The sequence below is a fragment of the Staurois parvus genome, unplaced genomic scaffold (genome assembly GCF_062004578.1).
Source record: "Staurois parvus isolate SC_StPar_1 unplaced genomic scaffold, SC_StPar_1.0 ptg000691l, whole genome shotgun sequence".
In the NCBI taxonomy this organism is placed as follows: Eukaryota; Metazoa; Chordata; class Amphibia; order Anura; family Ranidae; genus Staurois; species Staurois parvus.
In genome coordinates, this window is record NW_028318487.1 from 1,183,958 (window position 1) to 1,328,136 (window position 144,179).

The 144,179-nt window shown below is 43.2% G+C and overlaps 4 protein-coding genes across 4 annotated transcripts; all 4 read left to right on the forward strand.

The window, feature by feature from the left end:
* Positions 1-22,570: 22,570 nt before the first annotated feature.
* On the forward strand, positions 22,571-23,565 carry LOC149446765 (uncharacterized). Its single transcript, XM_089652712.1, has one exon. It carries the CDS (start codon positions 22,593-22,595, stop codon positions 23,523-23,525), a length of 933 nt encoding a protein of 310 aa, XP_089508838.1. The 5' UTR covers positions 22,571-22,592; the 3' UTR covers positions 23,526-23,565.
* Positions 23,566-44,156: 20,591 nt separating this feature from the next.
* On the forward strand, positions 44,157-60,598 carry LOC149446766 (peptidoglycan recognition protein 1-like). The gene is made up of 4 exons (XM_089652713.1): positions 44,157-44,238; positions 46,547-46,745; positions 50,244-50,365; positions 58,329-60,598. The coding sequence occupies exons 1-4, from the start codon at positions 44,184-44,186 to the stop codon at positions 58,505-58,507; spliced, it is 555 nt and encodes a 184-aa protein (XP_089508839.1). The 5' UTR covers positions 44,157-44,183; the 3' UTR covers positions 58,508-60,598.
* A 33,500-nt stretch (positions 60,599-94,098) lies between these two features.
* Positions 94,099-103,898, forward strand: LOC149446767 (peptidoglycan recognition protein 1-like). Its single transcript, XM_089652714.1, has 4 exons — positions 94,099-94,182; positions 96,545-96,746; positions 99,230-99,348; positions 103,303-103,898. Exons 1-4 carry the CDS (start codon positions 94,128-94,130, stop codon positions 103,479-103,481), a joined length of 555 nt encoding a protein of 184 aa, XP_089508840.1. The 5' UTR covers positions 94,099-94,127; the 3' UTR covers positions 103,482-103,898.
* A 19,691-nt stretch (positions 103,899-123,589) lies between these two features.
* On the forward strand, positions 123,590-139,769 carry LOC149446768 (peptidoglycan-recognition protein SC2-like). Its single transcript, XM_089652715.1, has 4 exons — positions 123,590-123,702; positions 129,606-129,810; positions 130,162-130,280; positions 139,355-139,769. Exons 1-4 carry the CDS (start codon positions 123,606-123,608, stop codon positions 139,531-139,533), a joined length of 600 nt encoding a protein of 199 aa, XP_089508841.1. The 5' UTR covers positions 123,590-123,605; the 3' UTR covers positions 139,534-139,769.
* Positions 139,770-144,179: the final 4,410 nt, after the last annotated feature.

The following is a 144,179-nucleotide window of genomic DNA, read 5'->3' on the forward strand; positions in this document are numbered from 1 at the left end:
AAGAGCAGCCTTGTGCACTGTTATAGGAGCAGCATTATGCACTATTATAGGAGCAGTCTTGTGCAGTGTTATAGGAGCAAAAATATAAAAACTAAAACCAGTTTATAGTGCACCAAGCACCAACATATTGCACCCAAGCACCAAAATCCCATCCCACAGAGAAAAATAAGGTGATATAAATCCCCTAAAAAATCCCCATCATGTCTGAAAGGCCAAGAAGGAGAGGCAGATGCTCACAGGCAGCTAAGAGAGGGCAAGCAGCCTGTGTCCACAGTGAAAAGTGGTCATGGTGTATCCTCTGCACGCTTGTACTTTTTTTCCGGTACTGGCTGTATTATTGAGCCACAACATGCAGAAGAGATGTTGAAGTGGATAACTCAGCCATCCTCATCCTCTTCATCCTCTGTCACCCAGGCTCATACTAATTTTCCTTCCACTGCAGCTGCCAAAGTGGCCTATTCCACAGGCTCCTTGTCCACTACAGCTGCTCCTTCCATAGCCCCACTTTCATGCACTGAGGAGTCACAAGAATTATTTGATCATAGTGTCAGTTACAGGTGAAACTCGAAAAATTAGAATATCGTGCAAAAGTTCATTTATTTCAGTAATGCAACTTAAAAGGTGAAACTAATATATGAGATAGACTCATTACATGCAAAGCAAGATAGTTCAAGCCGTGATTTGTCATCATTGTGATGATTATGGCTTACAGCTCATGAAAACCCCAAATCCACAATCTCAGAAAATGAGAATATTACATGCAATCAATAAAACAAGGATTGTACATAGAACAATATCGGACCTCTGAAAAGTATAATCATGCATATGTACTCAATACTTGGTTTGCGCCCCTTTTGCAGCAATTACTGCCTCAATGCAGTGTGGCATGGAAGCTATCAACCTGTGGCACTGCTGAGGTGTGCCAAGGTCCTACCTTTCCTCAGACCTTGTGCTGCTCCATGTGCTGGCATCAATCTTAGGTGTCTGCAAAGCATTGTGGGATCCTTTATGCTTTCAGCCCTCTGCGGCTCCTCCCCCAGGAGGTGGCGGCTTATCACATATAAGCCTGCTGTTTGTGGCTGTCCATTGCATTTGTGTCCTGTCTGTTGCACAACAGGAAGCTCCTGTTTAGCTACTAATTGCTTTCCTGGATACCGACTCGGCTTTGGCTAAGGCTCCTCCTGGCTTCTGACCCCGGCTCTGGCAACCATTCTTCCTGGCTCCTGATCCCGGCTCTGGCGACGATTCTTCCTGGCTCCTGATCCCGGCTCTGGCGACGATTCTTCCTGGCTCTTGACCCTGGCTTTGGCTACGATTTCCGCTGTTGGACTTGCATAGACTCTTGTCTTATTTTTATATTAATAAACCTACCTTTAATTGCACCTCCTTGTGTGTCTGGCTCCTCGCTCCCTGACAAGGTGTTATGAAAGACCAGGATGCTTCAATAGCAGCCTTCAGCTCTTCTGCATTGTTCGGTCTCATGTCTCTCATCTTTCTCTTGGCAATGCCCCATAGATTCTCTATGGGGTTCAGGTCAGGCGAGTTTGCTGGCCAATCAAGCACAGTAATCCCACGGTCATTGAACCAGGTTTTGGTACTTTTGGCAGTGTGGGCGGTGCCAAGTCCTGCTGGAAAATTAAGTCAGCATCCCCATAAAGCTCATCTGTGGAAGGAAGCATGAAGTGCTCCAAAATCTCCTGGTAGACGGCTGCGTTGACCCTGGACTTAATGAAGCACAGTGGACCAACACCAGCAGATGACATGGCTCCCCAAATCAACACAGACTGTGGAAACCTCACACTGGAATTCAAGCATCTTGCAGTGTGTTAAAAGAAAAAATATTCCTGAGCCAATCAAGATTAGATAAATAAATAAATCACTCTTCTAAATTGCTGCTGTGCAAAAATTGTGAATACACAAACAAGTGAAATGTGAAAAATAAACCGCGCAAAATAGATATTATTAAATGACAAAATATCAAAACCCCATATCACTTAGTACATATTTGTGTCAAAAAACTCATTAAAAGTCCCTTGTAGTGCAAAATAAAGACCTCCAAATGAAATTCTTAGCCTTCCACCTTTCACCCGTGCACACCAACATCAAATGCACTCACCAGATTTAGGTGAATGTAAAGCCTTTGGGATTTTAATAGGGAATCCCACGCCCTCTTTCCATCCACTCAAAATTAGCCTCCCAAAGATAAGATCCTCTTTCAGGTCCTCACCGTGATCTCCTCGCTTCCTCCACCGCGTTCTCAGAGAAAAAAACTTACATAGTGTAATATTGCCAAGATCATTCTGATCCTATATTAAACAAACTGCAGGCGACTCACATTTCAATGAACAATAAAAGCACATTTATTGGGCCCAAGACAGCCAGATGATCACAGCCAGCAAATCCTCCAGGGTTCCAACATCAATGCAGCCAGATCTCTGCCTCATCTGGCAGACCAGGTCTGTTTTTCTATAGCCCAGGTAAGACGCTTCTGACGTTGTTTGTTGTTCAGGAGTGGCTTGACAAGAGGAATACGACATTTGAAGCCCATGTCCAGGATCCATCTGTGTGTGTTGGCTATTGATGCACTGACTCCAGCCTCAGTCCACTCCTTGTGAAAGTCCCCAACACTTTTGAATGGCCTTTTTCTGACAATCCTCTCAAGGCTGCAGTCATCCCTGCTGCTTGTGCACCTTTTTCTTCCATACTTTTCCCTTCCACATAACTTTCTATTAATGTGCTTTGATACAGCACTTTCGGAAAATCCAACTTCTTTTGCAATTACCTTTTGAGGCTTTCCCTCCTTATGGAGGGTGTCAATGATGGTTTTCTGCACAACTGTCAGGTCAGCAGTCTTTCCCATGATTGTGATTCCTACTGAACCAGACTGAGAGACCGTTTAAAGGCTCAGGAACCCTTTGCAGGTGTTATGGCTTAATTAGCTGATTAGAGTGGGACACTTTGAGCAGAGAATATTCCACCTTTTCACAAGATTCAAATTTTCTGAGATTGTGGATTTGGGGTCTTCATGAGCTGTAAGCCATAATCATCACAATTATGACAAATCACAGCTTGAACTATCTTGCTTTGCATGTAATGAGTATCTCATACATTAGTTTCACCTTTTAAGTTGCATTACTGAAATAAATGAACTTTTGCACGATATTCTAATTTTTCGCGTTTCACCTGTTCATGCTGCTGGAGGATGTGCAGCAATTTGAATGCTCCGATGGTTCCCAGGTTGAGAAAAGGAGTGACGTTAGCCTAGAGAGAGGGGGTGCCAATGAGGGAAAAGAAATTGGCAGTCATGTTCAGCCAGCCGCAGCACACTGCCAAGTTGGCTCTAGTGTCGAGGAGGAAGGGATGATGAGTTCACTGACTGTACTTGGGTGCCTGAGAGACCAAAGGAGGAAAGTGAGGAGGAGGCACAACTCCAACAAGGCAGGATGTCCTCCAGGGGCAGGCATAAGGGCAGCCAACCGATGGCATAGCAGAGCTCCACAGGTGCAGGACGCTGCTGACTCCCGGCAAGCTTCCAAAAGTTCTCTGGTGTGGGATTTTTTCAACACATGTGCAACAGACCACAGCATTGCTGTTTGCAGTCTCTGAAGCAGATCAGGTGTGGCCAAAACCCCAACCGCTTGGGCACCACATGCCTGACAAGACATGTGACAAGCTGACACGCAGCCGGTTGGCAACGGCACCTGAAAGACCCACATCAGAAAAAAGTGCAGACTTCTTGCTCCTCATCTGGGATCTCTACCTCTACAGTAAAATGTCAGGTCTTCTCAACAGCCTCCACTGAGAGAAATGATGGTACAGCAGTGGGTGCCACAGGTCCTGGCACCTCATCTGATAGCAGTACACCACCTGTTGATTTCAACAGACACATTTCACTACCCCAGTTGCTGAACCATAAAAAAATGACTGTCCCACCCATCCACATGCTCAGCATCTAAATGTTAGCCTGGTCAAATTGCTAGTGTTACAACTGCTGCCTTTCCATCTGGTGGACTCTGCCCCCTTCCATGAATTTGCAGAATCTGCAGTACCACAGTGGCAGGTTCCAAAAAAGACAATTATTTTCATGTAAGGTTATTCCAGCTCTGTACCATCATGGGGAAGGCCATGTTTTGGCCTAGTTGGACAGAACGGTCAGCAGCAAGGTCCACATTACTGCTGACACATGGTCCAGAAGGCATGGTCAGGTACGTTACATATCCTTCACGGTGCACTGGGTAACTCTGCAAGCAGCTGGGAAGGATGCAGGACAGGGTTCAGTGCTGGAGCTTGTTCCGCCACCATGCTTCCAAAAAGCTATTGGTGATTCTGCCACATCTGTCTGCTCAACCCCCTCCTCTTCCTCTGCCTCTATGGCCTCTTCTGCTGGCTCAGAGGTGGTTGACGCCATGGCAGCTTGAGCCACGAATGGTTGCATGCGACAATGGCACCATTGAGTTTGGAGGCAGGGTTGTTTAGAGGCAAAAAAAAACTCCACCGCCAGCGCATCCAGGAGCAGGTGTGTTTTGGCAGAAAATGTTTGATGCGTCTAAACACACACTAACAGTAGGCGAAATAAAGCTCTTGAACGTTAAGTTATTTCAATGGACAGAATTCTAGCTAATAAAATGAATTACCCAAGCGCTTGATACACCTAAACACGTTTACATGAATCAAACAATTTTTCTGCAAAAATGCTGCTGACAAGAGGAAAGGTGTTTAGGAAAGGTTAAATAACGCCCTGTGTGCCTAAAGTGCAACATAATGCACGTGAACGCAACACACCAGAACAGCAAGGTGTGGATGAACCCCTAATGTTAGGATTGTGATTTCTACCCTGTCGCTATGTTGAAAACCAGGAGAAGTGATCTACGTATCTTCTTCACACTTTTAAAGTCCCAGACTGCTGTTATCCAGCACTTCTTGGTGTATCGAATAGCATGTCCCGCACTGCTCACTGTGGTTCCTCCCACCCTCCTTCCCCTTTGTTAATTTTTCCCGCATCGCGGTCCACCTTTATGCGGGGTAATGTCACCTACTTTGTGGTTGGATAGTGGTTGGTAAACTGCTATTTGGTTGGTATAAGATATTGCTGCTTGAGTCTTGGTGACTAATCATGTTGGTCTGTTAGTGTCTAACAGCAGTTCTCTTTGGTATTAAAGGTTAACGTTCATTTCATAATTGAAACTGATTTAACCCCCCTGGCGGTATTCCCGAGTGTAGCTCGGGGTTAATTATCAGTGCCAAAAGCGGCATCCCCAAGCTACACTCGGGATCTACACTCGGGATTACCCTGCAGCGTTGCTCTGGGATTCTCTCGATCACTTACTTTGTCCTGCACTCCCGCGATGTGTCCCCTGCAGCGTCCCCGGTCATTTCCTCTGGCCGATGCCGGCATCCGTCTTCCGGATTCTGGCCCCTGCGAGCGTCAGGATGTATGGGACATACAGGGGCTGGAACCGGCGGGAAATGTCAAAATTTTAAAAAGTGACATTCACTCAATACACTAAAATCACATAGTATAACATTCCTGTATCAAACCATTTCACATACATTTTGTCCCGAGTGCTTTGTCCGGCGCCCTGCCTGCATTTTTACTGTTCTTTCTGCCTGGAAACTGAGAAATGTCCATGGCATCCAAAAAGCGTCTTTTTATGTCAAAAGCGGTTTTAGATCAGCTAGAGAACAGAGATAGTAAATTAGAACCACTTGCAGAATTGAGTAATAATGATTCGTGGGGGAAATTCGTCATCAGACACTGAAAACGATTCTGTGACTTTGCTCAGTGATGTGCGAACTTGGCGCTCTATTTCAAATTTCAGTGTTTTGGTTTGATTATATTATTGAATTAAATGTATTATTTTATTATTATTTTTTATGATTATTTATTATATTATAATTTATGATTTCGTGTTTCAAATTTTATCATACCCGGGATGTTTACTAGACTAGACAGATTTCAGTGAGTTATTCCTAAAAATTACAGGCCTACAATAAAAAAAACGACATATTTCCATGCAAAAAAATGTACCGCTTTGAGCACAGAAATTCGGACATAATCAGACCGCTAGGGAGGTTAAACCCAATAAAGGAGCCGTGGCCTAAACTTTTCCACAATCCTTGTTGTGTGTTTATTTTATTAATTAGGTATGTTCTTATGGTATGCTGGGTGTTAATGGAGTGCACAATCCCATGGACCCCTAATGTTAGGATTGGGATTTTGACCCTGTCGCTATGTTTGAAAAGCAGAAGAAGTGATCTACGTGTCTTCTTCACACTTGCAAAGCCCCAGACTGCTGTTATCCAGCACTTGGTGTATTGAATAGCATGTCCCCCACTGCTCACTGTGGTTGCTCCCACCATTTGCTGTCACTACAAGGCACAATGGCTGGAGGAAGGAACCACAGTGGGCAGCAGAAGACCTGTGATCCAACACACCACGAAGTGTCAGATGATGCCCACACCTCTGCAAGCAAGCAAAGCATTTACTTGCCACCATTGGAAAGGTAAATATACCACTTCTTCTCTTACAGGCTAGCTCCCATTCCATTTTTTTTTCTTAACAAAGCGACAGGATCCCTTTAACCTCCTTAGCGGTATTCCCGAGTGTAGCTCGGGGTAAAATTTCTATACCAAAAGCGGTAACCCCGAGCTACACTCGGGCTTACCATGCGGCGCTGCTCTGGGGGTCCCTGCAGCACTTACCTTGTCCTTCGCTCCCGCGATGTGTCCCCTACAGCGTCCCCGGCCATCTCCTCCGGCCGATGCCGGCATCCGGCTTCTGTGTTCCGGTCCCTGTGACGTCGGGACGTACGGCGGGAAATTTGAAATTTTTAAAAAATGTTATTTTTGCTGTCATTACTGTTTCAATGCATTTCACATATATTTTGTCCCTACTGCTTTGTCCTGCGCCCTGCCTGCATTTTGAATGTTCTTTCTGCCTGGAAACTGAGAAAAGTCCATGGCGTCCAAAAAGCGTCCCTTTACGTCAAAAGCGGTTTTAGAGCAGCGATAGTAAATCAGAACCACTTGCAGAATTGAGTGATAATGATTCGTGGGGGAAATTCGTCATCAGACACTGAAAACGATTTTGCGACTTTGCTCAGCGATGTGCGAATTTGCCTCTGTATTTCAAATTTCAGTGTTTTTGGTTTGATTATATTATTGAATTAAATTTATTATTATTATATTATTATTTTTTATGATTATTTATTATATTATAATTTATTATTTCGTGTTTCAAATTTTATCATACCCGGGATGTTTACTAGACTCTTGTTCGGACAGATTTCAGTGAGTTATTCCTAAAAATTACAGCCTACAATAAAAAACTACATATTTCCATGCAAAAAAATGTACCGCTTTCAGCACAAAAAATCGGAAAGAATCATACCGCCGAGGAGGTTAAAGGCACAATTGTGAAAGATCAGCTTACTGGAATACATGCACATGGGCTGTGGAAGTGACTGAGCTCATCATTGCCCAACCAGTGGTGACAGTATTTGAAATGTGTTAATGGCATTGTCAGCAGTGAACGTGTCGCTGAGCCCGAATTCATTGTATAGGGATCTTTCTGGAACAAAAGAAAACACGAGGAATTTTGTGTGATATCCAGTGAAGAAAAAAAAAACAGGCAAAGCCGACCGTTAAAAAGAGCAGAAATAAACTGCATCTCAGGTGTTCATTCAAGGCAAGTATTCTTATAACATCATTTTATTCTCTCTTCATTTAATAAATAACAGAAACAAGAAAGTAAAAATATTCAGAGAAAATTCAGACGCAGTGAATTGGACCTTAAACAAACATTCACTGCAGGTGAATTTTCCAAGTGAATGAGGGTGATTAATTCACCACCAGTGAATGTTTGGTGAAAGTCACACTCGTTGCTTTACAAATATGCGTTGTTGAAGGAAAAGGAAAGGCAGTCTACTACCTTAAGTTGGGAATACACGATTAGAAAATCGACCGATTGGTCATCCGACGACCGAGAGGCGTTTGTTTGTTGGTCGAAATTGTGGCCCACATTAACCAATCTAAAAAAATCGTTCGTCGGGCAATACGTAGTGTTGACGTCTTCCGTACAAGTGGAAGTGATGCGGTGTGCGTGGAACCTTGTAGCCACGCCCTTGCGCCCAGAACGATCAATATACACAACAATGACCAGCAATGAGTATAATATCGTTTATTACATGACCTATATACATAAATAGTGATACATAAAATAAAATCTGCAGAATTCTGGTTTCATCATCTCATTCTGTCAATCGACTTTTAACATTTGGATTTTTCCTTTGAGTTTATGAAGATTCCTTGGACATAAACATCCGGGTCATCTTCTGTTTCCACTCATGCGTGATAGCGCTTGATAGATTTTTTTTCGTACGACCGTCATACCACCGCATAGAAAATCAGTCGTTTGTCGCACGACAAACGTTTTCACTGTTGTTCAACCGGATTTTTTCTTCACAATATCGTTATTGGTTAAATCCTGCTCATCAACAAAGAGAAAATCGTTCGATCAGTGGTTTTGCGAAATTTTTTGTATGATTTTCTTATCGTGTATATGGGGTATAAGGCTGGCCATACATCATACAATTTTCTTGAGAATTTTGCTTTAGATTTACCAAAAGCATATAATAGGGGGTCAAACCTAAACAACACTTTCAGTTGTATCCAATTAGGCAGGCCCTTGCACTACATAGTTGAAGGTAAATACAAAAGGAAATTGGGCTGCAATTGAACAGAAATTTGTAAGAAAATTGTATAATGTATGGCCAGCCTTAGCTTTAAATGTTGCTGGCCTTCATCTTTAGGCTGGACATACATTATTCAATTCTCTTGAGATTTTTGCTTTAGATTTACCAAAAACCATATAATATGAGGTCAAACTCAAACAACACTTTCAGTTGTATCCAATTAGGCAGGCCCTCGCACTGCACAGTTGAAGGAATGACAGAATGACACAGCTGAGTGAATGAGAGAAGAGAGCCCTGTGTTGGTAAACAACACAGGGCTCTCTACCCACTTGAAGACAGCAATAGGTAGAGTGAAGGAAATAAATATTTGCTCCCCTGCTGATTTTGAATGTTTGCTCACTCACAAAGAAATGATCAGTCTAAAAATCGAATGTTCGGTGTATTGTAACTGACAGCTGTTTTGTGTTTCTTCCATTTGTGAATGATTGCACCAACTGTTGTCACCTTCTCACCAAGCTGCTTGGAGATAGTTTGGTAGCCCAGTCCAGCCTTGTGTAGGTCTACAATCTTGTCCCTGACATCCTTGGACAGCTCTTTGGTCTTTGCCATGGTGGAGAGTTTGGAATCTGATTGTTTGATTGCTCCTGTGGACAAGTGTCTTTTATACAGGTAACAAAATGAGATTAGCAGCACTCCCTTTAAGAGACTGCTTCTAATCTCAGCTTGTTACCTGTATGAAAGACACCTGGTAGCCAGAAATCCTGCTGAATGATAGAGGATCAAATACTTATTTACCTCATGAACATGCAAATCAGTGTATAATTTGTTAGATATGCATTGCTTTTGAATTTTTAGTTGCTATTCTGTCTCTCAGTGTTACAATACACCTACCATTCAATTTTCAGACTGATCATTTCTTTGTGAGTGGGAAAACATTCAAAATCAGCAGGGGAGCAAATACGCATTTCCTTCACTGTATATAAATATTGCGGTTTTCAAGTGGTTTACCGAGGTTATGGTTGAAGATATCAGCCAAAACTCCAGTATCTTGTTTTTCAGCCGACGACTGGCTTTCTAATGAAAGCAGTCCAAGCAGCTCATTAGCCAGTGAAACACTTTCAGTAGCGGTGGGATGAGACGTCCCCTGCCGCTCGCCGGTGTTTTTTGGGTTTACCGTGTACCGGATCGTGAAACAATCCAGTGGTGTCACCAGATGCTCCTAGAGGCAATCAGAGACTATGGTCAGACTGCATTGATGGGCACTGATCAGACTGCATTGATGGGCACTGATCAGACTGCATTGATGGGCACTGGTGAGGCTGCATTGATGGGCACTGGTGAGGCTGCATTGATGGGCACTGATCAGACTGCATTGATGGGCACTGATCAGACTGCATTGATGGGCACTGGTGAGGCTGCATTGATGGGCACTGGTGAGGCTGCATTGATGGGCACTGAACAGACTGCATTGATGGGCACTGATCAGACTGCATTGTTGGGCACTGGTGAGGCTGCATTGATGGGCACTGGTGAGGCTGCATTGATGGGCACTGATCAGACTGCATTGATGGGCACTGATCAGACTGCATTGATGGGCACTGGTGAGGCTGCATTGATGGGCACTGATCAGACTGCATTGATGGGCACTGATCAGACTGCATTGATGGGCACTGGTGAGGTTGCATTGATGGGCACTGGTGAGGCTGCATTGATGGGCACTGATCAGACTGCGTTGATGGGCACTGATCAGACTGCATTGATGGGCACTGGTGAGGCTGCATTGATGGGCACTGGTGAGGCTGCATTGATGGGCACTGGTGAGGCTGCATTGATGGGCACTGATCAGACTGCATTGATGGGCACTGATCAGACTGCATTGATGGGCACTGATCAGACTGCATTGTTGGGCACTGGTGAGGCTGCATTGATGGGCACTGGTGAGGCTGCATTGATGGGCACTGATCAGACTGCATTGATGGGCACTGATCAGACTGCATTGATGGGCACTGGTGAGGCTGCATTGATGGGCACTGATCAGACTGCATTGATGGGCACTTATCAGACTGCATTGATGGGCACTGGTGAGGTTGCATTGATGGGCACTGGTGAGGCTGCATTGATGGGCACTGATCAGACTGCGTTGATGGGCACTGATCAGACTGCATTGATGGGCACTGGTGAGGCTGCATTGATGGGCACTGGTGAGGCTGCATTGATGGGCACTGATCAGACTGCATTGATGGGCACTGGTGAGGCTGCATTGATGGGCACTGGTGAGGGTGCATTGATGGGCACTGATCAGACAGTCTGAGGGTCAGTGAACTGGCCCCCTGTTTAAAAAGTCTGAGAACCCCTGGTCTATAGTATCAGCACTGATCATTGTATTAGTGTCACTGGAGATGTCAGTGCCAGTTAGTCAGTTCCCCCCCAGTGTCAGTTGATGTCGGATTGCTCACCACACTGTCACAGTCCCGCTATAAGACGCTAATCACCGCCATTACTTGTAAAAAAAAAAACACATTACAATTCCAGTATCTATACCATAGTTTGTAGATGCTATAATTTTTACACAAACAACCAATATACTGTTATTGGGATTTTTTTACATAGATATGTAGCAAAATACATTTTGGCCGAAATTTATGAAGCAATTTGATTTTTTACATTTTTCTATAGATTTTCTCAAAATTTTCTGTATTTTTTTAGTTTCTGTCGCAAAAAGTAAAAAACCCAGTGGTGACTGCGCAATTACCAGTTAAGGTAGCGCAGTGCTAAATAGCAAAGAAATAGTCTGGTCATGAAGGGGGTGAAACCTTCCAGAGCTCAAGTGGTTAAAAGTTATACAATATACCAGTCCAGAATAAAAACTTTCCCTGATGATGGTTGGCAAAATATTACTTCCCAAGTTACAGTTAATAAACAAAAATATTTTTTTTATTATTCAAAATTTTAGACAATTAAAATTTTTTTTTAATTATTTTATATAATTTTTGATATTGTTTTATATTTTTTTTTATAGAGGAAGAGTCCTTTCCCAAAAACCCAACTGTTATATTTTGCAGCTTACCACTCTTCAGATGCGATGATGAATTTGTTTCCTTTTTTTTGGGGGGGGGGGGGGAGAGTGTTATTTTCACCCGCAAGGGGCTTGCAGTTTTTTCATTCGCAGATTCCTGAAAATGAATGATGCAAATGAATAATGCAGCTGTGTGGGTGGAGCCCTGTTTTCAAAATCCGACTGTGGTTGCAGGGAGAGGAACCCTTGCTCGCTGTCACATGAAGGCAGGGCAAGGGGGAGAGGAGCAGAACCCTAAATGCGGGTGTAACATGTAACATGTTCTAAAAAGTGAAAGTATTCTTTAGATATTTATTTGGTTATACTAGAAGGGGGTTAAATAAGTAGTGTGGATCTTTTCAATTTAAAGCGATTGTAAAGTCTTTTTTTTTTTTATAAAATAAGAAACACGTTATACTTACCTTCTCTGTGCAATGGTATTACACAGAGCAGCCCTGAGCCTCCTCTTTGGGGTCCTCCACCAGTGTTCTAGGCTCCTCCTTTTCTGTGTCTGCCCCCATAGAAAGCGGCAGAACTGTGGGCTCGGTACTGAGCTGGGCTCCCTCCTACCAGGTTTTGATTGACAGCAGCAGGCACCAATGGCTCCCTCTGCTATTAGCAAAACCTGTGAGACCAGGAAGAGGGGAGAGAAGACCTGCAGAGCGACACAGCGCTGGATCAAGACAGAACTCATGTAAGTGTTAGGAAAGGTGATGGGGGAACAGACAGTGCAAGGTTTTTTACCTTAACCATTGCCAACCGGACCAATTTTGACACTTCTCTCTCACATGTAAAAATCTTACTAGAAAATTACTTAGAATCCCAAAACATTATATATATATATATATATATATATATATATTTAGCAGAGACCCTATTGAATAAAGTGGTGGGTTTTGCAATATTTTATGTCACACGATATTTGCACAGCGGTGTTTCAATTTTTTTCGCATTTTTTTTTTAACAAATACACTTTAATGTACTTTATTGCACACAAACACAATATAATACCCATTGTTTTGGTAAAATGTAAAAGATGATGTTACACCGAGTAAACAGATACCAAACATGCCACACTTTAAAACTGCTTATGCCTGTGGAATGGAGCCAAAGTACAGTATCCATAGGCAACACCTTAAAAATGTTTGCAGGTTACCAATTTAGAGTTACAAAAGGAGAACCGAATCATTGCTCTCCCTCTGACGTTCGTGATACCTCATTTGTGTGATCACCATTTACATATGCAGTCTTACGTATGTGTTAGCATTGGCGCAAAAGTACAGCGGGCGGGGACGCTTTACATTTTTTTTTAATTTTTATCATAAACTATTTTTTACAATGTTTCTTTTTTTCAAAATTTTTCTTAACTTTATTGCTATCTTATACTATTTTTTGTTTCTTTTTTTTTTCTAAAAAAAAAACGTGCGGGGCATTTGCGCAAAAGCATGGGGGGTGGGGACTCTTGAGAAAAAAATTTAAATTTTTATCTTAAACTATTTTTTACAATATTTTTTTTTCTAATTATTTTCTTAACTTTATTGCTATCGTAAACTATTTTTTACAATATTTTTTTTTCTAATTATTTTCTTAACTTTATTGCTATCGTAAACTATTTTTTACAATGTTTCTTTTTTTTCTATTTTTCTTTTAGCTTTATTGCTGTCACAAGGGATGTTGTTCAACCCTTGTGATATCAATAAGTTAATTAAATACAAACCTACTAAGTGATATATCGGCATGGATGTCACTCCACTTCCTCAAACTCAATCTTTCCAAAACTGAGCTCTTAGTATTCCCTCCAGCCCGTGCCCCCTCCCCCGACTTCTCTATCAAGATCAATTACACAATCATCAGTCTCTCCCCTCATGCCAGGGTACTAGGTGTAATCCTAGACTCCCATCTGTCCTTTCAGCCCCAAATCCAACCTCTGTCCAAATCTTGTAGACTTCACCTCCGCAACATCTCCAAGATACACCCGTTCCTAACCTCGGAAACCACTAAGCAACTTATTCACTCCCTTGTTGTATTTCGCCTTGACTATTGTAACTCCCTCCTCATTGGCCGACCTCATCGCAGGCTATCCCCACTTCAGTCTATCATGAATGCTGCTGCCAGACTTATCCACCTTACTAACCGTTCTGTATCTGCTACCCCCCTCTGCCAATCCCTCCACTGGCTTCCCATTGCCCAGTGGATAAAATTCAAAACACTAACAATAACTTATAAAGCCATTTATAACTCCGCCCCAAATTACATCACCGATCTTGTCTCTAAATATTACCAAAACCGTACTCTCCACTCCTCGCAAGACCTCCTACTCTCTAGCTCCTTTGTCTCCTCCTCCCATGCTCATCTCCAGGACTTCTCCAGAGCTTCCCCCATCCCCTGGAACTCTCTACCCCAATTTAGCAGACTATCGCCTACTCTGCTCACTTTTAGGCAATCTCTGAAAACCTATCTCTTCAGGGAAGCCTATCCTGCCCTCAGCTAATACTAGAATCTTCTACTTTTCCAACCAGTCCATCCCCCACAGTTACTACCTTTTGTACCACTAGCCCCTCCCTCCTAGACTGCAAGGATCAGGCCCTCAAATCCCTCTTGTATTGAACTGTATTGTTGCTGTATTGTCACCCGGTATATTGTAAAGCGCTGAGCAAACTGTTGGCGCTATATAAATCCTGTATAATAATAATAATAATAATAATAATAAAAAGAAACATTGTAAAAGGTCCTCTTATGGAGAGATCTTTGGTCTGTTAGACCCCAGATCTCTCCTCTGGCCTCCAATGCAGCCAATCAGACACAGATCGGTCTGATCGGCTGCTTTCCTGGCTGCTAGGGGCCAGGTAAACAGAGAGGGGGGGACTGGAAACGTTGTCAGTTCCTCTCTATCTGTTCTGTGCAGCCATCATGACCGGTCGGAGCGCTCCACGTTTGGGCGGGAGAGCCCGGGAGGGGTGGCGGTGACAGGAGGAGGGGACCACATTCTGTCACCCACAGAAGTGATCAAGTGGATGTTTAAAGGAAACCCTTGGCTGAAAGTTTTAATACCGGTATGATGCCTGTAGCTGCAAGCATCATCCTGGTATAACCACTGCCAACCGAGGATGTCATATGATGGCCTACGGTCAGCAAGTGGTAATGCAACAGTCTCCAAAATGTGATGTGACCCTTTTCTTGCCTTCATCTGGCCCTTGGGGCACTATTCCTTCCACTGACACCAACAATAGGTCACAACTTCTTTTGACACCAACAAAGGAGAACTATTCCTACCACTGATAGCAATGATGGGGAACAATTTCTCCCATTGACATCAATAATGGGGCACTATTCCTCCTATTACTGACCTATTACTGGCACTTTGTCATTTTTTTATTCCCATTGACCACCAAGTCTAGGACATTGTCTACTCCCAGTGATGCTAGGGATTTTCTACTCCCCTGGCCAGTCTGCCCCCCCCCCCAAAAAAAAAGTTTGAAGGACAGTAAACTGGTTCTTTCTTTAGAAAGTTTGGAGACCCCTGCTGTAAAGCATATACTGCATTAAAATGGTTCTAAAGGCTCAAGATGTTTACCTTCTATGCATACAGGTCAAAACCCTTCTGTGTGTAGCAGCCCTCTCAACACTTACCTGAGCCCCCTCTCGATCCAGCGATGTCCACGAGAGCCTCGGTTCTCTGGGGACTCTCACTCCTGATAGGCTGAGGCAGCAGCTGCAGCAATTGGCTCGTGCTGCTTTCAATCACAGCCAATGAGTCAATCAGGAGAGGGAGGGGGCGGGGCCAAGCCACGGCTCTGTGTGTGAATGGACACTTGGGAACACGCCTGCTCGGTTATCCTCCATAACAAGCTGCTTGCTGTGGGGGCACCCAACAGGAGGGAGGGGCCAGGAGTGCCAGTGGTGGACCCAAGAAGGGGAGGATCCAGGCTGCTCTGTGCAAATCCACTGCACAGAGCAGGTAAGTATAGACATGTTTGTTATTTATTTAAAAAAAAAACAACAAAAAAACGAGACTGCAGTATCACTTCGAAGGTACAAAAAAACCCTTTAGCCCTGATTCACATATATGTGGCCGTGCGGGCCGCGTTTTGCGTGGGCACAAGAGCCCATTCATTTGAATGGACTCCCGTGCCCCGGAACACGCAGGGAAGAAGCCCCTGCACTTCTTCTGAAAACGCAGCCCGCACGGGAACCTCGGTTCCCAGTACGGTTACGTTTTCCAGTGCGGGCGGCGTGCCATTAGAAGTAATGGCACCGCTCCCAGTGTCAGGGCTCCAGGTATGACCAGAGATGTGTGGACTGACACAGGGAACGCAGGCTTGAAGTATGGTGTAAAAGTAATATAATTTATTTAAGGTACACAATACACAGAGCACACAGTGCAAAACCAAACCAAACCTTAAGCTAGTCTCAATATGTGCGGGAACACAAGCGTAGTCAGGCAGGCCGGGTCGGTAACTATCGGGCAGGTAGGTACAGGAGGAGCAGGCAGGGAGTAGTCAGGTCACGAGCCAGGTTCAGCAACTAACGGGCAGGTAGGTACAGGAGGAGCAGGCAGAGAATAGTCAGGTAAAGAGCCAGGGATCAAGCAGGAGAAGTCAGCAGAGGTCAGGATCAGGCAGGGTCGGCAACAAATCAGATAGTCAGAAGAACAGGAACACAGGATACATGGTACAGGGGGCTCATGGGAAACATACACCAAGGCACTGACTGCAGGTCTGGCCATTCCTTAAATACACCTCCTGCAATCAGCCTCAGGTGATGGCTGATTGCAGGAGTGAGCTTCTGGTTGCTGAGAGCACTCGCTGGCCAGCCCTGGTACTGCAGCCCACATGGCAGATGAGTCCCACCACTAATAGTGAGTCCATTCCTGACACACAGGTCCGCATTCCTCTGTGTGGGTGGTGCGGCTGCATGGATTTTCACGCAGATCCGCAGCGGCACCACCCGCACAGGTGTGAACCTAGCCTTAGTATGTACAACCACTTTGATTAATTGATATAAGCATGCATGCTTGACCAGACTGAGTACTTTATTTATCCAGATCATGTACCATACCCACACCTCCATCCACCCCCTATGGTCTGTGGCCAGCTTTCGTAAACCCCAAATATTTATGTTTCAAGAGCAGAGTAATTATTAACCCTACGGCCTTCTACTTTTTAAAGAAAACAAACAAACTGATCTGAAACAAGCTGAGAACTGAACAGGTGGGGAAGATAGATTCTTGGAGGTTACTAACCTTACCTAGAACTATCACCCAGACTTGGACAGGTGAGTCAGCCGAATGCATCTCTTACACTTTACTCTGCTGTGGCTATTTCAGAAATTAGAAATGAGATTGGACAGGGGTGTGTTGGGATGGCTATGGGGATAAAGTTTGATGTAAAAAGATTTATGATGGTTTTGTAAGGTATTTTTTTTTTCTTTAAAGAAAATTTAATAAAAGATATAATGGAAAAAAAAGATAAATAAAAAAAGATAACAAAAATAAAAAAGAAATTGGAAATGAAGATACATTTTTTTATTTACCTTCTTGATATATAATAACTGTATGTGCAGAGTCGGAGTTCTTCAGCAATTTTGGACATTTTTAGGAGTTGACCTATTTGTGCTCTGCTACCTATTCATTGATTTCAATGTAGTGAAAAATGAAATGCTTGGATAAGAGGGGAAGAGAAGCAAATCAAATGACCTCCAATGTTGTATTTGACTTTGTTGCTTCTAACAAACTGCTGTTTTTCAGTGTCTTTCCTCACGCACATGGGACGTTTTGATAACGCTGGTAAAGTTAGCTGTGTAAAGTTATGCTAAAACCGTGAGTATTTCAGATTTTTTAGCGTTTTTGCATTAGCTTTAGCTGCATTTTGCCACATTTAGCAGAGTTTTCCTGCATTTGCATTTTTTGTGTTTTTTTTACCAAAAAAATATTTTTTTGGTCAATAAAGGTCCACAAACGCTGGTTTGTGGCGTTTTACTGTGTTTTTCAGCGTTAGAGCATTTTTACAGCTAAAATACTCCTCTAGAAACCCACTAGTTCTGGGGGTTTTTTTCCAGCCAAAAAAACATTGATTCCAGTCTATGTGTGTATGGACACAGGATAACATGCTGGGGGGTTTACTGGATGTAGAAAAAATGTCAAAAGTCAAAAACAGCCCCTGTAAAAATGTCCAGTGTGCATGAGGGCTTAGAGCTTTTACAGCTAAACAACTCCTCCTGAAACCCGTTCTTGGTTTTTTTTCCAGCCAGAAAACGTCCCAGCCAAAAAACGCTGATTAAAGCCTAGGTGTGTATGGACACATAGGATTACATGCTGGGGGGTTCACTGGCTGTAGAAAAAAACACCGGAAGCTAAAAACAGCAGCTGCAAGGCTCCATGCACATGGGGCGTTTGGATAACGCTGGTAACGTTAGCTGTGTAAAGCTTTTAACGTTTTTGCATTAGTGTTTAGTGTTTTTTTGCCACTTTTAACAGCGTTTTTAGCGGGGTTTTTTTTATCAAAAAATATATTTTGGGAGTAAAAAAAATGCCAAAAACTTTGTGGCGTTTTTCAGCATTTTTCAGCGTTAGAGCGTGTTTACAGCTAAGTGCTCATGCACACAGTACGTTTTTACAGCGGCTGTTTTTGGTTTTTGATGTTTTTTTCTACAGCCAGTAAACCCCCCCAGCATGTTCTCCTATGTGTCCATCCCCGGAACGTTCTCCTATGTGTCCATCCCCGGCACGTTCTCCTATGTGTCCATCCCCGGCACGTTCTCCTATGTGTCCATCCCCGGCACGTTCTCCTATGTGTCCATCCCCGGCATGTTATTCTGTGTGTCCATCCCCGGCATGTTATCCTATGTGTCCATCCCCGGCATGTTATCCTGTGTGTCCATCCCCGGCATGTTATCCTGTGTGTCCATCCCCGGCGTGTTCTCCTATGTGTCCATCCCCGGAATGTTATCCTGTGTGTCCATCCCCGGCGTGTTCTCCTATGTGTCCATCCCCAGCATGTTATCCTGTGTGTCCATCCCTGGCGTGTTCTCCTATGTGTCCATCCCCGGCGTGTTCTCCTATGTGTCCATCCCCGGCACGTTCTCCTATGTGTCCATCCCCGGCACGTTCTCCTATGTGTCCATCCCCGGCACGTTCTCCCATGTGTCCATCCCCAGCACGTTATCCTATGTGTCCATCCCCGGCACGTTATCCTGTGTGTCCATCCCTAGCACGTTATCCTATGTGTCCATCCCCGGCACGTTATCCTGTGTGTCCATCCCCAGCGTGTTATCCTGTGTGTACATCCCCGGCGTGTTCTCCTATGTATCCATCCCCGGCATGTTATCCTGTGTGTCCATCCCCGGCGTGTTCTCCTATGTGTCCATCCCTGGCATGTTATCCTATGTGTCCATCCCCGGCATGTTATCCTATGTGTCCATCCCCGGCATGTTATCCTATGTGTCCATCCCCAGCATGTTATCCTATGTGTCCATCCCTGCCATCCCCGCGTTAAAAAAACGCTCCGCAAATACGCTATAGAGGCATTTGGCAAGCATTGGTAAAACAGCCAAGTGTGAACGAGCCCTAAATGTTATCTCAGATATTTAAATAGGGGGGAGGGAAACGCCCGATGTGATACCACACCTGATGGGAGGATAGCAATTCAGTTCAGTTTATTTGAGGATATAGAGTGTACAAATCGAGCCAACACATTTCGGGGGATATGCCTTCCCTTTCTTTAGTGCTAACATACAAACATAAAAACAATGTACAGTCAATATTTGTCTAATAGGTTGTAAAGGAAATTTGTAAAATCTTTATAAAATTGTATTCAGTTTTGTGTGCTTTCCCTATGTATTGCACACGGCGCCCATTGTGCACACGGCACTAATAATATGTTTGCATTATGTTTGCTCTCCTTCAAGTCCTGATTAGAAATTGACCTGCCTATGTAACGCCCCTTGTTACCATAAACGTACAATTGTAATACTAATGTGATACCTACGTAATGTGTAACAAAAAAAAAAAAAACAACTTCAAATGCACCCATTAAACAGAACAGTTATTCAGAAAGATGCTGAGTGTATCTTTTTGTGTCTGTTCCCTACTGCAATAGTTATTATTAATTTGAAACCCCTAATCATACCTACATATGAGGATAGGAGTTGCCTATATATAATATTTTCAGTATTAATGTCCAGAGCAAGAAATAGAGCTAAAACAGAAAAAAATAAATAAAATTGAACATGGATAATGATTGGTATTAGTTTCTTACATACACATGCATCAATGTTATGCATATATACAAGTGTGTACTGTATCTATGTGTATATACCCATATGGAAGAAAAGTATATTTGAAATATGTTTTAAAAATATTCTTCCCAAGTATATTGACATATATTTGAAATGCTACAATTTTGGCCATATTCAATATATTTCAAAATATATTTCAATAAATGTTCAACATATATGCTGTCCAACATACTGCCCCAAATTACATCACCGACCTAATATCCAAGTACCACCCAACACGCACTCTCCGCTCATCACAAGACCTCCTTCTCTCTACTTCCCTGGTCTCCTCCTCCCATGCCCGCCTCCAGGATTTCTCCAGGGTGTCACCCATCCTCTGGAACTCCCTGCCCCAACCCATCAGACTATCACCTACTCTCCTCACCTTCTCCTGAGGGTACGTGTGGGTTTTTCCTCGTATCTTGAATAATTCTTCTGGCAGTTGTGTGTACAATCTTTCTTGGCTTGGTATCAAGAGACCCCCTGAATTTTCCACTTAGATTAGACTGTACTGACTGGTATATTTAAGGCTTTGGATATCTTTTTATATCCTTTTCCATCTTTATAACGTTCCATTACCTTGTTACACAGGTCTTTTGACAGTTCTTTTCTGCTCCCCATGGCTCTGTATCTAGCCTGCTCAGTGCATCCATGTTAGAGATAAAAAATTCATTGACTATATATACACAGACACAAATTGCAATTAAAAAAGCCACAGATGTGGAAAATTAACCTTCAATAGCCATATTACCCTGTGTGTCACCTTGTGTGTCTGTACCAAGGCCAAACATTCCAGGGGAGGGAAAATTATGATCTGGGCCATTTAAGCGATTTCTGTTTTCATTAGGATTTAAAAAGGAGCCAAACAACTGTGTGATAATAAATGGCTTCATATGATCACTATCCTTAAATAAAAGTCAGTTTTTTGGCATGATCAGCCATATTTTCAATATCAATACCAAAATTTCACGATTTCTTCTAGGTGATGCAAACTTTTGAGCACAACTGTACGTACTGTATATATATATATACACACAGGCGTATCTCGGTTTACAAACGCCTCAGTTAATGTAATTCTCAGTTTACGAATGAAAATCCATTGAAAATAATAGCTCAGTTTACAAATTTTTTCTCGCAATACGAACGGATTAATTGGTTTTCAATGCATTTACAACTTGTTTTTTAATCATGTCCCTGTACAGTACTATGTCCTTAAAAAGAGATTTAAACCGATAAGACTTTTTTTTACTTTTTTCAATGCATTTACAAATTTTCTTTTATCATGTCCCTGTACAGTATTTATGCTTTTAATGTGCACTTTTATATAGAGTTTTGAACAGATAAAATACTTTTTTTTACTTTTTTTTTTTTTTACCTCTGGAACGGATTAATTGGTTTTCAATGCATTTACAATTTTTTTTTATCATGTCCCTATACAGTATTAATGCCTTTGATTATAATGTACATTATAATGGGAGACAGAACATGCGACAGTATGATAACTATACAATGTGGTACACGAGGGGTTCAAGGGCCCTGCTCTTTCGAGCTTACAATCTAGGAGGGAGGGGATAGTGGTACAGGAGGAAATGGCTGTGGGGGATGGAGTGGTAGGAAGAGTGGAGGAGGTCGGCAATTTGCAGGGGGTGGGGTAGGCTTCCCTGAAGAGGTGGGTTTTCAGGGTGCGCCTAAAGGAGAGGAGAGTAGGTGATAGTCTGATGGATTGGGGTAGGGAGTTCCAGAGGATGGGTGACGCCCTGGAGAAGTCCTGGAGGCGGACATGGGAGGAGGGGACCAGGAAACTAGAGAGAAGGAGGTCTTGTGAGGAGTGGAGAGTGCGTGTTGGGTGGTATTTAGATATTAGGTCAGTGATGTAGTTTGGGGCAGTATGATGGACAGCTTTGTATGTCAGTGTTAGGATTTTGAATTTGATCTGTTGGGCAATCGGAAGCCAGTGGAGGGATTGGCAGAGGGGGGTGGCGGAAACGGAGCGGTTGGTAAGGTGAATGAGTCTGGCTGCGGTATTCAGGATCGACTGAAGCAGGGATAGCCTGTGGCGAGGCAGGCCAGTGAGGAGGGAGTTGCAGTAGTCGAGTCGTGATATGATGAGGGAGTGGATGAGCTGTTTAGTAGTGTCTGGGGTTAGGAACGTGCGGATTATGGCGATGTTGCGGAGGTGGAGTCTGCATGAGTTTGTTAGTGATTGGACTTGGGGCTGGAAGGATAGATTGGAGTCAAGTATGACCCCAAGTACTCTGGCTTGTGGGGCGGGCCTGATGGTGGCATTGTTGGACGTGATGGAGAAGTCAGTGGGGGGTGGTGTGTGTTTAGATGGAAACATGTGGCTACTTTAGCATGTAAGTTTAGGAATTGAAGTTCCTACAGTATACCTCCTAGATTCTATGGGTATTAGGACCCAGGAGTGTTTTTCAGGTAGTTATTAAAGTTTACTGTTTCTTTTTGTACCAAAATGTTAAAGAATTGTACTTCATAATATAGCAGGTCAAGCTGACATACATCTTTATCTGGTTTTGTTTAATAGGAGTAGAAACTATTGTTTTCACCCAAAAATGTTGTGGCTGATTTTCCCGCTCATCTTCCTGTTGGACACAAGTGGTGCTCAAGAAGTTATTTTTGGTAAGAACAAGTATACAGAGTACCAGGTTGGAAACTTAAGTCTAATCCTGACAGTTCCCCATGGAGGATCTTTGACACCCTCTTCCATACCTTCTCGAGATGCTGGCTGCTGGGAAAAAGCTACAGGAACGTGTCACTATGTGCATTCCTGTCCAACAGGGACAACAACAGACACAACTAATTGTAAGGTTACAACGGTGAAGGATCTCTATACCCAAGAAATGGCATCAGCTGTGGCAAAAGAGATATGCCGTCTGACATCAGGATACTGTCCTCATGTGGTCATTAACAACCTATCAAGGTCTAAATTGGATCCTAACAGAGACAAGGATGAGGCTGCCTTTGGTGTTCCCGAAGCAGAGCAAGCCTGGGAAGAATTTATGGGTTTTATTCGTACTGCCAAGTCTCGCATGTCAACAGGTTTGCTCATCGACATTCATGGTCACTCTCACGCTGAAGGGTGGGTAGAGCTTGGATATCTCATTTCCAAAACTAACTTGGATTCTGGAAATTTCAAAGCTGCTGACACCTCCATATATGCATTGTCCAGAAGACGCCCGGACACTACTTTCAATAGTTTGCTTCGTGGCAACGACAGTTTGGGAAAACTCATCGAAGAGCAAAATGCTAGTTATGTTAGTGTCCCCTCACCGTCAAATCCCGGGCCCAATGGTGGCAACTACTTTTCCGGAGGTTACATTGTTGCCACCCATGGGTCTAAAATATCTGGCGAAGTTGATGCCATTCAAATTGAGCTTCCAAGGTGGATTCGGGAAAGTGCTGAGCGCCCCAACTTTGCTGCTGTCTTAGCTAAAGCTATACTGAATTATTACGATATACAGCTTGTAAAATCACAGAATGTTTAATTTGTCGTCTGCTATTAAACAGCAATAAATGACGTTTGTGGAGCTCCTTTTCTATATTTATAATTACAGCATTTGGAAAATATTTTTTTGCTCAACTCATTTTTTTTTTAGCAGAAACAAACAATTTCAAGGGTACATAAAAGGGAGAGGTGCAGCGCTAACTTGATAAATATACACTTATATAATTATATAAACCAATGTTAAGGTGCTGTTAAAGTGCAAAACGGTGACTAAAATAAGTATAGTCCATAACGTGTTCAAAACCCAAGAGAGTCTTCAAAAAGCTCCAATGCCTGGATTCGTGGATGAGGTGATAAAGGTATAAAGATTGCGCACTCACCAGATACGCAATCCAAATGCGCATTCAAAGCAGATAATCCTAGGGTCCTCATATGGATCTGGTCAGATCTGGTCACAAAAGCCCCTCGCCACTTGATGGTGTTTGCCACACATAGAAGAAAAAAGGCCGCTCTGCAGATGTAAAGGGCTCCCACCGGAGCCCAAAGAACAAAGGAGGCCAAATAGTGTGATACCTTATAGGCAAGGGGTATTTATTCCCAAAGACACACAGTATACAAGCAGAGGCAGGAGAGATACTGACCATACAAAGATAACAAATGGCCGCCGGGGCCCTCGTGGCGCCGGTCGGCGTGACGTCACACCGCTGTAGCCGCTGCCTGACGCGTTTCGTGCGAAGGCACGTAGTCATAGGGGGTTAGCTTACAAGGGTACAGCATGGCCAAGGGTACAGTAGACCTATGCAATGGACCTCTTTGTCTCCACAAATAGGCCAACAATAACTGTTCATGAAAGGTAATACATATTACCAATGGTGTATTTAGGCTTTGTGCTGCCCTAGGCCCCCCCCTGCAGAAAGAGCCTGACATTGACCAAGAATACCCCTGCCCTCCACCCGAGCCTTCCATTACCACTGCCCCCCATACACCAGCCACCATCACCTTCATAGCTGGACATCCCCAGGAACAAGAGTTGGGCTGTGCATACACTGTCATGAAACCCCCAGCATCTCTCGGAACCCACCAGGTCCTCATGCCGCATGTCTCCCTTCTTTCTAGCGGCAGTGCTGCCCCCCTGAAAAATGCCGCCCTAGGCAAATGCCTTGTTTGCCTTGTGGTAAATACACCCCTGCATATTACAGAATCTAGGACACCTAAAGGATACATAGGTGTTTGACATGGGTGGAAATATTGAACATGTACTCCATCCCTTATGCATTAATAAAAAAAAAATATTTATTAGTAGACGTGCTAATTATTTCATTCCAAATCAAAATTCATATGAAATTGTTTGTTATTCTGAGATCTGGATGCATTCGAATTTCCGAATTACAATAAAAATAAATTTAAATGAATCTGCAATAACGAAACTAAATCTCGTCTGAAACTTTAATTAAATTGGATTTGAAAACAAATTTGAAATATAGACATATTGCTGAACATAGTCGTATTCTGAAATTAGAATTTTTAAAAGAAAAGAATAAAACAGAATAGAAAAGAAGAGAATATAAATGAACAGAATAAAAAAAGATAGAATAAAATAGAAAGAATAGAACATCCAAATTTTTTTTTAATTCTAAATTTCATAAAGAATAGAAAAGAATAAAATAGAATATAATATAAAAGAACGGAACAGAAAATGAAAGAAGAGAGCAAAACAGAACACAATGTAAAAGAACTAAATAAAATATAATATACAAGAATAGAATAGTAAAGAATAAATAGAAAAGAATAGAACAGAAAAAATTATAGAAAGAATAGAGTAAAACAGAATAGAATAATAATAGTAAAAGAATAGAATAGAATAGGAAATTTAAAAAATAGAAAAAAATAGACTAGAAAATAAAGGAATAAATTACAAAAGAATAGAATAGAAAATAAAAGAATAGAAAGAATAGAGAAGAAAAGAATAGACTAGAATACAATAAAATAGAATATAGCTGTCTTCCAAAATTTGAAGAATAAAATAGACTAAAACAGAATAGAATGGAACAGAAAATAATAGAGTAAAACAGAACAGCACAGAATAGAACATAAAAGAAGAGAATAAAATAGAAAACAAATCAATAAAATAGAAAAGAATAGAATGGAACATAATCGTAGAATAGAATAGAACAGAACAGAATAGAATAGAAAATAATAGAATAGAAAGAAACCCGTCTTCTGAAATTCGAATTTTGAATAGAGAAGAACCAGCTATTCTTCACAATGAATTTGGATCAATTAGATATTTTCGTATTCAATTGAAATACTTCAAACCCATTGGAAAAAATTTTTAATCCGGTTGAAAACGAATCAACGAAAGTGAACTAAACAAATTTCATAACGAATGCATCAAAATGAAAATAGTAACTGAACCCCTTTATGCCGGCCGCACACAAATGTGCGGCCTCCCGACATCTGGGCCTAGACATCGAGCGTCCGCACATTTGCGTTAAGGTAAGAAAAAACATATGTGCTGAGAGCGCGCGCCCTGCGAGCTCTCAGCACACATGTCCGGTACTCACGGAAAGGTCCCGGTCTGCTCTTTCGATCAGGACCTTTCCCAATCATGTGACCACCATGATGACGTAGCGGTCACATGATCCCTAAACCAGGTCCCACCCACCCTGCCTCCCGGCGTCTGAAACTCTTAAAGGGCCGGGAGGCGCTGGCGGGAAGGGGTTCATGAATCGATCGGAAACAAAACAAATGTTTTCACTCTCCACATGACTATCTACTAGCAGAAATATCTGAAATATGTTTGCTAGGACTGTACATGTTTGCAGAGGTACCCATTTTAGTAGTACTATGGCTTTCTAGGCCGGAGTTTTGACCCTGTACGGATTTCAGAGAGATGCACATTACTCAGCAATTTACCTAACATATAATTATGAATGGGGGGGGGGAAATATTTTTTGCTATTAATTCTGGTGCAGGGGCGCACTGACCATTCGGGTACTCGGGCACTGCTCGGAGTCAGTAGGGGGCCCCATGAGATGCCCCTGGTACCTTTCATAGGCTTTTTTGAGAGTGGTTTGAGTGTGTGCGAGGACAGAGGGGCCCCACGATCCCCAATTGCCTGGAGGTCCCATGGGTTGTCAGTCCGCCCCTGTTCTGGCGTTGAGCTTTAATGTCACATAATAGCATCCTTCAGCCCCTACCCACCTTAGACACTGTGGCCCCACTATACGCATGTGCAGCACTATGTTTGTAGACTCCAAGATGGCACTACCGGACAACCTACCTGTAACCCTGGACCTACTGTTGATTGACCCACTACTGTTGAACGTCTGTTCCACGCATCCACTAAATCTGCGTTTGGGGCCACACGCCCCCTCACATTAGCGCTGCTTTCTAATATACTTGAATGGGCTTCCTTCATGCATCACGTGCCCTTCTGCCCTCAGCACCCATGTCGAAGATGAATTTCTGTAAAATAAATAATACTTTCCAAGATTAGTTTTGAATTCTGAACAGAGATGCTCATGACCAGGGTTGCTGTTAGAAACCACAGGGCCCCATACAGCCAACCTGACAGGGCCCCCCGCAAAGAAAACAAAGTTTACTATGCTTCAGTTATGAATGAACAGAGTGAGGGAGAGGTACCGATCACTCATTGTGTTCATTCAAGAAAGGAAGGGGCTGGTAAATGTGAGGAAGGAATCCGGCAGCATTGCGGACGTGGGGGCACACAGGGGGGCATGGGCATCAGGGGTAAATCCATGGTGCACAGGGAGGGTGATGGGTGAGGCGGGGGGGCAATTACTGGAAACGATCCCCGGTATGTCCCTCTTTGCAGCAGCTGAAAGCCAGCGGGAGGGAGAAGAGAAAAAGCTAGCTCTCATCTGCTGTAGAGAGAGCCATATAGGGGATTGGTTCCAGTAATTACCCCCCCCCCACACCGTGCCGATCACCCTCCCTGCCTACATCTGATTCACACAGCTGCCTGGGCCCCCTGCTGGCCAGGGCCCCATACAGGTGGACCAGTGGTACCCACACGGCCCTGCTCATGACATCAACATGGCCATGTGCTCATAATAAGTCAATGATGTCACAAGCATCCCTGTCCAATCAGGTTCATTAGCTGTGGGGTGGTAGAATTCCCCCCTCCCCCCCACAGCTCATTGGCCCAACGAGCTAATTGCTAGCTTCAGCCAACTTTGGTTTGGAATGAACCCCATCTCATCACTACCACAGAGTGCTGAAAGTCCCGGTCACACTGGTTGCAAATTGGCTTGTGATTTCATGCCATGTGACTTGCAACTCGCATGCCAAGTCGCACCCTATTGTCTGCAATTAGAGCGGTCATATCAGTGCCGTTCAGGCTGGGTCGGAGGGGCACCGATTTCTGAAGTAGTGCATTCACTACTTCGCTTGGTACGATTTGCATAGACATCTGTGTCAGATGAAAATCGCACCTGAAATCGGCATGTCATCCAACTTTGAAATCGTGCGACTTCATTGTAAGTCGCACGATTTTAAAGTTGAGTTTGGTGTGACTCGATAGTGATGCTAGTGGGTTGTTTGCTCTCCACCTCATCCATTCCATTCAGTGATTGCAACGTTCATCGGCCTCTCTTCTCCCCTCATCTATTCGCAGAACATCTTACATTTTGCAAAAAGATTACAAATCATTTTACAAACGAACGAGGTGAAGAGAGAGGGATTCACTATGGTTGCTGTACTATTGGTGGAACTGAAATTTCAATGGGTTCAGCGCTTACAGTAATCTGTGGGATGAATGAAAGTAAGAGTTTTAACTAATGCAGCACCACCCACACATGGAACACACATCAGTAGAGGTCATTTTATTTTTACATAAGGGGGATATGATCTCCATGTATAATACATAAGGGGGGGGATATGATCTCCATGTATAATACATAAGGGGGGATATGATCTCCATGTATAATATATAAGGGGGATATGATCTCCATGTATAATACATAAGGGGGATATGATCACCATGTATAATACATAAGGGGGATATGATCTCCATGTATAATACATAAGGGGGGGATATGATCTCCATGTATAATACATAAGGGGGGATATGATCTCCATGTATAATACATAAGGGGGGATATGATCTCCATGTATAATACATAAGGGGGGGATATGATCTCCATGTATAATACATAAGGGGGGGTATGATCTCCATGTATAATACATAAGGGGGATATGATCTCCATGTATAATACATAAGGGGGATATGATCTCCATGTATAATACATAAGGGGGGATATGATCTCCATATACATAAGGGGGATATGATCTCCATGTATATTACATAAGGGGGGATATGATCTCCATGTATAATACATAAGGGGGGATATGATCTCCATGTATAATACATAAGGGGGGATATGATCTCCATGTATAATACATAAGGGGGATATGATCTCCATGTATAATACATAAGGGGAGATATGATCTCCATGTATAATACATAAGGGGGGATATGATCTCCATGTATAATACATAAGGGGATATGATCTCCATATATAATACATAAGGGGAGATATGATCTCCATGTATAATACATAAGGGGAGATATGATCTCCATGTATAATACATAAGGGGGGATATAATCTCCATGTATAATACATAAGGGGGGATATGATCTCCATGTATAATACATAAGGGGGGATATGATCTCCATGTATAATACATAAGGGGGATATGATCTCCATATACATAAGGGGGATATGATCACCATGTATAATACATAAGGGGGGATATGATCTCCATGTATAATATATAAGGGGGGATATGATCTCCATGTATAATACATAAGGGGGGATATGATCTCCATGTATAATACATAAGGGGGGATATGATCTCCATGTATAATACATAAGGGGATATGATCTCCATATATAATACATAAGGGGAGATATGATCTCCATGTATAATACATAAGGGGGGATATAATCTCCATGTATAATACATAAGGGGGGATATGATCTCCATGTATAATACATAAGGGGGGATATGATCTCCATGTATAATACATAAGGGGGGATATGATCTCCATGTATAATACATAAGGGGGATATGATCTCCATATACATAAGGGGGATATGATCTCCATGTATAATACATAAGGGGGATATGATCTCCATGTATAATACATAAGGGGGATATGATCTCCATGTATAATACATAAGGGGGATATGATCTCCATGTATATTACATAAGGGGGATATGATCACCATGTATAATACATAAGGGGGGATATGATCTCCATGTATAATACATAAGGGGATATGATCTCCATATATAATACATAAGGGGGGGATATGATCTCCATGTATAATACATAAGGGGGGATATGATCTCCATGTATAATATATAAGGGGGGTATGATCACCATGTATAATACATAAGGGGGGATATGATCTCCATGTATAATACATAAGGGGGATATGATCTCCATGTATAATACATAAGGGGGATATGATCTCCATGTATAATATATAAGGGGGGATATGATCTCCATGTATAATACATAAGGGGGGATATAATCTCCATGTATAATACATAAGGGGGGATATGATCACCATGTATAATACATAAGGGGGGGATATGATCTCCATGTATAATATATAAGGGGGGTATGATCACCATGTATAATACATAAGGGGGGATATGATCTCCATGTATAATACATAAGGGGGGATATGATCTCCATGTATAATACATAAGGGGGGATATGATCTCCATGTATAATACATAAGGGGGGATATTCCTCCACACAACTGCCCCTAACTGGATTTTTTCTTTTTCGGACCATTCTCTGTAAACCCTAGAGATGGTTGTGTGTGAAAATCCCAGTAGATCAGCAGTTTTTGACCAGCCCGTCTGGCACCAACAACCATGCCACATTCAAAGTCACTTAAATCCCCTTTCTTCCCCATTCTGATGCTCGGTTTGAACTTCAGCAAGTCATCTTCACCACGTCTAGATGCCTAAATGCATTGAATTTCTGCCATGTGATTGATCAGAAATTTGTGTTATCAAGCAATTAAACAGGTGTACCTAATAAAGTGGTCAGTGATGTATGTTTTTTAGTATCAATTTGATCAGACAAATGTCATGTCTCAGAGGGCCTAATATGTGGTCCTGGGCTTCTTTTAGATCCGGGGATGGCAACCCGTTGATCGCGATCTACCTGTTGACCACGGACAGCCAACAGGGAGATCTTGAAGATGCCTTAGTCGGTCCTTCCCCTCAGCCTCCGTCTCTCTCACTTCATAGCCGAGTGGAGAGGCAGCACAGTGGACAGAGGACAGGATCAGGAGCTGTTGCAGTTAGCCAGCAGGAGGTTAGTTGTTAGGAAGCCGGGCGGTCTTAGCAACCAGTCACCAGCTTAATATGGAAAGTTAACTCCGGCAGCTCCCGCTCTTGCCCTCCATCCAATACTGTGCTGCCTACCCTCCTGCTCTCTACTCTGCATACACCTTGCAACAGGTAGGAGAATGCTACCTGCACAATCCTGTTTGTGTCCAGGGGATGGTGTGAAGGGGAAAAAGGATACTGCTGGGAGGGGGGCACAGGGAACTTCTGTGGGGGCAGTGGACACTACAATGGGGGGTGATGTGAAGAAGGCAGAGGAAACTGCGAAGGGGGGGCAGAGGGGCAGCAGACACTACAGTGGGAGGGGGTGATGTGAAGGGGGGTAGAGGACACTGCTATGGGGGGGGGGGCAGACGGGCATCAGACACTACGGCGGGGGGGGGGGTCATGCGGAGGGAACAGAGGACACTGCTATGGTGGGGGAAGGGGATACTGCTTTGGGGGGCTGAGGGGCACTACAGTGGGGTGAGGGGTGATGTGGAGGAGGCAGAGGACACAGCTATGGGGGACAAAGGGGCAGCGTATACTACAGGGAGGGGTGGAGGAGGCAGAGGACACTGCTATGAGGGGAAAGCAGAGGGGCAGAGAACACTACAGTGGGTGGGGGGAGGGGTTATGTAAAGGGGCAGAGCATACTGCTATGAGTGTCAGAGGAAATTGCTATGGGGGGCAGAGGGGCAGCGAACACTTCAGTGGGGGGGGGGTGATGTGTAGGGGGCAGAGGACACTGCTGTGTAGGCGGGCAGAGGGGCAGAGAACATTAGTGTGGGGGCTGCCATATAGGCCACTATTGTTGGGGATGATAAGAAATGACATGAAGTGGGACAGAGTATACTACTGTGACACACTATGTGTTCTTCATGCCGTCTTTTTGAGGGGGCTTGATAGTTTTTTATTAAGGGGCGCCTTCCCCAACACCTTCCCTCCCCCCCAGGGATCTTTGATTTATTCCGTATTGTTCAGGTAGATATCAGCCTCTGAAAGGTTGCCTACCCCTACTTTAGATGATTCGTAGGTGATCTAGTAAGTTATCGAAAGCAGCTCTTTACTAGCTCCCAAAAAAAGCAGATCTGTCAGCCCAGAAATTCAATGATTTACAGTGAAACTTCTGTTTGTGGCAGATCATCCTGATCCAGGTGAACTCATTCTCTTATCAAAAATAGGTTTCCAGGTTATGGAATAAATGGAGTGGGGTGGACTGGGCAATTACATCTAGGCCTGAGTTTAAAGTATGGTCCAGGAAGGGAAAACGTCACCAGCACACCGAGGATCACCAATATGGGTCCAAAAGTTTTAATAAACGATCACATAGTTACAGCAAGGCAACGTTTCAGAGTCTCGCAGGACCCCTTCATCAGGTCACATGCCTGATGAAGGGGTCCTGCGAGACTCCAAAACGTTGCCTTGCTGTAACTATGTGATCGTTCATTAACCTCCCTGGCGGTATGATTATTTCAGATTTTTGGTGCTGAAAGCGGTACCATTATTTTGCATGGAAATTTGGCGTTTTATATTGTAGGCCTGTAATTCTTAGGAATAACTCACTGAAATCTGTCCGAACAAGAGTCTAGTAAACATCCCGGGTATGATAAAACTTAAAACACGAAATAATAAATTAGAATTTAATAAATAATCATAAAAATAATAATATAATAATAATAAATTTAATTCAATCATATACCGTATTTTTCGCTCCATAAGACGCACCTAGGTTTTAGAGGTGAAAAACAAGAAAAAAAAATATTCTGAACCAATGGACTGCAGACACAGTACAGGGGTTGACCAGAGACTGCTGACACAGTACAGGAGATGACCAGAGACTGCGGACACAGTACAAGAGATGACCAGAGACTGCGGACACAGTACAGGAGATGACCAGAGACTGCGGACATAGTACAGAAGATGACCAGAGACTGCGGACACAGTGCAGGAGATGACCAGAGACTGCGGACACAGTACAGGAGATGACCAGAGACTGCGGACACAGTGCAGGAGATGACCAGAGACTGCGGACACAGTGCAGGGGATGACCAGAGACTGCGAACAGTACAGGGGATGACCAGAGACTGCAGACACAGTACAGGGGATGACCAGAGACTGCGGACACAGTACAGGGGATGACCAGAGACTGCGGACACAGTACAGGGGATGACCAGAGACTGCGGACACAGTACAGGGGATGACCAGAGACTGCGGACAGTGCAGGGAATGACCAGAGACTGCAGACAGTGCAGGGAATGACCAGAGACTGCAGACAGTGCAGGGAATGACTAGAGACTGCAGACAGTGTAGGGAATGACCAGAGACTGCAGACAGTGCAGGGAATGACCAGAGACTGCTGACCTTTGGGGAGGGAGGGGGAGTGGGTACCTGAATTTGACAGGTACCCGCTCCCACTTCCGCGGAATTGCCTTCCCTCTTCTTCCCTGGCTGGCTTCTGTGACAGCCGGGTGCCCACTGCGCATGTGCGAGAAGTGCTGCGCTTTGTGAATGGCCAGGCGCCTTTTGGGACCTTTCATGTGTCCCAGAAGACACCGGATCATTCACAAAGCGCAGCACATGCGCAGTGAGCACCCGGCTGTCACAGAAGCCAGCGCGGGAAGACTGTGCAGCGCTGGAGCAAGGAACAGGTAAGGCCCTGCAAGAGTGAACAGCTGAGTGGCCGGCCCAGTATTCTGACATGGTGGCCGCAAAAATACCGGACCGGCCGCTTTATATTCGCTCCATAAGACACACTGACATTTTCCCCCCTTTTTTGGGGGGAAAAAAGTGCGTCTTATGAAGCAAAAAATACGGTAATCAAACCAAAAACACTGACATTTGAAATATAGCGCCAAGTTCGCACATCGCTGAGCAAAGTCGCAGAATCGTTTTCAGTGTCTGATGATGAATTTCCCCACGAATCATTATCACTCAATTCTGCAAGTGGTTCTGATTTACTATCGCTGTTCTCTATCCGGTCTAAAACCGCTTTTGACCTAAAGGGACGCTTTTTGGACCCCATGGACGTTTCTCAGTTTCCAGGCAATAAGAACAGTAAAAATGCAGGCAGGGCGCCGGACAAAGCACTCGGGACAAAATGTATGTGAAATGGTTTGATACAGGAATGTTTTACTATGTTAATGTTATTTTAGTGATTTTTGTGAATGTCACTTTTTGTCATTTTCAAATTTCCCGCTGTTCCGTCCCCGTACGTCCTGACGCTTGCAGGAACAGAACCCAGAAGACAGATGCCGGCATCCGCAGGATTACATTGCCGGGGACACTGCAGGAGAGACATCGCGGGAGCGCAGGACAAGGTAAGTGACCGAGGTATCGCGGAGCAGCGCCGCATGGTAAGCCCGAATGTAGCCCGAGTGTACCGCTTGTGGTACTGAAACTTTACCCCGAGCTACACTCAGGAATACCGCCAAGGAGGCTACAACTTTTGGACCCATATTGGTGATTCTTGGTGTGCTGGTGATATTTTTCCATGCTGATTCTGTTCGGTTCCAGCCGACGGTCGCTGCAGCACCCACTTATACACACAGCCATTTTTAACTTGTGTGCGTTTGGATTGTACACTTGCATTCTAAAGTATGGTCTAAACACAAGTTTGAACTGAACTTTGGCTGTTCAGGGGTTTGACCAAATGCCCGATATTTTACTTGTTCTGCTGCAACCAAGCAGTTATATTTAATAGCGGTAGAAATCCCACTACTATACATGACAGCTTCCTTTTTGGTAATAGTCGTGAAGGATGCAGTGGATGCGATGAGTGACATCACTCAGCCCCATTCATTTAATGGTGGGGTGTCTAGGGCCATGAAAACAAAGGGGCAAAATTAGCATCACTGACCAAATATGGTCATAGTTGGACAATGACATTAACCAAATTTGGCTGTGGCAATATTTGGTCAATAATGTCAATCGGGAGACCACACCCCTTTTTTTTACTTTTGTGGTGGAAATTGAAAGGTCTACCCCCTATTAACAGGCCTAGGTCAGTTCAGGTGGAAGGCAGAATCATGGTTGATAGTTCAGGCGGCAAGCAGAGGCATCGTCAATAAACAGGCCAGGGTCAGTTCCAAAGCAGGCACAAAGATCTTTGTTTTATTTATAGACACTGTAGTACGACTCCTATGAATGAAAGAGCTGGGTGGAAAAGATGGACATAGTCTAGCACTCTTGCCGACAGCCCCAGGTCTATAAACTCCCCACCGCACTGGTACATTACAGTGGCAGTTGTGGGAAATAGATGGAGGAGAATTTTCCCCTAACAAAAGAGGTATAAGCACAAAGGACAGAACCGATTTGACTGTACGTTATGTCCCTTGTGCTGATTTTTCTGTTTTTGATTTTAGATGCACTTAGGCTTTAATTTCAATTCAGTTATTGCCAAAAATGTGTACAGAGCAGAGAGCGTAAAAAAAAAAGATCCACCCCGGGAGCCAAATACACTAGTGGCCGAAATTGTGGAGACACCTTACATTTTTACAAACTTTTGCAGTTTAAAAACCCTTTGAGGACCGTAAGGTTTTGGAACGCCAAAAGAATCAATTTTTTTTGTTTTTAAAGTTCGTACACTTCAGTTGCTGTAACTAAGCCATTTCATGAAATAATTGGCAAAAAGCCAGATCCATTTGTTGTTTGTTGATAAGAACTAATATTTTGACTCAAACCAAAAAAAAAGAAAGAGTTTTAAGTTCTTAATCAGATTACAAACATACGTCCCTTGGTCCTCAAAGGGTTAACCCTAAGTACTTTTTATATAAAAATCTCTACAAATGTCATAGCACAAGTAAAATTTAATATAGAAAATTAATGCCTTAACAAAAAAATCTTTAAATAGTTAAATTTTGACTGGAAATGTACCATATGATGCCAGGAATTGATTATAACATGATCTCGAGCAAGAATCTAAGCAGCAAGTGAGGACTCATTGAGGCTTGTTGCTTGGATTCTTGCTTCAGACCATGCTTTTCAATCTTGACCACAGATTTTTGATGGGATTCAAGTCAGGGCTATTTCCAGGCCAGAGAAGCTGAGGAATTTTCTTGTCATTGAACCATTTAAGGCATTCACCAGCTGTATGCAATGGAGCTCCATCCTGTTGAAAAATAAATTCTGTACCTTTGTCCGATAAGTCGCTTATTGATGGGATCTTTGGTTCCAGGACCTCTTTGATGTATCGCTCTTCATTAATAATTCCACCAATAACCTGCATTCATCCAACACCATACCAAGACATGCAGCTCCATATCATGACGCTTTGAGGGTGTTTCATTGTTGCTGTCATGCAGTCGGGAAGGCATTCTTCACTTGGCCTTCTTCGCACGTATCGAACACCATTGCTTCCGAAAATAGAAATTCGTGTTTCATCACGCCAAATAATTTTTTTCCAATCTTCTGTTGTCCAATTTTGATGTTCCTTGGCCCATTTGACCCTTTTCTTTCTTTGTTGGCAGTTCAAAAACAAGGGAGTAAGTAAAGATTTCAACCAAAACTGACAAAATCAGAAGGTATATCCACAATTTTGGCAACTAGTGTATGTTAGGTACGCCATATTACTTTTTTCTTATATTTATAAATTCTACAATTTAGTGGTCATGCTGATGTACTGATAACTGTGGGTACAATTATTATTTGCAGGTGTTGCCACAGACCAGTAAATTATTTCAGGGGCTCCTCAGGGATGAAAAGGTTGAGGGGAACAAGTTCTTTTTTGTTGCTACTATAACAATGAGTCAATAGATTCCCATGATTCATTGATACTATAAGCTTTTATAAACTTTTAGCTTTGTTACATTTTGAGGAAGTAGAATTAAAAGGGCATTCATATGATAACAGCACTTACTTGTGATTACTTTAAAAACAATTATCTATTGCTCTTTGTTCAATTGGAACTTAATGCAATCATTTTGAGGCCAGGATTCTACACTTCCCCATAATGCCCAAACTTTTTTTTCCTTGTAAATGTTGGAAAATGAAAGTTTATGGACTATGCTTGGGCATTTCTAGTCCCAGTTATCATTAATTAGTCTCTCCCCGTTTAAAACAAGCAATTTTTATGGAGAATGAAGTTTCTCTGTGAAATATTGTTCATAACCCAGATCACAAAGTCATCTGTAATCTAAATATGCCCATTTGCCCTCCAGAGAATTTCCCCCCCTTCTTGACCAGACCATTTTTTGTGATGTGGCATTGCATTACTTAAACTGACAATTGCGCGGTCATGCAATGCTGCACCCAAATTAAATTTATGGCCTTTTTTTCTCCCCACAAATAGAGCCTTCTTTTGGTGGTATTTGATCGCCTGTGCGTTTTTTATTTTTTGCGCTATAAACAAAAAAAGTGACAATTTTGGGGAATAAACCTTTTTGCTATAAAACATCCAGTAAATTTTTTTTTTTTAAATCTAATTTTGGCATAAATTTAGGCCAAAACGTATTCTGCGACATGTTTTTGCTAAAAAAATATCCCAATACATGTAAACTAATTGGTTTATGTGAAAGTTATAGCGTCTACAAATGGCGGTATAGATACTGGAATTTTCTTTTTATACTAGTGATGGCGGCGATCAGCAACTTATAGCGGGACTGCGGCAGACATTCTGACACGGGATGGGGGGGGGGGGACTGACTAGCTGCCACTGACATCCCCAGATCCCCAGTGACAATAATACAGTGATCACTAATAAAAAAGCACTGACACCTGCAGGGGCGGACTGACCATTTGGAGGGCCTGGAGTCAGTAGGGGGCCCCATGAGGTGCCCCTGGTACCTTTTTCATAGGCTTTTTTGAGTTTGGGCAAGGACACAGGGGCCCCTTGATCCCCTCAGGGGCGGACTGACCATTTGGAAACTCGGGCACTGCCCGAGGGCCCGGGGTCAGTGGGGGGCCCCATGAGATGCCCCTGGTACCTTTTTCATAGGCTTTTTTGAGTTTGCGTAAGGACACAGGGGTCCCATCATCCCCTATTGCCCGGGGGCCCCATGAGTTGTCAGTCCGCCCCTGGATCCCCTATTGCCCGGGGGCCCCATGAGTTGTCAGTCCGCCCCTGGACACCTGTACTAATGGCACTGGGCAGGAAGTGGTTAACATCTGGGGAGATCAAACGGTTAACTGTGTGTTTTACTGTGTAAGCTTGCTGCTTTGTATTGGTCTGCTATGCAGAGCAAAACAAAGCAGCATGCTAGTGCTGACAGGCGAGAGATCTGTATTGTTTACATACAGACCTCTCTCCTGTCAGTGTTCTTCAGCGATGGCCGGGTGCCGGCGGAGAATCTCCGGCTGGAACCTGGTGATCGATAGCCGTAGCCGCCGATGGCAGTGTGGGTAGGACGGAGCCTGCATGCCCCCTACCTGGAAATGCAAAATTATGTATATAGCACAAATATTGCTACACGGCGGCACGGAACCAGTTAACTTAAAGGGTTGTATTTATTTACAAAAAATTGCATAGCTGTTTGCCCACGTAAACTCCATGTAAATTTATTCTGAGGGAATGGGGCAAAATCAAATGTTTCCAAGTTATATTCTCTGCAGACTAAACGTTATTTATTGAAAATAAATGTGAATGGGGACAATACTGCATTATGGCCACTAGATGGTACTGAGTATGAAAGAAAATAAGTTTGCTCCTTGACTCCATCTGTTGGACAAAGTGCAACATTTTCCTCACCCAGTTTTTTTTTTTGGCGAATAACATTCCATTTGTCGTGAATAACATTCAATTTGCTCCGTTTGCACAGAATGAATTCACATGCAGTTTCGTTGGACAAATAGTTTTGCAAATTTTTATAAACACAACCCTATGTGTTTTTGTAGCTTTTTCAACAACTAAGGCTGGGTTCAAAATTGTCTATTGTGGTGAACTAGGATAACTGTGAAGCATTGTGGTGCATTGCATTGCCAGAAATAGTGCACATCCATTTTCCTAAATGCTTTGGTGTGTCTCACATGCATTAACACAAGTCACTGCACTGAAGGGCGAACCCAGCTTGAAGGTAAAACTTTTTTTTTTAACCACTAAAAAAAATTATGGGTTTCCCCATCATCAGATTGCTGACAAAAAGCAGGAGAATTGGCCAGTGAAATACAGCAAAAGATTCATCAACAATTAAAGATGATGTATGTGAAAAAAGAATAAATATAGGAATGCGCTAATTAAATAACAAATAAAAATAATAATAAGTGAAAAATATATAAGTAAAAAAATATTCAAATCACATAAAAGTAGATAAACAAAATATATTCTAATAAAAAAAAAATCAAATATTTTCAAATCAAAAAAATATATTCAAATAAAAAAAAATCAAACATATTCAAATAAAAAAAAAATATTCAAATCACATCACAAAAGTCCAAACATCATGCAATAGAAGTAAATGAATACTGAAATATTGTGTTCACACAATAACACCGTGATTCAATGCACCACCAAATGAAATGAATAAACTCACCAGAGCTATATGCTGATCAAATTATAAATCAGCATAAGCGCTATTGCTCTGGGAGCGATGATCTGTGGAGAATATCCAAAGTATGGGAGCAATGTACTGCAGCAAGCCAACCAGGACAGATGAAAAACCCTTCAATCATATGATCATCCTCTCTTCATAGAATGTGGCAAAGCTTAGGGATAAAGAAAGAACAAATTTAAACCAAAAATTTATTAAAACTAGATGTAAACTCACAGAAATGGTGTCTCAGCCGACAGCAGCAATGACAGCCTTCACAAACAAAAGGACGAGCCCCGCTCACCACGGATGAACAGCCAACAGTCTCGGGGAACGTCTTGACGTCACACCCATTAAGCCCTGACCTACGCGTTTCGTCATTCGACGTCCTCATGGAGCGGACACTATGGTTGATTATGTGATTTGAATATTTTTTTACTTATATATTTTTCACTTATATATTATTTTTATTTGTTATTTAATTAGCGCATTCCTATATTTATTCTTTTTTCACATACCTTTTTTGGGTTAGGTTTGCAGCTTGAGTTTGGTTTAATTTGGCGCTTTTCTTATTTTTGAATATTTAAAGATGATGGACTCTTGAGACAACTGGCATTTCTTTTATTGATTTCACTTTAAAGTGTAGGGTATTGAACTTATACTCTATAGATAAAGAACATATACACAAATACAGCAACACTTGGATGAAAAGCAGCAAGGGAACCTTGAACACCAAACTACAGTATATATAGAGGAAATGGCATGCCAATCTGCCCTCAAACAAACAATTTGATATTTTATAGTAAAACTTCTGATTTTGTTACTTCCTCAAATTGTTACTTACTGGAACATGTGCTAAAAAAAGAAAAAAAAAATCGCTCACAGTATTAATGAATCATGCAAATCTATTAACAATGGTTAAAGAAGGAACAATTTGGTTTTTAGCTATAAAGTATAACTTCAATACCTCACACGTTAAAGTGAAAACGATAAAAAAAAAAGGGTGCTAGTCGTCTTAAGAGTCCATCTTTATTTATTATTGATGAAATTGGGACAACAAAAAGATAAAAGGTAGCCAATGTGTTTCAGGGGCCAAAAAGTCAGGCCTTGGATGATTAATGAAAATTTTTACTATAGAACTTGATATCTAAGAGTTCCTGGAATTGTATGTGAAAGAAGGAGCATTACCAGTCATAATGGACTTGTGCTTGGCTAAATAAGCTATCCAACCACACATCCACTTTGGCTAGTAATGGTCCTTTTTTGTAGTAAAAGACTATCCAGGAGGCTTTATACACCAATCATCCATAGGTTTATGACCACCCACCTAATATTAAGTACAGTAGGTTCCCCTTTTTACCTCCTAAACAGCCTTGACCCAACAAGACATAGGCAGCACTAAACCTCTGAAGGTATCTGGCACCAAGCAACCAGTAGCAAATCCTTTAGGTTCAGTAAGTTATCAGGTGGGGCCTCCATGGATCAGATTTGTTTTTCTATCACATCCCACAAATGGTGCATTGGATTGAGATTTGGAGAATTTGGAGGCCATATCAACACCTTGAATTTGTTGCTATGTTCCTCAAACCATTCTTGAATTCATTGGACCAGGCCACCTTTTTCTATTCTCCATGGTCACGTTTTGATGGTCATGTGCCCATTGTAGGCTCTTTTGGCTGTGGACATGGGTCAGGATGGGCACCCTGATTGGTCTGTGGCTATACAGCCCCATTTGCAAAAATCTTCTTTACACTGTGTGTTCTGACACCTTTCTATTAGAACTAGCATTACCTCTTTCAGCTCTTTGAGATACAGCAGCTCTTTTACTAGATCAGGCTACATGGCTCAGCCTTTGCTCCTCACATGCATCAATGAACCTTGGCCACCCATGACCCTGTCACCAGTTCACAGTTTTCCTCCCTTGGACCACTGTCATCAGGGAATATTGTTTCTATGAAGGGGTGTACTTGGCCAGCAACATTGTTTAGGTAGGTGGCACGTGTCAAGTAGCATCGACATGAATGGCAGGACCCAAGGTTTCCTAGCAGAACATTGCCCAAAGCATCACTTTGCCTCCACTGGCTTGCCTTCTTCCCATCCTGCATCCTGGTGACACCTCGTCCCCAGGTCAGCAACGCACATGCACCCGGCCATCCACATGATGTAAAAGAAAACATGATTCCTCAGACCAGGCCACCTTCATTCCATTGCTCCGTGGCCCAGTTCTGATGCTCTCCTTGCCCATTGTAGGCATTTTTGGCTGTTGACAAGGGTCACAGGCCAGCATGGGCACCCTGACTGGTCTATGGTCTGTGATAGCCTTTATATAGCATGTGAGTATATGTGGCAGTCCTTGTCTTTTACCTCCTCTCTGTTCCAGTGCTACAACCTTTGGCAAAGTCTTCAGTGATCAACACCTTTAGGCATGTTGGATGGCTGTGTCTCCTACCACTTCCATCCTTCTATCTCTTTATCACTGCTGTTTTTGACAGTTTTTTGACAGGGGGTCAGAGGATTGAACCATGGCACTCATTGGGGTACACAGGCAACTCAAATGTTAAAACCGTTGAAGGTGTCATCATTATTTACTTAGCAGATAGGCTGAGAGGAAGGAAAGAAGTTCCTTATGGTTATTCCCAGAAATTAAAATTACTTCTGCAATTATGTGTGATGCAGCCCAGCCAGAGAGGGATAAAAAGGGAGGATGAACAGCCATCAGATCATTTCAGGAGAGGTAAGTGTTATTTGCTCCCTCAAACTCAGAACAGCAATGCAGCTTTTCTAGGACAAGAAATGATTGTTATTTATTACAGGTATTACATAGTGGCAAAAATGTATGCAGCACTTTACATACTGTACATTGTTAAAGCAGAATGCTAGCATTAGTAAATAGATAGGAAAGTATGTAATTATTATTATTATTATTATTCAGGATTTATATAGTGCCAACAGCTTGCACAGCGCTTTACAATATAAAGGGAAACACTAAAGGTATTATAAAAAAAAAGAACAAGAGAATTAAGAGGGCCAGACTCATAAGAGCTTACAATCTAATATGTACTTGTTTAAAAAATTTTATTTACATTTCTTCAGTTACTTCCAGTTTTCTTGCCTAGGCCAATGATGTCATACATCTCAGGAGGAGGAGAGGAGGAGATTTTTCAGCTAAGCACCACCTTCCTGCCTGCATGCCCGAGACAAGGGCAGATAGATTCCAGGGAGATAAATGCTACACAAATCATCTGTCCTTATTCAAGATGGCTAGGGCCAGAAATGGTGGTGATGGTGGTGGGGGGTGGGGGGTGGGTTAAAGTGATTTCTCTACAAAATTAGGCATGGAGACATGGATGGATGGGTTATGAGTATTAAAAATGAATTAAATATTGTTTTAGTGGTGCTCAGATACAGTGTAGTTCCTCTTTAAGGAACTGATAATCTTGGGTCCCTAAAATGCACTAGGACCAATTTACCTACCAGCATGTCTTTGGAGTGTGGGAGGAAACTGGAGGACCCAGAAGAATCCTACACAAGCACAGGAAGAACATGAAAACAGTGTCCTGGCTGGTATTTGAATTAGGAACTCTAGTGCTGCAAGGCAGAAGTGATAACCACTTATGAGATCTACCTAAAGATCCATATAGGAGAATCAGAACCTTCTTCTTTATTCTGGTGACTCCTCTAGTGATAACTAAAGATCATCTGTATATAGAGAAATCAGGACTTCCTTCCTCCTGCTGGTGATCCCTCTAGTGATAAAAAGATCTATATAGAGAAATCAGGACCTCCTTCCTCCCGCTGGTGATCCCTCTAGTGATAAAAAGATCTATATAGAGGAATCAGGACCTCCTTCCTCCTGCTGGTGACCCCACTAGTGATATAAAGATCTATATAGAGGAATCAGGACCTCCTTCCTCCTGCCGGTGACCCATCTAGTGACATAAAGATCTATATAGAGAAATCAGGACTTCCTTCCTCCTGCTGGTGACCCCTCTAGTGATATAAAGATCTATATAGAGGAATCAGGACCTCCTTCCTCCTGCTGGTGACCCCACTAGTGATATAAAGATCTATATAGAGGAATCAGGACCTCCTTCCTCTTTCTGGTGACCCCTCTAGTGATATAAAGATCTATATAGAGGAATCGGGACCTCCTTCCTCCTGCTGGTGACCCCACTAGTGATATAAAGATCTATATAGAGGAATCAGGACCTCCTTCCTCTTTCTGGTGACCCCTCTAGTGATATAAAGATCTATATAGAGGAATCGGGACCTCCTTCCTCCCGCTGGTGATCCCTCTAGTGATATAAAGATCTATATATAGAGGAATCAGGACCTCCTTCCTCTTTCTGGTGATCCCTATAGTGACATAAAGATCTATATAGGGGAATCTGGACCTCCTTCCTCCTGCCGGTGACCCCTCTAGTGATATAAAGATCTATATAGAACAGTGGTTCTCACCCTTCCTAATGCCGCGACCCTTTAATACAGTTCCTCATGTTGTGGTGACTCCCAGTCATAAAATTATTTACCCAGTAATTATAATTCATGAAGTGTTGTTTTACCTCCAATACTGCTGCTTTCAACACAGCAGCTGCTTTCTACACAGTAGCTGCTCTTTACACATCGGAAATATGTGTTTTCTGATGGTCTTAGGTGACCCCTGTGAAAGGGTCGTTCGACCCCCAAAGGGGTCATGACCCACAGGTTGAGAACCACTGATATAGAGGGATCAGGACCTCCTTCCTCCTGCTGATGATCCATCTAGTGATATAAAGATCTATGTAGAGGTTTTACAATACAAAGTTTTGAGCATTCTTTTCTTTTGGCAGAAAAATCTGACTTTGTGTCCTGGCATCATCATGATTAGTCTTTTTGTCCTTCTGTCAGTGCTCTGTGCTGCTGTGAATGCTCAAGGTAAGTGCTCAATATTTGTTTTTATTCTTTCACTTTTAGTATGCTGTGTTGTGTTTTCCATACTTGGGCCTTTTACAGCTGTGCTCAAAAGTTTGCATACCTTGGCAAAAATCACAACATTTTGCCATTGATATTGAATATATGACTGATAGTGCCAAAGAACTGTCCTATTTAAGGCTAGTGATCATATGAAGCCATTTATTATCAAATACCGTATTTGCCGGCGTATAAGACGACTGGGCGTATAAGACGACCCCCCTACTTTTCCTGCTAAAATTTAGTGTTTGAGCTATACTCGCCATATAAGACTACCCCTCTTCCAATGCACACCAGTGGCAGGAATAGTGCCCCATCATTGGTATCAGTGGCAGGAATAGTGCCCCATCATTGGTATCAGTGGGAGGAATAGTGCCCCATCATTGGTATCAGTGGCAGGAATAGTGCCCCATCATTGGTATCAGTGGCAGGAATAGTGCCCCATCATTGGGATTAGTGGCAGGAATAGTGCCCCATCATTGGTGTCAGTGGGAGGAATAGTGCCCCATCATTAGTATCAGTGGGGGGAATAGTGCCCCATCATTGGTATCAGTGGGGGGAATAGTGCCCCATCATTGGTGTCAGTGGGAGGAATGGTGTCCCAACATTGGTGTCAGTGGGAGGAATGGTGTCCCATCATTGGTGTCAGTGGGGGGTGGAATAGTGCCCCATCGTTGATGTCAGTGGGGGGGAGGAATAGTGCCCCATCGTTGGTGTCAGTGGGGGGGAGGAATAGTGCCCCATCGTTGGTGTCAGTGGGGGGGAGGAATAGTGCCCCATCGTTGGTGTCAGTGGGAGGAATAGTGCCCCATCGTTGGTGTCAGTGGGAGGAATAGTGCCCCATCATTGGTATCAGTGGGAGGAATAGTGCTCCATCATTGGTATCAGTGACACCAATGATGGGGCACTATTCCTCCCACTGACACTTGCTGACCCTGTTCTCGTATGGTGCTGCTGCAGCCAGCATATGTGGTTGCAGCAGCACCTCTACACTGACCACTTACCTGCTGGTCCTGCACTCGATTTTCGCGGGGCCGCTCGGCTCCACCCCCTCGCCGGTGATTGGCCGCCTGTGTGCCTTTCCTGAGCTACAGTTCTGGCGGCCAATCACTGGTGAGGAGGCGGAGCCGAGCAGCCGCACGAACATCCAGTGGCCGAACTGAAGGCGCAGCCGCGCTTCCTGGACCGGATCGTCGTGGGACCGGAACCAGGTAAGAAACAGCCGCTGCCCACCCCTGTACTTAGTGTCCCTTCCATTGGGGGAAGGGGGGGGCGGCGGCGGCAACGCGCCGCCCCCCTAAAAAGTGTCAGTATGCCGTATACCGGCGTATTAGACGACCCCCTACTTTTGAGAAGATTTTCAAGGGGTAAAAAGTCGTCTTATACGCCGGCAAATACGGTAGTTGTTTGGCTCCTTTTGAAATCCTAATGATAACAGAAATCTCCCAAATGGCCATGATTAAAAGTTTCCATACCCTGGAATGTTTGGCCTTGGTACAGACACACAAGGTGACACACACGGGTTAAAATGGCAATTAAAGGTTAAGTGTCTGTGCATAGTCAATGTGTTAGCTCTCACATGAATGCACTGAGCAGGCATTTATCATTTTCCTTCCACTTCACAATTATGTGCCACTTTGTGTTGGTCTATCACATAAAATCCCAATAAAATACATTTACGTTTTTCGTTGTAACATGACAAAATGGTGGAAAATTTCAAGGGGTATGAATACTTTTTCAAGGCACTGTATAAATACATAAGGGGGATATGATCACCATGTGTAAATATATATGTGGTCCATATAGTAAACTTGGTGTCGAGTTGTTCAGTTAAAAGTCATTCCAAAGAGCAAGGGTACACTGTTTGCACCTGGAGGAAAAGAGGTTTAACCTCTGCTTACAGAAAGGCTTCTTCTCAGTAAGAGCTATAAAAAAAAGTAGAATAGGCTCCCTTAGGAACCAATTCTAGTAAACTCATTAAAAAAAAAATCTGGATGTATTTCCAAAACCACATCATCTAACTGGGTATTAATATTACACTAGAGATTGTTGACCCAGGAGTTTTTTCACCTTCTTCTGGATCAACTGTGGGTAAAGGGTTCTGTTTATGGAGGTTTTCTATTATTGGTTGAATCCAATGGACTTGGGTCTTTTTCCAAAATACTTATGTTATTATATACCGTATATATTTATCAGACAAAAAGGTGACAGATTAGAGAAGTTCATGGTTAAGGTTTGGGTACGCTTTGATTTTTAATATCACTATTCACAGTTTGCCCAACTATAATAAGGAGAGCAGAGTGGGGAGGCAAGACCCCCACATGCAAGAAGTTGTCTACTCCAGTAGAGAATGTCATCATCCACCACACGGAAACACCACCCTGTAACTCTAGAGCTACGTGCAGCAATCAAGCCAAGAACATACAGAATTATCACATGAAAACCAGAGGCTGGTGTGACATTGCATACAAGTGAGGAACAAAGCAGAATTGTAAATGTAACACTGTGCAATACTACTGTAATGTAGATCTTTATTTTGACCATAAGATGGCAGTGTTCAGCCACTCTGTTCATTGTAAGTCCCAATGGAGGAGTGCAGAGCTTGCTGGGACTTGTAGGCTGAAAGCAGAACTTTTCCTACAGTCTAGCTGAGATCAAACTACACAGTTCAGGAGCAATTTCCAAGGGGTAGGAACATATAAAAGAAAAAGCCCAGGAACATGGGGGGAGAGGACTGAGAGACTTTGCTATTGGAAAGACGTTTGTGGGAGCACTGTGTGAAGCAGTATGGACCCAGTCCAGTTCGGCTTGAGCGAGAAAGCCCTAAGTAGCTGTCATAGTAGTCACATGATCAGGAGCACATCCTGCCAAAGACCGGTAGCTGTCTGTGACAGCTCAGTCACTAGGTTGGGAGTATGTAGTGAGCATGCTCCTAGAAACCTTGGCCAACACGGACACATACAGTATGTGCGGCTTGTGGGGTGCCCTCCATGCTGTAGCACATACAGTTAGGTCCATATATATTTGGACACAGGCACAATTTTAGTTTTTTTCAGGTATTTACCAAAACATATTCAAGCTATATTTATATAATGGATATGGGCTGAAAGTGCACACTTTAATTTGAAGGTATGTACATCCAAATTGGAGGAAGGTTTAGGAATTACAGCTCTTAAGAGTACCATCCACCCTTTTTTAAGGGACCAAAAGTAATTGGACAATTGAATATAAGGTGTGCACTTTCATCCCATATCCATTATATACAGTAACTATAGCTTGAATATGTTTTGGTAAATACCTGAAAAAAACTAAAATTGTGCCTTTGTGTTAAATGGTTGGCAAGAGGTTGACCAAATGTTAGCTCCAAGTAGATCAACTGTTGAACTTGGCAAAGTCTGCTGGGTGACCAACATGTCACTTTGCCTTGAATGGCAACTTTAAAGATAATGGGGTTAAATCACTAAAGATTACTGCATGCGATAACATGGTGACTCATTTGCATTAATTATTGCATGCTGTAAAAAAATGTCCAGTTCACAAAAAAAAACAATTTTGTGGTATTTAACGCAAAATTAAAAATGTGCCATTAAATATTGCAAAAAAAAAAAAAACATGCGGTAAGCTATTGAGTCCAATTCACAAACAGAACAGAAAGTAAATAAAGATGTGATATTTATCACCAGGGTTTCGCTGGCGGTATCACATGCAGTATTTTTTCAAATGCGGCTTGGGGATCCCCCCCAATCCATACTGGGCCCTTCGGGTCTGATATAGATATGCCAAAAGTAATGTATTAACCACTTCCAGACCGGACACTTTTACCCCCTTCCTGACCAGGGCAATTTTCAGCTTTCAGCGCTATCACACTTTGAATGACAATTGCGCGGTCATGCAACACTGTACCCAAATGAATTTTTTACCATTTTTTTGATACAGATAAAGCTTTATTTTGGTGGTATTTATTCACCGCTGGGATTTTAATTTTTTTTGCTATGTAAATGAAAATGTCCAAAAATTTAAAAAAAAAAGTGTTTTTTTATACAATTTTGCAAATAAATAATATTTCATCATAAATCTTGCCCAAAATTTATTATGTTATCTTTTTAGTAAAAAAAAAAAAAATCCAAATTAGTTTATATCCAAAAATTATAATTTTTAAACATTTTTTTTACATTTTTATTTTATTTTTTTTTATTTTTTATTTTTTTTACATACTGTCACCCTAGCCAACCATGGTGACACTGTACTACTTGTGGGGGGTAATGAAGATTTTTTTTTTTACACTGATTACTTTTACACCCATATAGGATGTAAAAGCAATCATTTCTCTTTCTCTCTGTCTGCATTCTTGCACTCATTGAGAAGTACTGAGTGAGCTGTGATTGGTCACAGCTTGTCACATGGTACAAGGCTGTTGTGAATAGCCTTGTACCATGTGACCTCTGTGATCATTCACAGATTTCACACGTAGTAAGCAATGATGTCACAAGTGACACCTTGCTTACTACTTTGCATGTGATCACTGATTGGCCAATCAGTGATCACATGATCGGGACCTCGTACAGAGGTCCCGTCCGACGATCAGTGTTTCACTGTGTCTGGAGGACACAGCGGGCACCGGATTTCGGTGCAGCGCGCTCCCAGGGAGCGCGCACAAGCAGGGTGCGGGGAGGCCATTTATAAATGGCCACCCGACCCTGCAGTGCCACCGTCCGGCCGTTTATATGCAACGGCCGGTCGGGAAGTGGTTAGGAAAAAAATAATTTTGGTATGGAGTTCCCCTTAAAATCTATACCGGACCTAATGGTCTAGTAGGGATTTGGGGGAGACCCAGCGCTGTATTTTTTTTTTTTAATTAATTTTGGGGTTCCCCTTAAAATTCATACTAGACCAAAAGGGCCAGGTATGGATTTAGGGGGGACCCCCACGCTGTTTGTTTTTTCATAATTTTTGCATTTAGATGTCATCCATTGTCATCCATTGTTAAGGACGTGATGGCCGGCTCCCCAGCTACTGTGTGATAAATTACCGCATGAAAATATGTGGCAATTACCGCAATATCAATATTTTACAGCACAAGTTATTCACCACAAAATGCTTAGTGAATTGCACATTTGCAAGAGATTTACCGCATGCGTTATTTTACCAATCGTTATTTGCTGTAACTCTTGGTGAATTGACTCCAAAGTGCAGTGGTTTGTCACCTCTTTTATATTTTCTGTCTTTATTTACTGTGGCTGTGACTCAAAAAAAAAATTATATATATCTATATATACATATATATATATATATATTTTAGGTGAATATGAAATATTGCATATGAACATCTGGTAGTCTTATACACAGCCAGTAGGGGATGATTGACAGTGCCAGAACAGGGTCAACTAGCACCCAGGGCAAACATACAAAGTCGCGCCGCCCCCCCCCGATGTATTTGTAGTATTTGTCAGTAGTATTTGTCAGCAAAAATCCCCCCCCCCCCGCAAAAAAAAACACGAGCACTAATCTGCATGCCTACCCCTAAGCATAAATTCCCCCTCCTCCCAGTACAAATCCCCAAGTATCCAGTTTGCAATGTAAGGAACTCTCCTTGTGGTGCCCTACCAGCTCACATGATACCACGGTGCCCAGGGCAGCTGCCCCTGCTGCCCCCCCTTGTATCAGCTCTGATGATTGAGGTTCCATTTCATTGTGATCAAACAGAGTAATCATGGTAAAATTCTTATTGCTACAAAAATGACCGAATTTGCCTTTATCAAGGTACATGTTTCCAACACACATACTGGCCAGCCAGCAAACAAATTAAGTACTGTGGGTAGCATAAATATTTTGGGGTGCGGGTGACAGTTGCAGCCAACATGACTAGCATTCAAAATTCTGTCCCACATTATCTCAAGGGGTTGGAGGCTGTTTTGTATGCATAGCATAGTATTCTGATAAACGGTCATCCTTCAATGTTTTCTTCACAGCTTTCTCATTGGAGAGGATGGAGCTGTGTATGAAGGTCGCGGTTGGACAATTCAAGGAGGTCATGCCAAGGAGGTCTATAACCCTATCTCCATTGGGATCAGCTTCATAGGAACCTTTACTAGTAAGTGACGGGGCACAGAATTCACAAAGGATAAAACTAGGGGCTAAGTATATACAGGGTTCAGCTCTGAAGAGGCCACTGAAACTTGACAGGTTCTCCTAAGGTAGTATAGAGACTACCAATCAGAGACACAGTATTGCACACCGACAACACAAGCTCAGTCTAAGGCAGATTTTTTCAACCAGGGTGCCTTGAAGTTTCTTCAGGGGTGCCTTGACAAAATGCCTAAACATTGCTCAAAAATTGTATACAAGCCAGCAGGTGGATCAAGCCTGCCTTTTAGTTACACAAAGTCATAGGTTTTCATTGTGCACCATATGACCTTCTAGCTGCCGACATTTTAACAACCAATGATGCCATCAGTTGATATGGAGGATGTTAGTCGCCTACACGGCATCCTTGTTTGACCCTCCCCTGCCCCTCTCTTTCAGTAATGGGGTCAAATTAGCTAAGTGATAGAGTGAAACTGAGGGAGAAGAGAAACATTGGAATACTAGTCAGTGAGCAGTGTACTAGTATGTGCTTTGGGAGAAAAAAATGACCTCTAACGTTGGGTATCCTACATATGTGGGTGTTGCTGCATTAGGCAAAACTATTAGAATAGTTTTTTTTAACATTTCAGAATAGGGTGCCTTGAGAATCTCCATAATTTTAAAGGGTGCCTCAAGATTGTTCTTAATTTTAACGGGTGCCTTGACTGAAAAGAGGTTGAGAAACATTGATCTAAGGGTTGTCTTTTTGTGAATTCATTACAGGGATCTTGAACTTTAGAGGGATCGGAGTAAAGAATACTCCAAAAATGATATCAGGAATCAATAGGACAGATTTCTTATCATAAATGCTTATGGTAGTAGGCACACAGAGCTTACTCACAATGTCCCACGAGCTTTCTGCCACCCAGTGCCCACATAACACCCTTCTATGAGGGAGACAAAAGATCCTTCTCCAGACCAGGACTTCAGAACAGTGCACTGAAGCAAAAAAAAAAAAAAAAACTTTAGCAATCTTCTTAGCAGAATCTTCTACAGACTTCTTAGCCCAAATGGTTTTAGTAATAGGCACACAGGGCTTACTGACAATGTCCCAGGACATTTCTGCCACCCAACTTCCACATGACACTCTTCTGTGAGGGAGACAAAAGATCCTTCTCCAGACCAGGACTTCAGAACAGTGCCCTGAAGCAAAAGAAAAGAAACCCTTTAGCAATCTTCTTAGCAGAATCTTCTACAGACTTCTTAGCCCAAATGTGTATAGTAATAGGCACACAGGGCTTACTCATGATGTCCCAGGAGATTTCTTCCACATGATACCCTTCTGTGAGGGAGACAAAAGATCCTTCTCCAGGCCAGGACTTCAGAACAGTGCCCTGAAGGAATAAAATAAACCTTTTAGCAATCTTCTACAGGTCCTAAGCCCAGCACTTACTGAGGCCCAAACTGCAACTCTTGACTCCCAGGGGCAGCAGCCCCAGGAGAAGAGGAACCCTCCTAGCCAAGGAAGAACACCCTGCTCAGGCCTCTCAAACATTTATCATCTCCTTTCCACATTCTGGACACACCCTTTCAGGGATTGATTGAAGTATAATAAATATTCATAACTGAGTGATTGACTCTCCCTGCTCTTTTTTCTGGAAGCTTCTCCCAGAAATAGGTAGAAGTAATCAGTCACCCAGCTTAGGAAACCCAAGCCAAAAACCAAATTTAGCCTAACAGGAGCAGGACTCTACATACAGTATAATAAATAGACAGATTGCAGTCTCTATGACAGGTATTTCTCCTTTTTTCTCAGTTTATTAACCACTGCACCTCCGGAAGGTTTTACCTCCTTCATGACCAGAGTAATTTTTTTTGCTATTCAGCACTGTGCTACTTTAACTGGCAATTGTGTGGTCATGCAACGCTGTACCCAAATGAAATAGTTCTTTTTTTTTACAAAAATACAGCTTTCTTTTGGTGGTATTTGATCACCACTGGGTTTTTTAGTTTTTGTTATATACCTGTAAATGAAAAAAAGACAGAAAACTAAAGAAAAATACAATTATATTTTCACATTTCTGTTCTAAAACATATCCAGTAATTAAAAAAAAAATCTAATTTCTTCATAAATTTAGACCAAAATGTGTTCTGCTACATGTCTTTGGTAAGAAAAAAATCCCAATAAGCGTATATTAATTTATATATTTATATATTAATATTTGATTTGGTTTGTGCCAAAGTTATAGTGTCTGCTAAACAATGGGATATATATATATATATATATATATTCGAATTTACGCAGCTATAGAAGCTGTACTGTAATGACGGTGATCAGTTACTTATTGTGTGACTGTGATAGGGTGGCGGGCAATCTGGAGCTAGCAGACACTATATGGGAGGGTCACTGACACTGATGCCGCTAGTGACACTAATACAGTGATCAGTGATAATGTTGTACACTGACACTGTACTGACACTGGCTTGGAAGGGGTTAACATCTAGGTGCAATCAAGGGGTTAACTGTATGCCTAATAATGTGCAATGTGTGTAATATGTGCTGCTTTTACTTTACTATCTGGCTCCCTGCACAGCTCAGCGATGCAGTGAGCATGGAAGGGGCAGAGCACAGAGCTGGTGACTGACTGTCCAGGCTCTCTGCTAAGAGCGGAGGGGAGAACTGAGCATTCAGCGGTGTTTGATCGCTCAGTTCTCAGTGCAGAGCTGGTGGGGGACAGATGCAGCAACGGATCGATGCTGTTTTCACCTAGGTGAGTATATATTTTTTTTATTTTGGGAAACCCATACTTCTCTTTTGAACTTTATGGGGTCAATTCACAGGTTATCGCTTAAGATATGAAAGAAATGTGACTCATTTTTTTGGAGATATCATGAGATAATAAAAGAGACAATTCATCAAAGTAAAATATCGAATGTGAGACATCTTGAGATATCATGAGATAAATCATTAAAGTGTTACTAAACCCACTCCCCCTGCACTCACTATATCCGCTCTCCCTGGACCCTGCACTCACTATATCTGCTTTCCTGGACCCTGCACTCACTATATCCGCTCTCCGCGGACCCTGCATTAACTATATCCGGTCTCCCTGGACCCCGCATTCACTATATCTGGTCTCCCCGGACCCTGCATTCACTATATCCGCTCTCCCCGGACCCTGCATTCACTATATCCGCTCTCCCCGGACCCTGCATTCACTATATCTGGTCTCCCCGGACCCTGCATTCACTATATCTGGTCTCCATGGACCCTGCATTCACTATATCCGCTGTCCCTGGACCCTGCATTCACTATATCCAGTCTCCCCGGACCCTGCATTCACTATATCCGGTCTCCCTGGACCCTGCATTCACTATATCCGCTCTCCCCGGACCCTGCATTCACTATATCCACTCTCTCCGGACTCTGCATTCACTATATCTGGTCTCCCCGGACCCTGCATTTACTATATCTGGCCTCCCAGGTCCCTGCATTCACTATATCCGATCTCCCCGGACCCTGCATTCACTATATCTGCTCTCCCACAGTACACAGAACATGGAAATGCAATTATTTTAGTACACAAACTGCTAAATACCTTTTCTCATCAGCAGCATAAAGTAGTCTCGTGACTTCTATCAGTGTCTGGCTGAGCACTGGTTATTCTTTTAGGAGGAGTTTTCATTCTGCTCTGACTGTCCTATGAGGCTGCATAAGCCCTGACCCTCTGTTTTGACAGCGCTGATTGGTTCTGTGCTGGTCACATGCAACCTCCGAAAGAAAAAAAGAACTCTAGCAAAACACTAAACTGAGCATGTGCAGAGTGACTCCTAGAGCTCTGTACTATCAGCAGATGGATTGAGGATAGTAGAAGAAGAGGAGGATCAGAGAAGACAGGAACAAACAACCTTTTTACACAATGGATTAACTCCTTAGGTTCCACAGTGAGTATAACAAGCATATTGCCGTGCCCTAAATGTGAGATATGAATACTTCCAGAAATAATGAACCTTCCAAGTCAACTTATTACAACTTCAAAATAAATCAATAATAGAATGTGAAAAAAAAAGTGAAAAAATATCATAATATAAGTAATTTAAATAATAAAAATGAATAGTGTCCAAAAAAAGTCTATATAAATTTGATTAAAGTTGATTAGTCAAACAAGATTGCAGATGGATTCTTGCTGGAATATAGATACTTGTATGCGCTCACCTTCCATTAAGCCAGTGTTTCTCATCTCCAGTCCTCATGGACCCCCAACAGGTCATGTTTTCAGGATTTCCCTCAGATGAAACAGCTGTGGTAATTACTAAGGCAGTGAAACTGATCACATCACCTGTGCAAAATAATGGAAATCCTGAAAACATGACCTGTTGGGGGTCCATGAGGACTGGAGATGAGAAACACTGCATTAAGCCCACTGCTGGGCTAACACAGCTTTATGGTGTTTATCCTTGATGGATATCTTTAGAGACTCCCTTGGATACTCCTGATGGTTGATAATGGATGATTGTGGGTCTGTGGGTTAGCTTTTTCTCATGTCAATAAAAAGTGCTCCATCTCCTTGTATAAGGCACCTTGTACCTCGTTGGTATAGTGGGGAAAAAAACGTACATGGTGCCTTATTGTTTTTTAAAAGAACAATTTTATTCACAACTTCTTCTTATGCACTCACAAGTATTCAGTATAAAAAGCGCTGAGTTAAAATCACATCCCCCGGACGAAGCCACGTGTCCCTGTGGCGCAACGTGTTGGGGAGGGGCTTTGACGTCACCACAGCAACCCCACTTCACGACGAGTATAAGTCAGGATTTCCATTATTTTGCACAGGTGATGTGATCAGTTTCACGTGATATTTTTTCACGTTTTTTGTTTTTTTTCACATTCTATTATTGATTTATTTTGAAGTTGTAATAAGTTGACTTGGAAGGTTCATTATTTCTGGAAGTATTTATATCTCACATTTAGGGCGCTGCAAAAGGCAATCAATTTATTGTACATTACTACAAAACACATTTATATGAGGAAGTGAATAGATGCCTGCTGACCTATATATTTAATTATTATCTCATACCTCAGTGGCTCGCAATTACCGTATTTTTCGCTCCATAAGACACAGTTGACCATAAGACGCACCTAGGTTTTAGAGGCAGAAAACAGGAAAAAAAATATTCTGAACCAATGGACTGCAGACACAGTACAGGAGATGACCAAAGACTGCGGTCATAGTACAGGAGATGACCAGAGACTGCGGACATAGTACAGGAGATGACCAGAGACTGCGGACATAGTACAGGAGATGACCAGAGACTGCGGACATAGTACAGGAGATGACCAGAGACTGCGGACATAGTACAGGAGATGACCAGAGACTGCAGACATAGTACAGGAGATGACCAGAGACTGCGGACACAGTACAGGAGATGACCAGAGACTGCGGACATAGTACAGGGGATGACCAGAGACTGCGGACATAGTACAAGAGATGATCAGAGACTGCAGACACGGTACAGGAGATGACCAGAGACTGCAGACATAGTACAGGAGGTGACCAGAGACTGCAGACATAGTACAGGAGATGACCAGAGACTGCGGACAGTACAGGAGATGACCAAAGACTGTGGACATAGTACAGGAGATGACTAGAGACTGCAGACATAGTACAGGAGATGACCAGAGACTGCGGACAGTACAGGGATGACCAGAGACTGCGGGCAGTACAGGAGATAACTGCTGACCTTTGGGGAGGGGGGGGAGCAGGTACCTGAATTTGACAGGTAACCGCTCTTACGTCCGCGGAGTTGTTCTTTGGTTAGCGTCCGCTCTGCAGCGGGACCTTACCTGTTCCTCTATCCAGCTGCGCGCTGTCTTACCGGCTTCTGTAGTGTCGGCACTCGGCTTGACAGCCGGGTGCCCAGTGCGCATGAGCGAGAAGCGCTGTGCTTTGTGATTGGTCCGTTGGCTTCTGGGACCTGTCATGTGTCCCAGGTGCCGCCTTACCATTCACAAAGCACACCGCTTCTTGCGCATGCGCACTTGGCACCCGGCTGTCAAGCCGAGTGCCGACACTACAGAAGCTGGTAAGACAGCGCGCAGCTGGATAGAGGAACAGCTAAGGTCCCGCTGCAGAGCTGAGCGGCCGGCCCGGTATTCTGACACGGCGGCGGTGGAAATACCGGACCGGCCGCTCCATATTCGCTCTATAAGACACACTGACATTTTCCCCCCTTTTTTGGGGGGAAAAAAGTGCGTCTTATGGAGCGAAAAATACGGTAATTATAATATATATTATGAGTATAACAAGCGTGCTTTACTGCATCTACAGACTGATTTTACTGTCGTGGATTTAGTAGCACTTATAAGTCAATTTACTAAAAAACACACACATTCAATATCACCTGGTGTTTTCTAGCCTTAGAAATGTACAAAATAACAATTAGAGGAACTCTGCACTGGCCAGGAATTGAAAAGTATACAATGCCTCAGTGTGAAAATGTTCTCCTGTAATGAATTGTTACATTTTATCAGAGGGAGATCATTTTGTGAATGAAAGCACACTAGAATGTTTCCATATTTTCACATTTCTGTGTGCCTCCTAATGCAATGTTAGCCTGCAAAAAAATAAAATTGCCTAAAATAAAAATGCCAAAAATAATGCAAAATTTAAATGTTAAATATCACAAAACAGAAATATTTAAATCATTCTGTAAATAACGCATTTTTATAGTGTTTTGATTACTTTTTAGATAAATACCGCATGAGTTATTTTAACTCAAAATTCATGCAGTATGGAATTAGTGAATGGACCCCTATGAGAGGCTGATGGTTGCTGCTAGTGGACGAGGATGGATAGTTCACCGAGCAATACTAAAGTTTAGGGCAGTATGCACTCCGGGATGAATACCCAGAACACAAGCAGGACAGGAGCACTGCCGATGCGGGTGGTTGTTTCTAAATGTACCCCTGCATCCATTGCCTGTGCACGCTCCCTGGGAGCGCGCGGCACCACGATCCGGTGCCCACTGTGTCTGGAGGACACAGCAGAACACAGATCACTGTACGGGACCTCTGTGTGAGGTCCCGATTCATGTGATCCCTGATTGGCCAATCAGTGATTACATGAATAGCATTAAACAAAATGTTATTTCCTGACATCATTGCTTACTACATGTGAAATCTGTGAATGATCACAGAGGTCACATGGTACAGGGCTATTCACAACAGCCTTGTGCCATGTGACAAGCTGTGACCAATCACAACTCACACAGTATTTCTCAATGGCTACAGGAATGCAGCTAGAGAGAAGGAGAAATGATTGCTTTTACAGGCTTTATGGGTCAGTGTAAAAAAAGAAAAAAAAAATCTTCATCACCCCCCACAAGTAGTACAATGTCACTATGGTGACACTGTACTGCTAGGATGATAGTATGTTAAAAAAAAAAAACATAATTAATAATATAAAAAAATAAAATAAAAATGTAAAAAATAATTTAGAAACATTATAATTTTTGGTTATAAACTAATGTGGGTTATTATTTTTTTACTAAAAAGATAGGTGAATAAATTTTGGCCAAGATTTATGAAGAAAGACTATTTATTTGCAACATTTTTTAAGAAAAACACTTTTTCAAAAATGATGGACTTTCTCATTTATATAGAAAAAAAATAAAAATCCCAGTGGTGAATAAATGCCACCAAAATAAAGTTTTATCGGTCTCAAAAAAATGCTAAAAAAGTCATATGGGTAGAGTGTTGCATGACCGTGCAATTGTCATTCAAAGTGTGATAGCACTGAAAGCTGAAAATTGGCCTGGACTGGAAGGGGGTGAAAGTGTCCAGACTTGACGTGGTTAAAGAAAGCCTTTTGCATTCAAACACATGTTTTGGACTACAGACCACGCTAAATTTTCTTCATGTTTTTGCTTCTACCCCAAAAATGATCCATTCATTTTAACCAATGATCACTTTCTTTGTCTACTCTATACAGGGCGCACTCCCAACACTGCAGCTCTGAATGCAGCCAAACAACTCATTGCTTGTGGGGTGGCCAGAAACGTCATCAAAAGCAACTATGTCTTGAAGGGACACCGAAACGTGATGAGCACAAGCTGTCCCGGAGATAGGCTCTATAACGTAATTAAAGGATGGCCTCGCTTTAAAGCTTGAAGGGCATCAACATGTTTGCTGATTCAAAGATCTCTAACATAGCTGCTACAAAATCCTTTAATATGGCCTCAATCTAAAGCTCTTCAGTAAAGATGAGATCAGGTTTGGTCTGAACTTGGGCTTGAACCGAACCCAGACAAAAGCTGTCACTCCTGCCTACTGCTGTCCAATCAACTGCGGCCAGGTCATTTCCGACCCTGCAGCTGCACATACACAAAGGGTCAGGGATGCTCATGAGATCATGGACCTAATAGGGCCACAATGTCATTGACTTAATGTGGCCAGGTAGCCCTATTAGGTCAATAATGTCACAAGCATCCCCACCCCTTTGAGTACACGCAACTCTGGGGCAGGGAAAGTCCTTGCTGCAATTGATTGGATGGCAGTGTGTGTGAGTGACAACTTCCTTTCTGGTTCATGAGATCATGGACCTAATAGGGCCACAATGTCATTGACTAAATGTGGCCAGGTGGCCCTATTAGGTAAAAAATGTCACAAGCATCCTCACCCCTTTGAGTACACGCAACTCTGGGGCAGGGAAAGTCCTTGCTGCAGTTGATTGAATGGCAGTGTGTGGGAGTGACAGCTTCCTTTTTGGTTCATGAGATCATGGACCTAATAGGGCCACAATGTCATTGACTTAATGTGGCCAGGTGGCCCTATTAGGTCAATAATGTCACAAGCATCCCCACCCCTTTGAGTACACGCAACTCTGGGGCAGGGAAAGTCCTTGCTGCAGTTGATTGGATGGCAGTGTGTGTGAGTGACAACTTCCTTTCTGGTTCATGAGATCATGGACCTAATAGGGCCACAATGTCATTGACTTAATGTGGCCAGGTGGCCCTATTAGGTCAATAATGTCACTAACATCCCACCCCTTTGAGTACACGCAACTCCGGGGCAGGGAAAGTTCTTGCTGCAGTTGATTGGACGGCAGTGGGTGGGAGTGACAACTTCCTTTCTGGTTCATGAGATCATGGACCTAATAGGGCCACAATGTCATTGACTAAATGTGGCCAGGTGGCCCTATTAGGTCAATAATGTCACAAGCATCCTCACCCCTTTGAGTACACGCAACTCTGGGGCAGGGAAAGTCCTTGCTGCAGTTGATTGAATGGCAGTGTGTGGGAGTGACAGCTTCCTTTCCGGTTCATGAGATCATGGACCTAATAGGGCCAAAATGTCATTGACTTAATGTGGCCCTATTAGGTAAAAAATGTCACAAGCATCCCCACTCCTTTGAGTACACACAACTCTGGGGCAGGGAAAGTCCTTGCTGCAGTTGAATGGATGGCAGTGGGTGGGAGTGACAACTTCCTTTCTGGTTCATGAGATCATGGACCTAATAGGGCCACAATGTCATTGACTAAATGTGGCCAGGTGGCCCTATTAGGTCAATAATGTCACAAGCATCCTTACCCCTTTGAGTACACGCAACTCTGGGGCAGGGAAAGTCCTTGTTGCAGTTGATTGGATGGCAGTGGGTGGGAGTGACAGCTTCCTTTTTGGTTCATGAGATCATGGACCTAATAGGGCCACAATGTCATTGACTTAATGTGGCCAGGTGGCCCTATTAGGTCAATAATGTCACTAACATCCCCACCCCTTTGAGTACACGCAACTCTGGGGCAGGGAAAGTCCTTGCTGCAGTTGATTGGACGGCAGTGGGTGGGAGTGACAACTTCCTTTTTGGTTCAGCTCAAACCCAAGTTTGGACCAATCCCAAGCTCATCCTTACTCTTCAGTAGTATATGAAGTCAATGAAAATTTTACCAATGATACCTGCATGTGCTTTCTGCTTTTACAAATCTATCTAAACCCAAAACATTTTTTTAGTTTTGGATCCCATAGTTTGTAATGTTGGATTTTTATCAGTAAATACAAAGCATCCCCTGATTAGCCGACTGGAAGAGGTGGGCAGGTGACATCAGAATTTCCACCTCGGAGAAACAAGGGATGCCTTGTATTCACTGATAAAAATACAAAGATCAATGGCGGAGATGCCACACGACCAACTCTGTATCAGGGGGTAGAGGGAAAGTCTATCATACTGCTTCAACACAGCAATGTTTACTGCACAAGCTACAATAGTATATTGTTGTGGGCTTTTGGAATCATGTCAAAAATATGACTTTTATCAAGATATAATGTTATATAGCAAACAGCTCAGCAGAACCGGATGTTAAGAGTTAATTTTGTCTTGGTTAAACCTTCAAGAATTCTAGTTAAAGAACTGAAGAGAACAGGGAATTAAGACTTTTCCAAGACAATGGGATTGTTTAAACTGTCAACAAGGACTATTTGTATATGGAAGTGAGAAGAATGCATCTACAGAAAGTCAAACACATAGGACTCTGACTTGTAAACATTTCAACAATAATGAGACGGGAACTCAACTGTTTGGAAGCTTAACCAAAACCTGTAGAGTGTGATGAACCAACAAACCTCTGAAACTATTACTATCTACTATTGTTCACCAAGGGTGAAAGCATTAACAATTGTTTACCATGAGTCCGATACAAGGGCTAGGCAAACAGAGATTTTTTCCCTACACAGAGGAAATGTTGATGCTGAAACCAAGGGGTGAAATTCAGGACATTTAAGTTTAAAAGTTCACTGTATATCATTACAAAAATGTACTACAAAAACAGATTATAAATAAGATGTCATAGACTTTAAACACCACTAAATACTCAGCAATGGGAACTATATATCACTAACTTGAGTATTGAGATGATGGGAAGTAAGATGTATTATAAACTAGCATTAGTTACCTGTCTTATCAGGAAACAAACAGGATGATACTTCAAGGAGGAATAACCGAATATACACCTATATTCCATGGTCCCTATTTAGAATATCATAGGTATGATCACTGCTATATCTGGAAAGTGCTGTATATTTTATTCCTGAAATTACCTGAAGATTCCACCCAAGGTATGAGTCATCTCAAATACTCACATTGTTCTGTGATACATGACCGCCACCTGGCGGGCAGGTGAGAAATAGCTTATGTACACACATTTCTCAACTAGCCAATCAGGAAGCCTGGTGGGAAGGTATCTTAGAACAATGGACTAGTGGATATAAAAAGCCCATGTGCTGTAACATAAAGAAAAAAAACCTCATGAAAAAGAAGAACCCTCATAAGACCTCATGGAAAGACCTGACATCTGAAGAAGATCTCTGCTGAAATAACTACTCTTCCATCTTTTCAAACTTCCTAAAACTTTAAACCTCTAAACTTATAACTTCCTACATTCTCCCCTATTGAATCTATCACTTGCCTATATATCAGTCTAACGGCGTTCCACTGCCAGCTAAATCCACGGGAGAGTTGTCTAGTCTGACGTCCGGGTGTGGTGAGATGTTTATTTGATTTGTATTAATTATTTCCTCTGTTGTGTAGAATCATAAAAATTACCGTAGTGTATTACAACAATATTGGATAGTTAGATATATGTAGTCAGATACTGTGTTACTGTTAAAAAAATTGTTTATTGCCATATTATAAATTTTTCCATATTTCATAATTTATTGAATATTAATAACCAGAGTATCATATATCAAGGGCTTACTTCTTGCAAGCCTATGGCCACGGCATGTAAGAATATAACCTTTGAGATATTCGAAATTATTAATTATTAATAAATTTAATAAATATCATATCATTTAAATTTGTGATTGATGTAATTAGTTAGAGACATTATTAGTGTGTCTTACATTGGTAGGATATATTTTTGATTGTGTGTACCAATATTCATTTATCACCAGTCTTTTGTGTTTTGTGTTAATATATATATAATTTTTGTACATAAATAAATTTTTATATTTATCTATTATAAGGCAAATTTTGTGTGTATGGTACGAAATCATATTGGCTAAAAGAATTCAAGGTATAATAATAAGTGGTGATCAAATTATCAAGGTGTCCAAATTATTGGTTTACTAAATATTTGCCGTATTTTAACGGCTGGAGGCACTGTAATATTTCATCTAAGGGAAAGGGACACGCCCTTTATAAATAATATATATCCTTACATAAACCACCACAACATAAATTTGGAGGCACTGCTGAGATCCATAGAAATCGTACCATAACACAAAACGCACTGGTGATTGTATATTTGTACACGTTATCAAACATATATTTTGTATCAAAATGGCATCCAGTAATCACGGATCCACCTCTTCCAAGCATAACGAGGAAAATATGGCGGCTCAAGGCATTGAGCAGGAAGTTATGAAGCCAGCTCGGAAAGCTGCCGGTGCTTGGCAGAAGTATGTTGAAAATGAAGTAATAAATTATCTCCGCAAGAGATTGAATTTGGGGGATAGTAATAATGAATTTGTGGATGAAGAGAAAGAGCAGGCCATGAGCACCTTTGAGGACCTGTTTAACCAAAAGGGCCAGGTTGTTGGGTTTTTAATGGCATTTGCTGGAACAGAAAGTGATAGAGGCCGTGACAGACTTCTCCTAGAAGCTTGGCCCATGTTATGGTTCATGACCGCTGGAGCTGCCCAGCGGACCATGACTCTAAGGGAAGAGTTGTCAGAGGCCCGCCTCTTGTTAGAAAGCAAAAATCAGGACATTGAGTCTTTGAAAGGGAAGCTTGGTCATGCCGGTATTCGTTTAGACGAATCCGAGAAACATTATGATAGATTGGTCGGAGACTTTCGAAGTGCTCAGGACCTGTATGAAAGAAACTTTCAGGAGTTAAAACAACTTCAAGAGAAGTATCAGGACTTAAAAGATGAGGTGAAGTACTTCAGATCAGAGAGGTTATCTCCTGTTAAAATTAAAGTTCACCCAGGGGATAAGCATGACCAGTCAGAACTTACCTTGATAAAATCTGAGCAGAAAACTCTGGAGGAGCAGATTATAAGGTTGACGGCCCAAATAAATTCTGGGGTCCAAAGACGGACCAACCCAGTCAAGCCAGAGGCTGATGAGCGGAGATACCCGCATCACAGCGAAGTATCTGATAGTGAGTCAGGGTCAGAATATAGGTCACCTCCTAGGCTTTCAAGATACACTCCAGAGCGCTCTGAAGAAAAATATGAGGTTTCATATAGGCAGGAAGGGAAATCCCAGGGGTCATTCAGGAGGTATGACACCCCAAAGGTCATTAAGTTCCTGAAGGACACTGTTCCTATGTTTTCTAAGAAAGGGTCCCTTGAGATCACCGAACACATGAGAACATATGAACAGACGTTAGAGATTCTGGGCATTAGAGATGACCACACCAAAATAGAATTGCTGCCATGGGTGTTTGAAGAGAAATACCGGCAATTCTTTGAGACTTTGAGGGCCTATTCCAATCAGTCCTGGAGAGAGGTTAAACATAAGTGCCACATGGAATTTGGGCCTTATAAAACTGTAACCTCTGCCAAGGCTGCGGCCTACAATTTAAAGTGTGGTCCTCACCAAAGCCCTGCAGAATTTCTGGCTGTCCTCAGAAATGCCTATTTCCTGGCTGAAAAGGATCCCAATCCTAACCAGCCAGAATTCAAGACACTATTCTATGAAGCATTACCTGCTTACATAAAATTGGGACTTGCAAAGGATTACAGAAAGGGATGCTCTCTTGATTGGTTGGTGAGAGAGAGTGACTATTTATTCTCGATCCAACAGTCCAGTGAGGGCGGGATAAAAAGAGAACCTAAAAATAGCCCCAAGATAGTAGCAGCCACTACCGTTTCCCCTCCAAATCCAAATTTGCAGGCAGAGAAGAAATCATATGCGGAAGTAGTCCGTGGGGGTAAAACCAATGGTTCCCCTAGATTTGCACCTCAAACCCAGCAAGTGAAGGAGGTCCATAACTTTGCACCCCAAAACCAGTGGGTGAGAAAGGATAGGCAAAAGCCAGGGAACTACGGTAGTGGAAGTGAGAAGAATAAAAAGTATGGTAAGGGCCAGTACAGTGATGAAAATCAAAGGAGGCAATGGTATCCTCAGAGGTTCTATTATCCTCGCCAAAACCAACAGGGGAATTTTTATGGGAACCCCAATTTCAACAGGAACCATAATTACAATAAGAATCCCAATTTTAATAAAAACTCCGATTTCCAAAGATTTCCTCCACGCCAAGAACACCCTCAGGCTCAAAGGGGGGATACAGTACCCCAGGCTCCCTTTAATAACAGGGAGACCCCAAAACCTCAGAGAGAACAATGGCGTCGGGACCAGAGCAGTAGTTCTGACTCTGAGTCTCATTACCAGTCCCGTCCAAAATACAAGCGTAAGTATAGGAAGAGGGAGAATCAACAGAATGACTCCTCTGAGCGTATTGGACAAATAGAGGCACAGGTCAGCAAAATGGCTGAACAAATGGACAGGCTTGTCACTCAATTTCCATCCAATCCTTTTTTAGGAGCAGCTCCTGTGACCAACCAAGGGTCACAGAATTAACAGGCAACCAAGCCTTAAACCAACAGGGGAGGACACTGAGTCAAATGACAGGAGATGTGTGCCCCGTCCCTGACACGCCTACTAATGGAGAAGCTAGTTCTCAGGCAAAGGGGGACCAGTTGTTGGTTATTAATGATTCTCCTGTTTTTCAGTGTCCATCTATTGCCCCTAATATAGTCGCGGCATCGGAAGTCGTCGGGATTGACAAGCCAGACGGAGCACCAACTTCTAGTTGTGCTTCTGTCTTGAGACAGTCCAAGAATCCCACCAGGGAGGATAAGGGTAATGTGTCCACCACATGCGGTGAGATAAGAGCCAGTCATATGTTATTGAAGGGCCCACAGATCTTCAACCACACTAATTTCATGTGTGAGCTGACTGAATCTGATGGGAGATATTATGCCACGGTGCAGGTGCAGGATGCCAGTGATCTTTCGATTGTCGGCTTAATAGACACTGGATCCCAAGCAACCATCATGTCACAGGAACATTTTGACAAAGTGGCGAATGTCATGCCCACCAAGCCGAGACTTAAAAGCTTTGACAGCTCATTGATTGGTGTAGGTGGAGACCCTTTACAAGTCATGGGTACCGCCTGGCTTAAACTGAAACTGGGTAATAAGGAACTGAGACACCCCATCATCATTGCTAGCATATCACAGCACCACATGATAATTGGGATGGACTTCCTAAAAAGGCTGAACACCATAGTTGATTGTGTGAACCAAGTCCTGTGGTCACAGGTAAATACCCCAATTAAATATGGGAAACTTAAAACTCCCCATTCCCGACAACACTGCCACCTGGTGGAAGAAAGGCCTGGATCATTAGAAATCCATTTCAGGAACAGCCAACTTCCTGATGTAACGGTTATCAAACCTGATGACTGTAACCCTATCAGAAGAGATGAGGAACACATTTTTAGAATTCCCCAAGATAAAATCAAAGATATTTCCCTCCAAGATGACATCCTTACGATATCTTTTCATCAGGAGGATAAACCAAGAAAAGGGGGAGATCACACCCAATTCTTGACAGGTATTGAAAGGGTTAACAGCGACTTGTTTATCCCCATCCGGATAAATGGTCTTAATAGATCAAAATATGCCAAACTAGATTTGAGACAGGAACACAGCTTTGTAAGCCATGGGTTGATAAAACACCTGACCGAAATGGAAATGATCCGTTTCTCCACACCTCAGCGTCATTGGATTTCAGACTCCCTTGATGACTCTGATGATCACAATTCAATGGCTAGGTGTCTCTTAAACGTCACTGTAGGAAACAAAACAGCCGCCCATGTGTTCCTAGTCTTGGATAATTCCCAAACTAAAATTTATTTTGGCAACGATGTATTACATCGCTTTGCAATGCAAGTCGACCTAATTAATGACTGTTTATGGAGTCGACTAAAGGGGGACCCCGAAAAATACCAAAATCTGGACTTAGCTTTAAAATCCCAGCAACAGATGCCTTATGCTGTTGAAGTCCAGGTAGCCCAGAGGATTACAATTCCTAGGGGCATAAATAATTTCATACTCCCCATCCAAGTTAAAAAGGGACATAGACTGAAGGGGTCAGATGCATTAGTATGCTTCTCCCATAAAATGCAGGGGGAGGGACTGAACATTACACACACGCCCCTAGTCAACACACATCAATCCCCGATGTACATTTACGTACATAATCTGTCCAATCAGGACATCGTCTTACCCAAAGAGACCCTTATTGGTCTAGCGGTAGAGACTGAATATTACACCTTTGGGGTCACTAACCAGGTGATTGGACTCATCCCCGATGAATATTTGTCGGAGGAACAATTAATTGAACAAACATTCCATTCATTACCAGAGGGTATTTTCACCATAGAGTCCATTTATCCATTCGATTCTAAAGATGGCACCTGTCGAATCGAAGAGACATCAATTGTCTTTGATCACCCAATCAAAGAACAAGAGTACCCCAAAGAACCTGGATGGCAGGAGAACACACACACACATCACATACCCAATGACCTCACCACGAAACTTGAAGAGGCATATGATATAGGTCAGCCGGAAAGCTTTCCTGGATTCAAGGAGTTAGTGGAAGAGATGGTGGCCCTCGCCGACGCGTGTGCCAGTGATCTCGACCGACAATTGCTCCGAGAGCTTCTCCTTGAATTCCAAGAGATCTTTGCCAAGGATTCTTACGATTGTGGGACTACTGACCTACACATCGCTAGGATCCAAACAGATCCAGATGCCCCACCAGTATTCGTAAGACAGTATAGGTTACCATTAGCTTCCTATGAATCTCTAGCTGAGATTATCAGGAAGTTACATGAAAGGGGTATAATTAGGCCCATCCACAGCTCCTACAACCACCCGATCCTGGGTATCTTAAAACCCAATGGACAATGGCGTTTGTGCGCTGATCTCCGTCAGCTAAACAAACGTGTGTACATGTCAGGATGGCCTGTCCCATACATAGACCAGTGTCTCGCCCAGCTCCAAGGATCCCAAGTTTTCACAGCTTTGGATTGTGCACAGGGGTATTGGACCATAAAGGTGAGTGAGGAAGACCAATACAAACTGGCCTTCAGTTTTGGGAATCGACAATATTGTTGGGTACGAATGCCTTTCGGATTCATAAATTCCGGACATGAATTTGCTGTGTTCATGCACAAGGCCATGCCAGACGCCTTCGAAAGGGGGACGTTGGCATATGTGGACGATATCCTGATCAAAAGTACTGATATGGCCAAACACATTACAGAACTTCGGCACGTCCTGGGCCAATTAAAAGCAGCAGGAGTAAAACTGTCCTTACAAAAAGCCCAGTGGTGTCGCACGAAGGTAAACTTCCTAGGCCATGAAGTTACTGCTGAAGGTTTGAACCCACAAAAGAAGAAAGTTGAGGCGGTTCTGAACTGTAAAGTCCCTACTAACCTTAAAGAATTGAGATCATTCCTAGGTATGGTAAACTACTCGCGTAAGTTTATTGACAATTACGCCGAGATAAGCAAGCCACTGCTTCACCTACTGAAGAAGGATGTCGAATGGTCGTGGGGTAAGAAACAGGAGGACGCCATGAAGGAATTAAAGGAACGTCTCACACAAGCGCCGTGTCTCGGATATCCCGAAGGGGGTAAAAATTTCTATCTAGAGACAGGGTTTACGCAGGTAAGTATGAGTTCTGTTCTTTACCAGAAACGTGATGATGTCAGTAAGGTGATTGCCTATGCCAGTAAAACTTTGTCCCCGGTTGAAGTAAAGTTCAGTGACTGTGAAAAAGCTCTATTGTCCACCGTGTGGGCATTACAGAATTTTCGCAGTTACATTCAGGGAGAGAGAATCATTGTTGAAACGGCCCACCAGCCTTTACAGTATTTAAAGAGTGAACGTATCAAGGGAGGAAATGTGTCTAATAGCCGCATCACTGCTTGGACTTTGTCTTTGCAAGGGTGGCCTCTTGAAATTCGGTACAAACAGAACAAGGAAAGTCCAGTAGCCCAGGGCCTAGCCGAGCTCCATGATTGTTCCGCAACTACGCCTGCTATGGAGGCCCCGGACACTGACTTTCTGGAAGAACAACTGTTCTCTCCCTACAAGGTTTATGATGAAGAATACTGTAAACAGCTGCCGTGTGTATATGTGGATGGTTGTGCTTTTCATCACAAGGATGGGGAACAGCTCCAACTAGTGGCAGGTATTGGAATCGTTTGGACCCAAGGTGTCACCCCAATTTCTGTGGGATACAAACTTGGACCAAAAAGCAGTCAGGTTGCTGAACTTACTGCAATTCTTAGAGCAGTTGAGATGGCTATAGAGTTCAACATCAGAGAGTGTGCCATCATAACCGATTCCAATTATGTCAGGAATAGTTTTGTGGAGTATTTTCCTAGGTGGACGCGAAACAACATGAACAAGAGTAATCACAAACCCGTGAAACATGGTAAACTCTTTTGTCACATTGATGAACTGGTAAGGTCCAATGATCTCACTCTGCACTTCAAGAAGACCAAAGGCCACTCCAAGGTTCTAGGTGCCGAGAAAGAAGGGAACGATCTGGCCGATTCTCTAGCCAAGGAAGGGGCAATCACCGGTGAACAGATAGACATTGACCAATTTTTAGGTACCGTACAGATTGAAGCTGTCACCAGGCAACAGGCCAGAACAGCTGGTGATCCGAATGCATTACAGTGGAGTCACGATTCTCCTAGTGAGGATTTAATTACTGCCCAAAAAGAAGACCCAATAATTGGCTTGTTTTATAGTCATATAGAAGATCCCAACCAAAATCCCATAAATAAGGAAGTATATAGTGGGAAAGAGGATTTACGTATCTTAATGAAATCCAAATCCCAATTCTCTTTATACCAGGGATTGTTGATACGAACCTCAAAGGGTGGCGTACAACAATGGGTCGTCCCACTTAAATTTAGAGGTTTGATGCTACAGCATGCCCATGATGCTCCCACTTCCGGTCATCGTGGAGAGAAGATCACGTATGAGATCCTGCGGGATTATGCCTACTGGCCTCATATGTTACGTGATGTGAAGGAATACTGCCAAGGTTGCCTAATATGTCCCCAATTTCAACCTACCAAGCCAACTCACAGAGCACCTCTCCAGAAGAGGGGGATATGTATGCCTTGGTCAGACCTTCAGATGGATTTTATTGGGCCAGTAACAAAATCTTCACGAGGAAATCGATATATGTTAACAGTTACATGTTTATTCACCAAGTATGTCGAATGTATACCAGCACCAAATAATAGCTCCGAGACATGTGCTGCATTGCTAATAAATCATGTATTTTCTCGTTTTGGTTTACCTCAGAGGATAGAGTCTGATAGAGGATCGCACTTCACTAGCGAAGTGATGGCCAAATTGTGGAAAATTTTGGGGGTTAAAAGGAAATTGCATATCGCCTATCGGCCAGCCTCTAGTGGTGGTGTAGAACGATACAATCAGACCATCGTTAATGTCCTTAAGAAATTTGTTAAGGAAACAGGCAAAGATTGGGATGTCAAGCTCCCGCTGGTCCTGATGGCGTTGAGGGCTACTCCGAATACAGTTACAAAAATGTCATCTTTTGAACTGATGACAGGTAGACGGATGGTACTGCCCCAACACTTATTGTATCGCACTACAGATCAAAATTTGATCAATGCTACCACCACACACCAGTACATAGAGGATTTACGTAAACATCTGCAATATGCTTTTGCCTTTGCCCAGCGAAATTTGGAAAGAGCTGCAACTAGTGCTAAGACATACTATGATCTCAAAACCTCCAAGAAGGAATATGAGATTGGTGACAAGGTCTATCTATACAACTTTGCAAGAGACCAGATCAAAGAACGGAAATTCCTTCCATCTTGGAAAGGTCCGTTCTCTATCATTGATAAAATCTCTCCGGTCGCATATAAATTGCAGGTTACCCGGTATGGTGAAATCAGTGATAGATGGGTGCACATCAACCAATTACGTGCTTGCCATCCGAAGTCTCAATTGCAGTTGTTGGAAGACTAACCCACCAATTCCTATCTGGAGATATTGAGATCATTATTAAATTTCCTTTAAACATATAATTCATCTTTTGCCTTACAGGATCCAGTAACATAATTTTATGTATATCCCATACTTAAACTGTTCATTTTAATAATTTAGAAAGGAAGGCCCAGACTATGACCAGACCGGCGATCGGAGGTGTCAATGACCGGACCCTAGAAGGAAGCTATAATGTCCTGTGGGAAAGACCAGATGCCAGAGATCGATCCGGAGACGATAACCTGATGTCCCAGGCCACCAAGGGCCAGTCCAGAGGAAAAGACCCGCCTAGGAGACCGTCTAAGAGACCTGTCGTGCGGAGGACCCATGGACCCCAAGGTGGATGTGTCAGGCCAGGCCGGCCTCATCACAAGACCAGGATCGTCATCGGAAGTGTCCATCTAAAGACGCCGAGTCAAGTTGAGGAACAACCAGCATGACCGCTGCCATTTTATCATCGGAAATTTTTTTTTTATTATTTCATTCCCTTCACCGGAGAAGACGAACAATCACCCTAGCCAAAAGCCTCACTCATGTTTTTCGATACAGACACCCCTATACACGTGCCTGTACCCCAAAAACAAAGGGGGATTTTGTTGTGGGCTTTTGGAATCATGTCAAAAATATGACTTTTATCAAGATATAATGTTATATAGCAAACAGCTCAGCAGAACCGGATGTTAAGAGTTAATTTTGTCTTGGTTAAACCTTCAAGAATTCTAGTTAAAGAACTGAAGAGAACAGGGAATTAAGACTTTTCCAAGACAATGGGATTGTTTAAACTGTCAACAAGGACTATTTGTATATGGAAGTGAGAAGAATGCATCTACAGAAAGTCAAACACATAGGACTCTGACTTGTAAACATTTCAACAATAATGAGACGGGAACTCAACTGTTTGGAAGCTTAACCAAAACCTGTAGAGTGTGATGAACCAACAAACCTCTGAAACTATTACTATCTACTATTGTTCACCAAGGGTGAAAGCATTAACAATTGTTTACCATGAGTCCGATACAAGGGCTAGGCAAACAGAGATTTTTTCCCTACACAGAGGAAATGTTGATGCTGAAACCAAGGGGTGAAATTCAGGACATTTAAGTTTAAAAGTTCACTGTATATCATTACAAAAATGTACTACAAAAACAGATTATAAATAAGATGTCATAGACTTTAAACACCACTAAATACTCAGCAATGGGAACTATATATCACTAACTTGAGTATTGAGATGATGGGAAGTAAGATGTATTATAAACTAGCATTAGTTACCTGTCTTATCAGGAAACAAACAGGATGATACTTCAAGGAGGAATAACCGAATATACACCTATATTCCATGGTCCCTATTTAGAATATCATAGGTATGATCACTGCTATATCTGGAAAGTGCTGTATATTTTATTCCTGAAATTACCTGAAGATTCCACCCAAGGTATGAGTCATCTCAAATACTCACATTGTTCTGTGATACATGACCGCCACCTGGCGGGCAGGTGAGAAATAGCTTATGTACACACATTTCTCAACTAGCCAATCAGGAAGCCTGGTGGGAAGGTATCTTAGAACAATGGACTAGTGGATATAAAAAGCCCATGTGCTGTAACATAAAGAAAAAAAACCTCATGAAAAAGAAGAACCCTCATAAGACCTCATGGAAAGACCTGACATCTGAAGAAGATCTCTGCTGAAATAACTACTCTTCCATCTTTTCAAACTTCCTAAAACTTTAAACCTCTAAACTTATAACTTCCTACATTCTCCCCTATTGAATCTATCACTTGCCTATATATCAGTCTAACGGCGTTCCACTGCCAGCTAAATCCACGGGAGAGTTGTCTAGTCTGACGTCCGGGTGTGGTGAGATGTTTATTTGATTTGTATTAATTATTTCCTCTGTTGTGTAGAATCATAAAAATTACCGTAGTGTATTACAACAATATTGGATAGTTAGATATATGTAGTCAGATACTGTGTTACTGTTAAAAAAATTGTTTATTGCCATATTATAAATTTTTCCATATTTCATAATTTATTGAATATTAATAACCAGAGTATCATATATCAAGGGCTTACTTCTTGCAAGCCTATGGCCACGGCATGTAAGAATATAACCTTTGAGATATTCGAAATTATTAATTATTAATAAATTTAATAAATATCATATCATTTAAATTTGTGATTGATGTAATTAGTTAGAGACATTATTAGTGTGTCTTACATTGGTAGGATATATTTTTGATTGTGTGTACCAATATTCATTTATCACCAGTCTTTTGTGTTTTGTGTTAATATATATATAATTTTTGTACATAAATAAATTTTTATATTTATCTATTATAAGGCAAATTTTGTGTGTATGGTACGAAATCATATTGGCTAAAAGAATTCAAGGTATAATAATAAGTGGTGATCAAATTATCAAGGTGTCCAAATTATTGGTTTACTAAATATTTGCCGTATTTTAACGGCTGGAGGCACTGTAATATTTCATCTAAGGGAAAGGGACACGCCCTTTATAAATAATATATATCCTTACATAAACCACCACAACAATATTACCACCTAAGTAGCAGCCAGTCCCTTTTGGCATGTTAATAATTTAAAGTACCTGGAAACCTAGAGTTCTCTTTTAAAACCCCTGTCAGGTAATGTTTTGCTTTTTGTGTATCACTGGGGAAATTTCCCTTTACATCCTGTAAGATAGACACAACATGGAGTTAAAGAAAATCTCCCAAAGTGAAGGAAATTAGGTAGGTGTCCCCATTGGAGGAGTTTCCCTCACCTCTTGTTTTGGGGACAACTCAAAATTTTGGGATTTCTCCTCATCTTCTTTCTAGAAGACAATGGTCACCAGTAAAAACAGAGTGGAAAATGTCCCAATTTGGTACCCAGACAACAATAAACACTTGACAGATGTTCTAATCCTTCCATATTCTATCCAAACTAAAAAAAAAAAGTTTTGTATAGAGATAGACTATAAGTCAGAAATGGTAATGTCAATATCCTACTCTTTGCAACTATGGTCAAATATGTTCTTTATTGCAAGCAAGTAAAAAAATAAATAAAAATATATCACATGTGACCTATGTGTTTATTGTTACATTAATTTCCAAATTAATTTAAAAATAAGGGGTGTAGAAGTCAGTATGGGCAGAAAATAGGGGTCCAGCAGAGCTGTGTACAAGAGGTCAGTAAGGCAGTACAGGGGGCCAGTAGGGCAATGTACAGGGGGTCAACAGGACAGTGTACAGAGAGTCAACAGGGAAGTGTACAGGGAGTCAGCAGGGCAATGTACAGGGAGTCAGCAGGGCAGTGTACAGAGAGTCAACAGGGCAGTGTACAGGGAGTCAACAGGGCAGTGTACAGGGAGTCAACAGGGCAGTGTACAGGGAGTCAGCAGGTCAGTGTACAGGGAGTCAACAGGGCAGTGTACAGGGAGTCAACAGGGCAGTGTACAGGGAGTCAACAGGGCAGTGTACAGGGAGTCAACAGGGCAGTGTACAGGGAGTCAGCAGGGCAGTGTACAGGGAGTCAACAGGGCAGTGTACAGGGGGTCAACAGGACAGTGTACAGAGAGTCAACAGGGCAGTGTACAGAGAGTCAACAGGGCAGTGTACAGGGAGTCAGCAGGGCAGTGTACAGGGAGTCAGCAGGGCAGTGTACAGGGAGTCAGCAGGGCAGTGTACAGGGAGTCAACAGGGCAGTGTACAGGGAGTCAGCAGGGCAGTGTACAGGGGGTCATCGGGGCAGTGTACAGACGTCAGCAGGACAGTGTACAGGGGTCACCGATTCAGAGTACAAAGGTACAGAGGTCAGAGAAGAAAAGTACAGGGGGCAGCAGGGTAGTGTACAGGGGTCAGTAGCCTGTAAATGCAATTTTCCCTACATGCAGAGCAGCACAGGGAAGTGGCAGTGACACATTGTTTTGGCTAGCTGACCCTTGCTGGGATCAGTTGTTTGTAGAATAGTGTGCACAGGGGTCAGTAGTTTTAAGAGCTGTGTACAGAGGTCAGTATTTTGTAGGGCATTCTTTAGGGGTCAGTAGTTTGCAGAGAAGTGTACAGGGATCAGTAGTTTGTAGGGCCTCTGTGCAGGGGTCATCAGGGCACGGTATGGAAGTCAGCAGGGCAGAGTACAGAGGTCAGGAGGGCAATTTACAGAGGTCAGCAGGCCTGGGTATATTGGTTAGCAGGGCAGTGTAATGGGGAGGAGAAGAAAAAGTTAAGTAGGAAAGGAAGCAAAAGGAGGAAAGAGAAACCAGGAAAGCAATTTATCTCACCCGGGGCCTCATAATAACAGACTCAGGAGGCTCAGCTGGGTTGTGAGACCTCCTGCAGATAGGCATTGGTATAAACAAAATATTGACCCGGTCTCCATGTGTTACAAAAGGTCTCCTCCTGATTATATAAAGTAGTCCTGAGGTCTTCCATGTCCCTGAGTTCATTGATTTTAGAAAACCAAAGAGACTTTGAAGGCGGAATCACAGACCTGCAGCACAATCCCAAAAATGTGTAACAAAGTCATGGGCACCCTGTACCATCTAGTCAGGATCTTGTAGCTGGTCTCCTGGACCTTTGTGGCAATAGAGGACTTCTGGGCAAAGTGAAGAATTTTCTCCTTCTGTGAATCGGTGAATTGCATGGCAAGATCAGATTCCCACAAAGGCAGGGGTATCACAGATTGATTTTACATTTCACCCAGGGCTGCTCTAGTAATAATATTGCATATCTAATGGTGACAATATCAACAGACCAGCTTGGAAACATATGATACTGTGGTGTGCAAAGCAAAGGAGAACTGAAATCACATTCCACAGATATCAATAGACATAGTGATACATTAAGCCAGTAACAACACTTTGTGGCTAATGGGTGACCACAATTTCTTGTCTGATATTAGTCACTAGGGAACCTCTGCATGTCTCACATGATGTAATTTCTTCAAGACGAAGACTATTAAACAAACCATTAAATATTTTCCTCTCAACGTTTTCAGTTTCGCAATTGGTATGCCATCAACAGAAAGTTTTACCAAAATCTGGAAATAGAATTATTCTTGCTAAGGTGTCTTTGAAGGCTGAGAAGTCCAGGATTACAAAATGTGAAGCGTGTCTAAACCTGAGAATAAAAATGTAATATATTTCAGCCTACAAGTCCTCAGATGTGGTGGCTGCATTGGAAAACAAAATATGTTCCTCTCTTTTCCTTTCTCTCTATCTGTATAACATATAATGAGTAGTGTTGGGTTTATGATCAAGTTGAACATAAGTTCGACTCGAACATCAGCGTTCTGTGAACACTTGAACAGTAAGGTCAGTATTTTTGCCCCTGCCCCAAAGCACCCCCCCAATGTTAAGGGCATGTGGACTGGTATGGTTCAGGAGGGGGGGGCGCTCGTTCATTCCCTGCCCTTTCCTGACCTGCTTCGATAAGGATAGATTTTGGGGGGGACCCCCACACCATTTTTGAAAAATTTTGGCATGGGGGTTCCCCTCAAAATCCATACTAGACCATAAGGGCTTGGTATGGATGGGGGGGACCCCATGCAGTGTTTTTTTTTTTATTTAATTGCTAGGCAATGCCTGCAATTCTTTTTACATTCAGCTGTCAACGGGGAACCCTACTGACAGCGGAAACAATAATGAATGTTTCACTACTAAAATACTGCATCACTTAATAATATAACTCATTTGGTAGTTTAGTAGCTGTGCGGTATCTTGCCGCATTCTCGGATACCGTAAGATGCCGCTTAATGAATTGTCCCTGTTCGAAGTTCGCGGTTGAACTTTTGTTAGGTTCGAATGTTTGCCTGCAGACCAAACAGGGGGACGTTCGACCCATCACTAATAGTGAGGTGATCTGTAGTTCACAGGGCTGAGCTGGGTAGGGCTGATAGCCTTGACTGAAATCTGCACAGAAATGTAGGAACTTGCTGAGTTTCTGGGAGGGTTAATGGATTTTTTTTGCACTTGTTGACCACATATAACAATATGGGTATTGCGGCATTAGTCAGAAAATTAAGCCCTGCTAGATCACTTCAGGTATAGCTATGTAAAACATTACAATGAAGTGCCTATACTGTTGAAATCCTGTAATATACTCTCACCCTGCTCTGCACATGGTCAGATGCTCTCTATTTTTTGGCATTGTGCTAAATTTGTAGAGGTTGATCTGCTGACAGCCTAAAGATTTACTGCTGCTCAGGGGCTCTGGACTTCAGCAATATGGCAGCTTTCGGCAAGAAGAAACAGGAACAATGCTGGAGGCAATTTACAGCACACACTCATTTTGGTAGCATAATTATTAATGTGGAATGTATGTTCCTTCCTAAAGAACATTATTTTTTATCAATTGTTATGAGTAAAGTTCCACTTTAAGAGACTAAAATGAAGCAAACAAGAGACATTCATTGTTACTGTTGACATACACTTGCTCTCATGTCTTCTGGTGAAACCTATACATTTTTGATTTCCACTTACTTTCTGCCTCTGTGACAATGGTCAACACTTCAAATAGTTGTCCCTTTGCATTGATTCAGTCAAGTTGGGCATCCCTAATATCCTATCCAAGTTATTTCCTCTAATAAAATAACAAAAACCAAGCTTATGGACTGTTCACTGACTGTGGATGCAAGTGTGGAAAATATGGAAAATACGTGCTGCCTGGCTGTGCGAAGCTTAGGGCGACCCAGAAAAAAAGCAGCCCTTAAGAAGGTAGGGCCACACAATGAAGAAAAGGGTCAATAAATGTCCATATATATCCAATCTGTGTTTTGAATGAATAATTCTAACTCTTAACCCAACGACGTACTGAGTCTTTTCACTTGTGAGAATAGCACTCACTGGAAGATTTGACCTCCAAATTATAGGCAAGTAATTTCACTCCAGATGGTCCAAGGCTTCCAATTTCACACCATATAAACCAAAGCTTGCAATATTTCACATCAAAAAAGCCAAGGTTTCCAAATTTTCACACCAGATAAACCAAGGCTTCTACTATTTTACACCAGATAAACCGAGGCTTCTGATTTTTTTTTTATACCAGATAAGTGAAGGTTTCCAATATTTCACAGAATATAAACCAAGGCTTCCAATACTTCATAACAGATAAACCACATGTTCAAATATTTCTCACCAGATAAACCAAGACTTCCAATATTTCAGATCAGATAAACCAAGGCTTCCAATATTTCAGATCAGATAAACCAAGGCTTCCAATATTTCAGATCAGATAAACCAAGGCTTCCAATCTTATTGGCAGATATACCAAGATTTCCAATATTTCACACAAGATAAGCCAAAGCTTCTGATATTTCAAACCAGATAAACAAAAGTTTCCTGTATTTTATACCAGATAAACCAAGGCATCTAATATTTTATGCCAGATAAATGAATGTTTCCAATATTTCTCACCAGATAAAACAAGGCTTCCAATATTTCACATCAAATAAACCAAGGCTTCCAATATTTCACATCACATAAACCAAGACGTCCAATATTTTAACATCAGATAAACCAAGAATTCCAAAATTCCACACCAGATAAATTAAGGCTTTCTGTATTTTACACCAGATAAACCAAGGCTTCTGATATGTTACGCCAGATTATCCAATGCTTCTGATTTTGTTTATACTAGATAAATGAAGGTTTTCAATATTTCACACTATATAAACCAAGGCTTCCAATGATTCATACCAGATAAACCAAGACTTCCAATATTTCACATCAGATAAACCAAGGCTTCCAATATTGTTGGCAGTTATACCAAGGTTTCCAAAATTTCACACCAGATAAGCCAAAGCTTTTGATATTTCACACCAGATAAACAAAGGCTTACGAGATTTCACATCAGATAAACCAATGTTTCCAATATTTCACACCAGACAAACCAAGGCTTCCTGTATTTTACACCAAATAAACCAAGGCTTCTAATATCTTACGCCACATAAATGAAGGTTTCCAATATTTATCACCAGATAAAACAAGGCTTCCTATATTTCACATCAAATAAACCAAAACTTCCATGGTTGCACATCAGATAAACCAAGAATTCCAATATTCCACACCATATAAATCAAAGCTTCCTATATTTTACACCAGGCAAACCATGCCTTCTGATATTTTACATCTGATAAATGAAGGTTCAGGGATTTTAGCCCAGATAAACCAAGGTTTCCAATATATAATGGTTAACTGGCACCCATCTATGTTCTTGTATTCTCGTCAGTCATATATACTGTAGCTCAAATGAAAGAAAAACTCTTCCAGGTAATCTTGTTTTAATATAAAATTTTCAATCAATATTCTATAAAACACTCACATTCTAAAAGTGCACTTTCTTCACTAACATCAAGCATATAAACATATAACTGGTATACTGCACTCCAGTAATCATAGTGGTCCCCTCCATATCTGATCAGCAAAGTGCTAGAGACTTAGCAAAAGCTCTAAAGGTGACTTAGGTTAGTTCCATGATAAGGTACATCTACCTAGCAGGGAAACAGAAAATAATAAAATCTTGACAGCAGTTCTAATCTTTCTCAATCCAAAACTGAAATGAAATGAATTGAAATGAAATGTTGGCTACGCATATACTTATTAAAAAAAGCTGCCGAGAATGTAATAAATGTCTGTTGTCATAACATCTCTTGTGGTTTCCTGGATTGTCTGATCACGTACTCTTATCCCACCACACTTCTTGTGAAATTACTGGTCTTACTGGCTAATGTGTTCTCTTGTGTAAATAACTCCCACTAGTCCTGTGCCAAACTGTAGAAATCAGAGTTCTCTTGTGTAACTGTCTAATTTCTGCAGGTGCCCTATGTGCTGCTGGGCAAGTTCAATACAACGAGGGAGCCTTTGCTTGGAGCAGCGCTTCTCAACCTTTTTTTTAAGTCAAGGCACCCTTTTCAAATTCTGCACCCCATTGAACCACCCCATTCTAAAATGTAAAAAAACTAAACTAATAGTTTTACATAATGCAGCAACATCCACACACATAGGACACCCAATGTAAAAGTTGATTTATTCTTCCAAAGCAAACACACCTTTGAACACTGGTACTGGCTAGTATTCCACTGTTCTTCTTCTTTCCAGTTTCTCTCCCTCACTCAGCTAATGTGATCCCAGTGCTAACGGAAAGGGGCAGGGGAGGGACAAACATGGATGCTGTGCAGGTGCCCAACATCCTTCTTATTATCAGATGACATTATTGGTTGTTTGGATGCCTGCGGCTAGAAGGTTGTAATGGTGCACCATGAAAACCTGTGGCTTTGAGTAAAATGCTGGCTTGTATAAAATTTTGGGAAATTTGTAAGGCATTTTGCAAAGGCACCCCTGAAGAGACCTGAAGGCACCCTGGTTGATAAAGGCTTGTTTGGAGCATGGATGAAACCATTGTTGAGCTCAAATTCTATAAAACTTTTACTCAGCTGTCATATCGATCTAATGGATTTAGTACTTTCTGAGCCACTTGCCTGAAACAAGTATGCTAATCAAGACTTAGCTTGTTCCAGGTAGGTGAGTCAGAGATGACTGAAACCAAAGGTACCATATGATAGTCAAGCAACTAGCATTTTCAGAAAGCCCATATACTATTTCTCTCAGTACAGATTCCATGTGATTTAGAACTTTGGCCAGGCAATGGGCATTCAGATACAGTATGGACATATTATTGAAGCAAATTATCAGGAACCTGCAACCCCTGCTGTGTCTGGCTGTATTTCTTAATGCGGAGCCATGGAAGATGCTGGACAGTTCCCTGGACAATTCCTTTGACAATCTGGCTTGAGTCTTGTTTCTGGTGAACCTTGAACTCTTTGCTCCTCCCATAAACCTCCTATTTAAGCCATGACTTTGCACGTCCTGTTTGCCAGATGTTTGTGCTCTCTCCAGCCAATATCTCACTCTTCTCACTCCTGCTACCATCTGTATCTCCACTACCACTCCTTACCGAACTTTGGCATGTTGCTTGACTACACTTTATCTTGATCCCAACCTGTGACCACTTGTTACTGGCCTTTGGCTTGTTTACTGACTGCACTCCTGCTTGATCCCAACCTGCTACAGTGTACTGTATATCTGCTACTGGACCCCAGCTTGCTCACCTCCTGGTGGGGTGATCCTGAGGACATGCCTTCTGGTACTAACATGCAGCAAAACCCATATCCACCATCAGGAGCTCTGGTGAACAATTCCGTTGGTTGCAGACTGGTCAGTAAATTGAGCTGGGAATTTTTCTTTTTTGTTGGTTGACATGCATTGCCCTTCCATCTGCTTATTGCTGCTAAGGCCAGTTATAGATTGGTGAAGTTGCTGTTTGTTTGTGCTGTTTATATACTGATGAGGGGTGCACTGGACACCTTAGATGCCATTGTTCTATATACTGGGTGTCAAGTGCACCCCTGTGCCTTTAAAGAGGGGTGGGCTTCCTCCAGGCTAACCTGCCCTCAGTCTATCCATTATTATACTTGTGAACAATCAGTGGCCGTTTGTTTGTACCTTAGCATCTGTACACCCACAGATTACATTCCAGTTATGCAATTAATTCTATTCTATGACTTGGCCTTGTGAGTGGAAAAAAAACAAAGCAGCAGCACATTGATAGCATCACCTAGTTCTCTCCTTCTGTCAGCACATGTGCACAACAGCAAATTGTAGCCTCCCTGGCGGTATTCCCGAGTGTAGCTCGGGGTAAAGTTTCAGCACCACAAGCGGTAACCCCGAGCTACACTCGGCTTACAATGCGGCGCTGCTCCGCGATCCCTCGATCACTTACCTTGTCCTGTGCTCCCGCGATGTCCCTCCTGCAGTGTCCCCGGCAATGTAATCCGGCGGATGCCGGCATCTGTCTTCTGGGTTCCATCCTCTGCGAGCATCGGGACGTACGGGGGACGGAACAGCGGGAAATTTGAAAATGACAAAAAGTGACATTCACTAAAATCACTAAAATCACATAGTATAACATTCCTGTATCAAACCATTTCACATACATTTTGTCCCGAGTGCTTTGTCCGGCACCCTGCCTACATTTTTACTGTTCTTTCTGCCTGGAAACTGAGAAAAGTCCATGGTGTCCAAAAAGCGTCCCTTTAGTTCAAAAGCGGTTTTAGACCGGCTAGAGAACAGCGATAGTAAATCAGAACCACTTGCAGAATTGAGTGATAATGATTCGTGGGGGAAATTCGTCATCAGACACCGAAAACGATTTTGCGACTTTGCTCAGTGATGTGCGAACTTGGCGCTATATTTCACATTTCAGTGTTTTTGGTTTGACTATATTATAGAATTAAATTTATTATTATTATATTATTATTTTTTATGATTATTTATTAAATTATAATTTATGATTTCGTGTTTCAAGTTTTATCATACCCGGGATGTTTACTAGACTCTTGTTCGGACAGATTTCAGTGAGTTATTCCTAAAAATTAAAGGCCTACAATAAAAAAAAAATACATCTTTCCATGCAAAAAAATGTACCGCTTTGAGCACAGAAATATGGACATAATCAGACCGCTAGGGAGGTTAACTGGCTCCATGTGCCGGTCCTCCCTCTCTCAATTCTATTGCTGCTGTTGCTGGTGACTACTACTAAGGTGCTACCTATGTTACTCTATGTAAGGCTTAAATTAAAAAAAATTCAGTCCAGACTGCTCTACTCACTTCTTTTACAGCTCTGTCCTACATCCAGTAACATTGCTCTGCCATAGGTTTTCAGCATCATTCAACCTCAAAGAAGTGATTGAGGGCTGATCCTGTGAGTGCAGGGAATCAAGGACCTGACCCCCAAGGTATGTCACTACAGGGCTCTGTACTCACACTGTAAGGATGTAGACAGTGACACTGACATCACATCAGTGCCAGGTGCTGTTTCATTAAGGACAAGAGGTGAGGAGGACCCTGCTTGTCAAGTTGCCAGCCTGAAGACACCCAAAATAATTCAATATTGGGGTTAATTCACATGGGCGTACTGATTCACACACCCGTGCAAAGGGTCCATCTTCACCTACTTGGGATGCACAGGTGTCCAATACAAGGGTATGCATGTAGCCTGTTTAAACCAATGACAGGCAGCCAACCGCATAGACCTGCATGGAGCTCCATGCAAATCCTGGAATGTACATCCATGTGGGTCCAATGTATGTAACAGAATGCAGACAGACTACATCCTGATCTGTGCATGGAACCCACACAGATGTACATTCCAAGATGTGCATGGAGATCCATGCAGATCCGTGCAGCCAGCCCCCTGTCATTGATTTTTACAGGCTACCTGTAACATAGTTGCATAGTTACTGAAAAAAGACAAAAGTCCATCCAGTTCAACCATAAAAAAAAAAGTTATAATCCTACACCCACAGTTAATTCAGAGGAAGGAAAAAAAAACAGCAAAGCATGATACAATTTTCTCCTGCAGGGGAAAAAAATGTCTTCCTGATCCTCCTTCATCTATAAATGTCAATATCCAGTTATATTCTGTGTATCCAAGAAAGAATCCTGGACTTTCCTACAGCAATCCACTGAGCTGGCCACAACCAACTCTTGAGGGAGTCTATTCCACATTTTCACAGCTCTCACTGTGAAGAAACCTTTCCGTGCTTTGAAATTAAATTTATTTTCCTTCAGATGTAAAGAGTGTCCCCTTGTCCTCTGTGATGACCTCAGGGTGAATAGCCCCTTATGTATTATACATGGAGATCATATCCCCCCCTTATGTATTATACATGGAGATCATATCCCCCCTTATGTATTATACATGGAGATCATATCCCCCTTATGTATTATACATGGAGATCATATCCCCCCTTATGTATTATACATGGAGATCATATCCCCCTTATGTATTATACATGGTGATCATATCCCCCCTTATGTATTATACATGGTGATCATATCCCCCCTTATGTATTATACATGGTGATCATATCCCCCCTTATGTATTATACATGGAGATCATATCCCCCCTTATGTAATATACATGGAGATCATATCCCCCCCCCTTATGTATTATACATGGAGATCATATCCCCCCTTATGTATTATACATGGTGATCATATCCCCCCTTATGTATTATACATGGAGACCATATCCCCCCTTATGTATTATACATGGAGATCATATCCCCCCTTATATATTATACATGGAGATCATATCCCCCCTTATGTATTATACATGGAGATCATATCCCCCTTATGTATTATACATGGAGATCATATCCCCCCTCTTATGTATTATACATGGAGATCATATCCCCCCTTATGTATTATACATGGTGATCATAACCCCCTTATGTATTATACATGGTGATCATACCCCCCTTATGTATTATACATGGAGATCATATCCCCCCTTATGTATTATACATGGAGATCATATCCCCCTTATGTATTATACATGGTGATCATAACCCCCTTATGTATTATACATGGAGATCATATCCCCCTTATGTATTATACATGGGGATCATATCCCCCCTTATGTATTATACATGGTGATCATATCCCCCTTATGTATTATACATGGAGATCATATCCCCCCTTATGTATTATACATGGTGATCATAACCCCCTTATGTATTATACATGGAGATCATATCCCCCTTATGTATTATACATGGGGATCATATCCCCCTTATGTATTATACATGGAGATCATATCCCCCCTCTTATGTATTATACATGGAGATCATATCCCCCCTTATGTATTATACATGGTGATCATAACCCCCTTATGTATTATACATGGTGATCATACCCCCCTTATGTATTATACATGGAGATCATATCCCCCCTTATGTATTATACATGGAGATCATATCCCCCTTATGTATTATACATGGTGATCATAACCCCCTTATGTATTATACATGGAGATCATATCCCCCTTATGTATTATACATGGGGATCATATCCCCCCTTATGTATTATACATGGTGATCATATCCCCCTTATGTATTATACATGGAGATCATATCCCCCCTTATGTATTATACATGGTGATCATATCCCCCTTATGTATCATACATAGTGATCATATCCCCCTTATGTATTATACATGGAGATCATATCCCCCTTATGTATTATACATGGGGATCATATCCCCCCTTATGTATTATACATGGTGATCATATCCCCCTTATGTATTATACATGGAGATCATATCCCCCCTTATGTATTATACATGGTGATCATAACCCCCTTATGTATTATACATGGAGATCATATCCCCCTTATGTATTATACATGGGGATCATATCCCCCCTTATGTATTATACATGGAGATCATATCCCCCTTATGTATTATACATGGTGATCATATCCCCCTTATGTATCATACATAGTGATCATATCCCCCTTATGTATTATAATGGGGATCAAGAGAATATATTCAATTCCTCTAATCTTTCCTCATAGCTGAGCTCCTCCATGCCTCTTATCAGTTTGGTTGCCCTTCTCTGTAGTTTCTTCAGTTCCCCAAAGTTATTTTTGTGAATTGGTGCCCACAACTTTACTGCATATTCCAGATGAGGTCTTATTAATGATTTGTACCGGGGGGGGGGGGGAATGATATCTCTCTCTCTGGCCTTTTACCACGTGATCAGCTGTGTCCAATGACCTGCATTTTTTTGAAACAGATAAAACTTTATTTTGGTAGTATTTGTTCACCACTGGGATTTTTATTTTTTTGCTATATAAATGAAAAAGTCCAAACATTTTGAAAAAAAAGTTTTTCTTATGAAATTTTGCTTGTCACATGGTGCAAGGCTGTTGTGAATAGCCTTGTACCATGTGATCTCTGTGATCATTCACAGATTTCTATTTCAATGGTTTTTATTAAATTTTTTAAACAGTATAAACAGAGGCAATAAAACACGCCCACGCAGGGGCTATCAACTGCACAGATAAACAAAATGCAAAATAAAAAAAAAGGAAAAACAATGCTCTAATGCCAAGAGGGCAAAAGGCATGCCCACGCAGGGGCTATCAATGGCACATAAGTTACAAAACATTAATGTAACTGATTATAACAACTAAATGCAGCTGTCAAGTCACACCAAAAACAGAGAGAGAGAGAAAAAGGAAAAGAAAAAAAAAAAAAGGAAAAAAGGGGGGGCAAAGAGCAGGGATTCAAGAGCGCCAATACCGAACGCCATTACATCCCCAGACTAGCCGGGGGGAGTGAGGGAAGGGCATATTGCAACCACGGCTCCCATATTTTCAAACATTTACATTGGGAGTCGTTGCGGATACTCGACATCTGTTCGTTGAGCACCATAGTGGTCATAAGATCCCGCACCCCCTGAAGAGGGACAAACGGACTCCTCCAGGCCTGAGCAATTGTTCTAGTGGCGGATAAAAACAGATAGGAAGCCAACTTCTGCTGGTGAGCCAAGAGGCCCGGTATGGGGCAATGAAGCAAAGCATACCGAGCATCCCGGCGTATGGAGAGATGGAACAAGGTGAAAAGGAGGCCAAATACACGAGACCAAAAACAAAACAGTCTTGGGCATGACCACCAGATATGCAATACATCACCACGATGGCCACAACCCCGAAAACATTGATCACTACAGGCAGGGTTAGCCCGGGCCAACCGAGCCGGAACCCAGTACCAACGAAACAATACCTTATAGGCTGCCTCCAGTGTGGTCGTATTAAATGAGCATTTAGCTATGAGTGACCAGGCCTTATTCCAGTCCTCCGGATCCACAGCCACTCCCAGGTCGCGTTCCCACTGAACAACATATGAAAGAGAAGTATGCGACGAGCGTCTGTTCAGAGCTGCATAAAGAAGGGATATAAGGCCCGAAGCGCCCGGACGCTGTTGGCAAAGCTGTTCAAAGGCAGATTTCTGGTACGGGAACGCAGAAGTACCCCGCAGCGAGAGCAGCCAGTGTCGCAATTGAAGATATCGAAAACAATTCTGCCGGGGGGATATTCCGGGATTCCCGAAGAGAGTCCCAGGTGGGAAAGGACCGAAAAATCAAAAAGTGTCACACCTGCGAAAAACCATTAGTCACCCACCAAGAAAACGCCCCTGGGTGATCCAAACCCGGCGGGAAAAGAGGGTTGTTAATAATTGGGAGCAAAGGCAGAAAAGGTGACATCAGACCACCAGAATAACGTACCAAGTCCCAAACTTGTAGGCCATGAAGTAACATCGGACTCAGTGCCATGGGGCTCAGGGCAGGGGGAAGCCATAGAAGCGTCGACAGTGCGACATTCACAGATTTCACTAGTAGTAAGCAATGATGTCAAAAGTGACATCTTGCTTACTAATATTCATGTGATCACTGATTGGCCAATGATCAGGACCTCACACAGAGGTCCCGTACAGCGATCGGTGTTCTGCTGTGTCCTCCGGACACAGTGGGCACCGGATCGTGGTGCAGCGCGCTCCCAGGGAGCGCGCACAGGCAGGGAAGTGGGGAAGACGTTTATAAATGGCCACCCGCTCCTGCAATGCTCCCATCTGGCCGTTTATATACATGGGCCGGATGGGAAGTGGTTAAAGTGATACTAAAGGTTCACTTTTTTTCTTAAATAAACAATATGTCATACTTACCTGCTCTGTGTAAATGGTTTTGCACAGAGCAGCCCCGATCCTCCTCTTCTCTGGTCCCCTGCTGGTGATCCTGGCTCCTCTACCCTTCAAGTAGCCCCTTAGCAAGCTGCTTGCTGTGTCGGGATAGGGGCGGAACTTGTGCGGACTCAATCCCATGCTGCACTGTGTGCATCTATTGAAATTCATAGTGCAGTTTGGCCCTGCCCCCTGCTCCCTTGTCATCGGATTTGATTGACAGCAGCGGGAGCCAATGACTCTCACTGCTTTCACTGAGTCCAGTCAGGAGGGAGAGAGAGGAGAGCGGCTGCTCTCTGGCACAGAGCTGGACTGAGTTCAGGTTCAGGTAAGAATTTTAGGGGGCTGAGGGAACTGCACCTAAAAGTTTTTTTTCCCTAATATAGAGAATGCATTAAAAGAGAAGTATGGACTCCCCCATTAATGCTCACCTAGATGAATACAGCATCGATCCCATGCTGCTTCTGTACCCCGTTGGCCCAAACACCGCGATTGCTAAGTTCTGGGGTCCACTCTAAGAAGAGAGCCAGGACTGTCAATCACCAGCTCTCTGCTCTGCACCTTCAGTGTGCTCACTGGAGAGCTGGGCTGTGGAGGGGGTGAGAGGGGCTGGCTCAGTCTCTCAGTGGATCACTGGGCCATCCTTTGCAGTTATAACAGCTTCAACTCTTTTGGGAAGGCTGTCCACAAGGTTTAGGAGGGTGTCTATGGGAAGGTTTGACCATTCTTCCAGAAGCACATTTGTCAGGTCAGGCACTGATGTCGGGGGAGGAGGCCTGGCTCTCAGTCTCCTCTCTAATTTATCCCAAAGGTGTTCTATGGGGTTGAGGTCAGGACTCTGTGCAGGACACTCAACTTCCTCCACCCCAAACTTGCTCATCCATGTCTTTATGGACCTTGCTTTGTGTAGTACGCAGTCATGCTGGAATAGGAAGGGGCCATCCCCAAACTCTTCCCACAAAGTTGGGAGCATGAAATTGTCCAAGATGTCTTGGTATGTTGACACTTTAAGAGTTACCTTCACTGGAACTAGGGGGCCGAGCCCAACCCCTGAAAAATTAACCCACACCATAATCCCCCCTGCACCAGACTTTAAACTTGGCACAATGCAGTTAGGAAAGTACCGTTCTCCTGGCAACCGCCAATCCCAGACAAATCCATTGGATTGCCAGACAGAGAAGCATGATTCATCACTCCATAGAACACGTGTCCACTGCTCTAGAGTCCAGTGACGACATGCTTTACACCACTGCATCCAACGTTTTGCATTGGACTTGGTGATGTAAGGCTTGGATGCAGCTGCTCGGCCATGGAAACCCATTCCATGAAGTTTGGAGGTCTTTAGCTATTGACTCTGCAGATAGTTGGCAACTTCTGTGCACTGTGCGCTTTAGCATGCGCTGAGACTGCTGTGTCATTTTACGTGGCCTACCACTTCATGGCTGAATTGCTGTCGTTCCCACTAACAGTTGGAATATTTAGTAGCAAGGAAATGTCACGGATGGACTTATTGCACAGGTGGCCACCTATCACGGGACCACGCTTGGAGTCACTGAGCTCCTGAGAGCGACCCATTCTTTCACCAATGTTTGTAGAAGCAGTCTGCATGCCTAGGTGATGATTTTATACACATGTGGCCATGGAGGGGATTAGAACACCTGAATCCAATGATTTGGCGGGGTGTCCCAATACTTTTGGCAATATAGTGTCTTCGCTGAAGATGAATGGTCAGAATTTTCTCCTGAACATTGTGCAGGTCTGATCCAAAGCTACTTAAAGTGCTTGTGTGACGTCATTGCTGCCAAAGATGGTTTGAGTTTCTATTAACTCCAAGGATTCACTTACTTTTTTCCTCCACTACTTCGAATGCTTAATGGGTGTGTTCAATAAAGACACAAGAAATTAGAATTGTTGGTGTGTTGTCAGCTTAAGCACATTGAGGTGGATTTACTAAAGCTGGTTCACTCAGAATCTGGTGCAGCTGTGCATGGGAGCCAATCAGCTTCTAACCTCAGCTTGTTCAATTAGGCTTTGGAAATAAAACCTGGAAGCTGATTGGTCTAGTGAACCTGATTTCACACTCTCCACATTTAGTAAATAAACCCCACTGTGTTTGTCTATTGTTGGGACTTAGCTGAGTGTAATGGAACCGGAACCCAGACCGCACTGAGTTTTTCCGTTATACCACAGCTTCCCCTGTCCGAACACCATCCACGGACCACACCCTTGAAATCCCTCAGGAAAAAGACAGCACCCAGCTCTTCTTAAAACAGGAAGCCAACTCTTTTTATTTTAACACAAAACAGAGGATATATACAGAGGGCGGGGAAACCAACCAAGAACAGGAAATACATCATCACCCCTCCCCATCCCACCAAGACACAGAACAATGGGATGAAGCACATGGCAAAGGACATTGACCAACCCCCACACCAATACACAAACAGTACATCCCATAATAGTTGGCTGGACAGGAAGACACAGCACAATGGGGGGTAGCACATGGCAAACAGACAATGGACAGCCATGTGGCCGAGAACAAAGGAACACACACTATACACAAGACTCAGACATTCACATACACACCCTGTACCCCTTAACAGGCACAGCGTGCCTTAAACATAATGGGAATTTGGGAAGATGATACAGAGGTCCCCCCACCCCCAAAAGTCACTCCCGTCACACTGAGGATCAGATCACATTTTATGGCTTGTAATGTATGAAAAAGAGAAGCCCCCGAACGCCGCACACCGCCAGAACCCTACAGTCATAAGTAACCAGCTCTGTCCAGGTCATGCCCCCGATGTGTTCCATGGTGCTTAGTCATGGAGGACTAAAGGCTTCCATGACTGGCATGGTTCTGCTGGTGTACAGCGTTCAGGGGTTTCCCTTTTTCTTACATTACATGCACTGAGCCAGAACGAGCTTATGCCTAGCCAGTCCCCACAGTGCGAGTTACCAGACTTGGATGCAGGAACATAGAGCGGCACCCCTAGTTCTGCAGAGCGGGTTCGCATTTTATGTATTACTGCAGAAAAACAGTTAATTTGAAGGGGTGCACATACTTTTTCTTGCCACTGTTTATTGTAGGGCCCATTCACCTTCCCACTTTGAGGTAATCAACATGGTCATTACCACAATGCATGTTAACACATTTAACAGGCATTGCTGCTTTGGGTACAAATGGAGAAACAGAAAGAGGGCGCACCGACCTAGTGCATTATCGCTTAAAATAATTTATTAAAGAAACAAAAACAGGTATCATACTCACAATGGACATAATAACACAGGCATGTCAAACTGAACAAGATGTATGATCCAAACAACATCTGAGTCCATACGATGGAACCCTGGATGACCAACTGGCTAACGCGTTTTCGAGGACACAACCTCTTCCTCAGAGCCAGAGCTCATTACCACAATGCATGTTAACACATTTAACCATTAGCCGCCCGGCCAATGGCCGTTTGGCGGCTTCAAAAGTGTTCCTGCATTCCGGGTGCACGCCATTTGGCGTGCTTCCGCACATGCGCAGTTTGCGCTAATGCAGAGCGGCGCCACAGCGCGATCTGTCGCCGGCCGTGCACCTCGGACACGGCCGATGACAGATCCAAGTACCGGCTCCCGTTGCTGGTACCATGTGACCTGCTGTGACCAATCACAGCAGGTCACATGACAGTTGTATACAATGGATGGTTTCATTCATGCCATCCATTGTATACTAGTGCCTAGCTGTGAATGGTCACAGCTAATCACATGCACATGTCATGTGATTAGCTGTGACCAAATCACAGCTAAGCACAAAAAAAAAAAAAAAAAAAAAAGCTGAATGAATCGATTTCATTCAGGTAAATGCTTGCTTATAGCAAAGTAATTCTTTGCTATAAGCAAATTGTATAAAAAATTAAATACTGATCACTTCCCCAAAGTAGTACAATGTTACTATGGTAACGTTGTACTACTTTGGTCATAGTAAAATATGAAAAAAAAATCTTAAAAAAAATAAAACAAAATGTAATAAAAAATTAAAAAAAAAAAAAAATTAAAAAAAAAAATATATATATTTTTTTTCATACTGTCACCAGTCAGTGTCCCTGTTCACCGCCATGCCAGTTATATGATGACGCTGTACTGCACTGGTGACAGTATGTAAAAAAAAAAATAGTGAAAATAATTTTTATAATTTTTTAATTTTCCGAAAAATTATGACAAAAAAATACAACTTCAAAAAACTCGCCATGCCTCTTATGAAGTACGTCGGACTGTCTACTCTGCAAAAAGGGGTCATTTGGGGATATCTGTACCGTCCTGACATTCTTGGACCTCAAGAAATTAGATTGGCTGTCAGTACTTCAGGATTGATCAATTTTCAGATCTATACCATAGTTTGTGAACTCTATAACTTTCCTACAAACTAAATAATACATCCTAATTTGGGTTATTTTCACCAAAGACATGTAGCAGAATACATTTCGGCCTAAATTTATGAAGAACAATTATTTATTTGTAAACTTTTATAACAGAAACAAAGAAAAATGTGTTTTTTTTCAATATTTTTGGTCTTTTTTTGTTAATTTAGCAAAAAATAAAAACCCCAGCGGTGATTAAATACCACCAAAAGAAAGCTCTAGTTGTGTGAAGAAAATGATAAAATTTTAGTTTGGTACAGTGTTGTATGACCGCGCAATTGTCATTCAAAGTGTGAGAGCGCTGAAACCTGAAAAATGGCCTGGGCAGGAAGGTGTAAAATTGCACGGTATTGAAATGGTTAACAGACATTGCTGCTTTGGGGTACCATTCTTTTTGAATGGCATCCCAACACAGTAAGGCAATGCACATGAACTGTAGCATGTGCATTCTGATGCACTGCTTTTGAAAAAAACGTTTGTTTGCATTTTAGGCATGTTAGGGTGCATTGGTAACCCATTCATTTTGAATGGGCTGCTTTCATGCAATGCAGATTAATGCAAAATATAACTTACAAGTAAAAGTGGCCTTTCATAATGACTATTTATAACAGACCCAGCCAAGAAAAATTCACTGGTCATTCCAACATGTAGAAACTAGGTGCTGTTACATCATTTCTTCCAGTAATCATGTAGTAGGCAGCCCCTGCCAGACAACCATATAAAGGGAAGGAGAGGAGGAAGCAGAGTTGTCTGCGAGTTCCAGGAGAGGTAAGTGACACTGGCCAAGTCTGGCAGATTATCTTTACATTCATAAACCCATGTAAAGCATTGCAGCTTGCTTGGACATCTACTATATAAATAGTGGCTTTGTTTTATACATTTGTACTTTTTTGTTGAACTTTATATCCATAAAAATCTAAAATATAATGATAGCAGCTTGAGGGTTTTAAACTTTAATACCTATATACAAATGTGCCTTGAGAATTTACAGGTAGCACTGGTAAAGTTCCAATGCCATCATAATTTTCCTTCTGACGAGATTCCATTTTCTTAGTCCTCCATGATCTGACCTCACATGTTACAATCTAACACTGGCTATACACTATAGTAGATTTTTAAAAAATGTTCATATGAAAATTCGTACAAAATTCTCAGTACATTCCAGGACTTGACAAAGTTGGTTCAAAGCTTTGTTTGCTTTTAATATTCGATTTTAAGATGAATGGACTTTCCTGAACGAAAACCACACACTGTGAGGACTTTGTTAGTTTAAAAAACATTTTCCATCATGCACCTCTGAATTTTCTCATCACTGTGCACAAAAAACGAACATCAGTTTGGCCCCTAATAATGATTAGAAAATCGAACAAACGTATTGAACAAATGTTCTTAAAGTGAATACTTCTAACAAAATTCTACTGGTGTATGGCCAGCCTTTTTGTATAATCTCCTATAGATTTACCAACAACTATTGCATTTCCGGGGCTGCCTAGTTGGCTATGAAACGAATGGATTGGTTAAGGGGATTCTAAAGGTTCATTTTTTTTATAAATAAAAAATATATTTACCTGCTCTGTGCATTGGTTTTGTACAGAGCAGCCTGGATCCTCCTCTTCTCGGGTCCCCCACAGTCTCTCCTGTCTATCAGGTGCTTCCATAGCAAGCAGCTTGCTATGGGGGCACCCGCTGCTCCGCACGTCCATTCACACACTGAGCCGCAGCTTGGCCCCACCTAATGGTCAGCGTTTACAACCACTTTAAGCAGCCCACAGATGAGTTCGTTTTTTTCGTTCAACTAGTGGGTTCAACTAAAAAAACTGACCTGATTCAAAAGCGATTGGGGAGGTCCTCTCCAGTGAGATATTGCATTTTGACAGCGTGGAGACTTTCCTGCCATCTCAATACACTGATCAGCATTGTAGGCTATAGCCTGCAGCACTGATCAAGCGGAGAAAATCCAACAGGGTGGTTGTACAGAAGTTGATTGCTAAATCATTCAGGCTCCTCCATGCTGTGTGACTGATTCCCTCATGCCTCATTTGTAAGGCGCTCCGGCTGGAGGTCACACTCCGACATTATCACATGCAATGCAGGTGGGAACGACAAGGACTTGCCCACCCGCCCTGGAAAGACGAGGAGAGTGCTGGAACCTGAATCACATCCAGGGGCGGACTGACCATTTGGAAACTCGGGCACTGCCCGAGGGCCCGGGGTCAGTAGGGGGCCCCATGAGATGCCCCTGGTACCTTTTTCATAGGCTTTTTTGAGTTTGGGCAAGGACACAGGGGCCCCATGATCCCCTATTGCCCGGGGGCCCCATGAGTTGTCAGTCCGCCCCTGATCACATCCTATTATTCTAACCATAAACTTAACTCTTACAATGTGGAGGGGGGGCAGTCATTGCAAATGTTTTTCTCTATTTAAGAGTTTGGCTTTAAAGGGTAATATAAAGAGGTTGTATCATTTTAACTACACATATTACACAGACCAATTTTCAGAAGAGAGGTAGAGCCTGCTGCCCATGTGAATGAACCCTTAGAGACTGGAACCATTGTTTCACTGTAAATACCAAAGTTTGTTCTTTTGTATTTGTTCATCTTGTTATATAGGGGTTTGAATTTCTTTTTAAATGGCCCTTTCCCCTTACAGGATATTCCGATTCTGTGTCTTGGTGTCACCATGATCCATTGGCTCATCCTTCTGTTGGTGCTCTGTACTAGCATACATGCTCAACGTAAGTGATCAGTAGTTTTCCTTCATGTTCTATTTTAGACCCTGCACAAATGGCCAATTTGCCTCCTGGTTCTCCTCCCTCATGTTTTTCAATCAACAAATCAACACCCCCCCTCCCTACAAAATGTTAATGGGAATCAAATCAGGACTTTGACAAGGGCAATCCATAAACCTCTATGTAATCTTTTTGAGACATTCCTTAGTGGATTTGCTAGTGTGCTTTGGACAGTCATCACAAAAGACTCATTTCAAGTTCATTTTTTGGTCAGATGGCCTCACACTCTCATCTAGCACACTTTGATATGATGCAAAATGTATAGATTAGATTAGATTCAACTTTGTCATTGTGCAAAGTACACGTACAGAGCCAATGAAATGCAGTTAGCATCCAGCCAGAAGTACATAAATGGCCCATTTACAATAAATAACAGTATAACAAAAATCGGGGTATGGAATATACAGTAATACCATAATCGGGGCAATGAGTAGTGCATCAATGGATGAAATATTCAGTAATGCAATGGTGAATAAAATATACAGTAATGCAATATTGTCTAATGATTAGCTGTTCAATGCTTAAACAGCCACAGGAAAAAAACTATTTTTCAGTCTATTTGTACGGGCTCTGAGACACTTGTATCGTTTGCCGGATGGAAGGAGTATGAACAGTCCATGGTTAGGGTGAGAGGCATCATTAGTGATGCCTCTCGCCCTTTGTACACAGCGTTTTTTGTAAATGTCCTCCAAGGTGGAAAGCTGAACACCAATATAATTCGTTGAGCGGTTTCCACCACCCTCTGAAGGGTTTTGCGGTCTGAAGCAGTGCAGCTGCTGTACCACACTAAGCAACTTGTGAGGATGCTCTCATTAGTACAACAATAAAAAAATTTCAATATCCTGTAGCACAGACAGGATTTTTTAAGTTTCCTCAGAAAATATAGGCGCTATTGTGCCTTCCTGATCAGGAAGTTGACTCGCTCAGGCCCTGAAGCAGCAAACCGACCTCAAACCATAACATTTCCACCACTATGCTTCACAGTTGTTAGGAGGGTCTTTCCTTAAAATACTATCAATTTGTGTCAAACATGTCTACTGTTTCTATGAGCAAACAGTAGACATGTTTGACACAAAGGCAAAAATCTTTGTCTTTAAAATGATAGTAAACCACTAGTATGCATCGTATACTAGAACATTATGTAAAACTTACCTTAAAATGAAGCCCTCCAGCGGCACGCTGTCACTGCTGCAGAGGCTTCCATCTTCAGCCGGTCTTCCTTCCAGGTTCATGAGCTCCAGCTGTCTGACAGGCCGGGCTGCGATGCCATCACTCCTGTGCAGGAGTCCCTGGCCACGGCACACAGCTCGGAAGGATCGGCATGGGTATGCCATTCCTTCAGAGCGCTTGCGCCGTCTACAAAAGAGAGAATATCTCCTAAAAGGTGCACATTTAGGAGATATTCATTTTACCTACAGGTAAGCTTTATTATAAGCTTGCCGTAGGTAAAATGAAAAAGAACGAGTTTACTACCACTTATTTGATCAGTCTTCAGAACATCGGTCCAGAAGGACTACGAGGACTCGTAGAAGGTATATGTTCAATGGCCAGCTAAAATCTGGCTCAAATGTTCAAAAAAGAACAAAGGACAGCAAAGGCTTTTTCCTAACATCACTCTCATGCAGAATGAATAAATATAACCGTTTAGTGTACGTACCCCAAATGTTTAAAGTTTTGCTTGAACTTCTGCAATAATTTGTTGGAATTCTTGGAAACAATTTTCCACTCTTGGTTTGAATTTGCTGGGCCGCTCAGTTATGGACAAATGAGCAGCTGTTTGAAATCAAAATCTCTTGTAAAGTATATACATATGATATATACATACTCTATATAAGACAGTCACACTCTATGGGCATTCCACCTCTAAGCCTAAAAGAAAGGGCAACAGTGACTCAAAACGGAGCATTGCTATAACGTAGGACCAAGGAACCATGGCGCAGTTACTTGTGGTAACTAGGTGTATTTTGCTTCAATCTTCCAAAATGACTTAAACCAGTGGCCTCCGAATGTGGCTCTTTACTAGCATTTATACAGCCTTTGGGGCACTGTTCCTCCCACTGATACCATTGACGAGGCCCCATTCTTTTCACAATACCAACAGACACATTGTCTACTCCCACTGGCCACAGTCCAGCCCCTCCAAAGTCTGTGATCCTTTGTTTAGAAAGTTTGGAGACCCCTGGCCTAAACAAAAGCCAGTAGTGAGGTAATTGGTTGACTGGGAAGGTCCTTTTCTGTGCGCATGTTGTGTAATCTAGGACTTGGATTTGATGATTTAATTTTTAATATCCCTTCTATTAATTTTTAGGCTGTCCAACTATTGTAAGCCGATCACAATGGGGAGGTAGGAACCCTACGTGCAGGTCTAGACTTTCCACTCCAGTACCGAATGTTATCATCCACCATACTGAAGGCGCTTTCTGTAACTCACAAGCTACGTGCAGCGCTCAAGTCAGGAACATACAGAATTATCACATGAACAGCCAGAAATGGTGTGACATCGGATACAAGTAAGAAACATTGAAAATGTGGATTAATTAATTTAGATGATGATAACTAGGTGCTGTACTGAGGTCCTTTGTCATACGCAGCGAAATGTAGAGTTGGTATTTTAGACCTAAGTAAAGTGGGGAAGTGTTAGAACCCCTGTCAGGGTTACTTTGCTGCCGTGTCCCCATAATGACAACTCATTCTCGCTTTCTATCTCACTAACTAATGCTACTAGGAAAAGATACATGAGGAAATTTAAATGTTTACAGTTGTCACAGAACAGGAGGTTAGAGGAAATCTTCTGATGGGGCCCTGTATCCCTGTGTCAAGCATAAAAGACACAGGGGTATGGGAAGAGTTCTTCCTGCATCCTACTGTGTCTCTGGAACAGGACATGGGAGATCTTCCCGCTGTGCCCTGAACAGCAATAAAACCTTAACACAATAACAAATGGCGAGCTAGATTTTCTTAAGGATTGCTGAAATTGTCACTGAGCGCACTGGCAATGGTTAGGCAGAACTCCACAAAATAGAGACTCCCATCAGAGACAAGGAAAGGATCCAGAGTTGAGAATCCACACACATACAATCCAATGACCAAACAAATGTCCAAGAGTCCACGTTTTTAATTATAACATTGATTCATAGCAGAAACATTCCAATGTGTATCTTGGGCCAAACACAATCCACTTTTATCAGGGCTTTGGAATATTGGCCATGCTTAAATGGACTCAGGAAAGTATATGGGTCAGGGAAACTCGCCCTGAATGTGGGAGTACCTATCGCCCTGAATGTGCTCATCAATGCCTCGGGTCAGGCAGAGAATATGGTCATGGGAAACTTGAACATTAAGGCAGTTCCCAAACGTAGAGATGAACCATGTCCCTGTGTGCAGTAATATAAGTACAGAGTTCTGAAAAGTGCTGTCCCATGTCACTACACCCTGTTGCCTGATGTATGTTGCATTTAGGAGGGATGTCTCTGAGACCAGGCCCTCTCCACTAGTCCAGTGTATCTCTGTTACCTCCATTCCAGTAACAGAATGGGGTCCCGCTGTGCACTTAGCGCGCACCTCATGCATGCACTTGTTAACTCCTTCCATCTCGTATGTGAACTAGTCATGTAACTCTATAATGTGGGTTCGGTTCCAGTTTCTATTGGAAACTGACTTCTGAGGAGGGAGCCAGAACATCGACCCTCTCGCTACCAAAGGACCCATCACCTATACCAGGTACCAAACTTCCCAAACAGCTGTGATGTACCCTGCTCTAGTCCTTAGTTTCCCATATCAACTACATTACTTCTCCTGCTTGACTTGCCGAGTAGACCACTGATAGTGGCCTTACGTCATATCTTGTGTGTGCTTTACTGATCCAAATTCTTTGAATATACCCGAACGAACCTGCACCCCTTTTAAATAACTTCAGACCAGGCTCGAAACAGCTGATGCAACTTTACTCAAAAGTCGTTCAGCATTACAGTCCATGATGAACATTGGCTTCAGAATCACCCTAACTATTCTTAGCTGGCTGTCCAGGCATATCTCCAAAAGTTAGAAGTCCATTGCTGGCATTCTCCAAGATTTGTTTCCGGATTCCCAGTGCCTCTGATGGACTGCAAGGCACAGTATTCCTCCTCCAATGTAGTCGTAATATGTCCTGCTTGGAGCGACCGGACAAGAGCCCCAATCCCAGCCTATATTTTCACTGGTGTGTAGGCTGGATCCAAAAAGCCCGGTAACAGCAGCACACACATTAACCTCTCCTCCTCACTGTGATTTACTGCTTGGAACAGATTCAGAAGTATAGGCAAAGCCACCATTGGTGAATGCAGTGCAGACCTACGTATTTGGTATCTGCTTACCCGAGTCCATTTAGGCACAGTCAAAATCCCTAAGCTTTGATGAATGGGGGGGGGGTATGTTTTGCCCCCAAAACTCACTGAATGTTTTCTGCTACAAATCAATTTTATCATTCAAAACCTTAGACTCTAGGATGTTTGTTTGGTTCTCTCATTGGCTTATAAGCAGGGGCGGACTGACCATCTGGAAACTGCCCGAGGGCCCGGGGTCAGTAGGGGGCCCCATGAGAAGCCCCTGGTACCTTTTGCATAGGCTTTTTTGAGTTTGGGCAAGAACACAGGGGCCCCATGATCCCCTATTGCCCGGGGGCCCCATGAGTTGTCAGTCCGCCCCTGCTTATAAGCCATAAAACCTTGGCACTAGTGTCAACTTTTCCTTGCTTAAAATGTTGTTTCTGGATTTCCAGTTTAAGTGACTTTGTAAAGACAACACGGAAGAAAAAACATATTTATGATAGAATGATCAGATTGTTTCAGGTTAATCCTGTAAGGTGGCTGAGAAGCTCTGCCATTACCTATTACATGGGTTCATTATAAGTGGGTAGCTTTTGTCTCCCAATGGTAGATGGGTGAGAAAAAGCTGCTGGAGACTATTATTTGAGGAGTAATCATTTGATAACAGGAAATCTTTCAATATTTCACAGCTTCCTTGTTGGAGAAGATGGAAGAATATATGAAGGTCGTGGTTGGACAACTATTGGAGCTCATGCTAGCTCCTATAACTCCAAATCCATTGGTATCAGCTTCATAGGATCCTTCACCAGTAAGTGATAGTGGTGGTATTGTAGCAAGACCAAAGTAAGAAGGGGCAAGCTATAATAACTGAAAAGATTTGCACAGGCATGACCTATAGTCAGGGGAGGACTGACAACTCATGGGGCCCCCGGGCAATAGGGGATCATGGGGCCCCTGTGTCCTTGCCCACACTCAAACCACACCCAAAAAAGTCTATGAACGGTACCAGGGGCATCTCATGGGGCCCCCTTCTGACCCCGGGCCCTCGGGCCGTGCCCGAGTTCCAAAATGGTCAGTCCGCCCCGGCCTATAATTACCCCCAAGCCTCTTTCTCCCCCTCCAGATCATGTCTCAGCGGTAATGTTCTCATTTACCTTGTTTCTGTAGCAAGAAACAGCTTTAATTACTCCCTGTGACATCTTCAGACTTGAGAAACTTTTGCAGGAGGTGGGATCTGTGGGGTGCCCTATATCAGTTTCTAATGGCAGAAGCCCCCCCTCGACCAAAATACATCCCCCAAGAGTCCCTTTCCTACACATAAGGGTTGATTTACCAAAGGTAACTAGGCTGTTCACTTTACAGAGGAAGCTGCACCACTCAAGGAAATTTGCCCCAGAGTGAATGTGGTGAAGTTTCACTTTGTAAAGCATAGTCAATCTTGTGTAAGGAGAATAGAAAAAACAGCATTCGTGGTAGCATATCATTGGATGATGGCTCATTTCCTCAATGAAATCCCCTTGCACAGTTCACCTTTCCTTGCTAAGTGAACAGTCATTTGGCTTTTAGTAAATCAACCCCATTGTGTGTGGGCAGGATCCTAGGCAGCAGAATTGTTTATGGAAGAGAAAGCCATGTATGCAAGTAGAGATGAAAAGAGAAAGCTGGGGGATAGACAGAGTTCTGTAGTCCAACAGAGAAGAACTGGCAGAGTTGACAATGTTGGTTGAGTTTTTGGTGCAGCAGAGGCATCGTTGCCAGCCAACAACATGAAGTTAGGAAGTTATGAGCTCACTGGATTTCCAGCAGGATCACCAGGTATTTTTGTGCACTTGCAGTATTTTTAACCACTTCCGGACCGCCCTGTAGCAGATACACTGCCACAGGGCAGCACGGGTGTGCAAAATCACGTATATATACGTGATTTCGCATTTCCAGGTAGGGGGCACACGCGGTCCCTACCCGTGCCGCCATTCGCGGCCGCAGCTATCAATCATAGGGTCCTGGCCGGTGATTATTCACCTGTGCCCGGTGATTGCTGAGCATCTCTGCCGGGGAGGAGAACTGTATATAATCAATACAGTTCTCCTCCCTGTCAGCTAGTGCACACTGCTTTGCATGGCTGTGCACAGTGTGATTACAGTGAAGCAAACAGACAGAGCTACAGGGAAACACACACAGTTAACCCTTTGATTGCACCTTCCTGCCCAGTGCCATTAGTACAGTGTCAGTGCTTTTTTTTAGCACTGATCACTGTATTGGTGTCACTGGGGATGTCAGTGACACCAAGTCAGTTTCCCCCAGTGTCAGAATGCCCACCGCAGTCCCGCTATAAGTTGTTGATCGCCGCCAATAAAAAAAAAAAAAAATTCCAGTATCTATACCGCCATTTGTAAACGCTAAAACGTTCACATAAACCAATTAATTTACACATATTGGGATTTTTTTTTAGCAAAGTCATGGAGCAGAATACATTTTGGCCTAAATTTATGAGGAAATTTGATTTTTAAATTTTTTTTTTACTGGACATGTTTAATATCAAAAAGTCAAAAATATTGTTTTTTTCTCAAAATTGTCGGTCTTTTTTTTATAGTGCAAAAAATTTAAAATGCAGAGGCGATCAAATATGTATTCACTATATCTGGTCTCCCAGAACACTGCATTCACTATATCCGCTCTCCCCGGACCCTGCATTCACTATATCCGCTCTTCCCGGACCCTGCATCCACTATATCTGTTCTCCCCGAACCCTGCATCCAGTATATCTGGTCTCCCCGGACCCTGCATTCACTATATCCGCTCTCACCGGACCCTGCATTCACTATATCTGTTCTCCCCGGACCCTGCATTCACTATATCCGCTCTCCCCGGACCCTGCATTCACTATATCTGTTCTCCCCGGACCCTGCATTCACTATATCCGCTCTCCCTGGACCCTGCATTCACTATATCCGCTCTCCCCGGACCCTGCATTCACTATATCCGCTCTTCCCAGACCCCGCATTCACTATATCTGTTCTTCCCGAACCCTGCATCCAGTATATCTGGTCTCCCCGGACCCTGCATCCAGTATATCTGGTCTCCCCGCACCCTGCATTCACTATATCCGCTCTCCCCGGACCCCACATTCACTATATCTGCTCTCCCTGCACCCCGCATTCACTATATATGGTCTCCCAGGACCCTGCATTCACTATATCCGCTCTCCCCGGACCCCGCATTCACTATATCCGCTCTCCCCGGAGCCTGCATTCACTATATATGGTCTCCCAGAACCCTGCATTCACTATATATGGTCTCCCAGAACCCTGCATTCACTATATCTGCTCTCCCCGGACCCTGCATTCACTATATCTGCTCTCCCCGGACCCTGCATTCACTATATCTGGTCTCCCAGGACCCTGCATTCACTATATATGGTCTCCAAGGACCCTGCATTCATTATATCCGCTCTCCCCAAACCCTGCATTCACTATATCTGGTCTCCCAGGACCCTGCATTCACTATATCTGGTCTCCCCGGACCCTGCATTTACTATATCCACTCTCCCCAAACCCTGCATTCACTATATCCGGTCTCCCCGGACCCTGCATTCACTATATATGGTCTTCGCGGACCCTGCATTCACTATATCCGGTCTCTCCGGACCCTGCATTCACTATATCCGATCTCCCAGGACCCTGCATTCACTATATCCGGTCCCTCCGGACCCTGCATTCACTATATCCGGTCTCCCAGGACCCTGCATTCACTATATCTGGTCTCTCCGGACCCTGCATTCACTATATCCGCTCTCCCCGGACCCTGCATTCACTATATCTGGTCTCCCACAGTACACAGAAGATGGAAATGCAATTATTTTATTAAATATAAATTGCTAAATACCTTTTCTCATCAGCAGTACATAACAGTCTTGTGACTTCTATCAGTGTTCAGCAGAGCACTGGTTAAAATTTGTAGGAGGAGATTTCTCTAGGAGGATGCAGAACCCCTGACCTCTGTCTAGGCAGTGCTGATTGGCCCTGTGCTGATTACATGCACTCTCCCAAGAAAAAAAAACCTCTCTAGCAATACTCACCAAACTGAGCATGTGCAGTGTCTCCACACGATATGTCTTATCAGGAGATAAGAAGGGGACACTGGAAGAAGGGAAGGATCAGAGAAGACAGGATCAAACAGCCTTTTTACACAATACAGAGGATTAACCCCTTAGGTTCCACAGTGAGTATACCAGGCATGATTTACTGCATATACAGACTGATTTTCCTGTAGTGGGTTCAATAACACTTTAAATGTGACTAATTTGTACATAGAAATGTGGGAATATTATATGGTAGAAAGGGCTAACCCAGCCCTATACTGATAGGTCATCAACCCAATCTAGTATATAGCATCAAGATAAAAAGGAAAGTGAAGGCTGTTCAAGGATGGCCCATCAGTATAAAAATTACCCTGAATTTGAAAAAACATGTATATTTTATTATAAAAAGTCATATAAATCTCAAACCCAAATAATATCACCATGTATAGATATTTTTTAGGTATAGAAGTAGCAGATAGAAATTGTCACCTACCCAAAAAGTCAACGCAGTTCGCGGTCATGGCCGCTTCTTCAGGACTTCACATTTTCAAATGGCAGATACCTTATTACATATAATTTCAATTTAATAGTCAGCAATGCAAACATAAGAACATTGCATAGGTCGGTGTCTAGAATTTAATAAATAAATGTAACTTCTCCTCTACCTTTGTCTCCGTACTGCAGATCGGGCCCCCAACAGTGCAGCCCTGAATGCCGCTAGACAACTTATCGCCTGCGGAGTGCCAAGAAATTTTATCCAAAACAATTATGTCCTTAAAGGGCACCGAAACGTAAATCCAACGAGCTGCCCAGGAAACAGCCTCTACAGAGTCATTCAAGGATGGCCTCACTTTAGGGCTTGAGATGAATCAAATCAAGGCAGCCAATTTACCCGAGCCGATTTGCTAAGCTTTGGTAGAGAAGATACGGCTAAGAAGATGTATCTGCATATGTTTGTGTGCTTTGAGTAAGCTCATTGACTTTCAGCTTTCATCACTGGGTTTCTCCTCTTCTGCTCTCCCATGAAGAAGGTGTTGAGCGGACATCTGGTCTCCTCTTGCCCGTTCCACCTTTTCTGGTTATGGCAATGGGGCTTTGACCATGTGTGTTTAATTAGAAAACCATAAAAAGAAAGCATCTAGAACTATATTCAGGAAAGAACTACAGAAGATGGATGTAATGGGTTGAATACACTTAGCTAGGGGCAGACTGACAACTCCTGGGGCCCCCGGGCAATAGGGGATCATGGGGCCCCTGTGTCCTCACCCACACTCAAACTACACCCAAAAAAGCCTATGAAAGGTACCAGGGGCATCTCATGGGGCCCCCTACTGACCCTGGGCCCTCGGGCAGTGCCTGAGTTCCCAAATGGTTAGTCCGCCCTTGCTCTTAGCTCCAGGTTGTCCACTTTGAGATACATCTCTTTGAAAATGCTAATGGTAGTGCAGCTGTGTCATGAGCTCATTATCCAATGAAATTGATCGCCTTCATAGATTTCTGTTGCAGTAATTTAATAACAAGGATCACGAGGAGTGAGCTAATGGTATCACTACACTCCAATCAGAGATTTTTGTAAGAGTTGTATCTTGGATAGGACAGCATGGAGGTAAGTGCATAGACCAATGGTCTCCAAACTGTGGCCCAGGGGCCAGATGTGGCCCTTCCTTATCCGGCCCTTGGGGTATTTTGTCTCTCACTGATACAAGATAATTCATCCCATTGACACCCACGATGAGGCACTATTCTTCCCACTGACACCAATGATGGGGCACTATTCTTCCCATTTACACCAACAATTGGGCACTATTCCTCTCACTGAAACACACCATGAGGCACTATTCCTCCCACTGACACTAACAACGGGGCATTGTTCTTCACACTGACACCAACGATGGTATACCCAGTGAAGTGACTGTCCTCAGGTGATACACAGAGATGAAACAAATCCCCCTACATAAGTTGTATCTGTTTATCTGCAGTCTTCCTTTCTCTACATCAGTTCAAAGTGACAAAATGATAAAGCTTGCAGAGCTCAGTGAAGGAGAGCTCTGAGAGCTGATTGGAGGGAAGGGACACACACCCCCTTCACACAGCACACAGGAACAGAGCTGAGACTGTCAATTACAGGCTGTGTGCTGCAGCTTTGTACCCGTCACCTTTTTTCTCTTGATGTCAGGTAAACTTGTCAGTGACTCATGCAGATAGCAGAGGAAGAAAGCAAAAATCTCACTTAGTGCTCTGGATTGAGACAAGCTTTTCTTTCTGGCCTTCTCCCACTTGCCAGTTGATGTATTACAGATTGTCAGGTTTTATGCACACTCAGGGGTGGACTGACCATTCGAGCACTCGGGCACTGCCCGAGGGCCCGGGGTCAGTAGGGGGCCCCATGAGATGCCCCTGGTACCTTTCATTGGCTTTTTCATAGGATTTTTTGGTGTGGGCGAGAACACAGGGGCCCCATGATCCCCTATTGCCCAGGGGCCCCATGAGTTGTCAGTCCGCCCCTGTGCACACTGTATATGTTTGATGTGTGATGAATAAACCATTGTATCTCTTGCTACTACATCGAATCTTTTGATTTGTTTTACTATGTCAATTTTTTTGTAACAAACCTTACTGTTTATATATTTTCTATATACTCATTGTGGTTTTTGCCATACAAAGTCCCAGGGGAACATTTCTAGTTTTCTTCGATCTATGTATATTGGGATGTTGGCAAAAACAGTTTAAAGTCGTGGGACATTTCACCATATTGTTTATCTTTGCGTATTTTCTGAGTACAGATTTTCTTAAAGAGACGTTTCCTTGCCCAACTGAACCCACTCAACCTTCCAGTGCTCCCCTCTCCTCCCCTACTTCCATTGCCATCAACATCAAAATGCCCAGTATTGGCCGATGGTGGACAGTAAGGGGACCGGTAACTTCACTTACTAAGTCATGTGACTGGTGGGAGTCAGGACTAGCGATTGGCTGCCATACTCAAGTCACAATGGAGATGATCTCACACCCCCTATACTGGGAAATGCTAGGTAATGGGGGCTGCAACAAGAGGCAAAAGTGGCAGGGTTTGGGGGGGACGTGCCTAACAAAGATACTATGACTTTGCCAAATAATGTCCCACTTGGTTATATCTCAAGTTGGCTGGATTGCAGACACTATTACTTTGTTCAGTATTGGGCCACTTAAAGTTTGTAGAAAACCATCTAAAGAAAAAAAAGGTTTCCCCAGCAAGGTAATATAATGTGCTAGTATGCATCGCATACCATGAGCCATCGCATACCATGAGGCATCGCATACCATGAGTCATCATATACCATGAGCCATCGCATACCATGAGGCATCGCATACCATGAGGCATTGCATACCATGAGTCATCATATACCATGAGCCATCGCATACCATGAGCCATCGCATACCATGAGGCATCGCATACCATGAGGCATCGCATACCATGAGCCATCGCATACCATGAGCCATCGCATACCATGAGGCATCGCATACCATGAGGCATCGCATACCATGAGCCATCGCATACCATGAGCCATCGCATACCATGAGCCATCACATACCAGGAGGCATCGCATACCATGAGGCATCGCATACCATGAGCCATCGCATACCATGAGGCTTTGCATACCATGAGCCATCGCATACCATGAGGCATCGCATACCATGAGGCATCGCATACCATGAGGCATCGCATACCACGAGTCATCATATACCATGAGGCATCGCATACCATGAGCCATCACATACCATGAGGCATCGCATACCATGAGGCATCGCATACCATGAGGCATCGCATACCATGAGCCATCACATACCATGAGCCATCGCATACCATGAGCCATCACATACCAGGAGGCATCGCATACCATGAGGCATCGCATACCATGAACCATCGCATACCATGAGCCATCGCATACCATGAGCCATCGCATACCATGAGCCATCGCATACCATGAGGCATCGCATACCATGAGTCATCATATACCATGAGCCATCGCATACCATGAGGCATCGCATACCATGAGCCATCGCATACCATGAGCCATCGCATACCATGAGGCATCGCATACCATGAGCCATCGCATACCATGAGGCATCGCATACCATGAGGCATCGCATACCATGAGGCCTCACATACCATGAGCCATCGCATACCATGAGCCATCGCATACCATGAGGCATCGCATACCAGGAGGCATCGCATACCATGAGGCATTGCATACCACGAGTCATCATATACCATGAGGCATCGCATGCCATGAGCCATCGCATACCATGAGCTATCGCATACCATGAGGCATCGCATACCATGAGGCATCGCATACCATGAGGCATCGCATACCATGAGCTATCGCATACCATGAGGCATCGCATACCATGAGGCATCGCATACCATGAGGCATCGCATACCATGAGCCATCACATACTAGCACATTATGAAGTACCTTAAAAGGAAGCCCTCCATCAGCGCACTGTCACCGCTCACAGGGCTTCCATCTTCACCCGTCTTCCTTCTGGGTTTGCTGGCTCTGGCTGTCTGATTGGCCGAGCTGCGATGACATCACTCCCGCGCATGCGCGCAGGGAGTTCCAGGTACAGCACAGAGCTCTGAAGGAATGGCACCGGTATGCCGATCCTACGGAACGCATGCGCCAGGGACGTCACCGGCTGCTGGAATTTCTCTTGAAGGGTGCATGTTTTGGAGATATTCATTTTACTTACAGGTAAAATGTAAGCTGACCTGTAGGTAAAAATCAAGGTAGAGAGTTTACTACCAAGTTGGCTGGATGGCAGACATCGGCACGGGTACCTTTAACCACTTCCCGACCACCCTATAGCAGATATACTGCTACAGGGTGCACGGGTGTGCTAAAGCACGTATATATATATATGTGATTTTGCATTTCCAGGTAAGGGGCGCAGTTCGGCCTTGGCTATCAATCACCAGGTCCTGGCTAGTGATTACTCGCCAGCGCCCGGTGATTGCCGAGGATCTCCGACAGGGAGGAGAACTGTATGTAAACAATACAGTTCTCCTCCTGTCGGCTTGTGCACACTGCCTTGGATGGCTGTGCACAGCATAGCCATGCAAAGCAGTGTGCTTACAGTAAAGCACATGGACACCAGCCCCCTATTAAAACAAACCCAGCACACAGTTAACCTTTTGATCACCCCTCATGTTAACCCCTTCCTGCCCAGTGCCATTAGTACAGTGTCAGTGCTTTTTTTTAGCTCTGATCACTGTATTGGTGTCACTGGGGATGTCAGTGACACCAAGTCAGTCCCCCCCAGTGTCATAATGCCCGCTGCAGTCCCGCTATAAGTCGCTGATCGCCGCCATTACTAGTAAAAATAAAAAATAAACAAAAAAATCCCAGTATCTATACCGCCATTTGCAGACGCTATAACTTTCACGTAAACCAATTAATTTACACATATTGGGATTTGTTTTTAGCAAAGACACGAAGAATAACTTTTTGGCCTAAATTTATGAAGAAATTTGATTTTTAACATTTTTTTACTGGACATGTTTAATAGCAAAAAGGAAAAAAAGTTTTTTTTTCTCAAAATTGTCGGGTTTTCTTTTCATAGTGTAAAAAATTAAAAATGCACAGGTGATCAAATACCACCAAAAGAAAGCTCCATTCGTGGGAAAAAAAGAACATAAAATTCATTTGGGTGCAGCGTTGCATGACCGCACATTTGTCAGTTAAAGTAACACAACGCCGTAATGCAAAAAATGGTCTGGTCAGGAAGTGGGGGGGGGGGGGAATCCACAGGAGCAGGGGCGGACTGACAACTCATGGGGCCCCCGGGCAATAGGGGATCATGGGGCCCCTGTATCCTTGTAAACTCAAAAAAGCCTATGAAAAAGGTACCAGGGGCATCTCATGGGGCCCCCTACTGACTCCGGGCCCTCAGGCAGTGCCCGGGTTTCCAAATGGTCACTCCGCCCCTGCTCAGGAGGGCAAGGGGTTAAGAGGCACAGGATGCGGTGGCACGCTGGGTCTTATAGAATTCACCACATATCTCCATGCTGGTTCAACAAACTGGGTCATTACATAAAAAAGGATGGTAGATAATATAAAGATCATTGAATATTTCCCTAACTATCAATTTTATTCCCTATAAATAGAGTAAATTAACAGAATTAGGTTTGGTTTTTTTTAACTGTTTAAACTAACATCATAGATTGTAAGCTCCCAGGATCAGGGCCCTCCTCTTGTATTGAACTGTATTGTCTCCCGTTATATTGTAAAGCGCTGAGCAAACTGTTGGCGCCATATAAATCCTGTATAATAATAATATATAAATCCTGTATAATAATAATAATAATAATAATAATAATAATATATAAATCCTGTATATTAATAATAATATATAAATCCTGTATAATAATAATAATAATGTAATTGTTCTGACAACTTTTTTTTATCAACCATTAGAACACGGGTTATATAAGTATTTGTAATGATGGAGCAATGCAAACAAGTGTGACAAGTTTAAGTAAGTATTGTGAAAGTTTTGATGGCAGAATGCATGATGTAACCTGTGATGACTACATTTCTATAGTCAGTTGTCTGTGATTGCAACTTAAAAGAAAACCACCAGTCTGTGAAACTGCAAACATCAAAATTCAAAATTTTATTTGTGTGTATATATATATATATATATATGTGATCCCAGGATGAACTGTTATCGAGTGAGATGGCGTGACCTTCCTGCTCAAGTGTTGCAAAACGATAACTTTCATTTCCGAGATTAGCCACTTGCTATATTGTAAAACGATCACCGGTGACCGACTCAAAGATTCTTTCTTGCAAAGCCCTTAATAGCAGTTAAACAAGCGATTGTTTGTCTGAAGACAATAAAAAAGAGTCGAACACGGAAATCCGGAAAGAAATTTGCCCTAAATGATATTCTATACCTGGTAGCTAATAAAACATCATAATATGACAGGATGATACAAGTTTCCTTTTCTTTCAAAATGAAAGCACCCGAGGTGATGTATGAGGAAGCATTAGAGCTGAACTCCAGGCAGACAGAAAAGACACAACCTCTGTTTTCATGAGTACATCCTACATCCCTACCAGGGGCGGACTGACCATTTGGAAAGTCAGGCACTGCCCGAGGGCCCGGGGTCAGTATGGGGCTCCATGAGATGCCCCTGGTACCGTTTTCATAGGCTTTTTGGAGTTTGGACAAGGACACAGGGGCCCCATGATCCCCTATTGCCCGGGGGCCCCATGAGTTGTCAGTCCGCCCCTGATCCTTACATTTTTATTTTTTTTTGTTTATGTAAGCAGCGTCAGTAACTGAATTTGGGATCAGCCTCTTGCAGTCCTTGTACAGCAGAGTAGACGTGCGGTTCATTTTGTCAAAATCAATTCGGATATATCTGAATTTTCGCATGACAAAAGTAACAAATTTAAATGAATCCAAAATAACAAAACAAAATTTTGGACGAAACTGGAATCGAACTCGAAATTAAATTGAATTCAAATTTGAAAATGAACAAGAATAGAATAAAATAATATATAAAATAAAGAAATAACATAAAAAAAAGAGAATACAAAAGAAAAGAAAAGAATAATAAAGAATACAATAGAATAGTAAAGAATAGAGTAAAACAGAACAGAAGAGAAAATAAAAAAATAGAATACAATAGAAAATAAAGGAAACAACAGAAGAGAAAATAAACAGAAGAGAAAATAAAAAATAGAATGAAATAGAAAATAAAAAAATAGAAATGAATAGGGTAAAAAAGAATGGACTAGGAAAGAATAGAATCAAATGAAATAGAAAAGAATAAAACCGAAATAGAATAGAATAGAATATAGCTGCCTTCTAAAATTTGAATTTTGAAAAGAACAGAATAAAACAGAATAGACTAAAAATAGAAGAGAATAGAATAAAATAGAAAATAATAGATTAGAAAAAACAACAGAATAGAACAGAAAGAATATAACCATCTTCCAAAATTTGAATTTCGAATAGAAAAAATTTGAATAGAATAGATTAAAATAGAAAAGAATACAATAGAACAGAAAATAATATAATATAAAAGAATAGAATAGAAAAAATAAATAAAAAATAGAAAGAATATAACTGTCTTTCAAAATTCAAATTTCGAATAGAATAAATTTGAATTGATTAGAATAGAATAGAAAAGATTACAATAGAACAGAAAATAATAGAATAGAAAAAAAATAGAATAGAAAAAATCAATAAAAAATAGAAAGAATATAACCATCTTCCGAAGTTTGAATTTCGAATAGAATACATTTGAATAGAATAGATTAGAATAGAAAAGATTACAATAGAACAGAAAATAATAGAATAGAAAAAAAATAGAATAGAAAAAATCAATAAAAAATAGAAAGAATATAACCATCTTCCGAAGTTTGAATTTCGAATAGAATACATTTAAATAGAATAGATTAGAATAGAAAAGATTACAATAGAACAGAAAATAATAGAATATAAAAGAAAAGAATAGAAAAAAAAATAGAATAAAACTGTCTTTCCCATATTCAAATTTTGAATAGAATAAATTCGAGTTTGGATTCAGAAAATTTAAATCAAATTGGAAATTGAATAAAGGAAATAAAACAAAATTCTGAAAATGAATAAAACTCAATAAAATAATGAATTGAAAGGAAACAAATTTTTTTGTCATAGTGTAGACTGGAAGATGGATAAGCAGCACAAGGAGCCAGTCGGCTATGCCGCAGTGCAAGGAGCATGAGAGGCAGAGAGAGCAGGGGGACAAAGAGATGAGCTCTTCACTCCACTGTTCTCTCCCTATCCAGTCACAGGGTGGGGGTGGGAAGATGACCTATAAGTGTTTATGAACTGGAGCAGAGGAAAACCAGATCCACTGCCTTACCAGACAGGGTTATGCTGTCTGGCAGAGCTGTGTAAATCTCAGGAGTGGATGGACAGAAATACAAATCCTTTTGACAGATCAAACAGCTCCCATCTACTGTATGTGTATTCAACTGTTTGCCTGGAGTTCACCTTTAAATGTAACTTACACAAAAGTGGAATTTTTTGCTAGATACTCTTGCCTACAGCAGCCAATCAGAATTCAGCTTTCATTGATCTGTTTCCTTGCCACTTTGCAGATCATCATTGCCCTTTGGGATGCCTAAATGGTCAGAGATGAAAAAAATGTCTCTATGGGGAGAAGAAATGAACCAATTTGCACATTAGAGCTTACACGGGGATGAGGACACCTCTTTTTCCCCATGTAGGAGCGCTGGGTACCAGAAAGACCGGCACCACAGTGATCATGTGGGTGGGGGGGTTGTGTGATTCACTTGCTTTGCATACCTGGAAGTATTCGGTATTTACTTTGCTTCCATCAGCAGAATAGAGCGGCAGGAGAGAAAAGGAAAGAGACGGATGTTTTACTGCTGGGGTCACCATTTGGTTCATGTGCCTCAAATTCTGGTGTTTTCAGGCACCTGAGAGGCACAGATACAGTGTCCAGCCCCACTGCCATCATCCTGGTAAGATCTATGAAATACGCAGAGGCTGGAAGCGCCTGGATGCTAAACCATGTGGAACCTGCATTCAGGGACATAGACAGCCCTAAAGGTGCGTATTGTATTGTACAGCGTCCAACCACCTTGTATTTCAGCCTTTCCAAGATTTTGACAGGCTGCTGGCAGTGAGGCTGGATGCTGCACCTATGCCTCCTGGGTGTCCGAAAATGCTAACATTCAAAGCGGTATGAAACCCAAAAGCATTGCATTGCAGCTGACCAGTTCTTAGTTTTCTTTATTAGGCTTTCTTTCTTTCTTTCTTTCTTCTCTCTTTCTTCTCTTTCTTTCTTTCCTTTTTTTCTTTCTTTCTTTCTTCCTTCCCTCTCTTTCTTTCTTTCTTCCCTTTCTTTCTTTCTTCCCTCTCTCTTTCTTTCTTTCTTCCCTCTCTTTCTTTCTTTCTTTCTTTTTCCCTTTCTTTCTTTCTTTCTTTCTTTCTTCCCTTTCTTTCTTTCTTTCTTTCTTTCTTCCCTCTCTTTCTTTTTTCCCCTCTTTCTTACTTTCTTCTCTTTCTTTCTTCTCTCTCTTTCTTCCCTCTCTTTCTTTCTTTCTTTCTTTCTTTCTTTCTTTCTTTCTTTCTTTCTTCCCTCTCTTTCTTTCTTTCTTTCGTTTGTTCTTTCTTTCTTCTCTCTCTTTCTTTCTTCTCACTTTCTTTCTTCTCTCTCTCTTTCTTCTGTCTCTCTTTCTTTCTTTCTCTCTCTCTCTCCCTCTTTCTTTCTTCTCCCCCCCCCCTTCTCTCTCTCTCTCTTTCTTTCAGCTAGTAAGTCTGTTGTTTTTCAAAAGAACAAGCTCTCTTCCAGTTACACGGATGAGACAAGCCATTTAATATCGACAGACATGTTTACAATGATGAGCATTTATTTATGTAAAAACTTTTTCCCCAAAAGGAAAAAAAATGCGTGGTAGTGACGTCATCGAGGCCCGGCCTGTTAGATGGCCAGAGCGCGCAAACCAGGAAGGAATACCAGAGGAAGACGCCTCTGCGTTGGTGACAGCTTGCCGCTGGAGGGCTTCACTTTAAAATGTTAGTCCTACATAATGTGCTAGTGTGCTGTGCATAGGACCACATTATAACATTATCTTGCAGGGGACTTTTTTTTTTCTGTGGTTTGCTACCGCTTTAATGTATACAGGCAAAAACAAAAAAACACCCATGTGTAAGAGGCCTTAAACTGTAACTCCACTGTCATTGACAAAAGTATAGTAAATTTAAAAAAAAATATATATATATATAGTATATATAGTAAAAAATCAAGCTCATGGTCTGTGCACTGACTGTGGATGCAAGTGTGGAAAATGCATGTTGCCTGGCTGTGCAAAGCTTAGGGGGACACAGAAGCACAGCGGCCATCAAGGGGGTAGCGCTACATATTTTATTCTATCCATTTACATTCTATTCTATTTATTTATTTATTTCAGGTACTTATGTAGAGCCGACAATTTACGCAACACTTTACATATATATTGTACATTTACACCAGTCCCTAACCCTCAAGGGGTGTACAATCTAAGGTCTCTAATATATATTTATATATATACAGTGGGGAAAATAATGATTTGATCCCATGCAGATTATGATCCCAAAGAAATTAAGGGTCCATAATTTTTATCATTGATGTATTTTACATGATAGAGAAAGAATATTAACCAAAAATACAGAAACAACACATGAAACAAATGTTATAAATGGAGTTGCAGTTCAGTGAGTAAAATAAGTATTTGATCCCCTACCAACCAACAATAATTCTGGCTCCCACAGACTCATGTATTACACAGATTAGTCCTGTCAATTTATCGACAACTCATTATGAGTATATTTTTTTTGTTAGGGAAATAGTGCTGCGCTAACAAATATGCTCAATACATATGAAGGTATAAAGTATAAATATATAACATCCTCAAGCAATCAACAATAGATGCATAAACGGTGCCAGTGTATATTCCACTCAAATATCTCGTGTGAATGAGGTCCACATATAGAAACACCGCAAAAAACAGGTTATATAAAATATGGGACCAATGATAAACAGTGGGAAAAAATTATATAAATATATAAGATAAAAATCAAAAAGCATCAAAACAGTGCAAGATAACAGTCCACAAAGTGAATAGCAAAAAAACTGTGACTCTTCTCCTTTACTGTGCTTGTGTGATATCCACCATCACCAGGCATGCACACTCACCTCATCAATTGACCCATATCACATAGGTCAAAAATGGCAGTATTCCTCCATGTACCCTGGTCACTGGGAGCTCATAAGTTGACCCACATCACCAGGGGCAGACTGACAACTCATGGGGCCCCCGGGCAATAGGAGATCATGGGGCCCCTGTGTCCTTGCCCAAACTCCAAAAAGCCTATGAAAAAGGTACCAGGGGCATCTCATGGGGCCCCCTACTGACCCTGGGCCCTCGGGCAGTGCCCAAGTTTCCAAATGGTCAGTCCACCCTTGCACATCACATAGGTCAAAAATGGCAGTAATCCTCCATGTACCCTGGTCGCTGGGAGCTCATAAGTTGACCCACATCACATAGGTCAAAAACGGCAGTATTCCTCCATGTACCCTCGTCGCTGGGAGCTCATAAGTTGACCCACATCACATAGGTCAAAAACGGCAGTATTCCTCCATGTACCCTGGTCGCTGGAAGCTCATAAGTTGACCCACATCACATAGGTCAAAAACGGCAGTTATCTTCGATGAACCCTGATCGCTGGGAGCTCATAAGTTGACCCACATCACATAGGTCAAAAACGGCATTATTTCTCCATGTACCCTGGTCGCTGGGAGCTCATAAGTTGACCCACATCACATAGGTCAAAAACGGCCTTATTTCTCCATGTACCCTGGTAATGGGAGCTCATAAGTTGACCCACATCACATAGGTCAAAAACAGCAGTATTCCTCCATGTACCCTAGTCGCTGGGAGCTCATAAGTTGACCCACATCACATAGGTCAAAAACGGCAGTATTCCTCCATGTACCCTGGTCGCTGGGAGCTCATACGTTGACCCACATCACATAGGTCAAAAATGGCAGTAATCCTCGATGAACCCTGGTCGCTGGAAGCTCATACGTTGACCCACATCACATAGGTCAAAAACGGCAGTATTCCTCCATGTACCCTGGTCGCTGGGAGCTCATACGTTGACCCACATCACATAGGTCAAAAACGGCAGTATTCCTCCATGTACCCTGGTCACTGGGAGCTCATAGGTTGACCCACATCACATAGGTCAAAAACGGCAGTAATCCTCGATGAACCCTGATCGCTGTGAGCTCATAAGTTGACCCACATCACATAGGTCAAAAACAGCAGTATTCCTCCATGTTCCCTGGTCACTGGGAGCTCATAAGTTGACCCACATCACATAGGTCAAAAACGGCAGTAATCCTTGATGAACCCTGGTCACTGGGAGCTCAACATCACCGAAAACCATATAGCAGATGTCATACATAAGTGAACAAGAGAGAGGGGATCCTCATAGTGCAGTAGAGTTAATTTCATTAAAAAAGCCATAAAAAATGCAAGAAATACACTAACAAGGGAAAAGGGCTTCAAACGCCCTCAAACAGCATGGTATTTTAAAAAACAAAGATGGCGCGGCACGCTCCAAGCAGAAAGACAGGTAAGCAAATATGCGGCCCCACGGAAAAAAGCCCAGTTCTGTGAGGCTGCATATTTGTGTGACGCCGGCGTGAAGGGGATAAATTCTCCTTGTATTCATACCCCCTGAAGAAGATCAATAAGTGGAATGATCGAAACGCGTTGGGGGAACTTTTGGGGATTTCATTATAATGTGAAGGAATATCCTTGCAATATCTATCAGAGCCAATGTTTTTAAAGATAATGTATATGTCACATATACATCCATGTAATAAAGTATATCTTTTTAAAAATATTTTTTTGAGTACATGTGTAATGATATGGTTGCTGCATTGAAGTCTCACAGGAGGATTCTTTATTTATATCCAAAAATTAAAGCTTTAGATGGAGCTCCACTTCAATAAAATACCTCCTATGAAATCTATGCTCACAACCTTGGCAAATGCAGTAACAATGAGTTTTTATTGGCATTTGGGATGACAACAATTTGTATATATTTCTGATAGATCATTCATAACCATTATCATGGCAGTCTGCAAATGTTTGTACTCGTTAATCTTTTATGTTAATACCGAGCCAAGTTCTCCAGCTCAAACTTAGCCAAACTTCTTGGTCTTTTCCTTTAAGATGGAAAATTAATAAACAATGTGCCAACGATGAAGGAAATATGCGACCTTAACCAAACGACGTGTGACCCAGCCTCAGCCAGAGGGGGATAGAAAGGGAAGGAAAGGAGGAAGCTGGCAAATTCCAGATGTTTGTATATGTAATGTCATTTATGTCAGCACTGAATAACTTCCCCGATTCATATATGACTTCGCAAATAATTCTGAACATTAAACAGAAAATGAATAAACAATGTGTCGACAATAAGGCAAATGAAATACATTAGGCATATGATGTGACCCAGCCCCAGCCAGAGAGGGGTATAAAGGGAAGGAGAGGAGGAAGCTGGAATGTCAGAGAATTTCGTGAAAGGTATGTAACATTGCAGCACTTACCTTGAGCCACAGCTTGGCTCCATATATATTATTTTACATATACACTGTACAACCTCTTAGCCTCCTGCTTTTTAAAATATACATTATGACGTTATATACATACAATGACAGGTGATAGATGATAGGGTGCCTTTGCTGGCTGACAGGATTAAAGGATAAGTTCACCTTTTGTAACATGTTACAATCAGACAGACCGCCACTACCTGCTTTGACAGCTATCGCAGGAGCTCCCCCCCCCTCGCTAGCTGTCAAGTAAAGGGGGTATAGGGGGTCTGGTGTTATCTAGGTATACAGGGGTATAGGGGGTCTGGTGTTATCTAGGAGTACAGGGGGTATAGGGGGGTCTGGTGTTATCTAGGAGTAAAGGGGGTATAGGGGGGTCTGGTGTTATCTAGGAGTACAGGGGGGTATAGGGGGTCTGGTGTTGTCTAGGAGTACAGGGGGTATATGGGGTCTGGTGTTATCTAGGAGTACAGGGGGTATAGGAGGTCTGGTGTTATCTAGGAGTACAGGGGGTATAGGGGGTCTGGTGCTATCTAGGAGTACAGGGGGTATAGGGGGTCTGGTGTTATCTAGGAGTACAGGGGGTATAGGAGGTCTGGTGTTATCTAGGAGTACAGGGGGTATAGGGGGTCTGGTGCTATCTAGGAGTACAGGGGGTATAGGAGGTCTGGTGTTATCTAGGAGTACAGGGGGTATAGGGGGTCTGGTGCTATCTAGGAGTACAGGGGGTCGAGGGGGTCTGGTGTTATCTAGCAATACAGGGGGTATAGGGGGTATGGTGTTATCTAAGAGTACAGGGGGTATAGGGGGTCTGGTGTTATTTTGGAGTACAGGGGGTATAGGGGGTCTGGTGTTATCTAGGAGTACAGGGGGTCTGGTGTTATCTAGGAGTACAGGGGGTCTGGTGTTATCAAGGAGTACAGGGGGTATAGGGGGTCTGGTGTTATTTAGGAGTACAGGGGGTATAGGGGGTCTGGTGTTATCTAGGAGTACAGGAGGTATAGGGGGTCTGGTGTTATCTAGGAGTACAGGGGGGTCTTGTGTTATCTAGGAGTACAGGGGGTCTGGTGTTATCTAGGCATACAGGGGGTATAGGGGGTCTAGTGTTATCTAGGAGTACAGGGGATATAGGGGGTCTGGTGCAATCTAGAAGTATAGGGGGTCTAGTGTTATCTAGGAGTACAGGGGGTCTGGTGCTATCTAGGAGTACAGGGGGTATAGGGGGTATGATGCTATCTAGGAGTACAGGGGGTCTGGTGTTATCTAGGAGTACAGGGGGTATAAGGGGTCTGGTGTTATTTAGGAGTACAGGGGGTATAGGGTGGTCTGGTGTTATGTAAGAGTACAGGGGGTATAGGGGGTCTGGTGCTATATAGGAGTACAGGGGGTCTGGTGTTATCTAGGAGTACAGGGGGTATAGGGGGTCTGGTGTTATCTAGGAGTACAGGGGGTATAGGGCGGTCTGGTGTTATCTAGGAGTACAGGGGGTATAGGGCAGTCTGGTGTTATCTAGGAGTACAGGGGGTCTGGTGTTATCTAGGCATACAGGGGGTATAGGGGGTCTAGTGTTATCTAGGAGTACAGGGGATATAGGGGGTCTGGTGCAATCTAGAAGTATAGGGAGTATAGTGTTATCTAGGAGTACAGGGGGTATAGGGGGTCTGGTGCAATCTAGAAGTACAGGGGATCTAGTATTATCTAGGAGTACAGGGTGTCTGGTGTTATCCAGGCATACAGGGGGTCTAGGGGGTCTAGTGTTATCTAGGAGTACAGGGGGTCTGGTGCTATCTAGGCGTAGGGGGGGTATAGGGGGTCTAATGCTATCTAGGAGTACAGGGGGTATAGGGGGTCTAATGCTATCTAGGAGTACAAGGGGTCTTTTGTTAGCTAGGAGTACAGGGGTTTGGTGCTATCTAGGAGTACAGCTGTAGCCTAAAGAGGAAGGGGCGGAGTTTACAGATGAAGGTGTGAACCTCAAACAGGAAGGGGTGGGCCAAATTAAGATGGGGGGCACTCAATTTTAGTCTTGCCTAGGGTAGCACAAAACTAAAATACACCACTGATTCTTCCTGTCAGTTTATCTGCTTGCTCGTACATCTCGTACATCCCACACGGGCAAGCAGATATACTCACAGATTAGCAGGAGCTCTGCATGGTATCAGCAATCTGCTGATGGCTGGTGCAATTCCTTACAGGTTCCTGCAAACAAAAATAATAAATGCACATTTTTTACCTGCACAAATCTGTCAAATTAAAAATGCCCATTCCAGGGCTAATAAGCATGGGGTGGGCACTACCCTGGGGAAACTGCACCAATGCAAAAAATAATAGAATAAAATCAACAAATTCCATTTGGCGAGGAGCAGTGTCTTTGCAGGCTCTGACATTTACCAAGGAAAAAGTGTTTTAACTAGTTCCAGATCTTGGGCATTCTGCACACTCCCAACAAAAAGGTCATCACAGTACAGAGGACGTGTGTAGCACATCCAGTCCTTCTGCCTTGCTCCCCCCTCCCAGTACACAGCAATTTGGCTCTGATTAATCAAAGCCAGATTACTACTTCAAATTGGGAAGGTCAGTCACTTTCAGCTGTAAAAAAAAAAAAGAAAAGCAGTCTGACAGTGTTTATAAATAACACTTTCTCAGACCCTACAGAAAGATACAATGTAACATATTGTTTTGTATCATTCTGTTCATTCATCTGCAGATCAAAGGAATGAACTTCAATCTGCAGATGATTTCAAGCAACCTGATAAGTAAAAAAAAGTTGTTTCTTTTTAAATAAAAAGTTTCTCTGTTTAATTCCTTATTAACCCTTAGTTTCCTCTGATCAGCCCTAATTAACTCCTTATTTTCCTTATCCATTCAATTCATATTTTTCTGCTATTTTTTAAAATGTGTTTCTATTTCATTAGCCACTTGCTCTCCAGAGGATTCCCCCCCCCCACCCCCTTTCCTGACCAGGCCATTTTTTGCGATACAGCGCTGCGTTACTTTAACTGACAACTGAGCGGTCATGCAATGCTGCACCCAAAGTTATGTCCTTTTTTCCCCATAGAGTTTTCTTTCGGTGGTATTTGATTGCCTCTGTGTATTTTTATTTTTTGCACTATATACAAAAAAAGACCAACAATTTTGAGAAAAAAACAATATTTTTTACTTTTTGTTATTAAACATGTCCAGTAAAAAAATGTAAAAATCAAATTTTGTCACAAATTTAGGCCAAAATGTATTCTGCTCCATGTCTTTGCTAAAAAAAATCCCAATATGTGTAAATTAATTGGTTTACATGAAAGTTATAGTGTTTTCAAATGGCGGTATACGTATATACTGGAATTCGTTTTTTTCACTAGTAATGACGGCGATCAGTGACTTATTGCGGGACTGCGGCGGGCCTTCTGACACTAGGGGGAACTGATTTGGTGTCACTGGGGACTCTGTACTAATGGCACTGGGCAGGAAGGGGTTAACATCTGGGGTGATCAAAGGGTTAACTGTGTGCTGTTTCACTGTAATTGGTTTATGTGAAAGTTATAGCGTCTACAAATGGTGGTATATATACTGGAATTTTTTCTATACTAGTAATAGCAGTGATTAGCAACTTATAGCAGGACTGCAGAACTGCGGGGGGCATTCTGACACTGGGGGGAACTGACTTGGTGTCACTGACATCCTCAGTGACACTAATACAGTGATCAGTGCTAATAAATTGCACTGACACTGTAATAATGACACTGAGCAGGAAGGGTATTAACTGAGCAATCAAAGGGTTAACTGTGTGCTGTTTCACTGTGTAAACACACTCCTTTGTATGGCTCTTCTATGCAGAGCCATACAAAGCAGTGTGCAGGAGCTGACGGGAGAGAACTGAATTGTTTACATACAGTTCTCTCCCGTCAGTAATGCTCGGCGATCACTGGATGCTGGAGAGAAATCACCTGCTGGGACCCGGTGATTGACAGCTGAATGGCAGCGCTGGCAGGGCGCGCGCGTAGTACACGCGTGCCCACTACCCGGAACTGCAAAATCACATATATACATGATTGTACACACCCAAGCCGCCCTGTAGCAGTATTTCTGCTATAGGGCGTACGGCAAGTGGTTAACCAATAATATTTACAGGTTTATGTACTTTATTGCTTTGTTAATATTTTTTTACACATTTAAAGAAGAACTCAGGGATAGGCACAAAAATCACCCCCCTACAGAAACCACTAAACAATTAATACCATTTTGAAAATCCTTACCATTTAGGAGAAGAATTTTCATGACTTCATCTCTGTAATTCAAAAGATATCAGCATCTGCTCTGCCAAGGAGGAGGTGTAACAGCAGGGATTTCCTCATAGCCTCTCCTCTCCCTGCAGTAAAAGCAAACTACAGTTCCCATCAACCACAGGGAACTATAGTGAATATGGGCGGGTACACTAGGCCTGTACATTTTGATTGTGTCTGAGAGTCTCAGTCCACCCACCACTGCAAGTGGGGCTGAATTACATCACTGCTTTTTGCAGAAAGAGCTACAGAAGGGATGTGCCAAGATTAGTGGCTGGAGGAATAGGAGGTGTAGCAGCCACCGGTCTTAGAAACAGGAAACCAAAGAAAATTAAAAGTTTGATTTGAAAATTAATAGGCTACTACTATAGCAACTACTGAGTGATCCAGAAGATGGATGACATATTTAGTGAAGGTAGTAAATAAGCATGGACGTCGTGCACATGCCCTACCCACGCCGCCATTCATGGCCTCAGCGGTGATTCCCTGCCGGCACCTGACGATCATCGAGTATCAGTGACGGGGAAGAGGCCTGTGTATAAACAACACAGATCTCTCCTTTGTCAGCTTCGGCACACTGCTTTGTATTGCTCTGCATATTACAGTCATACAAAGCAGTGTGCATACAGTGCAAGCACAGACACAGCACACTGTGAAACACACAGCACACAGTCAACCCTTTGATCGCCCCAGATGTTAACCCCTTCCTGCCCAGTGCCATTAGTACAGTGTCAGTACTTTTTATTATCACTGATCACTGTATTGGTCAGTTCCCCCCCAGTGTCAAAATGCTCGCTGCAGTCCCGTGGTCTCATTATAAGTTGCTGATCACTGCCATTACTAGTAAAAAAAAAATAAAAAGTTCCAGTACATATACCGCCATTTGTAGACGCTATATCTTGCACATAAACAAATTAATTTACACATATTGGGATTGTTTTTTCAGCAAAGACGTCGCAGAATATATTTTGGCCTAAATTTATGATAAAAAAAAAGGACATAAATTTAATTTGGGTGCAGCATTGCATGACTGCGCAATTGTCAGTTAAATTAACGCAGCGCTGTATTGCAAAAAATGGCCTGGTCAGGAAGGGGGGTAAATCCTCTGGAGGGCAAGAGGTTTTTAAACTGTTGTGTTTGCTTTGCTTCAAAAATTGTACCCCATGTCACCTTCATGGTGCTTCAAAGTGTCTCCAAACCTCCACAGAGGTCTAACAGCACCTGCAGCATTTGTGGGGCATTATTCAGAGTTAACTTTGCTATGTTTTGGAGGTATTGGAGTTATGAGATATCCCAGGATGCACTGGGAAACCAATAAGTGAACCAGAAGGATGTCAATATCAGTCACTTCCACTTCATGTGTATATATTCTGGGAGTGTCTGGTGCAGATGGCACACATGGTGTGCAACGTGGGTACGTTATAGCGGAAGGTGAGTGTGGCTATAGAGAGAGGACTGAGTGGTGGAGAATCAGCAGAGCTGGGAGACCGGAGCAAGAGAAACTAGCAGATGACACGAGTGCTGCGCAGCATGAGATCCATATAGAGGGAGGTGAGCAGGGACTGGAGAGAGAGGAGGATCAGCAAACCAGAGAATCAGCAGAGCTATGGGTTACTACTGAGCAGAGAAACAGCAGAGCTGGGGGTCACTACTGATGGGAGATCAGCCGAGCTGGCTGTACTACTGAGCAGGGGATCTGCTGAATGAGGGTACTAATGAGCTGGGGATCTGCTGAGCAGGGGTACTAATAAGCTGGGGATCTGCTGAATTAAAGTACTAATGAGCCGAGGATCTGCTGAGCAGGGGTAATAATGAGCTGGGGATCTGCTGAATGAAAGAACTAATGAACTGGGGATCTGCTGAGCAAGGGTACTAATGAGCTGGGGATCTGCTGAGCAGGGGATCTGCTGAGAAGGAGTACTAATGAGCTGGGGATCTGCTGAATGAAAGTACTAATGAGCTGGGGATCTGCTGAGCAGGGTTACTAATGAGCTGGGGATCTGCTGAGCAGGGGTACTAATGAGCTGGGGATCTGTTGAGAAGGGGTACTAATGAGCTGGGGATCTGCTGAGCAGGGGTACTAATGAGCTGGGGATCTGCTGAGCAGGGGTACTAATGAGCTGGAGATCTGATGAATGGGAGTACTAATGAGCTGGGGATGTGCTGAGCAAATTACTGAGCTTGAGGTACTACTGAGCTGGGGTTCTACTGAGCCCCTTTAAAAAAAATACAAAATCAACACACAGTATTTATTTTATAAATCTCCAAAAAAACATCAAAAATAAACCACAAATGCACATTGAAGCAGTAGGAATTTTAATGTGTGTTAAAATCAAAGCAAAGCTAAACAAACCCGATTTGGTGGTCATTTTTGATGTAGTACAACCCATAGCAAGAATGAAAAGAAAAAAAAAAAAGAGTTCCCCCTCAAAATGCATACCAGACCCTTTATCTGAGCAAGCAGCCTGACTGGCCGGGTGGGACCCTGTTGCAAAGCACCATGTCCTCATGTTGAACCTCTTCTCCACAACCCTTTGTGTTTTCTAATGTCTTTTTCAGAGTTCTCTCCCTGTGTCCTTGGTGTCACCATGATCCGTTGGCTCGTCCTCCTCTCGGTTCTCTGGGCAGCTGAAAATGCTCTAGGTAAGCGCTCAGTAGTCTTACATTATGTTGTAGAGATGTGATGTAATACGCTGTCCTATGGTTTGTGTACTGATTAAAGTGTTTGCAAACCTCTGAAATAAAAAATGAGCAAAACATACCCCTCTAGGGTGTGTACTATCCTCAATCAAAAGCACTTAGTGTGCTTCCTATCTAATCTCACCCCCTCTGCTATCTGCATGACTCACTTCTGACATGTAATGCCAACACTGCTGAGTTCTGGGAGAAGGTCCCACCACCCTCCAGCACACAGAAAGTGATTGCTTTCCTATGAGACTGTGAGAGGGGTTGGTCATTCCCTCCACTCAGGTCTCAGATTACACCCAGCTCCCTGCTCTACAGAGTGATCCCCGCCCCTGCATTTTGGAGCTGAGGGAAAGCCGTTGATCTTTGTGTTTTAGGAGGCTGTAGAGGTGAGAGGGCTGCAGATAAGCTGGTACAACTTATATAGGAGGATATGTTTCATCTCTGTGTATCCCTTGAGGCCAGTCACTTCACTGGGGATAGGGAAGGGTTTACAAGCACTTTAAGGGAGTTGGAGTGCCACACCAAATCGCAAGGAGCCCCAAATGGTTTATTGATTTGTCAATAGAGAGTACTCAACAAATATAAAAACCAGTGTGTTTTGACCCTCCATGGGCCCCCCTTCATTGGGGCTCTGCAGGGAAGCAGACTCATGGATTGACATTTTTAGAAATACTTTGTATACAGTTAAAAACAAACCTCTGCAGCTTCTTCAAGCAACTTAAAGCGGAGTTCCAGACCCATCTCCCTGCTGCCATTTTCATCCAAACTCCTTGAGCGCTTAGCCTGTAATCGCCTAAGCTCCCACCTCACCGACAACAACCACCTTGATGCCCTACAATCTGGCTTCCGTCCCCTACACTCCACTGAAACTGACCTACTCAAAGTCATCAATGACCTGCTAACCCCCAAAGCCAAAGGCCATCACTCAGTGCTACTACTCCTCGACCTCTCTGCGGCTTTCAACGTGGCCGACCACCCCCTCCTCCTCAAAAAAATGTACTCTTTTGGCCTCAGAGACTCCGCTCTCTCCTGGCTCTCTTCCTATCTATCTCAACGCTCCTTCAGTGTTACCTATAACGCTGCCACCTTCCCCTCACTCCCCCTCTCTGTTGGGGTCCCCCAAAGTTCTGTCCTCAGGCCCCTTCTCTTCTCCATCTACACCTCCTCCCTTGGTCAACCGATACACTCCCATGGCTTCAACTACCATCTCTATGTCGATGACACTCAAATTTATCTCTCTACCCCTCGCCTCACTCCTTCAGTCTCCGCCCGAATCACTAGCCTTCTGAACGACATATCAGACTGGATGTCACTCCACTTCCTCAAACTAAACCTTGCTAAAACTGAGCTCATAGTTTTCCCCCCAGCCCACGCCCCCCCCCGACCTCTCCATCACGACCAACAACGCCACCATCAGCCCCACCCCGCAAGCCAGAGTACTAGGTGTCATTCTAGACTTCAATCTGTCTTTCCAGCCTCAGTTCCAATCGCTGACAAATTCATGAAGACTCCACCTCCGCATCATCTCCAAAATACGCACATTACTAACTCCAGAAACTACAAAGCAACTCACTCACTCCCTTGTCATATCATGACTTGACTACCAATTCCCTCCTCGCCGGCTTACCTCATCACAGACTATCCCCACTTCAGTCTATCCTGAATTCTGCGGCCAGACTCATCCACCATACCAACTGCTCCGTATCCGCCACCCCCCTCTGCCAATTCCTCCACTGGCTTCCAATTGCCCAACGCATTAAATTCAAAATATTAACACTGACGTACAAAGCCATTCATAACACTGCCCCAAACTGAATCACCGACCTGATATCCATCTACCACCCAAAATGTACTCTCCGCTCCTCACAAGACCTCCTACTCTCCAGTTTCCTGGTCTCCTCCTCCCATGACCGTCTCCAGGACTTCTCCAGGGCTTCCCCCATCCTCTGGAACTCACTACCCCAATCCATCAGACTGTCACCTTCCCTCCTCACCTTTAGGCGCACCCTGAAAACCCATCTCTTCAGAGAAGCCTACCCTGCCCTCACCTAATTGCTGATCTCCTCCGCTCTTCCCACCACTCCATCCCCCACAGCTATTTCCTCCTGTACCACTATCCCCTCCCTCCTAGATTGTAAGCTCCAAGGAGCAGGGCCCTCGAACCCCTCATGTATTGTATTGTATTGTTACTGTACTGTCTCATGTACTGTCTCCCATTATAATGTACTGTTGGCGCTATATAAATCCTGTATAATAATAATAATTTTGTGTTTATTAAAAGTCAGCAGCTACAAAAACTGTAACTGCTGACCTCAAATAAACACACACTTACCTGTCCCGGGGTCCAGCAATGTACTCACCTGCACTGTCCCTTCTCTGCCTCTTCTCTCTTTGGCGCCGGCATCTCTACTGTGGGCACCAGGCAGTGACAGCTTGCGGCTTATTGGTCCAGCAGTCTTCTGGGACCTGTGAGGGTTCCCAGGAGACTGAGGGATGGAGGAGGGGGCCAAACTTTAGGCTCACTTATCCGTGGTGAACTGAGACAGAAGTGGGAGTGAGTACCTGTGAAAACCAGGTATCCGCTCCCCCCCCAAAAAGTGCCAAAGATGGCAGTGGAGGGCGGAGGAGGCAAACAAGGGGAGCTTCTACTTTTGAATGGAACTCCACTTTAACAATGTTAATAGACTTAATAAAATCAATTTGGACTCCTTACTATTGGTGTGGCACTCGGTCTCATAGGTGAATCAAAAAGGCACAGCTACAGCTACAAACTATATCTACAGATTGTACGTACATGACTATATAGGCTTGATACATAGGGGTCCGTGCTGTGAGGTTGGTCCCGGGTATGCAGCACCGATTGCTATGGAGGGGGTTACACTCAGAACGTCCCTTGGTACCCGAGCACTCCCTGCCAAGTCACAATGTACACTCACCGGCTGGCATCTTTAGCACCAAACCCTCCTCTGGTTACTCATGGCAGCAGCAAGATGGTCTCTCACTCTGCAGCAATCACCACTTGTTAACCCTTGGGAGTGCTCATGCCCCTGATATAAGCCCTGTTCTTTTGTACCCCTTACATGCACCCTTTTGTAGGAACTTCACACCAGGCATTTTATAACTCTGAGCAAAGGCGTAACTAGAATCTTTAGGGCCCCGATGCAAAAAAACCTGAAGGGCTCCCCTGACCCGAGCCCGGGGCTCTTTACTACCATCACGGGGCTCTTTCACATGTTCTGCAGTAAGCCCCCTTCCTGTCCTTACATTAGCATCCCCCTGACGTCAGTTCCCTAATCCCCCTTTACAGTACATCAGTCTGCAGGGTTTGCCTTATTGTGCAAGGGGAAACTCTATGAACACTGATGTAAAAGGGAACTCTGCAGACCCTAGATGTAAAAGGGAACTCTGCGGACCCTGATGTAAAAGAGAACTTTGCAGACCCTAGATGTAAAAGGGAACTCTGCGGACCCTAGATGTAAAAGGGAACTCTGTGGACCCTGATGTAAAAGAGAACTCTGCAGACCCTAGATGTAAAAGGGAACTCTGCGGACCCTAGATGTAAAAGGGAACTCTGCGGACCCTGATGTAAAAGAGAAATCTGCAGACCCTAGATGTAAAAGGGAACTCTGCGGACCCTAGATGTAAAAGGGAACTCTGCAGACCCTAGATGTAAAAAGGAACTCAGCGGTCCCTAGACGTAAAAGGGAACTCTGCGGACCCTAGACGTAAAAGCGAACTCTGCGCACCCTGATGTAAAAGGGAACTCTGCACACCCTGATGTAAAAGGGAACTCTGCGGACCCTAGATGTAAAAGGGAACTCTGCGGACCCTAGATGTAAGGGGGAATGTTGTGACTCACTGTGTCACACACTGACCTTGCCTGCAGGCTTTTGTCCTCCTCTCCTCCACATCCCCTCCTTGCAGATGCTTTCTATTTTGCTGTAAAGGTGACGTGATCGGGCACCTGACCAGTGCCCCCACCGCTATGGCCTATCTCTCCAGAGTCCAAGCCAGACTTAGCTGATTACTAATCGGCCGGCTCCAGAACTGCATGTGTGTAGTGCAGAGCTGTCCAATGCCACCGCGCACCTGACCTGCTCATCCCCCTGATATAAGTGCTGTTCTTTTGAACCCCTTACATGCACCCTTTTTGTAGGAACTTCACACCAGGCATTTTACAACTCTGAGCAAAGCCGTAACTAGAATCTTCAGGGCCTTGGTGCAAAAAACCATGAAGGGTCCCACTGACCCGAGCCCTGGGCCCTCTACTACTGTTTCAGGGCCCTGTATAATGGGGGACCATTTCACATGTTCTGCAGTAGGCCCCCTTCCTGACCTTACATTGTAATTCCCCTTACATCAAAGTTCCCAGAGCCCTCTTTACAGTACATCAGAGTCTGCAGAGTTTGGATTACAGTGCAAGGGGGAACTCTATGAACCCTGATGTAAAGGGGAACTTTGCGGACCCTGATGTAAAAGGGAACTCTGCAGACCCTGATGTAAATGGGAACTCTGCGGACCCTGATGTAAAAGGGAACTCTGCGGACCCTGATGTAAAAGGGAACTCTGCAGACCCTGATGTAAAAGGGAACTCTGGGACCCTAGATGTAAGGGGAAATGTTGTGACTCACTGTGTCCCACACTGACCTTGCCTGCAGGCTGTTGTCCTCCTCTCCCCCACGCCCCCTCCTTGCAGATGCTTTGAATTTTGCTGTAAAGACTATGCCACCGGACAGCTGACCAGTGCTCCACCGCTAAAGCCTATCTCTGTAGAGCCCAAGTCAAGCTTAGCCGATTACTAATCAGCCAGCTCCAGAACTGCGTGTACGCACTGCGAAGCTGTCCGATGCCAGCAGGCACCTGACCAATGGCCCACAACCCCCTAATCACACCCCCCCCCCATTCAAGTCAAACTCTGCTGAGCCAGAGCTGAATTCAGCCGATTACTAATTGAGTGGGGGAAGTCTGCAAGGAGGAGGTACAGGAAGGTGAAGAGGACATCAGAAACAGGCACTTTTCTGCTTTTTATGAACAGTAGAGAAGTGCTCTTTTTAACTGAAAACACTTCTTGGGGCCCCCTCCACAGTGGCGGAACACCAGGACCTGGCTGAAAATGCGACCATTGCGACCCCGGTAGTTCCACAACTGATTCTGACAACTTCTTGAAGGTACAGAATGATTATGAGACAGTCCCTTATAGATTCCACCATACACAGCTCTAGTTCATCCTAGCTCAGGCTGCCAATTCATACCGCTCAAATAGGAAGGAATAGTCCCTTCAGTAAGGTCCATGATCTGACTTTCTGTACCCCGATTGGGTACCCCAAAAGGGATGCCACGTGCTTACTGTAGAACTACATTCTGTTGCATTCCTTCCTGTCTGATCCCATGAGGAAGGTCAAGAGAGGGACCTTGATAGGCTGCCTCTCCTTGTATTCATAGCCCACTACAAATGGGCAGAGCTACGAACGCCTGAGAGTTAGAAGTCTTAACCTCTTTGTAACTCCCTTCGCAGCCTGCTACAGGAACTCACTGGACATAGGTTACTGCTAACACAGTTCAACCCAATAATATGAGCTAATGTGTACCCCTACAGTAGACACCTGCCTACACACAGTGGTGGTAGTGCCCACCGAACACATCTGGGGGGAAGCAAAGCATTTCGGCTGCAGCATGGGTACAACCCATAATGTCCATGAGCATGAAGCCTCATCCTTTCGGTGCTTCGCATTTTTTTTACTATAACAGTTACTTCAGGAACATTGTGTTAACTAGATCTGGTATATGATGGTATATTTTCAATTGTATATTTTATCACCAACATGAGCTTTAGAACTTTTCTGTACTATTCTTTGCAGGATGCCCACCTATTGTACCCCGCTCCCAGTGGGGTGCTAGGAAGAGCACGTGCAAGGCGAGGTTTCCAAGTATTCCATTACCGGGCGCTATCATCCACCACAGTGCCGGAGCTTTCTGTAACAACCGAAAGTCATGCTATGCCCAAGTGAGGAGCCTACAGAACTTTCACATGAACACCAACAAATGGTGTGACATTGGATACAAGTAAGAACCAAATACGGGTCAATTCCATTGAAGAAGATATCTACATTTAAGGGCACCTAAACCGTAGAACAAGAAAATGTAATGTTTTGCACCTTACCCATCATTAGGTGTGGTGGTTGCATACTTTTTCTTTTTTGTGATCTTTGTATCTTTTCTTTTCACCTGGTGATCCTGTCAGTAATAGACTCAATGTCCTATGATGACCATGTCTATTTACGGTACTGTATCTATTGAAGAGCAACATTGTCATCGGAGGACAGAAAGTGTGTTAGGACTACACAATAATTCCCTGTATTAGGCTTCTAGAGTATTGTTTTGATAACCGAACACCTTTCACTAATTCTTATACAGCTTCCTCATTGGAGAGGATGGGACCATATATGAAGGTCGAGGTTGGTCAACTGTCGGAGCTCATGCGAAAAATTTTAACAGTTACAACATTGGTATCTGCTTTATCGGAACTTTTACAAGTAAGTGATGGTGCAGAACATCATTAGGGGACCAAAGGGCTAGCTCCAGTGGGCTGTCCTTTTAAATAGCTACAAATGGGTTTGGCTATATGCATGTTTGGTTGAGTTAGAAGGGGTACTCTGTCCCACAGACCAGAACTATAAGGGGGGTATTCTCCTTACTGATCGACAATGGTGCATTTTTCCCATTGTTTCCTCATGAACTGGTCCATTAATAGCCCTTGTTGGTGCCTGTTAGTGAGGGGGGCAATGGGGCAGACCTGCATATCTCCTCAGCTTTTCCCTTTTTGGTCCCCTTACTTACTGGCCTCTTCCAGCACAATGTGATTATATTATGCAGTTTAATCACATTGCCAGCCAATGTGCTTAGACACAAATCTGGTGCATGGCTGGTAGATAATATGTCAGCTGAATAAACAATTCTGTCTGCTTGTAGGGAAGAGCGATCCTTTCCAGGTTGGATTCATGAAAAGCTTTTTGAAATCTTGCTGTTTGTTGCCAGACATTGTCAACTAAGGGTTTTGTGGATCCCTAGGGTTCCTCCAGAGGTTGCTAGGGGCTCCTATTTGATGGCTGCTTAGTTTGACATCCAGTGCCACTTGGGAGAGGCAGCAGCATGATACCGTTGATCTTTTAAAATGGTTGTAAGGATAGCTTCCAGATGACCACTGTAAAGAGGACATTCTCAACACTAACCACCAATGCATGGAGCATTCTTCTCACTGACCACCAATGCAAGGAGCATTCTTCTCACTGACCACCAATGTAAGGAACATTCTTCTCACTGACCACCAATGAAAGGGGAATTCTTCCCACTGACCACCAATGCAAGGAGCAGTCTTCCCACTGACCACCAATATAAGGAGCATTCTTCCCACTGACCCCCAATGTAAGGGGCATTCTTGCCGCTAACCCCCAATGTAAAGGGCATTCTTCCCGCTGACCCCCAATTCTAAGGAGTATTCTTCTCACTGACCTCCAATGTAAGGAGCATTCTTCTCACTGACCTCCAATGTAAGGAGCATTCTTCTCACTGACCTCCAATGTAAGGAACATTCTTCTCACAATGTAAGGAGCTTTCTTCCCACTGGCCACCAATGTAAGGAGCATTCTTCCCACTAGACACCAATGTAAGGAGCATTCTTCCCACTGGCCACCAATGTAAGGAGCATTCTTCCCACTAGACACCAATGTAAGGAGCATTCTTCCCACTGATCACCAATGCAAGGAGCAGTCTTCCCACTGATCACCAATACAAGTAGTATTCTTCTCACTGACCCACAATGTAAGAAGCATTCTTCCCACTGACCCCCAATGTTAGGAGCATTCTTCCCACTGGCCACCAATGTATTAATATTATTATACAGTATTTATAAAGCGCCAATAGTTCGCTCAGCAAATGTATGGAGCATTCTTCCCACTGACCCTCAATGTAAGGAACATTCTTTTCACAATGTAAGGAGCTTTCTTCCCACTGACCCCCAATGTAAGGAGCATTCTTCCCACTGACTCCCAATGTAAGGAGCATTCTTCCCACTGACCCCCAATGTAAGGAGCATTCTTCCCACTGACCCCCAATGTAAGGAGCATTCTTCCCACTGACCCCCAATGTAGGGAGCATTGTTCCCACTGACCCCCAATGTAAGGAGCATTTTTCCCACTGACCCCCAATGCAAGGAGTATTCTTCTCACTGACCACCAACGTAAGGGACATTCTTCCCACTGACCACCACTCTATAGGGGGCATTTTCCTTACTGACCACCAAAGTAAGGTGCATTTTTCCCACTGCTCCCTCATGAACTGGTCTTAGAAAGGGTTCCCCTAGAACTGAAATTTAATTTATGCGTTCCTCCAGGGTAAAAAAAAACAAAAAAGGTTGAGAAAGGGTGTTCTAGTAATTTGTGGGTTTAATAGGCACGCTGCGGTCAAACAAAATACATGAAAAGACAAGCACTGCCATGGGAGATATGTACCAATGACAAAATTAAGAGGGAATATTACCCAAAAAACAAAAAATGAATAAATTGCAGATTACCAATCCTTAGATGTGGAGTTTCTCAACCAGGGTTCATACAGGGGTTGCTTGAGCAATGAGCAATATCCGCCTCTGAGATAGGTTCCCACTGACACCATTGATCTTTTTAGCTAGCTATAAGGGCGTAATTCTTCTCAATGACCACAAGTGTAAGGAGTATTCTTCCCATCGACCATCACACCAATGTACATGGAGCTGTAGATACAGTTATTTTTATCTGGGGTTGCCTGAGACCAAAAAGTAATTTCAAGGGTTCCTCTGTGTTGAAAAGGTTGAGAAAGGCTGCTTTAGAGGCTCCAGAAACAAAAAAAATAATAAATGCACTTTTTTTTTTTACCTGCATTGTATTTCTATCCTTGCCAGGGAAAGATGTAAACAAACAAAAGTGTGTAAAAAATAATGTAAAAAAAAAAGCGAGATCAAGGCTTGATCTAGGTCAGTGGTCTCCAAACTGTGGCCCGGGGGCCGGATGCTGGCTCTTTGCTTGCTTTTATCCGGCCCTTGGGGCATCATTCCCCCCACCATCAGCAGCAGTAGGGCATAGTTCCCGCCAATGATGACAACAATGGGACTCTATTCCTTCCACTGACACCAATGATGGGGCACTATTCCTCCCACTGACACCAATGATGGGGCACTATTCCTTCCACTGACAACAATGATGGGGCATTATTCCTCCCACTGACACCAATGATGGGACACTATTCCTCCCCCTGACACCAATGATGGGGCACTATTCCTCCCACTGACACCAATGATGGGGCACTATTCCTTCCACTAACAACAATGATGGGACACTATTCCTCCCCCTGGCACCAATGATGGGGCACTATTCCTCCCCTGACTTCAATGATGGGGCACTATTCTTCCCACTGACATCAATGATGGGGAACTATTCCTCCCACTGACACCAATGATGGGGCACTTTTCCTTCCACTGACACCAATGATGGGACATTATTCCTCCCACTGACACCAATGATGGGGCACTATTCCTCCCACTGACACCAACGATGGGACACTATTCCTTCAACTGGCACCAATGATGTGGTACTAGTCCTCCTACTGACACCAATGATGGGGCAACATTCCTCCTGCTGACAACAACGATGGGACACTATTCCTCCCACTGATACCAATGATGGAGCACTATTCCTCCCACTGACACCAATGATGGGGCACTATTCCTCCCATTGACACCAATGATGGGGCACTATTCCTCCCACTGATACCAATGATGGTGCACTATTCCTCCCATTGATACCAATGATGGGGCACTATTCCCCCCATTGATACCAATGATGGGGCACTATTCCTCCCACTGATACCAATGATGGGACACTATTCCTCCCACTGACACCAATGATGGGGCACTATTCCTCCCTCTGATACCAATGATGGGACACTATTCCTCCCACTGATACCAATGATGGGGCACTATTCCTCCCACTGACACCAATGATGGAGCACTATTCCTCCCACTGACACTAATGATGGGGCACTATTCCTCCCACTGATACCAATGATGGGGCACTATTCCTCCCACTGATACCAATGATGGGGCACTATTCCTCCCACTGATACCAATGATGGGGCACTATTCCTCCCACTGACAGCAACAATGGGAAACTATTCCTCCCATTAATACCAATGATGGAGCATTCTTTACTCTCACTGATGTCAGGACATTTTCTTCTCTCACTGGCCACAGTCCGCTCCCCCTAAAGTCTGAAGGACAGTACACTGGTCCTTCATTTATAAAGTTTTGAGACCCCTGATCTAGGTAAATGTCAGCAAAGTGCACCTTCGCCTCTGTAGACCCTGTAAGTAATTGTGATGATATGCGCAGTTTTACTAACATGTCAAAGTTGCAAAATTGTATTCAGGCTTTAAGATTTGTTTTACCCTCCATCAAGAAAAGAAGACTTTTGATACCCTCCACCCCAATCCCAATATGTTGTCAACTGATAAAGGTTTTCAGACACTCACCTACCTACACTCCAGGCTGACAGCCAAACAACTCCTAAATGCAGCTCCTGCCTGTTGGTGTCAGCCATGTGACCCCCTGGCTATCGCTCTCTGTTGTAAGACCCACATCTGGAAAATGTCCGGAGAATTGGTATTTGAGTTTGGTAAAATGATTATCAGCAGAAATGTTAGGTTAGTCACATGGGCAAGTGGTGCCATTAAAAAATGACTCTGGGATTGGAGATGGGGCAAATGGGGCATTATTCCTCCCACTGACACCAATGATGGGGCATTATTTCTCCCACTGATACCAATGATAGGGCACTATGCCTCCCACTGACACCAGCGATGGGGCACTATTCCTCCCACCGATACCAATGATATGGAACTATTCCTCCTACTGACACTAATGATAGGACACTATTCCTTCCACTGACACCAATGATGGGGCACTATTCCTCCTACTGACACTAATGATGGGGCACTATTCCTCCCACTGACACCAATGATGGGGAACTATTCCCCCCACTAACACCAATGATGGAGCACTATTCCTCCCACTGACACCAATGATGGGGCACTATTCCTCCCACTGACACCAATGATGGGGCACTATTCCTCCCACTGACACCAATGATGGGGCACTATTCCTCCAACTGACACCAATGATGGCGCACTATTCCTCCCACTGACATCAATGATGGGGCACTATTCCTCCAACTGACACCAATGATGGCGCACTATTCCTCCCACTGACATCAATGATGGGGCACTATTCCTCCCACTGACACCAATGATGGGGCACTATTCTTCCACTGACATCAATGATGGGGAACTATTCCTCCCACTGACACCAATGATGGGGAACTATTCCTCCCACTGACACCAATGATGGGGAACTATTCCTCCCACTGACACCAATGATGGGGCACTACACTCTGGGGCTGACAGCCAAACAACTGCTGAATGCAGCTCATGCTTGATGGGTGTCAGCTAAGTGACCCCCTGGCTACGGCTCTCTGTTGTAAGACCCACATCTGGAAAACGTCTGGAGAATTGGTATTTGAGTTTGGTAAAATGCTTATCAGCAGAAATGTTAGGTTAGTCACATGGGCAAGCGGTGCCATTAAAAATGTTGACTTGCAGTAAGGCTTTCCTTTTTTTTTTGAGTGACCTTGCATACAATACAAGGCTGCCAAAACTGGTATCAAACCCCAAACAGAAAAAAGTAATACAGTATATTGCAGATTACCAATCCTTAGATCTGATGGCTGCATTAGTTTTATTTTCTTGTGCTTTTTATTTGATCTGGCCAGTAACACTCCTGTATTAGAGCGCCCCCACTCCGGATGAAGGAGCACAGGGGGCATAGCAGCATTGTCAGTCCTGGGGGGGGGGGGGAGTGTTACATGTACTAGCAGATTTATATACACTAACAAACTGAAGCCAAACTCCAGCTCACACTTTATAATTATTATTATTATACAGTATTTATAAAGCGCCAATAGTTCGCTCAGCGCTGTACATTACAAAGGGGGACAGAACATGTGACAGAACAATACCAATACAATGCAAAACATGAGGGGATCGAGGGCCCTGCTCTTTCAAGTTTACAATCTAGGAGTGAGGGGATGGTGGCACAGGAGGAGATAGCTGTGGGGGATGGAGTGGTAGGAAGAGTGGAGGTCGTCGGCAAGTTAGCAGGGGGGTGGGGTAGGCTTCCCTGAAGAGATGGGTTTTCAGGGTGCGCCTAAAGGAGAGGAGAGTAGGTGATAATCTGATGGGTTGGGGCAGGGAGTTCCAGAGGATGGGTGACACCCTGGAGAAGTCCTGGAGGCGGGCATGGGAGGAGGAGACCAGGGAACTAGAGAGAAGGAGGTCTTGTGAGGAGCTGAGTGTGCGTGTTGGGGGGTACTTGGATATTAGGTCAGTGATGTAGTTCGGGGCAGTATGGTGGACAGCTTTGTACGTCAGTGTTAGGATTTTGAATTTGATCCGTTGCGCAATCGGAAGCCAGTGGAGGGATTGGCAGAGGGGGGTGGCGGAGACGGAGCGGTTGGAAAGGTGAATGAGTCTGGCAGCCGTATTCAGGATGGACTGAAGCGGAGATAGCCAGCGGCGAGGCAGGCCAGTGAGGAGGGAGTTGCAGTAGTCGAGTCGTGATATGATGAGGGAGTGGATGAGCTGTTTAGTGGTTTCTGGGGTTAGTAATGGGCGGATTTTGGCGATGTTGCGGAGGTGGAGTCTGCATGAGTTTGTTAAAGATTGGACTTGGGGCTGGAAGGATAGGTTGGAGTCCAGAATGACACCAAGTACTCTGGCCTGCGGGGCGGGTTTGATGGTGGCGTTGTTGGATGTGATGGAGAAGTCAATGGGGGGTGGTGTTCGGGCTGGGGGGAAGACAAGAAACTCGGTTTTGGAGAGGTTCAGTTTAAGGAAGTGGAGCGACATCCAGTCTGATATGTTAATATGCAAAATCTACTTGTGCTCTTATGCAGAAAAAACAATAAATAAACGTGTGAAGCTGCTAACATCTGATCCAATACCCAAAGATCTGATGAAATATAGAAAAATAGAAATGATGTAGCGCTAAACCCAAAACGATCGTATCAGGCCCATAGACAATCTGCCATCATGATAAGATCATATATATATATAGAAAGGGCAAATAAGTGCGTGATGAAATTGAAAAAAATGAGATGAAACAGATGTGCAACCCCTGCACACAGTGCACATAAATAAATAAAAGTCCAGTGATCCTGTGTCAATTGCCTCCACTCATACAGAATCCATGGACTGTGTGTGGACCCGCACACCACCAAGTGCAATCCAAAAAACGGCTGGAATGGCCTCTCACCTCCTCCCTGCGACCCTGCAGGGCCACAGAGCTTTATAAATCCCCACTGAGTCAGGATAAGCTTCCTCTTGAGTGGATGGCTTCAATGATGTATCCCCAGTATACTGCTTCCACCTCTCCTATGATATCCTCAGAGGTCAACTGAGCAGGGTGGATCCCAGCTCAAACCCCAATAGGACAAAGGAAGCAGAAGACATCCTCCATAGTGTAAAGGACTGAGGAAGTCACGAGGTCACGTGACGCAACGCGTCGACGGCAATACGTGGTGACGCACTTCCGGCGCGGCGCCATCTTGGAACACCCTTCAGCCACACGCTTACACCCATGGTATGGGAATCGGCTCTAATTTCATCTGGCGAATGTGAGTGTATACAAGTATTTCATTTTATTTAATTAAAACTATTTTACACTATGGAGGATGTCTTCTGCTTCCTTTGTCCTATTGGGGTTTGAGCTGGGATCCACCCTGCTCAGTTGACCTCTGAGGATATCATAGGAGAGGTGGAAGCAGTATACTGGGGATACATCATTGAAGCCATCCACTCAAGAGGAAGCTTATCCTGACTCAGTGGGGATTTATAAAGCTCTGTGGCCCTGCAGGGTCGCAGGGAGGAGGTGAGAGGCCATTCCAGCCGTTTTTGGATTGCACTTGGTGGTGTGCGGGTCCACACACAGTCCATGGATTCTGTATGAGTGGAGGCAATTGACACAGGATCACTGGACTTTTATTTATTTATGTGCACTGTGTGCAGGGGTTGCACATCTGTTTCATCTCATTTTTTTCAGTTTCATCACGCACTTATTTGCCCTTTCTATATATATATATGATCTTATGATGATGGCAGATTGTCTATGGGCCTGATACGATCGTTTTGGGTTTAGCGCTACATCATTTCTATTTTTCAGTCTGATATGTCGCTCAGTAGGTGTGTGATTCGGGCAGAGACCGAGGGGGTGAGGTGGGGGGTTGAGAGATAGATTTGTGTGTCGTCGGCATAGAGGCGGTAGTTGAAGCCGTGAGAGTGTATGAGTTGGCCAAGGGAGGAGGTGTAGATGGAGAAGAGAAGGGGCCCGAGGACAGAGCCTTGAGGGACCCCAACAGAGAGGGGGAGTGAGAGGGAGGTGGTAGCATTATAGGTAACGCTGAAAGAGCGTTGTAACAGGTAGGATGAGAGCCAGGAGAGAGCAGAATCTCTTAAGCCGAGGGAGTGTAGTTTTTTGAGGTGGAGGGGGTGGTCGACTGTGTCGAAGGCCGCAGAGAGGTCAAGGAGTAGGAGCACTGAATAGTGGCCATTAGCTTTGGTGGTTAGCAGGTCGTTGGAGAGTTTGAGTAAGGCAGTTTCAGTGGAGTGTAGGGGACGGAAGCCAGACTGTAGGGGATCGAGGAGGTTGTTGTCGTTGAGGTGAGAGCTTAGGCGGGTGTAGACTAGGCACTCGAGGAGTTTAGATGTAAATGGGAGCAGGGAGATGGGTCTGAGATTGTTCGGGTCATTGGGGTCTAGGGAGGGCTTTTTAAGTATGGGGGTGATGTGTGCATGTTTCAGAGGGGAGGGGAAAGTGCCGGAGGAGAGGGAGAGATTGAAGATGTGGGTGAGGGAGCATAGGATGGAGGGGGAGGGAGGTCGTAGGAGTTGTGAGGGGATAGGGTCGAGGGGGCAGGTGGTGAGGCGGGCATCAGAGAGGATCTTGGAGACTTCCTCGATGGCAGTAAGATCAGTTACAGCAGTTTTGTTTTTTGTTTTTTTTCTGGGCGGGGATAAAGGTTTTACATGAAAAAATAAAAGCTGATCATTGTCAGCATCCCTGCCAGTGTTAAGTGGTTTGTCTCATCCATGTAGATTGATACATTCTGCTGAAGAGCTTGGGTTTTTAAAAAACAAACAAGACTTACTGGCCAGATCACCAGACGAAAATAAAAGAAAGCCTAAAAAAAAGAAAACTAATGCAGTCATCACATCTAAGAGTTAACAAGCAGCAATACAATAAAAGAAATGTTTGCTTTTGGGTTTAATACCCTTTTATCAGATATACCCAAATTCTGTATAAATAAAAAAAAAGCAGAGTAGGACTGAGTTGTATCTTAAGGGAATGACTTTTACAACAAGCCAACAAACTTTTTTTAAGGTATAAAATTCTCGAAAATTGTAATTTCTTTGTTTCCTCCACTAAAGCTGTCAATTCATTTTCATTACCATATTTTTTTCCTCTTTGCAGATCGTGCCCCGAACAGAGCAGCCCTGACTGCTGCCAAAAATCTTCTCAGTTGTGGGGTGGCCAGAAACTCCATCACAAGAAATTATAGACTGCGGGGTCACCGAAACGTCAATCCAACCTCCTGTCCCGGAAATGGCCTCTACAATGTCATTAAAGGGTGGCCTCACTTTAAAGCCTGAGATGGATCAACGATACGCTCTGTGCTTAGTGTACAATCCTGGCACTCAATTTGCCCCCCAAAAATGCAATAAAGCTTTTAGCCGAGAAATAGAAACCAAGATAATACTCATCAAACCTGCATGTATGTAACTGAAGGTTATTAACATCACGATGGGTCCATACTCACATCACTGCTTTGCTTTCACTTAGCAAGCAAAAAAAGACAAAAAAAAAATTAAAAAACTTTTGCATTTTATGTGTTTTTCTTATTTTAAAGTGATACTAAACCCCGGACCCAGCATTCACTATACCCCGTCTCCCCGGACCCTGCATTCACTATATCCGGCCTCCCCGGACCCTGCATTCACTATATCCGCTCTCCCAGGACCCTGCATTCACTATATCCGGTCTCCCCGGACCCTGCATTCACTATATCCGGTCTCCCAGGACCCTGCATTTACTATATCCGCTCTCCCCGGACCCTGCATTCACTATATCTGGTCTCCCCGGATCCTGCACTTACTATATCCGCTCTCCCCGGACCCTGCATTCACTATATCTGGTCTCCCCGGACCCTGCATACACTATATCCGCTCTCCCCGGACCCTGCATTCACTATATCCGCTCCCTCCGGACCCTGCATTCACTATATCCGCTCTCCCCGGACCCTGCATTCACTATATCCGCTCTCCCCGGACCCTGCATTCACTATATCCGCTCCCTCCGGACCCTGTATTCACTATATCTGGTCTCCCTGGACCCTGCATTCACTATATCTGCTCTCCCCGGACCCCGCATTCACTATATCTGCTCTCCCTGGACCCTGCATTCACTATATCTGGTCTCCCCGGATCCTGCATTCACTATATCCGCTCTCTTGGACCCTGCATTCACTATATCCGGTCTCCCCGGACCCTGCATTCACTATATCCGCTCTTCCCGGACCCTGCATTCACTATATCCGCTCTCCCCGGACCCTGCATTCACTATATCTGGTCTCCCCGGACCCTGCATTCACTATATCCGGTCTCCCCGGACCCTGCATTCACTATATCCGCTCTCCCCGAACCCCGCATTCACTATATCCGCTCTCCCCGGACCCCGCATTCACTATATCCACTCTCCCCGGACCCTGCATTCACTATATCCACTCTCCCCCGGACCCTGCATTCACTATATCCGGTCTCCCCTGGACCCCGCATTCACTATATCCACTCTCCCCTGGACCCTGCATTCACTATATCCGGTCTCCCCTGGACCCCGCATTCACTATATCCACTCTCCCCTGGACCCCGCATTCACTATATCCGGTCTCCCCGGACCCTGCATTCACTATATCCGCTCTCCCCGGACCCTGCATTCACTATATCTGGTCTCCCCGGACCCTGCATTCACTATATTCGGTCTCTCATAGTACACAGACCATGGGAGTGCAATTATTTTAGTACATAAAAACTGCTAAATACCTTTTCTCATCAGCAGTTAGAGTGAGAGCAGTCTTGCGACTTCTATCAGTGTCCAACTGAGCACTAGCTAAAGCTTGTAGGAGGAGTTTTCTTTCTGCTCTAGGAGGATGCAAATCCCCTGACCTCTGTCCGGACAGTGCTGATTGGTCCTGTGCTGATCACATGCACTCTACCTAGAAAAAAAAAAAACCTCTCTAGCAATAAACACCAAACGGAGCATGTGCATGCCTACGGTTCAGTCTGGAGATAAGTGGTGGTCACTTGAAAAAGGGGAGGAACAGAGAAGACAGGATCAAGTAGCCTTTTTTTTTTACAATGTGGAGGATTAACCCCTTAGGTCCCACAGTGAGTATAACAAGCATGCTTTCCTGCATATACAGACTGATTGTACTGTTGTGGTTTTTTAAGGTTACACTTGGTTCAAAATACTTTTATATATAGCGGGTAAAATAAGTATTGAACACGTCACCATTTTTCTCTTTAAATATATTTCTAAAGGTGCAATTGACGTGAAAATTTTCATCACATCGGTAACAACCCTTGCAATCCAGACATACAAAGAAACCAAGTTCAGAAATTAAGTTATGTGTAATAAAATGGAATGACACAGGAAAAAAGTATCAAACACATGAAGAAAGGGAGGTGCAAAAAAGGCATGAAAATCCAAGACACCAGCTGAAATCTATCAGTAATTAGAAAGCAATCCTGCCCCTTGTCAGTGCAAATTAATATCAGCTGGTTCAGCCTCAACTGATAGCTTATAAAAAGGTGTCTCATTAGCAAGGTGTCACACAAGAAGCATCTCACGATGGGTAAAAGCAAAGCACTCTCTCAAGACCTGCACAGCCTGATTGTTGCAAAACATACCGATGGCATTGGTTACAGAAGGATTTCTAAACTTCTCAATGTTCCAGTGAGCACTGTTGGGGCCATAATCCGGACGTGGAAAGAACATCATTTCACCATAAACCGGCTAGGACCAGGTGCTCCTCGCAAGCTTTTTTTATTTATTTAAATATTTATTAATTTTCAGCCAAATAAATTATACATTTCTCATACTTTAAAACGAAAATGACATTGACACACTTATAGTACCACTATCACTTTGCTTTAAATTATACTTATATTTATTTTTCCTACCCTCCCTGATCTCCCCCCCCCATTACACTTTGCATTTTCCTTATCTTCCTGGGACCCCACTTCCTCCAAAATAAAGAGATAGGTATTGTTCTACATTTTACATTATGCCCCCCTATATTCCACATTAATTTTGATTTTTAATATTTTTAAATTCTTCCCATCCATTACATCTTACATAATATCTCTCCATCCTATCTTCATACATATGACAAAGTTTTTCCATCTTACATGTCTGGTTCACTCGGTCGACCCAATCTGCTACCTCTGGTACCTCTCTTCTCCTCCAAAACTTAGGTATCAAACCCTTTGCTGCATTCATATAATACCATACACCAGATTCTTTATATTTGTTAACTGACATCTCTGTACCATAAAATAGGCAAGTCTCTGGATCTAATATCAACTTCAGTAATTTTCTGGATCAGGTGCACTATTTTCTCCCAAAATTCCTGTATTTTTGGACACTCCCACCATATATGATACATTGTACCTCTAAATCCACCTCCCCTCCAACACATTGGTGAATTCTCTTCATTTAACCTAGGTGCCACACTTGGTGTAATATACCATCTTCCCAATAATTTATAGTTCATTTCTACTTCCCGCATATTTATATTTTCATGAATCAATCTATACATTTTCTTCTGTTTTCCCTCATTTATTATTACACCCATGTCCCTTTCCCATTTTTCTATATAAGGTGGCCTAACATCCGTGTCTATTTCAGTGAGAATACTATATATTTTAGCAATTCCGTGTCTCCCATCTCCCCGTGTTTCCAACAATCGCTCAAAGGGGTTCCAATCCTTTCTAGTTCTCAAGGGTTTCAGAAGCTTCCCAACAAAGTGTTTCAATTGATTATACCGCCACTCATCCATTCTTGTGAAAACTTCTCCCTTTTTCTTTTCCAACTCCTTAAAAGAACCCATTTCCTCGCCCACCACTACATCTCTTAACTGTGCATCCTCCTTCTGTGTGTGTGTTATTCCCTCATTATCCCAATTACAATGAGCAGATAAAAGGTCCAGAGTTCATTTCAAGTGTGCTATTTGCATTTGGAATCTGTTGCTGTCAACTCTCAAGATGAGATCCAAAGAGCTGTCACTATCAGTGAAGCAAGCCATCATTAGGCTGAAAAAACAAAACAAACCCATCAGAGAGATAGCAAAAACTTTAGGCGTGGCCAAAACAACTGGAACATTCTTAAAAAGAAGGAACGCACCGGTGAGCTCAGCAACACCAAAAGACCCGAAAGACCATGGAAAACAACTGTGGTGGATGACCGAAGAATTCTTTCCCTGGTGAAGAAAAACACCCTTCACAACAGTTGGCCAGATCAAGAACACTCTCCAGGAGGTAGGTGTATGTGTGTCAAAGTCACCAATCAAGAGAAGACTTCACCAGAGTGAATACAGAGGGTTCACCACAAGATGGAAACCATTGGTGAGCCTCAAAAACAGGAAGGCCAGATTAGAGTTTGCCAAACGACATCTAAAAAAGCCTTCACAGTTCTGGAACAACATCCTATGGACAGATGAGACCGAGATCAACTTGTACCAGAGTGATGGGAAGAGAAGAGTATGGAGAAGGAAAGGAACTGCTCATGATCCTAAGCATACCACCTCATCAGTGAAGCATGGTGGTGGTAGTGTCATGGCGTGGGCATGTATGGCTGCCAATGGAACTGGTTCTCTTGTATTTATTGATGATGTGACTGCTGACAAAAGCAGCCGGATGAATTCTGAAGTGTTTCGGGCAATATTATCTGCTCATATTCAGCCAAATGCTTCAGAACTCATTGGACGCCGCTTCACAGTGCAGATGGACAATGACCCAAAGCATACTGCAGAAGCAACCAAAGAATTTTTTAAGGGAAAGAAGTGGAATGTTATGCAATGGCCAAGTCAATCACCTGACCTGAATCCGATTGAGCATTTCACTTGCTGAAGACAAAACTGAAGGGAAAATGCCCCAAGAACAGTTGCAGTAGAGGCCTGGCAGAGCATCACCAGGGATGAAACCCAGCATCTGGTGATGTCTATGCGTTCCAGACTTCAGGC

Excerpts from the sequence above, each read along its gene's own strand:
- LOC149446765 (XM_089652712.1), top strand. The coding sequence starts at position 22,593 with ATGTTGTGGCTGATTTTCCCGCTCATCTTCCTGTTGGACACAAGTGGT.
- LOC149446766 (XM_089652713.1), top strand. The coding sequence starts at position 44,184 with ATGATTAGTCTTTTTGTCCTTCTGTCAGTGCTCTGTGCTGCTGTGAAT. Across the intron at positions 46,746-50,243 it reads TGGTGTGACATTGCATACAA|CTTTCTCATTGGAGAGGATG; the intron begins GTGAGGAACAAA and ends TTTTCTTCACAG. Across the intron at positions 50,366-58,328 it reads CTTCATAGGAACCTTTACTA|GGCGCACTCCCAACACTGCA; the intron begins GTAAGTGACGGG and ends TACTCTATACAG.
- LOC149446767 (XM_089652714.1), top strand. The coding sequence starts at position 94,128 with ATGATCCATTGGCTCATCCTTCTGTTGGTGCTCTGTACTAGCATACAT. Across the intron at positions 96,747-99,229 it reads TGGTGTGACATCGGATACAA|CTTCCTTGTTGGAGAAGATG; the intron begins GTAAGAAACATT and ends AATATTTCACAG. Across the intron at positions 99,349-103,302 it reads CTTCATAGGATCCTTCACCA|ATCGGGCCCCCAACAGTGCA; the intron begins GTAAGTGATAGT and ends TCCGTACTGCAG.
- LOC149446768 (XM_089652715.1), top strand. The coding sequence starts at position 123,606 with ATGTCTTTTTCAGAGTTCTCTCCCTGTGTCCTTGGTGTCACCATGATC. Across the intron at positions 123,703-129,605 it reads GGCAGCTGAAAATGCTCTAG|GATGCCCACCTATTGTACCC; the intron begins GTAAGCGCTCAG and ends TATTCTTTGCAG. Across the intron at positions 129,811-130,161 it reads TGGTGTGACATTGGATACAA|CTTCCTCATTGGAGAGGATG; the intron begins GTAAGAACCAAA and ends ATTCTTATACAG.